This window comes from Folsomia candida, unplaced genomic scaffold (assembly GCF_002217175.1).
Source record: "Folsomia candida strain VU population unplaced genomic scaffold, ASM221717v1 Fcan01_Sc005, whole genome shotgun sequence".
NCBI lineage: Eukaryota > Metazoa > Arthropoda > Collembola > Entomobryomorpha > Isotomidae > Folsomia > Folsomia candida.
Genome location: NW_019091197.1, coordinates 6161043 through 6305221, shown reverse-complemented (window position 1 = coordinate 6305221; position 144179 = coordinate 6161043). Strand labels below are relative to the sequence as shown.

Here is a 144179-nt window from a genome sequence, read left to right as displayed (position 1 = left end):
ATTATTTTGCTACTACTCTTAGTCGTGGAGTTTGTGGAACATTCCTCTGCCTTGAATTGCACCGGTATCCAAAATCTTGGGGAGTTCCAAAGTCGTGAGTTTTGTTTTTATTTTTTCTATGGAAAAATTTTACTGGAAGCAGGATATTCCGACCTGGGTTTTCATGGGTTGGGTTTTGTTAGGGTTTTATTGGGTTTCAATGAGTAAATGAATAAAACCCAGTGGGTTTTAACATGTTCAGTGGGTTTTAATGGGTTTTAATGGGTTTTAATTGAGTTTTACCGTAAAACTAATTTCAAAAAGTTAAATACATTTCCTATACGTTAGAAGACGTTATCTCGATTTGCCTACATACTTTATTTCATTACTATTATAATATATGAAAATTCAGAACCAATTAACCATTTACTCCATCCTTTAGCATCACAGATTTCCAGTGCTATAAAAAAATATAATTTTAGAATCGATACAAATTCCAATATGGGCAAAGAAAATTTGTATCTGATTGGAACTGAATTTGTAATAATTGCGAATTATTTTTGCTAAGTTATTACTTAAAATCTAATAAAACCCATTAAAATCCATTAAAACCCAAATAAAACCCACTTAACATGGTAAAACACATTAAACCCCATGGGCGATTTTATTATTTTTGACTACATAAACCCTGGGTTTTTCCAAACCCTGACTGGAAGAAATTAAAATTAATTTTGATATGAAAATGATGAAATGAACATTTAAAAAATCGTAAATTTTTATGAAAGTTATGAAGGCCAAGTTTAAAGATGGGATAACGGAGAAAGAGTGCCAGACGATTGGTGGGGTCAAGACGCACTGCTCCAGTTCGAAAGGGGACGAGCAGTGCAGAAAAGATGCCGGAGCTAACTACAAACCAGTAGCGGAAATGAAGGGAAAATGCGCCTTCAACAAAAAATTTTGTTGCCTCAGCGTTTAAATTCTATTCGTTACTTTAACATATTCGAAACTATAAGACAACGTAAATTATAAAAAGCAATTCATTTTCAAACTTGTTTCATGAATAAATACATATTTCTAATCCTTGCAAATCATAAATTTCCATATATATAAATAAATTTATTACACGGGCTGAATTATTGTTATGGCAAACAAGAATTACATAAATATTAAACTCACGCTTGTCTCTAGTTTTCGATTAAATATTTTCAATTTTCTGTCTCTTTGTTAGATAACATTTACCACAGGAAAAAAAATCATCCAATTAAGCAATGACTACGGATTTGAAAAGCTTAGTTTTTCGGATCTAGCTCAATTTCCATCCGATTTTAAAAACATTCCAGAGTTAATGACGACAGATTAGAATTGAACTGTTGAACAGGGGGATAAAATGCTGACCTGTGTGACACACGCTGTGTCTGCCGTATAAAAATCGTGTGGCGACTTGGGCATAATACCGCAATGCGGTATTATGCTGACCAAGTATGCGGTAACCGCATACTTGGTCAGCATACTAATTTATGCAGAAAAATTGTGCACAATTGTGCACAACATTTATGGAGGGCATATTCTGCATAAAAGCTTATAAGTTCATATTTTTATGAAGAGATTTTTCTTCATGCAAGGCTTATGACTAGAAATCTCTCCTTTTAGCCCGAGTCAGCTTATGGTACTGGTCTGTCCGTCTGTCTGTCCGTCTGTCTGTCCGTCTGTCTGTCCGTCTGTCTGTCCGTCTGTCTGTCCGTCTGTCTGTCCGTCTGTCCGATTCACGATAACTCTCTTTAAACTTATCCTATCGACTTGAAATTTGGTACATATGTAGTATGGCACAAATGAGGAGTTAACTTCGAAGATGGGCGAAATTGGTCGACCGGTGGGGGTCATATAGGTGGGTGGGGTATTGTGCACCAAAATTACAGAATTGTCGTAGAAAGCGGAAATTTGGTATTGGGGTTGCTAATGGTCAATATGTTGGAGCAACACCGAGGTGTTGAATTTCTTTCTTGGGGCTGCCTTGGTCTATTATTGAGACTGATTTCTGCGCCAAGATGGTCCAATTATTTCCCTCAGTTAAGAAATTCAACCTATCAATCGAACCTTTGGCCCCCATGGTTCACGACAACACGCACAAATCGGAAATCGTCAAATCCAATATATTAAATCCTTAAACTAATACATACGTTGTTTCGAAAAACAACACCATTAAGAAAATACATACGACAAAAATCAAATAAACCATAAAACCATTATCCTGATTTATGCATTGGTCCATTTACATAATTACAATTGCAACATCTCACAGGGTCATTTTAACAGATTTTGTTTAATTTTCCTGCCCAAAAGAACCTATAGGTTCTTTATAAATATATCTATAAATATGCATACTTATGAAACAAATACCAGATAATCAATTCTCTGCGCTACACTAAAATATTCACCCAGTTCCCTCACCCATTGCAGTTAATTTATTTAAGTATTTAGCTGCTATTTTACCCCTTGCAATATAAACGTATGCAAAACATGATTATAGTTTAACAGAAAATACTAAAAATAATAGTATATATTGTTAATAATGCTTATTAAACTCTCTGTCAGGCAGGAGGGTGGGCAACAATTTCGATCGAAGAGTCCGAAATTCTAAACAGTTCGCAAACGCTGTACATGGCAGACACATTTCTCCCAGTCATAATTGTGGTAAAGTGCCCTCATCATACTATGGGGGTAAGCGAAGATTCAAAAGGTATACAACGCTATCTCCGCTATGGGAAGTACTTGAAGTGTATACCAGTCAAATGGGACACTACTAATGGAATTATTGTCGTGCAACCCGCAAACCGCCAAAAACGCGTTATTCTATCGATTTTGGCGACGTCTTGTCGCCTATATTCCACAACGTTGTATCCATCTAGCATGTATGTATGTATGTATGTAATTTCAGGGTGGGCTGGCCCGAGAGCCAACCCGTAGCGGTATCACATTTAAGAATAATTGCTCCCATGTTACAAGTGCTAGTATGGCTATCCTGCTTGTGTCCTCACTGCTATTAATGAGCAGATAGGATGGCAGATATTTAACAGGCCATAGCTGATGTACGAGGCACTGGACCCCCTATCCTCACGCCACCCGCTCTATGTTCGCATTACTCTCACGGGTATGTAGAGCGAGAGCCTGCCCCATGGAACGGAGAACCCAAGTAGACACACCATCCACACCTGACCATACTATTTGCACCTCTTGATATATGCCCCTTTGGATCGAAGACAACCATTGATAGGTATGCCTGCTCAGTCCACTCTACAGATCTTATCCAGTGGTCTCATCACCACTGAACCACTGGTAGGGCAGCCAGTTTTCTCCCAGAGCAGGTATTGGGTTCCGGACGGTGGGCCCCCATCCCTGCTCTTCGGTTGGGTCATAAGTGCTTAACTTTTGGTCCCGAAGAACCAAAGCAACCACCTCACCAACGCTGGCATCATCCATCTAGCATCGTCAATCGATCGGAAGCTGTCCTTGGCGCGATATTGTATATCTACAGTATCGGCAGAAAGTCTTTCTACCCCCATACTTCAAGCACATAAAGCGTTATATTTCTCGAGAAGCTTTGTGGAATAAAATACAATTTTGCACAATTACTTACCATGATGCAAGGTTTTCGAAACCATACTTTGGATAATGGCGTGGAACAAGAAACGACACAGTGAATTGATATGCCAAATTTCAAACGGCAAAAAGTCTTTCCACCCTCATTAAAGTTTGATATAACTTTTATTTTAGAATTTTGTCTGTTTATTAGCAGTAAAATTAGTATCTAGTGTGTCCACCTTGAGCCTTTAGGAGGGCAAGGACACGTCTTGGCATCGACTCAACTAATGAGTTGTTGAAACAGGTGTCCAAATTCTCACATGCAAGCTTTATGGGTTCGTCCAGCGCTTTAGGCTTTGATGGTTTGTTCTTTGGAATTTTTGCCTTCACAATTGAGCATAAATGTTCACTGGAATTCCTGCCCAGTGACTTTAGAGGCCACTCCAACAATTTAATCTTATTTTGGGAAACAAACTCTTCAATAATCCGACGTGTGCTTCGAATTTCCGTCATCTTGGAAAATATAATTATTTCCCAACCGTAATTTCTTTTCTGATTCCATCAAATTCCGACATAGAATGTCGCGATGTTAGTTGGAGTGCATGATACCGCTGATGGTTTCAAAATTTTCGACCCCCTTCCAAGACATACAGTCACAACTCTTCGATTTTCGCCCACTTGCTTAATAGCTGGCATACAATACTTGGCAACGTCTGCATCTCCTGGTCGTCTCCAGATTCGAGTGAACCCATCTGATCCAAACCGGTTCTTTGGGGTCTTGTCCCTCCATTTAACTCTTTTCCGGTTTTGAATCGTCCAATTTTGATGCTTTTTAGCCAATTTTATGCGTGCAGCAATATGGGGCTTCGAGAGACTTACTTTATCCGTACAGCGTGTGCGTTATACCCGACTCCATTGATCCTATTCTTTGTAGTTAGCAAAGAAACTTATAGATTATATTCTTCCCTCATTCTCAGTTGATTTTTGGTGCAGGTACCCGAGAACTTCGCTGGATTTTGGAGATATGAACGTGCTCCACGCTTGCGGTGGTGATCCTTGGCCGCCCAGAACATGTCAAATTTGCCCCTGCACTAAATTTTTTGCACTTTTGGACTACTTTTGCAACTGCGCCCCTCCCCATAAGCAGCTTATCAGCAATCTGTCTGTATCCAATCCCCTTATCGTAAACCTTACCAAATTCCTACTTGCCACGATTTTCGAAAAGGATGGCAACCTACCTCGTAAATTAAGAGGGAAATTCTTTATTCGTCCAATCTTGGGTTCATGGTGTCTTGCATCGGTGATTTTAACGAATTGCTATAACGGAATTATGATAACGGAACTAAACTCTCCTCTTAAATCTATTAAACCGTCATCATTTAACCATCTTTTGTGTGGCAGAATGGGTGTGACAGACGTATCAAAGTTTGCCGAAAGCTATGCCTTAAATCGAATAAGGTATCAAAATTATACTGTAGGTCAAAGTTTATCTGAACCAGTGGGAAAAGTCGGTTATGATCGGATTGCCTTTTACACGGTAAAATTAGAAGATTTAATTCAGTTGAGTTACGGCACGTTTTCAGGAATTAGTTTACCAGTAACCCAACTTTATAACCCATTCGGGTCAAGTGAGTGTTTTAAATTGATTTCGTTGCCGAAAGAACTTATAAAAGGAGGCGTCAATCATCCAGAATTTTTAGAGTATTTGAGTACCGTGATTAGTACTATTATGTAATGATGGCATGGCAATCCAAAACCATTTCGGAAAGGTTACTTGAAATATTTAGCCTGTTTGACCCAAGGCACATCCATTATCCGAAAGAGTTCCGATATTTTAACTCCAACGAGACGCTAGTGAAAATGCGAAATAGAGTAGAAAGTGAATTAGTGGATTGCGGGAAATCGGTATACATTGGAAAATCGGACGTTGTTGAGACGGAATTTAAATTTCTGGAGAGACATTATTCAACTAGACAATTCTACAAGGGGAAAGAAATCCTTGCACCAGTTCCGGTCGGTTGGTACTTTTATAGGGTGGGTACTTTTGTCCAAAGTACCAAAATATTTTAGAGGTATTGTTGAGACTGGAATATTTCAAGAATTGCGAGAGCAGGATGATTACCATACACATTTGTCCAGGAAACCTGTCAAACTGATGAAGAAGGAACAACCTGTCGAACAAGCTGTAGGATTAGGTGGAGCACTGTTAACGGTATTCGTCATTTGCGGGATTTCTATATCTGGAATAACTGTTATTTTTATTGCTGAAATTCGTCACAACGTGTACTATTCGTTTAAGACAAGTTTACCATGGACGAGACGAAAATTGTTAAGTTTGTACTTGAACGTTTTCAGCGAACAAAATAGAAGTAGAATAATATATTTCTAATTCAAGTATTTACGTATGACGGTACAGTGGGGTGCATTCAATTAGCACGTTCACCAAATTGTTCCCTATTTCCAAAACTTACGATTAGACCAATGTTGGATAGGTTTCGCCAAGTTATCAGAAATTTTAGGCGCGAACTTTGAAAAAATGGGGGTGCAAAAAATTATGCCATTTTAAAGGGTGTTGATTTAATTCGATCACCTTTTCTCTTGCAAAAAGGAAATGAGTGGTTTGCAAAATTAAGAACATAGCCAACGCCAAGTTTTTTTCTGGACATACATTAGTATTTGGTCTTTTGACCATGAACTTCAGTCATGCTCTCAACTTTTTGTTTTAGACTCTGTGCAATTTTTTTAAAAGTAGTTTTCGGTATGGAAGTGCACGTTTCTTGAACTTTCATTATTTGCTACTCTGTTGTCAATAATTTTGGATCTTTGTACATATCCTTCTTAAGTATGGCCAATTTGGTCTCCAAAACATCCGCATCCGCACTGTTATCGGACCACACCCTTTTGCTCGGCACCCTTGTAGCTTGCGCGCCAATTAGCTTTATACTATTTTTGTTGCTTGAGCTGGAGCACTATCCGGTATGAATATTACTTTTTCCTTATTTGGAGATAATTCATTATTCTTTATGCTATCGAGGAACATAGGTAGCATTTACTCTAAATTATACGTCGCATTGACATTCTGTCCTTCAGATAGGTTGTCATGCCACGCGCAAAAACCACCAGCTACCATAACTTACAATCTAAATTTTGGGACACACATTTTTGGTACATCCGATTTTTTTGCAAATTTGCATCTCTAATTTTGTCGGTTCAATTCTAGGTAAAGCTCAATTTGGGATTCGTCAGTCCAGAGGATATAACGATATGGTTGTTGACCCTGTGTTTTTTCGCCAAAATTTCCACTTTTTTGAAGTATTTCTCTGAATTTAAGCCTTTTATCAATGTTATTTTGAGGTAGTAAGTGTTCCTTACTTGACTTATAAGCTCTGTGATCGGAATTAGTCGATTTTGCAAACATCAGCGATGTAGTACTCACAATTTTCTCATTCTTAATTTTGGAGCGTTTTGAGTCATTCGACTCTTTTGTAGAGTTAAGTACACAACTATCAGTTTTCGGATGAGTACTGAGCTTAATCATTCTTTTGTAGTAGGTCACATCCTTGTGCATCGAAAAGACAGTTGTTTATCCATTAAAAAATTTCTGCTGCTCCGCAGCCTTATTTTTTTCTCGTCACATCCAACTTTCTCTAAAATTTCCTGAAATTTTAACTGCTGTTGAACTAAAGCTTGTATTTGAACTCGATGTTACTCATTATTTACCTATTCTTTTGGACCACTCCTGGTAAAATTTTCAAATTAAAATATTCATTGGTTCAGAAATTACCACGGACTTTGTCCGGAGCGCGAACCGAAAATTGGAGGTGATCGAATTAAATCAACACCCTTTAGTTTCTTTATATATTTCTTGGAAATTTGTGGCCACCCGTTGAAATATATGGCGATTAGTAATTTGAAATAATAGAATGCGTATCCCAGCTCTGCACTGTGTTGCATTCTGCATCCCCACTTGTGTTATGAGAGTGAGTGTGGCTTTGTTCAACGATGATTCGAGTTCGATGAGCAGAAGAATAAAAATAAGGCACACTCACGTTCATAATAATACATAAAAATGAAATTTATTTTATATCTTATTTTGCAAGGTGTGGGAGGACATTTTTAATATAACAATTTATTAATACTTTCGAATCTTCTTCATCCTTCCTCAACTCAATTAATGGCATAAAATTTATCAAATTTATTCTCCGCTCATGAGAAGCACATCCTAATTGAAATGCTGGAAAATAATTACTAAAATCGGGCACTTTCTAGTTACGCATAAGTGGTTAAAAAAATATTTGTTAAGAAAATTACATTTATAAAATTGTTTATAAAATAAATTATGTATAGTGGCGAAATCATCTCCTCAGAGCCATCACTAATATCCTGCTCATACAAATCTTGCCATGGAATAACAATCTGATCTGTGGATTGGTATCTAGGAAAAGTAGTTCAGATTCGTTGACATGAATTCTCCTTGGATTTCCATTTCTTCATCATCTTGTGACTCACCGAAATGAGTGCAAATGCGACCAGAAGGGTGGCCAGCGTAATAATGATCCTCGGAGCTGCACACAAAATGCAAAATAATAAGTAACCGGAGAGTTACTTATTATAAAACTTACCAAATACAACTGCAAAAGGTATCTGTCCCGAACTTGTGTTGGAACAAGAGAGTGACCAAATTCACTCTCTTGATAAGCACAGCCCAGCACTCCATTCATGGCCAGACCCCAGTAACTCTTGTTGGTTAGACACCGAGTGCAGTTAAAAGCGTGTGATAGACAAGACGACATGCTGTTTGTCCGAAGGAGCTTTATTGAATTAGTGAAAAAAGCCAGACACGGCCACTGCGTGCGGGCACGGATATCATAATTGATGAGCTGCTAGCGGGTCGGGTAGTGGGTAGGAAATGCTACCCGCGGCAACATTATTAAGGGGTTGTCTTGTCTGTCCGTCTGTCCGTCCGTCCGTATCCACGATAACTTTAGAACGGATGCGAATATCGAGATGCGGTTTTCGCCAAAGTATTTCTAATTTTTGAAGTATGGATGAGTTCGAAGATGGGCATTGTAGGCATTAAGGTCACGGCACCATGGCGACGACGCCGTGTCGAATAGGTGTCGAATTTTTTGTTTCGACGGTTTTAGACGTATTTTGGGACGGGGATTTCGAAAATCGACATCATTTTGACGTACGATGACCGTGTGACCGTGTAGACGACGCCACATGTCGAAAATGTCGAAATTTTTTGTGTTGACCGTTTTAGACGTATTTTGGGGCGGGGATTTCAAAAATCAACATCATTTTGACGTACGATCACCGTGTGACCGTGTAGACGACGCCATGTCGACAAACTGAATTATGTCACGTGGGGTGTCTATGGAAAGGTATAGTCGTGTACGTTCAGAGTACGCGGGAGTTATGTCGAAACGGGGCGAATTGAGACGTGGGGTAATGTGAGACAATTGGGGAAATTGACGGGAAAGTATTGAAAGACGATGTGGGTGTGCCACAAGGACATTTACGTGTGTTTTCACCCCTTTGCGACATTTCGTTTGCAACGGTTTATTATTGATTAATTTATTGGATACGAGCAAATTTATTTATTTATTTCTGCATTCTACAAATGTGACTGTGATCAGTTATGCAGGAACTCAATTTTTCCATTTTTAATTGTCAATCATTTGTCAGAATTTGACATTCTGAAATTTGTACCTCATACACTCTTACGTACCATTTCACTTGAAAAGCTTCCAGTTGTCAAAGAAAATACCAAATTCTATCTTCAATGACTGTATAGAATTTATCAATGTCAGTCATTTTCCGTTATTTAAGAACTAACAACGTAATGATATTGGAACAAATACCTTTAAAAATTTGCTTCACTTCAACAAGCGAACACTTTGTAGAGGTGCGAAATACATTTTCTAATTGTGGTTACATAAATACGTATAATCCTAATTTTTAAAAATTTTAAACGCTTGCACTCCTCCCCAAGATTTAAGATGTACACTTACAGAATTCGAGATTTCATCACTTCTCTCTATATTATCCTCTACGACATCTGCCGTCACAGGATCAACCATTTTTACCCAAGTTCACGAAATATTTTCCCACTGTACCTTAACCCTTGTATTCAACAAGACCCATACAATTTCATTTCCTCACATTCGTTACTTGTTTATAATGTACACTTTAACTTCTCTTTACCCCCAGGGGCTGTAAATCTTCGTCACATGCGAGTTTCCGTAACTCGTAGTTTATACCAGACCAAGTTTTGTTGGACATATGTGCTCCCGGAATTGAAGTCTAATCGTAATCTTACCCCTGATCCGCTAGAGGGGCAAGAATTGTTCCACATTCCAATATTCCCCCCAGGTGAAACGTCGTATAATACACAAATAATTTGGATAAGTTTATCAACCAAAGTTAAGAAAAGTATGGAATACATTTATAACTACGTATTCTCATTAAATATTAATTCCTTGGGAAACTATGAGTTTTACGTGGTCACTGAAACCTTACATTTTTACCAATTAAATCGATACCATGAAGGGAATGATAGGACGACAGTAGGATCCAACTTGTTACAGAAATTCGAAAAGTATTCGGTATTTAAATGCAGCCTGCAAAACACAATGGAGTGTTTTCAATCGCTGGAAAATATTGCGAACCATGTTTCCAGTCAGTTTACAAAATTAAATTGGATTTATGAAAATTGGTGGGATCAAACAGACCAAACTTATACGAAGACGTTTGTAGAAATGCAAAATGTCTATTTTTCGCAACAGCCACACCCAAACTGGATTCAGGTTGCTAATAAGTCCAACTCATTTCAGGATTTTCTCGCGTACACTATCTTCGCTGAAACATTGATGAATTGGACACATCCCACTAAAGTATTGGCGTACAAAAATATGAAGAAATATTATGGCGTTGAACGGATACGAAACACGGTTAACGGAGACCAATTAATTCTTATGGGCAGTCAGCGATACGCGTTTTTATCATGTTATGGGATTAAGAGGGACAACAGTTCTTATCTTATTTTCATTAATCCGTTTGATAAATATATCTGGGCATGTATAGTTTCAGTAGGACTTTTATTTATGGTGATTTCATGGGTGAAGACTGATATGTTAAATTTTGACCTGGTTATTATCCTACCATTTGCCGTACTTTTAGAAATTTATGTGGGGGAAGTTATAAAGAAAACGTTTTCATCGAAACCGATCCACTTCCTTTTTTGGTCCTGGATACTCGCGAGCATTACGTTGACATCGTTTTACAAGGACGTATTCACAACCGAGGTTATTCTCCCGTACAAAAGAAGCCTCGAACCCAGATGGAAGACTTGGTGAAACAAGGTTTTCACTTTTTCGTCCCTATATACCTCCCGATAATGGGGCGTTATTGGACTTGTATTCTAACGGAACTAAGATGGAATCAATTCATGAAATAGATTTTTATGGGGATGTACAAATAGCATCTTTCTATGAGGGTAACTCCTCTCGGTTGTTGGCATATAGACGGTTTGCCAAGGCACTAATGGGAAATGAAGGGAACACCCAAGGCAACCGTATCTGGAAGGGTTTGCACTACAAATGGCCGTTCGATATATACTCGAACTTGTCTAGTTGTGGTAAAACTGCGTATTTAGATGGAAAAGAAAATATTAAGAAGATCATTCCATTCTTGATCGATAACAAGGATGGAGTCGTATTTATGGAAGGAACAGATGAGGATTTTCTTCTCGCGTGGAACGCAATCTTAGTGAAGGCAACCCATGGGGAAAATTTTATCGAGACAAGGGTCAAATTTCTAGTGGCTTCAGGAATCTATAAATGGTGGAAGGATTGGTTTCATAATACCAGGCCGAAAAAGTTATTTCCTTACTATGCGAATTGGACACAACCAGAAATTAGTGCTTTGGAGAAACTGGATTTTGCTTCCAAGTTTTTCACAACTTTGCGAATTTGGGGAATTTGTTGTGGAGGTTGTGGACTTTATGGTATTTGTGAAATCTTATTGCATTACTGGGTTATCCTAGTGGTACGAACTATTTTGTCATTGGTTAGGCCTATGAACTAGAAAACCTGATTTTTGTTGTGTACTTGTATTATTATTTTACTGGATAATACCTGTATTTTCATTGCAATACCTGTTGAGTAAAAAACATGGATCATTCATCCTAACTAATTTCGGCCACAGCCGGAAAGCTGTAGGCCCTAAGCAAAAAGTTAAAAAAATAAGTATGCTCGGTTGGGGCGATTTAGTCGAGTAATGGTATGCACGAAATTCTAACATGCAATGCTTCTTCTATTCTAAGCAAATCATTTGTATTCGCACACTGTCGACCTCGACGCAGTGTTTGCTAGCGACATTCATGCGGATAGAATTCTCCTCACTTTTTTATTACTTTTCTGTAAAAAGTTTCAACTAGATGGTCAATTAATGCACCGCGTTGCCAAATGTTTACAGGTGTAAACCTTCATCTTTCATTTTGAAATTTTAAAGTATACGTCGGACCTAAAAAATCCCCCCATACAAGGAATAATTTCACCTCTTGCATACCTGCTTATTAAATATCCATGCCATTATATTGGAATATTAACATGAAGAACTTATACAAAAATTGTCCATATACTTAGAATCCATTAGGGATTTGAAATAATTACAGTTTGATGCGTGAATTTCTTTGAACACTCTAAATAATCTTGGACACCAAGGTATTGCCAGTTGCTAAAACTGTTTGTGTCCTTGGTAATAGTAATAATATTTTACACGGTGGTAGGTACATAAATCGTTAATCTGATGGTGCTGTCTACTATTTTACTTAAGTTGAAACATTTCTCCAAGGCACAAAGGGATTTTCATGTATTAGTAAAAAATAGGAATCAGATCAATTTACACTCCTTTTTTGCGCTGAATGGCCTCATTAAGATAAAATATTCAGAGAAAAGTTTACGTTTCCACTCTTGTGAAGGAAATGCGGGAGGAAATTATTGCATGGTGCCGAGGTCTCTTGTGTTAAGCATTGAACCATAGTAAAGTATGCTTAATCATTTAGGGTGCAATAGGGTGAAAAACACCAATAAATTATGCTCAAAATTTCATAAACCAAACGGACAAGAAACAGGGAATAAGAATATGTATACGTGCATATTACTTATCTTACGTATTTTTAATATGATATTTATATACATTATTAAGTAGCTTCAGCTACTTTATGTGAAGACTTTGTCTGTCTGTCTGTCTGTCTGTCTGTCTGTCAGCAGGATATCAGGAGAACGGATCGAGATAATCGAAATCGGTTTTCGCCATCATACATAGGACCCCAGGGGGAGGATCCTATCAACTTTTGTGGGCAACCGGACCACACCCCCTTTGGCGACAGGGGGTGTGGTCGGGGCAAAATGAGATTTTTAGTGCAATTTAATCTATAGGTGAAATAGAGTAAAATTATGTGTTCCGGAGTTGTGCCACACCCCCTCGGCGCCAGGGGGTGTGGTTGGGGCAAAATGAGATTTTTAGTGCAATTTAATCTATGGGTAAAATTAGGTGAAATTGAGTGAAATTAAATGAAATTAAGTGAAATTAAGTGAAATTTTGTGCTTCCCCGATTGTGCCACACCCCCTCGGCCCCAGGGGGTGTGGTTGGGGCAAAATGAGATTTTTAGTGCAATTTATTCTATGGGTAAAATTAAGTGAAATTGAGTGAAATTAAATGAAATTAAGTGAAATTAAGTGAAATTTTGTGCTTCCCCGATTGTGCCACACCCCCTCGGCCCCAGGGGGTGTGGTTGGGGCAAAATGAGATTTTTAGTGCAATTTATTCTATGGGTAAAATTAAGTGAAATTGAGTGAAATTAAATGAAATTAAGTGAAATTAAGTGAAATTGAGTGTTTCCCCGATTTTGCCGCACCCCTTCGGCGCCAGCGGGTGTGGTTGGGGCAAAATGAGATTTTTAGTGCAATTTAATCTATAGGTGAAATAGAGTAAAATTATGTGTTCCGGAGTTGTGCCACACCCCCTAGGCGCCAGGGGTGTGGTTGGGGCAAAATGAGATTTTTATAAAAAATTAATCTATAGATGAAATAGAGTGAAATTAAGTGTTCCCGAGTTGTTCCACACCCCCTCGTCGCCAGGGGGTGTGGTCGGGGCAAAATGAGATTTTTACAAAAAATTAATCTATAGGTGAAATAGAGTGAAATTAAGTGTTCCCGAGTTGTGGTGGGACCGTTTGGGGTGAAGTACGTCTGAAGCTACTTCCGTATGCGCGTTTGCGACGGTTTATTTTTTCTTAGTGAATTGTACAGATATTCCTGTATATTCATATAACCCACTAAACGATGTTTAGCCGTGCTTTTGTTGTCACCTAAGATCAGACACAAAATTCGAGATAAATTAAAACGTTAAAATAGATATCTCAAGTATAATGCATTTGTTGCTTGGGATCCTCCTCTTCTTTGCACTGCAACCATTCCAAAGAATTCGATGCAGTCGTGGCAAGCATTTTAGCATTACTGGTCTGCTTGCAAGGTCAGAATATTGCCAAGTAAAGATTGTTTACGACAAAATTGGTGACGACATGCTTCAACCCGTTAGTTCTTTTACTTTACACCCAATCACTCTAATCTCCCTGGGATACACTGTTAGAACTTCTAACGAAACCCCCAGTAGATATAATGGCTTCGATGGGGAAACTGTCCGAGGCTTATGTAAAGTGGGAAACTCAAAATGCAGAATCAGTTTTATTGTGTACGAGTATTACTTTCCTGGAAATTTATCTTTGCCGGGGCCATACCACGGGTATTGGATGCGTGCATCAGACCACCAGTATAAACCCTGTAAAGGAGCCGTCTCCTATTACAGATTTGCTCATAAGAATGTGATGAAAATTTTGATCTCTGCCATAGTAAAATCAGATTTAAATGAACTCTTTGAGTATCCGTACTTGGAACCTGGGTCGGGTCATCCAATATTTGACAACTTTGGGATTTTATTCCTTGCAAGAAATCAAACCTTCCACCTTTGCGTCCAACCTATCGGCCAGACTTCAAAAAGCATCTCCACGATGCAATGTAAGCACAGCGGAAATGGGAGTATCGTGCAATTGTTCAGAAAATTAATCTCCGTTCCTATCCTTTGGAGGGTGGAGTCAAATAAAGCGATGCATATTGAAGAGAGTCCCCATGGACAATTAGATTTTAGTAAATTACCTTTCTATTCTAACCCATTCAACCGATTGGAAAACTACTCTGTTTATCAGCATCTATTGCAATCAGTGTTTCGCCAGGCTAATGCAAGTCTCTATTGTAATTATGGAGAATGGCGCAGATTCAATTATGGTGCTAGGCTGCAGCTGACCCGCATTAATGGTCTTTATGACGGATTGGAGAGGGGACAATCAGTCATATTCAGATATAACGGTTGTCAGTTTATAACTTGTTATTCTCAGACGTACATATCCTTCGAATTTTATTTTTCCCCTTTTCCACCGGTAGTATGGGGAATACTTCTCGTGTCAGTTGTAATTGTTTCAGTTGTCCTAACTTTGTTCAAAAAGTACACAAATATTAATTCCTATGAAGCATTTTGTCCTTGGTCTTTTGTTTTGGCAAATATTTTCGAAGAAGCTGGATACGTCCCGGGCGGTCTGGGAAAGCAAAATTTTTTTTGATTGGTAATTGGCGGTTGGATCTTGATGTCGGTGATACTAACGAATTGCTACAATGGATTAATGATTTCTAGTTTAAATTCTCCCCTTCCGAAGACTAATATACCTGAAACCTTTCAAGATTTAATATGCCAAGATAAGGAAATTATTAAAAAGTAAAAGAAAGGAGCTAATTTAACCGATTGGATTTTGAGGACCAACGATGAAATGCTACGGCGATGCACAGAGCCATTTGATTATGCGATGTGTTACAAAATATTATCCGAGGATTTGGCGAAGACGTATAACCTATTTATTACAACAGGTTTTAATATAATAGCTGACCATGTTGAGCAGTCCATGCGATTTATGGAATATATGTCTTTGGACACTGTGGTAATCCTCCTCCTGGGTAGATGGAGCTCATTTGCCCCGAGCGACATTAAACACACGGACGATTTTGAGACGATATCCGAAAAGATTTCGCAAATAAAAACAAAAACAATTATTTGAGATTGTGAAGTGCGAGAAATCCGTCCTGGTTTCCGACGCCTACGAGATTGCACATAAGTTTCACGACATGTGTAAGAAATATTTTTCGAGAAAATTTTACATGGGAAAAGACATCTTACGTTATGCCTTGGCCGGTTGGACATTTGAAGGTGAGGGTAATTCAAAAGTGCCGCAATATTTTCAATCTCTATTTGAATCTGGGATTCAGCGGCGCCTAGATTTGGAACAAGTGACCAGAAGATATTCTCTTCATTTGGAGTATACAATACCAAAGCGCGAAGACGATCCAGTACGTTTGGACGGTGCGATTTTTACTCTGTTTACATTATGTGGGGTTTTGATTATTGCGTCCGTATTGATGGGGCTAATTGAGTTACGGAAAACTGTGTGCCAGGCGATTCTAGCGGCAATTGGCAAATTTAAGCAAGTTATATTAGAGTATGGTCGGAAAAGAAAGAACATTTTTTGAAAATGCCTGTAAAACCAGCAATAATTTAATTAATTCTAAATAATTTTCACAAATTATAAGTTAAGTATTAACCTATTTATTTTTTGCTTCGAAAGGTCCATAGACCCCCATCCTTCCTATCTGGCGAATTTTTTGTCGCGCGGTCCCCATAAGTGCTTTGTCACTCTTTTCCGCTACCTTTTTTGAGATATGTGACCAGATCTGTCGGAATCCTCTCAAATTTCTGGCTGGTTTTGTTCGTCCACTATATTCTATCTTGCATAAACCCCAAAATTTGTCATTCGGTCCTATGTGGGTGGAATGTCGGGGGATTGTTCACTTGTCCTATCTCAATTGCATGTTAAATCGTTTGTCGCCGAGTGAAATATTGGAATTGGGTTTGTATTTATATGAATCTTGACCTGTTTTCTTATTAGTACATGAGTAGTACTTTATTCCAGGTACTTCATTTGGATCAATCGGACAGTAGGTTTCGTTATCCATGACCATAATGACGGGCGTGTTTTGCGCGACTCTTTTTTTAGTAATCTTCTTGTAATTGGTATTGGCTCTTTTTTCTTGACCTTGGTTGTATTTTGGTGCAGATATGACCTGATAAGATTTGATTCTCAACTTCTTGGCTTTGATGTAATGCAAAGTTGATGTAGCAATTTTCAATTTGTTACCCAAATTTCGTTCCGATACTCCAGGGTCTTTTTTGAATTCCTTCTGAACTCTACGTATCACTTTGGGGGGTCACCACACGAGCATGGCGGCCATTTGATCTTTTATTTTTAGCACTCCTTCCTTCTTCATACATATCTAAAACTCGGAAAATTGTCCCCCGGTAAATTTTTTCACTTTTGAAGTGGTCAGAAATCTTTTTCCGCACGCGCCCGCACACATTTTCGTAGTAGTGGCAAATATTTTTTGCAAGTTGTTCTGAATTTTGTGTTCTCATTTTTGAACGGTTTGAGATATCGGATTTTGGTTTTCTGATGCTGATTGTCAATCGTATGGACTACAAAACTACCTCGTTCCAACTCAATGACATTTCTTTTTTCATGTAAATAAATGCATTTTCAAAAATTGTCTTTCTTTTCCGACCATACCCTACGTATACGTTCAAAATGCTATGTTCCGTAATAACATCCAGAATGCGGTAAGTTGTGAACAACAAGATAGAGATATCTTTTGTACGAAAGATTGGTAATTACCTTATGCGGTTATACATTTTACAAAATTAGTATTTATTAGCATTAAATTCGTATTAGTAGTAACCTACCGTAATCATGCATTTTTCTCTATAAATTTGTGTATTTGTCCTATCTCCTCATCACCCGCATTTAACAAAATCAGTTAAACTGAATACGCATAGTCTTGAATGTTAAAAGTTAACTGTTAAAGTTAAATTTTAAAAATGTACAATAAATTTAAGTTCTGTTTCAAAGTATTTTAGTAATTTTATTTGTACGAAACTTGTACGTTGATTAAATCATAAATAAATACAATTTAATTTCCAGCATTTTAATTATGTCAATGTTGAAATTCTCCCCCTTTTTTTATACGGTGTTTCGTAAATAATAAAATAACAGATGCTGATGGGTTATCGCTTTTTGGAGCTTGACGTGAATGCCTACAATTTTAAGTATTTTTAGCTACTATAATAGTCTGCCGGTCTGTCTGTCTGTCTGTCTGTCTGTCTGTCTATGTGTATTTCCATTAGCAGGATAATGAAAGAACTAACCCAGGTCCGTTTGCGCATCAACATACGATGATCGCATGGATCAACTTCTGGAGTCAATCTGATTACCCCCACGAAATCAGGGCATGGTCGAAAGCAAAACAAGACTTTTACTGAAATTGAACATATAGATGAAATATAGTGAGAATACGTGTTCCCCCTCGGGGTGAATCAAGACTGTAGTTATTTCGATACTAGAGTTTTCAAATGTAATCTTATCAATTTACCTTTGGATTACTACCTTACTTTCTTATGTTGTTTTAGAGGAGTTTATTATTACTAATTATTATTTAAATTACTGGTTGTATGCATGCCATGGTTTGATTTGACTAAACTATTTGATTTACAATTTTCAATAATAATATGGGACTTGTGGTTGTCGTTTTGTAATAAATTGGACGACATAACAGGAAGTTTCCGACTTGCTTATTACAATACAAGACATAATTTCACATTTTAGCCGAACATGTACAGATACATAAAAGGTAAAATACCCTTTTTTCATATGGATGCAGGTGCACGCGTCACAGCACAAATTAAAGTCATGAACAAAATAACAAGGTAGCCACTATATTTACGGGTTGCAAAACAACTTAAAATTTAATATTTTGAATAGATTTTCTCAGATTAAAGTAATAGCAGCTCGAACTCAGAAAAGTTTGTGAGTACTTATTATTTTACCTACGATTGAAATCTACCCCGTCAATTATTTTTAAGAGGTAACACACTCTTAAAGATAATGTCCAAATTTTGAAAAGTAAATGTAGTCGTAATTTTATCTAAAGTAAATTCACTATTAATTCTAAATTTTACCAAATCCAGAGTAAAATTTACTCTTTATTAAGTCAGCATTACTCCGGGTTTACTTATCGGATACAAGACAATTGTCGGTTTCTCGGAAATTGTTTATTTCTGGAGGGGGGAAAAATTCAAAAAAATTCAGATCATAGTTTCTGATAGGTCATTTATTTTCTCTTTGAAGTGTAAAATCCTTTGTTACTAAAAATCCTTTGTTACTAGTATTTTGGGGAATTTTTCTTATGCCAATAAATTGCTAAGTTTGAGCATTTTATTCCCGAAAATTGGGATTTTTCTGAATCTAAAATTGTGGATCTTTCCGATTTTTCGAGTTCCATGAACCTATTAGTTCTAGTCTAACCTAAACTCCACTCTGACCACAACATACTTATAATGGCCCCAATTAATGCATTTTCTTGTGATTAATCATTCTTAAAACGTTAATATTAAATTCATCATGCGTTTCCTTTTCAGAAAGGGTCACGCTATTTTTAAGAGTGCGCAATGGAACAGAAGAGAATATTATTTCTGTTGGTATGTTTCAGACACGGTACCAGAAGTGTGACGCAAGCCTTGTCTGACAAACTTGAGCCGATTCGAGTCATTTATTTCAAAAAGAAACTACACAATTCACAATTTTTCCAAATTCCAAGTCACATTCCAAAAAAAATGTTTCCTAAACGATTTCAACTTTTGGTGGAAACTTATTTATTTTTTGCCGCTTTGACGTAAGATCCGCTGTGCAGTTTGACTCGAGAAGAAGGCTCTTTTTCACAACGAAACTCGCCAAACTTCAGGCTCGATTGTGCGGTCTGGTTCTAATTCTACAATTTCTGTTCAGTTTGATCCGATGTGTTGAAATGGATAAGGAAAACACGTTCGAGTTCAATGTCTGCGCTGTGGTGGCGTTCGCCACAACGTTGCCGATTGTGGCGTATTTCATGCAAATGTTTCAAGCAGATGGGATAACGGAGCTGTGCAATGTGATGTTCAAATATGCCGAGGATTATAAGCGTAAGATAATAGGGGCTCTCAAGGGTTTAAAGTAATGAGCAGGAAAATAAGCTTGCTTGATTTTCTACTAAAAGCTTTGATCATACTACGTTATCAAATTCTCGAAATTTTGCGGGAATTTGAAATGATGACGATTTAAAATTTAGTTGGAAATGTGCAGAATTTTTAAACAAGAGTAACAATAATTCCAACCAGAATTTCTTAAGACAGAACAAAATTTGAATTGGATAAGATTCTCAGGGTTCGAAGAGCTAATGTTTCTGGGACCCACGGTGGCAGAAAAAGTAACCCCCCTTCTCAAGTAACCCCACAAGTAGGGCAGCGTTGAAGAGGTGTTGGCGCGATAATTCACGCGATATATCTCGTGGATGACAACTCCCTGATGTTCCTGGGGCAGAACTGTATTTTGAGTTTGTTCCCATCTATTGCTATGTTACCCCCCAATCTAATGCCGTGCTTCGAAGAAGCAATTTCGATTATGAGCGAAATTGTGCCGATCAGAAAATATTAGCATTAGCAGAAAAAGCTGACTTTCTTGTCGACTAATGTTTTAGCAAAATTATACAAGTTGCAAAATTCGTGAAAATAAATAAGGACTAGGTTACATGTAACTTTCTTAGAAAAATGTGAAAGTCATTTTTACTTGCAAACCGGAACTTGTTTTGTTCTCGTTTTTATTAAATTTGCTTTTTTTAGGAGATTGGAGACAGAGCTACAACCCTTTCAATTTTGAGTCCCAAAAATGTTTCCTAAACGATTCCAGCTTTTGCTGGAAACTTATTTGTTTTTTGCTGCTTTAACTGGAACATCCGCTGTGCAGTTTGACTCCAAAAGAAAAATCTTTTTCACGACGAAACTCTCCAAAATTCATGTCCGATTGTGCGGTTTTATCTTAATTCTGCAATTTCTGTTCAGTTTGATCCGATGTGTTGAAATGGATAAGGAAAACACGTTCGAGTTTAATGTCTGCGCGGTGGTGACGTTCGCCATAACGGTGCCGATTGTGGGATATTTCGCACAAAAGTTTCAAGCCGAGGGGATAACGGAACTGTGCAATATGATGTTCAAGTATGCGGCGGATTATAAGAGGAAGTCAAGTAGGGTATTCGCATAGATAACAAGAAAGTTTGCAAATTTTGCAAAAAAAATTGGCTTGGAAATTCATTCATTCATCTTCAAGTGTACCGTTTATTTCTCGAACATGCTGACTTGCAATGTTTTATTAAGAGTTATACAGAGCGTGATTCAGCCTATAAAACTCACTTTTGTTTATTTTACTAGAGCTTTATTTTTCGTTTGTGAATTTTGGTAATTGGCTTAATGTATAGTCCGTTAGTTTGTCCAACGAGGTGCAATCGCTTTTTCCACGTGATCATCACGTTGGACACTTTTCTTCAGTGATTTTATTTCGCTTCGGCTGAAAAGTTTTCCAAAACCCATTTAGCGCACAAGTGTCTCTCTTTAAAATCTCGGTCTCAAGTACCCAAATCCAAATTAATCCGTCGCAGTAATGTCGGGTGACTAATCACGAGTAACTGGAGTTACAAATTTCTTTTCGGGAAAATATTTTTCATACAGTGCTCGCCAAATTCCTTCAAAATTCTTGATGCAAGACGGATTTGGAGCGTTCCCTCGGTCTTCCACCGCGTAATTCTCTTTAGGTCAGAAAGATTGAACCTAAAATCTATTGTCTGACTCACCTCCAACGTGTTGCATGCATCTCTTTGATGACAGATTATCCATGTTGATGAAATCTGCAAACTTCTGAAACCCGTCCATGGTCCTGGCTGATCTTGGTTGCCATATCGGTGTACGTCCAACTCCCACCAATGATGCCCACCTCCTTATTGTGGTGGCGTTTGATGCAGTAGACACAAAGGTTTGACTGACGCTGAATCAATTTGTCGCCAGCGTCTTAACAATTTTTTTGTGGGTCAATTTACCTTTTGAAAACGCGTTTATGAGAACCTCGCATTAATTTGATTTGATTTGATTTGATAACCTTTATTCGTGTGTCAATAAATATCAGTTAATACAAACTGGTCTACAACTCATGACACAATGAGCTAATTCTCTAATTAAGCATTTAACTACAACTAAACTTATATATTATTTAATAATAGATATTAAGTGGGGGACTGTGGGGGCATCTTGGTATTCAGAAGAAAGAGCTATTTTACAAACTGTTTCTTAACTATCTGGGAAGGACACAGGCAAATTTCAATATTCCTGGGTGTCCCTAACAATTGTAATTAAAAAAATAAAAGTGAGTTTTATAGGCTGAATCACTCTGTAAACTTGCAAAAATGCCAATTTGCGTAATCAGGAAAATAAGTCCTGGGCAAAATGGTACATTAAACGTTGAAATTTTGTAATTTTGAGAATAGTAACTACGGAATAAAAATTGTCAAGGAATAGCATTCGTGCAGAAATTTGGCACAAAACTTGATGCAAAGCGATTTGTGCAGAAAATTATGCACATTCTGTTGTGCACAATAATACCGATAGACATTTTCTGCAATATAATATTTAAAAATGCAGAATACATCAATATTTTATCCTTTCAGGAAATTGGAGAAAAAGCTACAACCCGAGAACGACCTTGACAGCGGATCCGCTATTCTACTCGTCCGTCCTGCTCATTCTGGAAGGTTTGGGGTACTTCTTTTTTGGCGCATTTTTACTCTATTTTTGGGAGGATTTGCCCATATTTTGGATGTCTTTGGTGCCAAAGGAGACCCCGAATTATAACATGATATTCGTCTGCTTCTTACTCTATGGAAGTTCTGGATTCTTCGTTATCCCTGCGATTGTGGTGACAATGGTGTTAATACTGATGATACTAGTGGGTGAGTTTGTTTTAAATTTTGCAATTATAGTGCAAATTATGAGGGAAATATTGGGAAATTCACTGATGCATTTATTTAGTAACTTTTACACTCTTAAAAAATAATGTCCCTCTCTTGAAGAGTAATCGATATAGGGTAATCTTATTGTTAAGAGTGTAATATGGAAAAGATTATTCGTCGGATTCACCGCTTTCAATTTTGCCGGTGAATTTGTTCTGAAAAAAATTGAAATTCTAAAAACAAAATCTGCTTCTGCTTTAATCAATCATTTCATAGGGAGTTTAAACAATTGTACTAATTGTTTGCCCCTTTAGCTTTGATGTTTCCAATTCATGCCATCGAATTCAACTGTAAATTACCCTCGACAAAATACATGACCCACTCGGCTTTCCGATCAGTCGCCCATTTCCCCCTGGAATATAGAAAATCTGAGCTTTTGCATCTCCTCGCTATGAAGATTTTTGGCATTTATTTCATCCCGTTTCAATCCTTAGCCATGAATTTCGTCCTTTACACGAACTTCGTCCTGATTCGGCACTGGGACAGGTTGGACTATGGCACGCGTCTCCTCACGTTCGCTTGGTCGGCGGGAATTCAAACTTTCTGGTATTTCGTGCTCCATTTTGGCGAGAGATTTTACTCCTATTCGAAGAGGAACAGGGTTTCGTGGAAATTCATGGCGACCAAGGATTCACAGGAGGCCAAATACATGTCCAAGTTTAGGAAGAGTACGCGTCCCTTGGGATTAGGGTATGACGGGTACTTCATAATTAAGCCGTTGAGTGTGTTAAAGTTTGTGAAGGGCGTGGTGCGAGGGACGATCAGGGTGCTGCTGACTCTACAGTGATACGTGCTGCACATGCAATTCCTGGAAAACTATATAATAATAATATATTTTATTGTATTTCTAGGCCCGTAAAGCATTAATTGAATTACATATTGTGAATATATAATTTCATTCAATTACATTTACGAAAAACTTATCTAGGATATAAATACTTCCCGCGCGAAGGAATTTGCAGTCTGGAGCCAGTAACTAATTATAATAATTATGCAATCCCAGTCGTTGAATTGGTTGCTGTTAATGCATTTTTCGATTATGTATGTAGGTAACTCCCTCATGTTAAGAAGTGTCTAAAAAATAACCGGTTTGCAGCAATATGACGAAAGGTTATATGCACATCCTTGTGCATCTACTTTACATAAAATAAACCCGAAAATACGAGATGATTACATGGGTGACTGATTTTTTAGTATTTAAGTATCAAAAACTGTCGCGGCAGAACTAGCCTTTAGTTTAGAATTATTTGATAATTATTTAATTTCTGATTTATGAATGTATGTAATGTTGTTTATGTGAAAATGTGTGTAAAAGTAAGTTAGTAGAGTTTTAGATGTAGTATAGCGAGCGCCACCTCTGTAATGAATGTGTAACTGAGTGGGAGCAAGGTGGCCTGGATATAGTAGCGCGAGGAGCTGCCTCGCGGCAGTGTGCAGCAGATCGCCATATAGTTAACATCTCTGTCTAGCTCCTAGTTTATCACCGGGTTATAGTTCAACGGGATAACTAGTTTTCTGAATATTTAGCTGTTAGAGCTGATTATTTGTATTAATGACTGTTCAGTTTTCTATTTGCCACCGTATTAAATATTTACTAAAAGTTGCCAGTTTCCCATTTGCTTGTAGCACTGATTTACCCTTTAAACGGGTTTGATTCAACGGGATATAGTTCACCGGGTTTCATTCAACGGTTTCATCGGGTAGGGCTTTGGAGCTGGAGAGTTTCATATTAATAGCTGCAATAGTTACTGAGCATCAGGGCCCGCGCTTGCCAAAAATCTAACCGGGGCAAAAAAATTTGGCGCCCCTAGCCGCTCGCGCCTTCGGCGCTCGCAGGGTACGCTTTACTCGGCCTAAAAAGGGCCATAGACGCATATTTGACGCGGATGCGGCTTCATAATTTACAAGGTAGTACCACAGCAAGGTTTTGGTTGCAGAGATGTTCAAAACATACGGTTTGAAAATTTAAAAAAACAGAAATACACTACAGGCTTTGAAGTTCAAAGCCCATCAAAAAATGCTTGCATAATTTGTTGGCAAAACACAAAATACAAATACAGTGTGGGTATTCACGTAACTCAAAATCGTTGGTTCGCACCACATCTTCGCAAACTTTTCGGTGCGTGCGAAAGGATTTATTTTGCATGAAAATATATAAACTGAATGTGAGAGCAGACCTGAAAATTTCATTTGACTACGAGTTTGTGAGAAATAGTTCACGGCGATAACAGATTACATTTTGCTTCGCATATTTCGTAGAATAATAAAGGAATCTGATTGGTTGTCCATCGCAACTCTTGGCAAACATTGCAAACTTGCGAAAATATGTTGGGAAGCGATGTTTACGACATTTGCGAAGTGAATACCCATAGTATTTAAAAAATATTTTTGGAAATCCAAAATACATTCTAGGCGTATGGATTTACTAGCCTAATAACTCAAAAAGTCAAATTATAAAATACACTATTTCGATTATGTACACAGAAAGCATTAGTTAGCGTAATTTATATCTTTGAAAAGTAATGCAATTATTTTGATTGCTCCGTTCACGTGATAAATTCAAGAGTGGGCACATATTGAAAGTGTCATCCTTCCCGATTTTTTTCAACCAGTTAAAAATTAATTCTGGATTTATAAAGTATAAAAATTGGAAAATTTAATCAGATTCCTAAGGCTGAAAACGGAATTTAATTATCCTTTTTTTAAAACGAGAGCACAAAATTCAGAAGGTATGGAAAAATTCGCCACTCGTTCCAAAAAGTGTTTTTTTCGAATAGGAAAAAGCACATGATCACTTCATTTTTCGAGGTCGAAAATTGGTCGTATAGTTGACATATCTGAGGATCGGAGAAATTCAAAATATAAAATTTCGCTGGTCGACTTGTCTGTTAGGGGTAGTGTTCTCAATGGGCCTCGGATTGGCCCGGACCGGACCGAAACCCGGCGGTTCGGTCCCGGATTGGGCCATACACCAATCCGGACCGAAACTTTCGGTCCGGTCTTCGGTCCGGTTTCGGATCAGGATTTCAAGGACCGGACCGGACCGCCGGTTTTCGGGCCGCCCGAATTTTTTGGCGCGAAATAAAATTTTAATAATTCGTACCGAATGTTTGAATTTTCTCAGCCAAATTCACGTGTTGTAACTCAATGTCAGAAAAAACACAACTTTCCTCACATAAGCGCAGTTTTTTAAGTTTTAGTTTTTTAAGTTTTAAGGGTTTTGTACACCTCTACTCTTAGGATTAGAAGGTGCCTATTCTGTATAAAGCATATGCATTTACAAATCATTAGGTACAAATCTAGTTACCAATGAATAGGAAAAAAATTTGAATAAGTCCGCAGGGATTCTGTATATCACCCAAAATAACCACACTGGTAGATAAATGTATTTACTTAAATCCGAAGAATTTTACACTCTGACTATTTACATAAATATCATATTTATGTAAAGTATTATACTGCCCAAGTCTCTTTGTGCCAAGCTATAAATAAATACCACCTCGCGAGGTGGTATTTATTGATAAGTGGCAACACCGAGGCCTCGGTGTTGCCACTTATCAATATTTTATAGGTATTCATATTTATTTTTTAATTGATTGTGGCAACCATGGAAGGGCCTGCTCCATACCCTTACATGTTTAAGGAAAGTACTTTTCTATTTTTAGCTTGGCACAAAGAGACTTGGATTTTACAATATGTATACCACTTATACGTAGTGATACATATCTGCGTGTGAGAAATATATGTAATTCATAGTAATCGATTTTTGTGAAAATAATCATGCACTGTTAGAAATCTAGTATAGTTTCGCAGGTATTGATTTCTCGGTATTGAAGTTGCTACCGTTTGGGATTAAAATTATACTGGTAGGTAAAAATTTGCTACCTATAGCGTAAAACTTACCATATAGGTAATCTATTAGTAATCGCAAAAATCGGTTATTGTGAATTCCACTTATTTATACACTCTGTCCAATAACCTAAAGAAATGTGTTAAAAATGGGAATAATTTTTAACCCCGTTGATTCAATGAGTAGTTGCCGTACCATTATGAACTGAGACTATTATCTATCATATGCAATTAACATATCTTGGTTCCAGAGCCGTCCTGAGACATTGTACGGCCTGGATTCCTAGGGTTGTGTACGGCCTATTCGTTTATGGTAGATTTTCCGAAATCTCGTTTCAGAAATTGACAATTTGTTAGCTGGGGGCGGGGGTGGGGGGGGGGGGGGTACCGAATACACATTGCATTAATTTTATCGCCCCCATTTTTCGTTAATAAAAAATTGGGATTGAGTTACTGTTTAGCACAGATGGAATTGGGTAGATTTCATAGTTTTTACATACACTTTTCCATAAACAAATTTAATTACAGCAAAAGAAAGCTTGCACAACTCCCACCTGGTATACACCTAAAATAATTCTCTGTGAAGCAACGTTTTGAAAATCGTTAAAATCCACTTTATTCCAAAATTTAGCTTTGTTAATAAAGATCAAGAATTTTACAAGATATCGAAGTGTTTACAATGAGTTCGGCTAACCGTCAACCGTACACATATAAAATCACGTTGAAAAAAATTACCAGTGATAGCTGAGCAATGAGTTACTAACAAGGGACGCTCACGACCAGTACCCACTATATTTTTTAGAAACTACTAGGACCCTAAATGAAGGTTCCATTCTTATTTCCGTGTAAAACTCATATTTGGCGCCGTGGCGTGGCGCCAAATTCGCCAAATTTGTAGGTTTTTATTTTTAGAACGGCTATAATTTTTGAAATCCTGGGCTGATTTTCAAAAAAATTTCCAAAACTCATGAAAAAGAGTTCAACTATCGCATGCCATCAAGTTTTTCAAAATATTGATTGTTTCAATTTTTGTCAAAATTTTGAGATTTTCTTAAGGTGGATTTCCACCGGCGTGAGTTGTGAGCGACCTAGAGCGGAAAATGTCCGACGAGTCATTTCCACCAAAACGGACAAAATCCGCTCTACGCGCGAGTAAGCCGAGTGGAGCGGATTTTTTCATCTCATTTCCACCAACCGACTCATCTCAGCGCAAACGATCCGCGCTGACGAAAAAACTGTGAGTTGGTGAGTTGAACTTGGTTCAACTTTTTTTCGTCCGCTCGCCAAAATCTATGACAAATTCTCATCTCCTTCAGCGGAACATATGAAGTCACACATAAAATCATTTCTTATTATTTACATGTAATTAATACCACACATTTTATACAATTTGACAATTTAAATAAAACTAAAATATCGAGTGAAAGTGAGGTGGAGGAAGAAAGTGTGAACAGGGGAAGGGATAAAAATAAAGTAATGGGGGAGGAGATACCGGGCGCCCGAGAGAATAGAGTAACGAAGGTACCGAATTACTTGTAGAGACAGTGCGCTCAAAACCAATTTTTACGATGTTACGTCAAAGAATGACAAGAACTATGGCAGGGAAGAAGTTGTGTGGTTTAACGTCTCCAGCGCTGTGGGGAAGGATGGTAAGTTGCATAATTGATTTATCATGAGTCTGTGGCGCCACGATAATTCATATTAATCTTTGAAATTGCGCATTTTTGTAGTTTCTGAGTGCAAGAAAAAGTAGAAATATCTGCAAGATAATTATAACAAAGTTGTTAAAAAGACGAAGGGAAAATAGGGAAAGTCCGGAAGGAAAGAAAAACAGTGGGAGTTTTTGGAAATGCCCAACTTTGTAAATCCGTTCGTTATTGCAAATACCGAGTATGTTTACACCCACTAAATATAGATTAATTAATTATATTAATTAATTTTTGCTGCATTGGTTTCGCAGATGTTCTGGCAAATTTGGAAAAAGGCTCCGACGCCGGACGTTAGACCCGAAATTCTTGTGGCCCAGATACAGACAAGGATGACTGCTGCAAAGCCGAGACCTCATCGAAGAAACTGAAAATGTCAGAAAAAGTTTATGCGGCGTTATTGGGATATTTAGAAAAGCAGGGTGTGAAACATTTGAACCACCATTTTTGCATGGCTCTAGCAGATGATTTAAGAAAGGTGACACCAGCTCAGGCATCCTTCGCAAAAAGCAAGATTCAACAAATGATGTACGAGGTTGAATTTCCACAAAATGCAACACCGGCGCCGGTAGGACCTGATATTAATGGACGTAATATTAATGAGTAGAATTACAAAATTTCATAAACAGAGATATGCAAATCGTTCGCTTTCTGTGTTTAGGTACCAGAAGGAGGAGGAGGTGGTAATGGAACCAAGGCCGCCACAGACGGGACCAAACCCGAACTCCCCTTCCGTTTAATAATACAGTTTAATACAGTTTAATAATACAGATTTTGGACTCTTTGGTTTTAATAAAAAGATTTTCTCAAATTTGACAAATTCAAAAAAAAACTTTTGTAATTTTGACCGAGTGATTTTATGACGACACAAAATTTGGAAACATTAAAAATACGAAAAAGCGAATGTTTTCTTTATTTTATAAATGATTTATTTCTGCTTTTAATAAATATCAGTTTCGCCAAATATGTAAATATTGAGCAATACAGCATTTTGTGTATTTTATAAAGTATAAAATTTAACAGGAATTGTTAACGGGGGTGAAATTCTATTCTAAATAATATTGAATATCAGCTTCAATAAGTAAATTAATTAATTAGTGAACATTGTGAAAAACCGGAAATTAAATAAACCAACACCGGAACACAAATAACAAATTATTTGAAAATACTAAAACTTGAAAAACAACATATTTATCAAAAATTGAAAAATATTAGATTAAATAGAAACAAAATTGGGTAAGGTAACAAACTAATAAATTAAATATTTAAGGTAACCTTTGGCCACACACCGTAAAAAATAACAGGATACCTTGAAATTTAACCCCACACTTTTCAACCCCTTAATTTTGCATGACTCAATAAAATCGGGAAAACACAGAGTCAGCTTAGATACAAAATTGAACCAGAATCTTAACCGTGAAAATTATAAATATAGCATTTTTGTACATAAACTCGGTAATTATTTGGTACAAATAGTTTCAAACACTCGTAAAAGAACATGAAAAATATGATGCAATTCACGCAGTCATTTGTAACTTTGTAAAATCCGTAAACTTTTATAAAATTTGACAAATATTTCTGAGGAAAATTAGCTCCCAAATTTTTGTAAACTTGGTCAGATCAAGGGCGAATTGTGTAAAAGTTCGAATTTGCACCTAAATAAGTGCCTTGCACTTGAACTTCATCACATCTATGTATACATAAATATCAACAAAAAGGATATCTATTTCTGCACACGGTAACCATTTTGCACCAGACAACTATTTATACTTACGCAATTTAAAGTGGAATGCATTCCACAATTGCACTGATCGATCTCAAACCGTAATCAGTTTCAATAACATGATGACACACTTGCCGCAATAATCATGACCTAATACGGCACACGTCTACAGCCTGATTAGCACGTATTCTAAGTTGTACACTCTTAGAAACCTAGTATTAATTAAATACCGAGTGGTATATATATATATGTATATAGAGTATAGATACATATACTCTACCGCGTTGGCATTACCACGTACTGTCACCATGTATGTATAAATTAGGTATTAAAATAATACTTCTTAGTAATAGTTTCAATACTAATCGGTATTAAATTTTTAAATTAAATTTTTTCCAAGTTTTTTGAGGTTTGCAAGGGAAAAATGTGCATGAATCATGACGTCTGGGTCACGAAAAACAGATTTTCTCACTTTGCCCAAAAAATCTCACTTTCCCCAAAAACATCATTTCTGTAATGGTAAGAGCTAGGGGGCATGTATGATACCTCATTTTAATCAGCGTTAAATTCTGAACAAAGTGGGTGTGGTCTTAGGGGGAATTTGAGACTTTTTTGAAATTCGATAAAAACCCCCTCCCGACCGCACCCCCTTTCGAAAATCAAAATGAACCGGATTTTTATGTTCTCAGACCCCCATTGGAGGATTTTGGACCTTAAAATAATTTATTCGTGTCTGGACCCCTCTGGAAACATAGTGATATAAAGTAAGAGGAAAATGCATATATTTAGATCGGATGGATGATCTGAGCAGTGGGCTCCTCCAATAGGAGGTGTCCTCCTCCCAAAATACATACATACATACATACATACAATCATGCATCATCTACCTGCTCAGAGCGTGTTATCAATTAATTAATTAACTAAGGACTGATGAGACAGACACTTCTTATCCGCTTTTATTATTATTTACACAAACTATATCCATCCAACAATCAATCACAAGAAACCACCTAACATGCACTGTCATCCCATTGTTTTCGTCAAATTCCACTATTTATGACATTGACATGGCACAATCTTCGATTTCATAAAAACATGGTTTCATTCAATTAAGCCATCCAACCAATCCATGATATAAATTAATTCAATTCGGACGCATGGAGGTCGTGTTGAATGCGTGATATCTCAATTACTTACATTTTAATGCCAATCAATACCCTTCCTCCTTACCGATCAATTTGAAATATCGGATGATTATGATTCTCAATTAAATTAAGGTAGAGATCAGATAACTACTAAAAAGTAGTGCTGGATATGAGTCGAGTCGGGTCTTGGCAAGACTCGACTCGACTCGGAGGGACCAGTCCGTGGAAAATAAAATTAATTTTAAGGTTCAATGATTGACTCAATTTCCAACTAGTAGCAGGACAGGTTGGTTAAAGTTTAAGGAAACTTGAAGCAAATTAAAATAGATGAAATAAACACACCTGTAAATTTATAAATAAACATTTCTAAAGAGCTTTATGATGATTTCACTATTATAACATTATTATTCTAAAAAACATGTGTAATTTAGTTGAATTCCCTGTTATTTCCAATATTTTAAAAATTAAGTGTATATCGTAAGTGCGGACACTTGAGCATTGGGATTTTACAATCCATTTTACTTGAGATTTTTTTTTCAAGACGTATTAAAACTGTTAAAAAACTGAAATTAGGTCGCAATTTTAACCAAATCAAGCAGATGTAATCTGCCACCAAAATGTCGGGGTAAATGGATATTCTTCGGTAGTGAAATGTTGGTAGACTCGAGTAGACTCGCGAGACCTTTATCAGGACTTGAGTCCGTACTCGAGTCGACTCAAAATGTAAACACTCAGACTCATTTTCTAAACGAGTCTGAAAATTAAGACTCGACTCGACTCGAACTCAGACTCACTCGAGTCGACTCGAGTTTTTTGGACTCACGTCCAGCTCTACTAAAAACAATGCTCACTATCCAACCATTTATTAACTTGACAGGAAAAAAACAAACAGATAAAATTCCGCAATGTCCAGCCAGTAGTTTGACTTGACAGCAAATTTTGATCGATATTCCCATTTATCATATTTTGTTAAATTTTGCACAACAATCTCATTTACTGGAAGGGTATAAATAGCAACGCCTCTTTTTCATCCACACCAAGAAAGTAGTGGTTAACTCACTAAGTATCGATCGATTGTAAATAGGATTAATAAATAATGGCAACTTTTAAATTAGTTGCCGTTCTTTTATTCACCCTTTACTCCTCCTCAGTCCTTGGAGGCCCCCTCGAATTTAGCAATGTCACAAGGTAACAAGAAGAAAATGCAATGTCGAAAGATATTCATACAAAAATTCCCAATCAATCGATAGATAATCAATTCTGATCTAAATTTACGAAACGCCTAATTGAATACTTTTATTTGTAGCAATATCCCCGTCGAGGATGACTCCTGGAGGGAGAAAGCCCTCGCCGACATTGAAACCCATCGAAAAACTGACCTTCGCGTGACCCTGACCGACTCCAAGGGTCGAGCACTAACCGATGCGAAAGTTCATTTCGAAATGAAACAACAAGGCTTCCTTTTCGGCACATGTGTCGGCGTTCGACAACTCATGATCGATCTATCCACCTCGGCCCGCTTCCAGCAAATCATCCTCAACAATTTCAACACCATTGTGTTCGAAAACGACTTGAAATGGCCCCAGTGGCAAACCTCTCAATCCAACAATGACCAAAACCACCGGGTCAGCTGGACCATGGACGCGATTAACTGGGCCGCTCAGAGGAACATTAAAACCCGAGGTCACGCCATGCTCTGGGGTTCGTGGCGTTGGTCACCCTCCGATATCCCGAGGGACCCTCCCGGCCTGAGGGCAGCGATCGCAAACCACGTTCAAGACATCGGGTCACGCCTCCAAGGTCACCTAGTGGACTGGGACGTCCTAAATGAACCCTATTCTGAGAATGATTACACCAATTTGCTAGGGCTGGATGAGGTGATCACCTGGTTCAGGGCCGCTCGTCAGGCCGACGGTCAAGCCAAACTGTTCCTGAACGACTACCCCCACCCAGGAGATAGCAACTTTGTCAATTACGACACTGAAGTGCTCCGTCGCCTGGTTCAGGGAGGGGCCCCAGTGCAAGCCTTTGGGATTCAGGGGCACGTAGGCACGGAACCTTGGAACATTCAACAGTATCAGAATATGATGAACTCTTTCGCCAACACGGGGGTTGACCTGGCCGTTACAGAGTACGACACAGAAATCAGTAATGAACAGACGGATGCGAATTTCCTGCGGGATTTCATGCTTGCCACCTTTGCCCACCCGAGGATGAAGGAATTCCTTGTTTGGGGTTTCTGGGACAGCGTCCATTGGAAGGGACGTGCCCCCTTTTTCAGGGCCGATTGGACAGAGAAGCCTGCCCTTGTTGTCTATCGAGATTTAGTTTTCAATCAATGGTGGTCCAATGTAACGGGGAGAACGGATCAGGATGGATTCTATTCACATCGGGTATTCCAGGGGGAGTATGATATCCACGTGACTACGTCAGTGGGTAAGAGTCAGACCTTCAAGACTACCGTGTCCCATGGACAGACTGCTCAGTCACTTTCGCTTGTTCTTGATTAATTTTTCTAAATTTCGCCATTCGTAACCCAACAAAAATAATATTTACCATACTCCCACCACCATCCTTATCAAAAAGTAAAGTAAAAAATTGTGTCAATAAAGAAAAGAAATTAAAGTTGCAAATCTTTGTACTTTGAGGATTAAATTCTATTTCTTAGTTTTAGTTGTAATTAAAAAATTTCATAAAATTTAACCCTCACTTTTTACAACATGCCATATCATCTTACCCCTCACACAAGGCGCCAAGCCATACTGGAAAGAGTCAAAAAACATCTCTTGCGAAAGCTTCGTTGCCGTGGGATGATTTTCATTACACTGGCACCAAGACTTCTTCCCCAGTCTGGGATTTGGTACCGGGTCTGTAAGATCGAGAGAGTGTCCTCTCTAAAAACCGTACTGGGCAATGCATTAAGCGAAATGGTAATGCATCGAATTCTCAAAAAGCCCCCGCTTACTTTTTGGAGTACATTTTTGCACAATCTGGACACTTAGAGCGCAGGGACATGCTCATAAAAAATTGAAGAGCCACACCCACTTTGGGTGTGGTTTTTTCCTAGTGGGGTTAGAGTCAATCCACCAATTCCAACCTGTAGTGTATGCGATTTTACATCCAAGGTAAAAATTTCATCCAAATCCGTCCATATACAAAAAAGTTATTAGCCCGGGAACCTTGGCGAAAGGCAAAACATGACGAGTTTTGGGGGGTGGTTCTCCGAAGGGGGCAAATTTCCTAGGCTGAAAATGATTGGAAACGGTGGGCGCCACCCATTTGCACATAATCCAAGAGGAACGGAGCTTCGGAATCTGCACGTTTCCTATATAAAAGGCCGGGAACATTGGAAATAAACATGTCGAAATTGTCCAAAACGGGCGAAATTCAACATATCACAGAGCAGTGAAAATCGATATCTAGCTTCAGCTAGGTCTAAAAAGTGTGTCGCAAAACAAAATTTACCCATGTCGTCACGTCGTCAGAGAATGATGTCGACGTGTCGAAATTTCGTCATTGATCTAGAGCGCGCATATTCAGAACTAATACTCCCAAGACATGAAGAATACATATTCGGCTACTTTTGATCATGTCGCGACATGATCAAAATATATGGGCGCTCTATGTATGCATAAATACTATAAATATATGCACACTCTAAATAAAAGTTGTAGAAAATTATTGACCGGTGGGACTCAAAGGTCACTCGGCAGCAGAAGGACGTCAGCAGGTGATTAAACAGTTCAGAGCTCCACGCCTATGCCAATATACGGCGTGAGTAGTGAAAACTATTGTCGGCGGCGGCGCGCCGATTGACTACCAGGCGGGGGCGCGAGTACCTGATTTTAGGTCGATGATTATAAATATTTAGGGTTCTTAGATTTTTCACTTTTATAAGTTCTGAAAAACCACAAGAGCAAAATATGAAACTTAAATCAACAAAAATGCGAAAGCAACAATAGTTTGTTAATACTTTCGAAAAAGCAGATGTAATTTTGGAGCAGGTGCTTACTCGATTTTTGCCAGGCGTCAAAGTTTGAAAAGTTTTAACGCGTTAAGAAAGACCCAAAATTTTTGCCGGAGGATGATTTCTCCCACTAATCTCCTCTCGTAGATTTTCCATGGCCGCGCATGCTTCACTTATGGGAATTAAGCAGCAACCACCATAAAAATGTTGGCTGGCTGGTGATATCTTGCGTGGGGTAACATATCACAACAATTTTGCATAAACATAAATATTTTTAACGATGAAAGGCGGGAACCTTGAAATAAAATGAACATCAAGACTTGGATCATTCATGAAGACAAGGAGAAAAATTCACGATTTTCATTGGTTACCAAGCTTAACTTCGTCAACTAATATCAAAAATACAAAAACTGGTTGTGTATCTTAACAATAATACTCTGATGAAAATTTATCTTCACTTATCACATTATTTTTATTTTAGCAGAAAGCTTTAACAATTAATGCACATTTTGGAAATTAATTAGTAATCCATAATTTGAATAAAGGATGGACCAGAATAATTTGAATTTCCAGTAATTTAATTAAATCTAAAAAACTGTAAAATTGAAACCTGTGTTTCAAATTTTAATTAGTTAGATAATTTTTACATATAAATGTACATATCTGACAAGGGAAGGTTCCCAACTGTTTGTCGTGTCCAGGGTACCCACTATATTTTTCAGAATCTACAAGGGCCCTAGATGAAGGATCCATTCATATTTCCGTGTAAAACTCATATTCGGCGCCGTGGCGTGGCGCCAAACTTAAAACTCTACGTTTTCGGCCAATTTCAAACCTCCATAACTTTTGCAGTTTCCGGGGGATTTTCAAAATTTTCGGCTCAAAATGATCACAAAGGTCAAAATTTTAAGAAATAAATAAAAAATGAAATAGTTTTATTTTTTGATATTTCTTTTGCGAATCCCCAAGCGTAAGAAAATTCTAAAATTTTGAAAAAATTTGAAACAACAAATTTTTTGAAAAATTTCATGGCATACGAAAGTTGAACTCTTTGTAATGATTTTTGGAATTTTTTTTGAAAATCCGCCCAGGATTTCAAAAGTTATGGCGGTTTCAAAAACAAAAACATACAAATTTGGCGAATTTGACGCCACGCCAGGGCGCCAAACATGCGATTAACACGTAAATATGAATGGATCCTTCATCTAGGGCCCTTGTAGATTCTAAAAAATATAGTGGGTACCCTGGACACGACAAACAGTTGGGAACCTTCCCTTGTGAGTATCTTTATATCTTACATATGTACGTAACTGAGTTAACTCAAGGCGCACAGACGATTTTTTGCAATTACATAATCCGTACTTGTAAATGTGTACTAAATAATGTTCGGTGGGTCTCAACTAAAAAAAATATTAATTACGAAAATGATTAAGTATTTTAACGAGGCAATGTTTCCATAAAATTTGGCTGTTTTTTGTACTCAGCTTTACATAAGTAATTAATATATTTCTTCAAATTAGTCTGGCTACCGTAATCGATCTGACAACGAAAACTTCCGAGGTAATGTTATATCTAACTAGGAAACATAGGTTCGGTGGGACCCCGACCTAGCAATGTCACTGTAAGTATGTAATAACGCAGAGATGTAAATAGTTGCTTGAAACACATTTTCAACAGACCTGTAATCTTGTGTTTGTCTTAATAAGCGAAGTTCATCATCCAGAGGAATTTTGAAATCATTAAAAATTGCTGCAAAAATTTTAGGTCTTTCCAAACGCGTTAAAACTTTTCAGACTTTGACGCCAGTCAAAAATCGAGTAAGCACCTGCTCCAAAATTACATCTGCTTCTTCGAAACTATTAAAAAAACTATTGTTGCCTTTGCATTTTTGTTGATTAAAATTTCATATTTTGCTCTTGGGATTTTTTAAAACTTAGAAAAGTGAAAAAGTCTAAGAACAGTTAAAATAATGCTCCCACTCGATGGAATTGTAATTATGTCCACTCGAGATTGGTGGTGGAATAAGGCAGACTTAGCACAGAGGACTTGTTGGACAAAGGCAAGAATGGATGTTTATTCGTCAGAGGTGGAAATACAAGTCCCAGAGTCTCACTTGAGACTCCGAGTTTATGCCTCGGCTTGCTTACTCCCTTATTCCGGGAGAAAGTCAAGCCTTGGTTTACATGTTGGGTCACTAATAATATTATATTGATTCTCTTAACGCGGGTGGACATTGTATTTGAGGTTCCACTCCTCTTTTGCTCCGTCCTTTTGGTGTTCATTTTTGGTCGCGTGAAAGCGTGGTTGTGGCAGGGAAAGTTGTAGATGACTTGTGAATTTTATATTAATGTCTATGTGTAGATATGTGCCTATGGTTATCTGATATGTGGGGTTGATTATGCCCTATGTGGTATCTACCTAAAAGTAGGTCGGTTTGCCGGCGAATATGTAGTTCTGGCTTCACTCCAGAAGTGCAGATAAAGTGTGTAATGTACCCCTGATAAGTAACGATAAACTAAAACGGGGCCATAAATGAACGATGGAAATGGGGTCATGATGAGCACTGCATAGTGAATTGTGATTTTGGTGAGAGAGCTTGGACGGAGAGATATGTCGATGATGAAAGTTGTGCAAGTATTAATGCTGATTTCCTTGTGCAAAGCGGTGGAGCTACCTCTGCGGGATATGGACTTTTATGACTGCCTTCTGTGTCTTGAACTAACTGGTAAGTCGTAATTTGCGCTAAGTGGCATTACGTGATTTGATTGATTAAATAAGATTAGGCGGAGTGTACTTGGTGAAAAGTTTGGACGAGACTATTCAGGGAGGCGTTTGTATCGCCGGAGTTAGGTTGGTCTGTAAAAGTGTTAAGTATGAAGAACCATGCAGTCGGCTTTTTACGGCAGAGTGGGCTTTCTTAGAAGATTTGGCATGCAACGGTGAGGAAAAGATAATCTCGTGGTGGCGGTGTTGTTAACGGGGACGGTATGGTGTGTTTTAGGTGACGAGGATAATGTGGGAGCGAGACACTGCCCCGAAAAGTTCGAAGAGAGCTGGGATTTGGTAGTTAGCTTGTGGGGTATTTATGTGTAAAGTATTTTGAGCCAAATGAATAAAGATTATTTGCCCCCTAACAGTTGTTGTTGCTTTGATCTGCGGAGTAAAATAAATGTCTAACAGGAGAGCTAGAATGAGCGCAAAGAACGTCGCCCAGTCTGGTTTATGAAAGCGACGGTGATCGTTTGGAAAAAAATAGAGGAATAAGTAATGTTGTGTGTGCCACTTGTTGCAATGGAATTATTGATTTTAATTTCTACGGTGGGCGGTCGGTTTGTGCCAGAAGGTCGGCATATTGATTATTTGTTGCAGCATGGGCCCGAAATCGGGGAGGGATTTATGTGGTTAAGTGACGACGGGGTGAAAGTGTGTCAGGAATGTCAAGCTGGACTGGGTGAGCCCCTATGTTATCTCGCAACTAAGGAGAGTGGAATACCTACTGTGTTGTCAATTTTGACGGGTGTGCATGCAGGAAGGTACGTGGTGTTTGGCCCCGGTCTGGAGAGTGAAAGCTCCGAGGGTCTATGTATGACGAGTTTGCGGGAGGAACCCTGTCGTGTGGGACGAGGTTTAATCTGTCCTGGGGATTTGATGGGGTGTACCGGACCGTTTGCTCGGCGTGCCCATTATTTTAAGAAAATCGCGTGTGAAAGAAAGTGGAAAACAATGATATATGGCCCATAAGATATTTGTGTAGAAAGTAATGATGGAGTTTGTTTGCAGATGGGATACTGAAAACTTGGAGAGACTACGATGAAATCTGCAACAACATGTTACCTGACCAGACCCAAGGATCATCAGAAGATGTCCTGAATGTCATGGTCCCCACTTGTCCGCCGAGAGGGAACGTTCATCTTCGGAATCATTGTTGGACGACCCGGTCGAGATGAAGGGGGTGTCACGTTTCGGACCGGGAGGAAAATTTGTTATGTCCGGTTGATGTAAAATTAAGTAGTAAATAAAACCGTAATGATACTGATAATGGATGATAATGGCCAGGACTGTGCACTTGTCGGTATATTTGCGTGGTATCTCCTGTAGGTGAACTCTGCCATGCACGTAGTGGTGGACCGCCGGCTTAATAATCAGGGCCACTCTGACATATGGTACATGCAGTGGCCTATCCTGGTAATGCATTCAGGCCGTGATAGATTGAGAGTGGTTGAGTATGTGTATCTGGGGAAATAGTGGTGGTATATCACAAATAGGTGCTCGAATGAATAGCATGCTCTACCCCGTAGAAGAGGATGTCGAGTTGTTTGATGGGCGGAGTCGTCTGGTTGGTGGGGCCAATCGTGCTCAGTCACTCACGAGTTGTGTGAGAGGAAAGATCTGTTGCATGAAATGAGGAGAAACGACAGACATGTACTGTAATGCGTGCCTTTGGGAAAAGTGAGAAAATGTTTCTGTCACAACGTGATGCGTGGAAGCTGACTAAAACTATGAGTGTGACATTTTTATTTTTTTTTTAAATTTTTTTTTGTTTTTTGTAATGAGCGAATGATGGGCTGATGATAACAAGAGAAATTGATGTATTATTGGGGTGTCTATAGACCCGTGAGAAGGTGCCGGCGGCAGTTTGTGCATGATAGAGTTATATCAGCGTCAAGCTTGCGATCTGAGCATTGGTATAATATGGGCCGTCTATGGAAATCAGCGCTAAGCAAATGGTGCCCAGAGAAGGACATGAGAAATATGAGATTGACGCTCATCGGTCGAGATGGGAAGTGTGTGGGATGATTCAGAGTCAATATCTTGAGTCTAGGATGGTGAGATTGAGGTTATGGTGATGATGCTATTCAGCGTCAAGCATAGTGAATGTGTTGGTGGTTGAGGCGTATTGCCAACTCAGCGTTAAGCCTTTGTGTCCTCGTGTACTTTGGTGACGAGGTCGGACGGATGATATCTGTAGAGATCGAGTTAAGTATTTCGTTGGTGGCGGACGTGTCCTTGCATCGTGCATATAAAACGATCTGCCTCGATGAGGAGATAAAGAGGAGATTTGTGCATAGTGTCATGCAATTTTGGACCTTTATCGTTATGTGGTGGGGTTTTGCAGGTGCCAAGCGGCATTCACATCGGTTATCGGCCGAAGAGAGGTTCGAATGTGTTAGTTGTGTCAAGTCCGGGGGTAAGGAACGGTGGTGGTTCATAATAAACACGAAAAAACATTAAATGCCGCAATTTATCTATTGAGTAGATACCGTTTATGTAATTTCGAGAAGTGGAGGAGGATGTTTGGAGAAAGATGTGGTCGACGACTTTCCCTGCCTAATCGTCTGGGCAAAGTACTGTGCTCAAGAACTATACCCCTGCGACGATGAGTATCAAGCACATAGTCGACCCTTGAAGCAGGTGGCCTGTGCAGGTGAGTGGGAAGTAAAGTTACAGCCGTAATGGATGTATGTAAAGAGGTTGTGTGATACGTATATCAATCAAGGGGACGAGCCTAACGAAGTCCGTTCCGATGATCAGTGTGGGGAAGGTGAAAATACGGAAGGGAGACGCGGATCCCTTCTGGAGAGAGCTTTGGAAAGTTCCAATAACTGGCATCGGGAACTAACCAATGACATAAGGCGATCTCGGCCAGAGGAAGGGGAAGAACATCGACCGAAGTTGAATGAGCAGCCAGGTTTTGCCGTGCGAAAGAAGATGAGGAAGGCCATGCACTTTTATGACTGGCTGATTGATATGGTGATGTAATATTGCAATGAGATCAGAGGTTGTCCTGCTAGAGAAAATTGTTAACCCGATATGAAGGGCCTGATAACTGTGTGATGTAAGTAGTGGGTTATATGGGAGGGTGTGTTGTAACTCGACTGAAAAGGTGTCCATGTCTTTATCTAACCGTGAATTAGTAATTGTATGTTCCCGTTACTGGAGGAAGAATTGACTAATATTGATAGCATTCGCTGTAGCTTAACCATGTGTGTGTAAAGTATGATGTAATAAATTATCGAGTGTGGCTAAAGAGAGTGTGGTGGATGTGTTACTTTCTATATTGGAATGATATGAATCTATATACAACGTCAAAGTTGGTTTGCTGACCCTATTTGAAAAATGTGGTAGGTGGAGAAAGTGGTGAAATTGAATAAAATGGAACTGGTGGTGGTGGTGCATGACTCTTGATTCCACTATGCCAGAGTGGTGAGAAAGTGAAGGTCACGCCTATTGATTGTTTACTCGGGTTGCATAATGTTGGTTTAGTAAATGCACCACGGATGGGGAGAGTGGAATTGGTTGGGCTGGGAGAGAAAGTGACCGCTCCCGCCGTCTGCACATTTGTCGCCAGTATTTAAGAGATGCTGCCAAGCAAGATGCAACCAGAAAGATGATAATAAAACCTGCGGTTATGAGGACCCACGTGGCATTATGCGCTGTTTCAGGAATGCGGAGTCGAGCGGAGTTGCTGTAGTTGTAGGCGTATAGGATCCAAGGAGAGAAATGATGGGGAGTCGGTGTCCATGTAGTTTCCACAAGAGGTGGGCAGTAATTAGGGTGAGGAGGATGAGCCACGAGTGGATTAGAATGGTGGAGTAGTAATAGTGATTGTCAGTTAAGTGAGAGATGAAGGAAATAAACGGTGGCGTTTTAAAATGTATCATCAGATCCATCGTGGACGATTGATTCCAGTGTTGATTGAAGATAGAGGAGAAATTTTCGGTTGGGAGATCAGGGATATTGAGGGCGTCGATGATGTGCATCGCCTTGACCATGGCGGATTTGTCATGGGTCCAAGTATGGGGCAGAGTGAGATATATGGTCGGAATGAGGGATGAGGATTTGGGTGCGGGGGGTGGGGCCATGATGGGGGTGAAGTTGGGTAAGTTGATGATGCAGTGGGGGGTAGCGAGATGATGAAAGCGCCTAACGGGGTGTCCACTGTGGTTTTTAAGTCCTGGGTGAAAGTGCTTTCACCGTGGCGACAAGTGATCGGGACGGGGGATTGGTAACCGAGTAATGTTCATGACCTAAATCAACGACGGGGGTATCAAAGTTGCCTGTGATGGGTCTACATTGATAATTGCATGATTGCATGATGGCGTGGATGGGTGCGCCGCGCAGTAATTGGGTAATACAGAACATGTTGTACATGGTGGCGGATGAATATTGGTGAAATCTGCAAAAACCCTTGTCCAATTGACACGTGGGAGAGGTTTTCTCAATTGCGAGAGGGCGATGGTCAATCATGATTACCGTCTCGTGGTCAATTCGGAGCTGGCAAATCTGGTCGTATAGTTCAAACGGAATTGATGTAAGTTGAAGAAGTGAAAGTGTTTGGTTATGAGGACGGATGGGAATATATAAGACAAGACTCATTTGTTTATTCGCTGGATGGAAGTGGCAATGAGCTATTGGGAGAAAGTACAGAGAGGATATATTGGGAGGTTTGATGGTCAGTGGAATACAAAGCGAGAATGTCGGCATGGATGTGATTGACGTAAAGTAGCATTTTGTCGGCCGGTGTGGAACGAAATACAAAACGAAGGTTTAAATGAATTCGTGCCTTTCGTTTGTATACGGGCCACTTAATGAAAGCGTGGATCCTGTCGTAGTTAACCATGGCGATGAACCCGGGTTGGGAGAAAGTTGTCGTGGCAAGAGTGGTGGTAATCCGCGTGGATGATGGCGTTGTCGCTGTAGAAAGGAGGTGGTGGGTAATGCGAATTTGGTGGTATGATTGAGAGAAAATGGTGAGAGGCGAGGGGGTTTATCATTTAAGAGCGGGGCGGAGGTTTACTAAGTCGGCCAAAACGGGTTCGATAGCCTGTGGCAGAAATGTCCTCCGGATTTTGATCCGGGGTGACTGACGCGGGAATGAGGGGGTCGGGGAGTTGGTCAATATTTTGACGAGGTTGAGGATTGGGTTGTAGGTCAGGGGTAGAATCAGGAGGTAGGAGCAAATTCAAAAATATAATTCGAAGCTGGATTGTAACATTGCAATAAGTCACCTTAACGGGTATTTTTCATATCATTTATCACCAGTAGTGAAAGTATGCATAATACGAACGGGTAGGTTGATTTCTTGGTTAGCAGCATCATCATCATCCAACTCGTAATGGTTAATATCGTGAAACGATGATGACGATGGTGGTGGTACATGGTTTTCTGCTAATTTCGTACTAGCCTCAGCTTCAGTTAAAAACATTGGCAAATCTACTCCTGCGATATGTACAAGTCGTTTGCAATAGTTAATATGAGGGTCGTATTTAACTAAAAAATTATTTCCTAGTATTAGCTCACGCTTCATATTAGGAATTATATAACATTGCTGAGGAAATAAATAGTTTTGGGCGAAAGTGTAGTTACTCGCGGACATAGTGGCTCCTGAGTCACACAACGTAATTTGTGTAAAGGTGGTTGCAGAGTTATCAGTGGCTACCTTAGTTTTTTTCAATTTCAAGTAAAATAAACACGAGCTAGAGATTAAGTAATGAAATAGAATAGAATTTGAGATTTTCTAATCTCGTTTGAAGTAAATGATTCTAGTTTTTCGAGCTGGAGGCGGCTCGTCGTTGCAGTTCTTTTGCACGTTCAAGCCGTTTGCGAAAAATCGTGCATGTCCAGGGAGAAAGCACTCAAACAAATGGCCACGACGATCCGGGTCGCGATAATTACGTGCAAACTCAAAAAGGTCCTTTAAGCCAGATTTGGATCTGGATCTGGAAGGAGTGAAAGCAGAAGAACGACCGGCGCTATTATCGTAGCGAGTATTTCGTAGCGACTATTTCTGTCATGTGACCGTCCTCGGTCAGAGAAATTGCCTCGACCTCTCATATTCATTCATATTCATGATGAGGTCCCCATCATGAGGGTGTTTATTTCGTTACCGTATATCCAATCGTTATATTGATAATCCTCATTTTCTACTATGACGTTGTAATCGTTATATCTGATATTAATCGTTATAATATGATATAATATGGCGTTTTAATCATATTCTAATATGACGTTATACTAATAATCGTCATATTCTCACATTAAATTTATTTAGTCACGGTTTCCCTTCGCATTCCTGAACCGTGTGCTTACCCTACCCCTAGATTTTGAACGGGGTCCTGTCCCGTTACCGTATCCTCCTGTTACCGCCAGACCCTTAAGGGGTCTAGCGCATTGAATCACATAAAGAGTTTAACTGGGTTGCACTTATATTTATTCACGTATTCCATAATTCAACACACAGTCGGTCTTAAACACTAGCCTAATAACTAGATTACATTACTAAAGCTTAACCTACTCGTCGCTCACTTCGTTCTCTCCTCCTGCTTCTTCTCTCTCTCCTCACACTCTCTTCTTATCCGCTTTGAGACATCTCTTTTTATTCGGGTAAGAGCCCGGATCTAAATTAAGCTGGTTGCACACGAAACTAGAATAGATGATGATTCCTCATGCCGTCATCATTACATAATAATATGATGCATATTTCGTGTACGGCGACACTCCAATATCGTAAAGGTTCGCTTCGCGGGCCCTTAAAATTTAACATTTGCATGTACAATAAAATACTATTTGTTTCATATGTACTTCCACGCAAGCATGGAGGTAATGGGAAAAAATATTTTTTTTATATTGCAAACTTGTATCTCTTTGAAAGTGGGAGATTTATTTTATTATTTCAAATTACTAATCGCCTTATATTTCAACAGGTGGCCACAAACTTCCAAGAAATATATAAAAGAAACTGAAATGGCCTAATTTTTTGCACCCTTTTGTTTTCGCATTTTCGCGCCCAAAAGTTTCTGGCTTCGGATAACTTATACAACATTGGTCTAATACTCAGCCTTACTTGTGTGCAACATTATATGTTAGTGTGTGCGGAAATGGCGAACAATTTGGTGGACGTGTTAATTTAATTCACCCCACAGTACATACATAAATACTTGAATTTAGAAATATATCATTCTACTTATTTCTACTTTGTTCGCTGAAGATGTTGAAGTACATACTTTCGAAATTTTCGTTGCGTCGATTGTAAACTTGTCTTTAACCAATTGTACTCGTTGTGACGAATTTCAGCAATAAAAATAACACTTGTTCCACATATAGAAATCCCACAAATCACGAATACCGTTAACAGTGCTCCACCTAGTCCCACACCTTGTTCGACACGTTGTTCCTTCTTTATCAGTTCGACAGGTTTCCAGGACAAATGTGTATGGTAATCATCCTGCTCTCGCAATTCTTGAAATATTCCAGTCTCAACAATACCTCTAAAATATTTTGGTACTTTGGACAATCCCACCCTATAAAAGTACCAACCGACCGGAACTGGTGCAAGGATTTCTTTCCCCTTGTAGAATTGTCTAGTTGAATAATGTCTCTCCAGAAATTTAAATTCCGTCTCAACAACGTCCGATTTTCCAATGTAGACCGATTTCCCGCAATCCACTAATTCACTTTCTACTCTGTTTCGCAATTTCGTTAACGTCTCGTTTGAGCTAAAATATCGGAACTCTTTCGGATAATGGATGTGCCTTGGATCAAACAGGCTAAATATTTCAAGTAACCTTCCCGAAATGGTTTTGGATTGCCATGCCCTCATTACAACCGTACTAATCACGGTACTCAAATACTATAAAAATTCGGGATGATTGACGCCTCCTTTTATAAGTTCTTTCGGCAACGAAATCAATTTAAAACACTCACTTGACGCAAACGGGTTATAAAGTTGGGTTACTGGTAAACTAATTCCCGAAAACATGCCGTAACTCAACTGAATTAAATCTTCTAATTTTACCGTGTAAAAGGCAATCCGATCATAACCGTATTTTCCCACTGGTTCATATAAACTTTGACCTACAGTATAATTTTGATACTTTATTCTATTTAAGGCATAGCTTTCGGCAAACTTTGATACGTCTGTCACACCCATTCTGCCGCACAAAAGATGGTTAAATGATGACGGTTTGACAGATTTAAGAGGAGAGTTTAGTTCCGTTATCATAATTCCGTTATAGCAATTCGTTAAAATCACCGATACAAGACACCATGAACCCAGGATTGAACGAATAAAGAATTTCCCTCTTAATTTACGAGGTAGGTTGCCATCCTTTTCGAAAATCGTGGCAAGTAGGAATAGTCACGGGGCGAACGACAAATCCTTCCAATATGAGTACGCCGACGTTATTGCGGTAATCAAGGCCAGAGAGAATCCCAATGTCACCCACAACTCTTCTTTAAAAGGTGTTACGTACAATTCAAACGTTATATATTCTTCACGATAACATGTCACGTATTGGAAACCAACATCTTCCGTAATTACGAACGTTATGTCCTCAGAAATATGAGTCGGACACGATTTCACGACCAGTATAGGAATAAACGCAGAAAACTTATTGTTTAACCGTATTGTCTCATTTGCAGCTAGGAATATCATATTAAGAATTATATCAACGTGAGAATTGTCGCTTGCTACCCCAATCTTAAATTCTAATTGCCTCATGAGACTGTCATCAAGATAGTACCAAGATGGCGGTAAATCCGCAACCTTTTCAACCCTGGTATAAACGCTGGTCTGCAAAGTACCAGTTGTTTCTCGAAGACAGAACAAATTCGCATTTAGATAGAATGGGCCGAACATCGGGGCGTCATTCAACACGGACCAGAGGCATATTTCGAAAATATTACCAGATGAAATAATAACCGCGAAAATTCTAAAATTCTCCGTCCTCCAAAAATAAGTTTTAGCAAGTCTGGCACTATTGGTTTCTGTCGTAACTAACGTGATAAAAAGGTGGTTACCGCGAACAGAGATTCTTCCTCCGTCACTAAGATAAAATAAACCGCCTTAAACGCACATATGGAAGTAGCTTCAGTGAGAAGTTTTATGTAAACTTTTACTCAGCTACAAAATCACAGCGAAAACATTCCGTCTCACAGTTGTATTTCATCGATATATTTAATGTCAGCTAACATCTCATTTCACCCCAGCCATCGACTTTTATCTCATTTTACCCCAGCCACACCCACGACGTAGTGAGAGTACTTGATTTATTTCTATCCCACCTATAGCTTCAATTTAAATGAAAGTCTCAATTCACCCCAGCCATCGATTTTTATCTCATTTTACCCCAGCCACACCCACGGCGTAGTGAGAGCACTTGATTTATTTCTATTCCACCTATAGCTTCAATTTAAATGGGCGAAAAAGACATATTTTTCGACATGTCGAAAAATGTTAAAATACGACCTGTCGAAACCTTAATGGCCATATTGCGACATGTCGACAACACCGAAAAACATGTTTTCCCCAAATTTCATGCATATCGCCCAAATAATGGCGAACTTATGCCATGGCGACGAAATTTGTCGACAAAATTGCCGAAACCTTAATCGCCATATTGCAACATGTCGACAACACCGAAAAACATGTTTTCCCCAAATTTCATGCATATCGCCCAAATAATGGCGAACTTATGCCATGGCGACGAAATTTGTCGACAAAATTGCCGAAACCTTAATCGCCATATTGCGACATGTCGACAACACCGAAAAACATGTTTTCCCCAAATTTCATGCATATCGCCCAAATAATGGCGAACTTATGCCATGGCGACGAAATTTGTCGACAAAATTGCCGAAACCTTAATCGCCATATTGCAACATGTCGATAACACCGAAAAACAAGTTTTCCCCAAATTTCATGCATATCGCCCAAATAATGGCGAACTTATGCCATGGCGACGAAATTTGTCGACAAAATTGCCGAAACCTTAATCGCCATATTGCGACATGTCGATAACACCGAAAAACATGTTTTCCCCAAATTTCATGCATATCGCCCAAATAATGGCGAACTTATGCCATGGCGACGAAATTTGTCGACAAAATTGCCGAAACCTTAATCGCCATATTGCGACATGTCGATAACACCGAAAAACATGTTTTCCCCAAATTTCATGCATATCGCCCAAATAATGGCGAACTTATGCCATGGCGACGAAATTTGTCGACAAAATTGCCGAAACCTTAATCGCCATATTGCAACATGTCGACAACATCGAAAAACATGTTTTGCCCAAACTTCATGGAAATCGCCCAAAAAATGGCGAACTTATGCCATGGCGACAAAATTTGTCGACAAAATTGCCGAAACCTTAATCGCCATATTGCGACATGTCGACAACACCGAAAAACATGTTTTCCATAAATTTCATGCAAATCGCCCAAAAAATGGCGAAATTAGGCCATGGCGACGATTTTCGACATGATGTCGACAAAGTGGTCGCACCCCGTTAATAGGGTGTCACCCCACTCTATTTTACTTCAAATTTCCAATTTCACTCTATTTCATCTATAGATTCGATTTCTGCAAAAAGTTCATTTTTCACCGACCACCCCCCCTACCTCCAGGGGGGGGTGGTCCGATTGGCCCCAAAAGTTGATAGGATCCTCCCCCCGGGACAATATGCATGATGCCGCAAACCGATCTCGATTATCTCGATTCGTTCTCCCGTTATCCTGCTGACGGACGGACGGACAGACAGACAGACAGACAGACAGACAGACGGACAAAGTCTTCGCATAAAGTAGCCTGAAGCTACTTAATAAATCCTCAGTAGTAGACTTCTTAACCCATTCTTCTAAATTCAATTGCTTTTCGGTTACGTGTTCACCAATTCCGAAGCTTGAAATAAATATTACAAAATTACAGGATGACAATTCTCTTGATTTTGATACGTCACTTTGCAAAACTTCTGCACCTTCAATCTTCGGAATATATACCATTTTCACGGGACGGTTAATATTTAACCAATCCACTTTTTTGTTTAGCCCGTCATGCATGACGTGTACATTGCAAGGGTTCAGTTTGTCAAATAAAGTTTCAAAAACAGGAAGAAAGTAAGGATTGGATTTTCCTTGGAGCAAATTAAACACTAAAAACGTCCCTATATACGGACTGACCTTCATGACCTTGACTTGTCACAGATCTAGGAATAACCTAGATGAAAAAAAATATTACACTCTAAAATATATCGAGCAAAATTTATTCAATTTTGAGTGAAATTGCCACCAGGACAACTATTAAGTAAAAGTTACCCAATAAAAGTTAATATTTATCCTACTTTGGCAGATTTTTGCTCAATCTTGAGTAAATTTTAACTTTGGCGGGTTAAATTTTACTCAATAGTTGTCTTGGTGGCAATTTCACTAAACTTTTTTTTACAGTGTATGTATAATGTTTCACTAATAAATATCAAATCGAGGATACAAAGAGGTTATGTTAGGTGTCAAACCTAACCTTCTTTATGTTAGGTTATTATTTTTTTACTACAGAAACTACTATTTTCCAATAAAATTTTTGTGTATGTATTCCCTTTATAAGATTTCGGAGAGTATACGTTCAGAAATATATTTTTATATACGTGCTTAGTCTTTGAAAATTTATCATTGTTTGTATAAATATTTAGATTTACAGAATATATTTAGATATGCATGAATAACTATAAACTCAATCGTTTCTTATTCCCATTAATTTTATCTATGTATTTAGATCGATCGGGTGAAATAATGGAAGTATTTCCATTAATCGAAGACTGTCCAATACGTCATCATAGATTGTTTATGACCACTTGCCTGATGCGTAGCTTTCGCCTCCGAAAAGGGATTGCCACCTTAAAACTTGACAGGGTTATGGTGAAAATTTTAAAAGAAGAAACCTTTACTATCCTGGCTTTGCTGAGAGGTGAGTTGGCCGATGTGCCAAAACTCGTTACGGGAAAACTTCAAAACCGAACCAATTTTCCAATTTTCAACCGATTTTCGAATTTCCGAATGTTTTGGAAACCCCTGCCCGTGGGGCAAATTATATGTTCCCAAATTTTGAAAATTTCGACCCCACCCACTGTAATCAAGGTCAGGAGGTCAGAAAAATATGCCGAATATTTTCATAATTTCAGGCAACGCCAACAAATTATCCCTATCTGCACGCTTGTCATTTGTTGTCGAAATGACCGTTGGCCTTACAGATTACACATAATTTCAAAACCACACCCCCAGTGGGTGTGGTTATCAGCGCTTTTCGCATGCGTTTGAGTAAGTATGTCATGCAACATGTCATTTTGATCAGAAAACCAAGGACACCTCAGCCAAAGTATCAGATTTTCAAAAACCACACCCCCCGTGGGTGTGCCCTTTTATCAGATTTTTGTGTATCTTAAGAAAAATATGTCGTGTGACATATCATTTTAATCAGAAAACCAAGGGCACCTCGCGGAAAGTATCAAATTTCCAAAAACCACACCACCTTTGGGTGTAGCTTTCGGCGCTTTTGACCAGTTTTAGAGAAAGTGGGCCGTGTGACATATCATTTTTCTCAGCTAGGCGAGGAAATTTCGACTGAATAATAAAAATTTTGCGACCACACCCCCTAGTAGGCGTGGTCTCGGCGCATTTCCAATTTAATCCAAACCATGTCATGTGATATGTCATTTTGCTGAGCTCGACGGGGAGTTCCAGATTAATCTATTACAAAATTGAAACCACACCCCCAGTGGGTGTGGTCACTTTTTACTTTTCGAATTAAATTAAACCATGCCATGTGATATACCATTTTTCTAATCTCAATGGGAGGGCCTCAATCGAATTATTGAAACTCAGGAACCTCACCCCCAGTGGGTGTGGTTAATAGCGAGTTTTTGATTTTGTTTAAGAGATGGGTTGTGATTGATCATTTTTCTTAGCTGGACGAGGAGCTACAGGTTAATTAATTTGAAATTAAAGACCACACCCCCAGTGCGTGGGGTTGATAGCAAATTTTCGATTTAATCAAGACCATGTCATGCAATATAACACTTTTCTCCGCTGGATAAGGGAATCTCACCTGAATTGTTAAAAGTTAGAACCCATGGCCTACAGAGGTCATTAGAATATTCAAGATCTCTCTGAGGTATGAAATAGGGCATGCAATTCTTCGAAAATCATCGTTCCGTTACCTCCTGCAGTAGTAAAAATTCCCTTGAGGTAGTTGAATTTTGGAATTTGCAGTAAAAAAATAACAATCTTTCACCTTGTCAATTCTATTTCAAAATCGGAGTTTCATAGTACAGGCCAGAGAATAGTGCCGGTAAGTGTATAGTAAAATTACCCGACTTTTGTAGTTTTTAGAATTGCATTTTTATAATCATTGAGGTGGCATTACTATGAAATATTTTTCGGAATTTTCGAAAACAGGTCATAATCTAAAGGATTACAACATTCTAATAAATCCTGATTTTTTGATCAAACGTGTTTATTCTAAAAAATATGAGTGCGTTTTCGGATTGTTGGGAAAACATAGATCCTCCCGGTTTTGAGTGTTGTTGGGACTTCATCACATAAATTTAAGTGCGAGAAACGGTTTTGATTTATTGGAAAGGTCAACTGAAATTGGTTAGTTTAGCGAATCAAAACTCAGTTTAGATCCGCTTATCCGGCTGCGAAAAGTGTTATATTGCAGGACATGGTCTTGATTAAATCGAAAATTTGCTATTATGAACCCCACCCCCTATTAACTGTGGGTGAGGTTCCCAAATTTCAATAATTCGATTGAGATCCTCCCGTCTAGATTTGAAAAATGATAAATCACATGACATGGTTTAACTTAATTCGAAAATTCAAAAATGACCACTCCCACTGGGGGTGTGGTTTCAAATTATAATTATTCAATGATGATCCCCTCGTAGAACTGACAAAAATGATGTGTTACAACCCATGTTTTGGATAAAATCGAAAAGACGCAGAGGGTCACACCCACTGGGGGTGTGGTTTCAATTTTGTAATAGATTAATCTGGAACTCCCCGTCGAGCTCAGCAAAATGACATGTCACATGACATGGTTTCGATTAAATTGGAAATGCGCCGAGACACGCCCACTGAGGGGTGTGGTCGCAAAATTTTTCTTACTCAGTCGAAATCTCCTCGCCAAGCTGAGAAAAATGATATGTCACACGACCCACTTTCTCTAAAACTAGCCAAAAGCGCCGAAAGCCACACCCACCGGGGGAGTGGTTTTTGACACATATACGTCGAATGGAGTGTCCTGACTTTTCTGACAAAAATGATATGTCACAAGATCCACTTTATCAAAAACTGGTCAAAAGCGCAGAAAGCCACACCCACTGGGGGAGTGGTTTTTGACACATATACCTCGAATGGAGTGTCCTGACTTTTCTGACAAAAATGATATGTCACAAGATCCACTTTATCAAAAACTGGTCAAAAGCGCAGAAAGCCACACCCACTGGGGGTGTGGTCTTGAAAGTTTTTGTAATAACCTAGACGGCCAACGATAACCTAAACAATAAGTGACAGTTGTCTAATCAAAATATTTTTTGGGGTGGCCTGGGAGTACATAAATATTTGCCTCGTTTTTATGACCTTGTGACCTGAATTAGAGTGGGTGGGGTCAAAATTTTCAAAATTTGGGAATATATAATTTGCCCCACGGCCAGAGGTTTCCAAAACATTTTGAAATTCGAAAATTGGTGGAAAATTGGAAAATTGGTTGGGTTTTGAAGTTTTTCCATAACGAGTTTTTGGCACATCGGCCAGTTCACATTTCAGCAAGAATTAGTTTCTTCTTTTAAAATTTTCACCATAGTTGGTGTTCCGTTAAAAAGGAAAAATAATTATTTTGCGGAACGAATATGTACATTATTGCTCGGATATAAATAAGTACATACGTCGCTCCACTCCATTTTAGAACGAAATCGATATGCAATTATTTGACAAAGGTCGAAATTCAGATGTTGCCTGTAATATATTTTGTTATTTTTGTAATTTCACAGTTGAAGAGGAATTTGGTAATAAATAAAGTGCGGCAAAGCACGATACCTAAGTAGCGCAATAATGCCGAGAATGCATCACAATTTAAAGCAAATAATTAGTAATGATTGATTCGTTATTAATTATCAATAATAATGATGGATTGATTGATTGATTGATTGATTGATTGATTGATTAACTATCAATAATAATGATTGATTCAAATTTTAATAATGCCTAAAAACGAATTAATTTAACTGGATTTCATCCATAGATTAATTTGCGCTATAAATCTCATTTTGCCCCGATCACACTGCGACCACACCCCCTGCCTCCGAGGGGGTGGATGATTTTGGGTCAGCTTTCAAAGATCTATCGAATGCAATGGTTTTCAACGCCACACCCCCACATGTGCGGATAACTACTATCACAGTGGGTGTGGTCGCACTAGAATCATACTATTCGTATTCTCGGACCCCCATGGGGGTCCAAAACGACCACGCCCACTGGGGGTGTGGTTTTAAATTTTAATTATTAAATGATGATTCCCTCGTAGAACTGAGCAAAATGATATGTCACAACCCATGTTGTGACATAGATAAAATCGAAAAAGCGCCGAGGGTCACACCCACTGGGGGCGTGGTTTCAATTTTGTGATAGATTAATCTGAATCTCCCCGTCGAGCTGAGAAAAATGACACATCACAGGACATGGCTTCGATTAAATTGGAAATCCGCCGAAACCACGCCCACTGGGGGCGTGGTCGCAAAATTTTTCTTACTCACTAGTCAGTCGAAAGCTCCTCTCCCAGCTGAGAAAAATGATAGGTCACACGAGCCATTTCTCAAAAACTGGTCAATAGCGCCGAAAGCCGCACCCACTGGGGGTGTGGTTTAAGGCGCCTATTTTAAGTAGAACAGCCATGGCATGGGACATATCATTTTTCTCAGGATGACGAAAGGAATCTGATATATCCGTTCTAAATTTACGAAACGAGGTGAACACAGTCACCATTTTCGACCATTGCCCTTATAAATAAATGTTATAAAGATATTGTCATAAATGCCATGTCGATTGTGTCATATTTGTCATATTTGTCGTATTTGTCAGACATTTATGGCAAAAATGACACGACATGAAAAATATAACATGACACGACATTTACTTCTTGACATTGTAGAACCCTACTCCAGATTCGAGCTCCATATTTGACAGAATTTCCAGCGCGTGGTTTTGTGGTCTAGTGGGTGTGGTCATATTTAAATTAGATTAAATTTCAAATAAATCCAATTAGTAAGGTGAACTAATTACTATTTTGCAGGCTAGTTATGATTGGGGCCTGGCAGAATTTTAAAGTAACCCCATTTGTCAAATTCCAGACAATTAGACTACCAAGATTTGAACGGTTGGTATGAGAGTGCAGAAAGGATATCGCAGAAGATCGCAAGGCTAATGTTAGTACTGGGCATGGACTATAAGATAATATGCCCACTTTCAAATTCAGGCTTGTCATGGCTTGTTATAGGGTAATGAAAGTTCCCTCCATTCACCTCCGTGTTAAATTCGATTTTAAAATCGCGCTATACTAGCCCCACGTGATCAAAATCAGCCTAAATTTTACATACAATTCCGGCAGCCGATAAGGTGTCAAATGACACACAAAACTAAGAAAAAGTAAAATAATTTTTTTTGGAATTTCTGCCAAAAATTGCCTTGCCCGTGCCATAGTGCGCCTGAATTATTTCCTGAACCAATTCAACTCCATCGCTTTTTTCTTTTTTCTGGTCCTGAGGAGGATGGAGCGGAGGGTCCTCTTTTTGTGGTGAATGACTTTCTCCCTGACTCTGGCTTTCATCTACGCTTCCTTGACCAGAAACGACTGGATCATTATCGTTGTCCACTGCAGGGGTGCCAGAAGCTTCGGCAGGCGCAGACTATTTACACAAAAAGTTAAGTTGCTAAAAATAATTATGACCAGAAGATAAGATATAAAAAATATGGCGCTTTACGTTTTTATTAAAAAAATTCTTGTCTACTGGACGCTTCTGCACATGTTCGAAATGAGGCACAGAACCATGAAAAGTTTCAAAATGACGCTTCAGGTTGCTATACTTAAGTTGAGATTTACATATTCCACATTTAGCCTGCCTTTGGGCATTAGTGTAAGTAGTTTTGCGGATGGTTTTTAAAACTTTATTTGTCGTGCTTTGGTTGTCTTTTTTTTCCAACTGGGGCCATTATGTAAATGTGTATCAAACCCAAATTCTGAATAAAAAAATATTAACTCGGATGTGCAACTTCCAAAATGAATGAAGAAAGTTAAACAGAGCGATTTTTAGTGCGATATTTATTTATTTGCTCAGATGACAAATTATGCATTTGCAGAAGGAATATTTGCATACATGATCTTAGCATTGCTAAATAAGAGCTCCTGATCTCTGACTAATACGTTGTACCCATGGTTAACTTTATGGATCTGTGTCACTATTTTTTAGGGAAGAATGTCCCTGCCCTTCTCCCACCCCGGATCTTAAGATTATTAACGCGTTGGCTCATTAGCATAGTAAGATTTGATCTACTTACCCAGTAACCCAGCATTGTGGTCCAGGGTTAGATCTGAATAAGATTAAAAGTTAAGCAAACTGAAATCTGTTGCACCCAACTGCACCCAAGTTGGACAATGCATATTCCTCTCATATCCCTTTATGTAAATTACATTCGCCATTTCTATTATTCTTACACAAAGAGTAAGAGCTCAAAGTTCGGTTTTGCCAGTTTCTAAAAAATTATTTCAAAATGAGTGAATCGTTATTGAAAAGTCCGGTCCTTGAAAAGGCCAAACAAACCCTGGCCGAGGCAATTTCCCACAACTCTAAAGGAAGGAAGGAAATCGCCCTGCCCATGTTCAAAAATGCGAAGGAGGGCTATGAAGAATGTAAGTTTTTACACAAATTTGATTACGTATTTGTATTTTATATCTACAGAAATTCAATGAGCATGAGTGAATTTATATACTTATATGCAGACTTGCGAACGGATCAACCTCAACCAGACTATGCAAACCATTGCATTGGAATCATCCATTTGTGTGATGACGTAATTTCTAAGTTAGAACGCGACGTGGATACACCTCCACTGGCGACAGATACTATTCTTGCCTCGCCCCCTGGTCGGTCGCAGCCTTCATCCTCCACCCCTTCCACAATTTGTGATGAGCAACAAATGGGTGGACAAGAATTTAACATTCTCTTTTACCGAGCCATTACAAATGAGAATGCTGGAGATAAAAATTTTAAACTATTTTATTTTGAACAGTCGCTGCATGAGTATGGTGTAGCAGTTACAATATTTAATGAATGTAAGACTAACTCAATACTATTTTCTTATGATTGAACACAAATTAAAATATATTGTCGGCTTAGTGAGTAATACAGCTAAGTTCAAAATGCATCAAAAAGAAATGCAGCCGAGTCCAAATCGCATTTGGACTGGGCTTGATTTTTTTATGCGATTTGGACTTAGCTGTATTACTCACTAAGCCGACAATATACAACATTTTAGGCAAAGCAGTGTTGGGGGAAAGCAGCTCGACTAATGCAGACATAATTCCTGATTTATGCCATTTAGTGGCGAATAAATTGTCGGAAGTTAGAGAGAAAATTGCGAATATTAAGAAAATGATATCCGCAAACGAACAATTGTCTGCTCTAGAAGGCACCGTCCAATCAATAAAAGAAGAGCTGAAACCCTTTCCAGAGGTAAAAGAAGCTATTCAATCTCTTAAGATGGGGCTGGACACCACGCAACAACAAATTTATAAATTACAAAATCAAACCATCCCAGCTCATAATTTTGAACCACTTCAGCCAATTAAAGAAAGCATTACATTTCTCAAGGATGAGCTTAATCAATTAAAAAACCATCCCGTTCAAGTGGCTGGGCCAGGAAATTCCAAAAACGCCACACCAAATTTTGATAAAGAAATGGAAGACGTTTACGCCAACTCAGAGACCAGTGTACGCTGGACCGATGTCAGAGGTTTTAAAGAGTTAAAAAGCAGCATTTATGACACCATTTGCTTGCCCAGACAATTTGGATGTCGGGGGACACCGACAAGTTTTTGCCTATTCGGCCCCCCGGGCACTGGCAAGTTTATACTGCATAATATTTAAATAATATATCGAGTCGCGCTGATCATACAATTACTACTTTCAGGCAAAACCATGCTTGCAAAAGCAGTTGCGAATGAATTGCAATACAGTTATATGAGCCTCAAGGGGTCTGATATTGAGAGTGACCTTGTGGGTCAAAATTTGAAAAGGCTGAGGGCTGCTTTTCGGGTCGCTAAAAGACATGCACCGTGTGTTTTACTTTTTGGTAATCAAATATTACGCAACAAAATACAATTTCTCTGCTAAAATGTTACGAAATTGCAGACGAAGCCGAAACGTTGTTTCCGGGAAGGAAGTCAACGAATCAAAGCAGTACAAAAGGATTGGTGACAGAATTCCTTCAACAGATTAATGATTTGTCAGTGCACAATCGCATAAATCCGGAAAAAGAGGTTATAATAGTTGGGGTAACAAATTTGCCTGACGAAGGAACATGGTGCGTAATATTTATAACCACTTACTGTTTTATTTTAATAACTAAATGCAGTAGAATTCAATTATTTAATAATTGAATAATAATTTATGCACATTTAAACTGAAATGTAATTTTTTAGGAGACGTCTAAAGTGTTACTTTCATGTGGGATTACCCACAGAAGCTGATTTAAAAGAAATTTTCCTCTCAGTACTACCGGAGTATCTGAATATGGAAGAATTAGCATGGGAGACCCTGCTTTGTAATGCCACTGGGTAAAGATTAAATTTTTGAGTTTTACCCTTTATTTTGAAATTTTATGGAGTTTTTCTAACATTCAGAAACCTTTAGGTGGACAGGGGCAGATGCTGAAACGTTTTCAATGATGCTTGAAGGTGTCCCTTTAAGGAAAGCAAACTCTGCAACGCATTTTAGGAATTATGTTGGACCCGGTCTTCACAGCACCCAAGAAGTACAAGGTTGGATTCCTTGCTCCGACCGAAATCCGAGGGGAATTAAAATGACAATATCCGATGCGCCAAAGGATAAATTAATTGAACCCCGAATTAGCCTAGTAAATATTTTCACTGAATATAAATATTTTCATTATTAAAAATAAATTATTAAATAGTATGCTATTCTGACCGTTTAAGGAAGACGTGTGCAAATTAAGTAAAATGCTACCAAAAACCTTGAATTCCGATAACCCAGATGGAGGTGTAGCGCAATGCTTGGAATACGCCAAAGCGCATTCATTGAATAATTCGATTATTTTCAAAATGAATGATGGGACGTTCGACCTTGATGAAGAAAATCAAGAAGCGCGTCGTAGAGCTGCGAATATAAAACTCTCCAGTGTCCACTCCGTGGAAAAAATGCCATTTGTGATTTGGAGCAAACATACCTGTTCACTTTCATTCATTAGCCTGATTATGAAAGCAAATGACTGTGAATGACTATGAACTTTCACTGATGTGAATGAAAATGAGTGATAAAAAATTTGATCATGATGTCGTGAATGAGCGTGAATGAAATATCATAAAATTTCATTCTTTCATTCACATCATTTCGTTTCACTCACATCATTTCATTTCACTTACATAATTTCGTTTCACCCATATCATTTCATTAACATCAGTTCTAATATCACCTGTTTCACTCCACCGTCATTTTCACATCAGTGAAACTCTAAATAGTGCCCGTGGATTATTGCGAACCTCAAAACTTCAGGCATGGATTTAGTGAGTATTCTGCACTACACTCTTGTGTTTGATAAACTAATTCACACTTACTAATTTGATTCAAGTTCGCAGCAATTTAGCTTGTGGTAATTATAGTTTGATGTAAATCTCAATTTAATTAAAATTTAATTGTAATTTTGTTTGTAATTAGACTTATTTTGTTTTTCCAGCGGCCAACCAACCAAAGTTCAGAATGTTCAGTCAACATTCTAAAAAGAAAAAAACAGCTTCCGGTAGTGATCAACGAATAAAAAAGAAGACCACCCAGGGCGATCTTGCGGCCCTTGTCTCCAAGTCACCTAATAACGCTGAAGAGGATGGGGACGCCACAGGCTCCGGCTCACAGAATCTCGCTAAACGAGGCGGATTTGAAAATCTGCCACAAGTTAAAAGTTTATTTGAAACCCAATACAACTACGTTGGCCACAAAAAATCATCTGACAAATTTGTAGCAACCTGCAAAAGATGCATTGAAATAGGTACAAGCAAATTGTATTTATTCGACTTAACTAGCTTCAAACCGAATGGAAATCGGCATTATCGAGTAACATAAATTAAACGTACATGTGATCCATCCAACTTCAAAATTTAAGTTGTTTTAATCTTTTTCTATCTATTTTAATTTTAGTTGTCGCACAGGGATATTGCGGTTGAGCCCACACCGAATCATACCGTCAAGGAGTTTTTTTCTTCAACTCAAGCTGAATTTTCAAAATCCGACCCCATCCAGTCTCGATTTAATTCGAATTTACTGGACCTGGTCTCAATTGATGGGCTACCTTACTCGTTTGTTAATGGGATTGGGTTTAGGAATTTAATAAGCGATCTTAACCCTCGTGTATCTTTCCCAGACCGAGTGACACTAGCAAGAAGATTAAATAGCACCGTAAATAAGACTGTACGCTTTGAAATTTTGAACATATATAATTCAGCTTATTTTAAAAATTTAACGATAAGTTGAATTTCAATGATAGGTGAAGCCAAATATAAAAAAGCCACTGGCGAAAATTCAGGAACATAATGTGCACGTGACAACAGATATTTGGACAACTAAACAGGGCGACGGAATCATTGGGATTAAATGTCACTACATAGAAAAGACTGAAAATCCAAGAAGTTGGAATCTTGTGTCAAAAGTACTGGCCGCTGAGGAATTCAACGACCGGCATACTGGAGAAAATATAAAAAAGAATTTTACAAATTGCTTGAATAGTTTAGGTATTGGACACAACAAGGTTAGTTAGTTCAGTATAAATCCTTAATATTAAGTGATGTTACCTGAACCGGGCAAATATATTGAGATGCAAACATAACACAATATTTTCACTGCGAATATTTTACTTAATTTCCTGTCAAAATTGATTTTCCAGATTGGCTACCTTGTAACAGATGGGGCAAGCAACATGGTTTGTGGTTTCCGCGATTGGATTAATGAAATGGAGGGATCTATCCAAAACGATGATAGCTTTGTCGAGGAAATGGGCGTTGAAACCGATTCTGACATAGAAGAACGGTCGGACGAAAGTGATTGTTCTGACGAAGAAGAGGACGAAATCCCTATTTTTGGCGTAATTGACGACTCCGAAACTGAGCAGGATATGCACATTACTCTTGGAGAAATATTCAGATTTTCATGCTACGCTCATCGCTTTCAACTCGTTGTGAAGGATGTACTAGCCAAAGGAGGACGGCCCAAGGACGTTTTGGATTGTGCTAACAATATTATAAAATATTTCATGAGATCCAGTTATTGGCGAAAACGACTAAAGAAGGTGCTGGGTAAGGTACTTCTAAAACCAGCTCCTACCCGATGGAACTACACTTTCTACATTTTAGAGCGACTAACTCAAGTAAAAATACATACTCATTACTGATTTATTATTAGAGCGATGATTAAACTATTTATTGGATAAATTACTTGGACATCTGTATTTTAGGATAATGTGTATGAAGAAGTATGCAATCTAATTCGCGAAGCAAGCACAGGTCCGCGAAAACCTAAAAATTTACCTCCAACCCCAAGCATGGAGGTCAAGGAGAAAATGGTGGAAATTCGCAATCTGCTTAAACCAATCTGTGAAGCTACCAATTTGCTTCAAAGCGACGGTGTGACATCTAGCTTAATTTATTATGCAGTGGTCAATACATACGATGGTAAACCGTGTTAAAAAATGGAACCGTTGACCTATATTTGATAATAACAATCGTTTTTTTGGCTTGGTTTATTAGAAATAGCTACAACTCCAACCAAGTTGTTTACTTGTATGAAATCGCAATTATTGGATGGATTGAAGTCGAGGTTTGAGGGGAACTTAACTGACGCCGTTGTCGTATTAAGTGCATTATTGGACCCCAGGCAAAAACTGGACGTGTTCAAATGTATTTAAAAATAATCAAATTAATGATTAAAATTGTTAAAATATTTAATGACGTGTCCATTCTAGTTAAACCGGCATCATATGGTACACGAAGCCTTCACACTCCCTCAGCTGCTACGGTTAAGAACATTTTCGAGACATTTTATAAACCAGACAAATCTACATGTTCTCCTACCTCAACTTTAAATGGTGGAAGCGGTCAAGACTACACATTCAAAAAATTGCCACAAATTTCAACAAGAACTGATGAAGAATCGGACGAGGTTGAAAGATATTTGCAAATACCAAGACAACCAAATTTGGACCCACTGGAATTTTGGGCAGCAAACGAATTAAATTTTCCTGCCTTGGCAAAATTAGCAGGCATCTATCTTTCTATTCCTGCATCGACTGGAGGCATTGAGCGAGTTTTCTCTCGACTTGGATCTCTTGGCCGCGCGAGAAGATCAAGCTTAACGCCTACATCGTTACAAAATATATTGCTTCATCGGGAATACCGTCTGCCTATCCTGAATGAAAAGTTAAAGCAAAAGAATATGTCAGCGAAACGGCAAGGGAACACAAACAAACAACCTAGCAAGCGACCGAGGTCTGGCAAACCAGAGGATGAATCTTCCGGACTAAATTCATAACTAATTCCTATTATTTGATGAAAATATGTCCGTTGATTAAATTAAATAAAGCATTTTACGGAGAATTAGGCAAAATTATGATTTGCAATTATTTAGTACAGTAGTAAAAGACACGTTATTAAGTAAATATATTAGAAAAAGATTTAAAAAAAAATTGCATGCAGTCAAATGATTGTGAATGAAAGAGAATGACTGTGAATGAACGAGAATGATTGTGAATGAAAGCAAATTACTGAATGAAAAAGATTGATTCTGACTGAAAGCGAATGACTGTGAATGAAAGCGAATGACTGTGAATGAAAGGGAACGACTGTGAATGAAAGCGAATGACTTTGAATGAAAGTGAATGACTGTGAATGAAAATGGCTCGCATCAATGCGAATGACTGAAATTTGAATGACTGATTTCACTTTGAACAGGTATGGGAGCAAAGGCAGGTTTCGTTCTTCAACTCCCCGAGAAGTATTTGCTGGAGGTTCAGTGGACGGGGTGCCGAGGAGAAGAGTCGCAGCAATTCCGACTCCAACTCAAGATCAGGACCCGTCAGCTCAAGATAATGTGGCGTTGCTAATCGACAATGATCAGAGTAATCACACTCAGTCCGCATGGGATACATGTTTGATGATTGTAGCATGTTCCTACAACTTATGCATGTGAGAGGGAGATCTCTCCCTCATTAATAGTCTGTTCAGACAGGAAGCTGGCCACGATGAGGACGGCGATTGCCGACCAATGGTCGTGCAAAATCAGCCATCTGCAAATAATTTGTTTAGCAGGCACTTGCACGAGGACTCCATGGTTTAAAGTTTACAAAAACACGTATTATTAGAGCAGTAGAGTTCCACTTATTACATTTCGGTCACAAATAAATACACAGATGAATAACGACAAAAATTATGAACGTGAATTGTATCGTAAAACTATATATCTAACAATTATTACTTTTAATTATTTATAGATAAAAATGATGATACTAGTAATGAAATTAAAATTGTAATAATTATCTATAATAATAGTAATATAAATCCATTTGTTTCGTACTGACATCGTGCAAAATAGTCATATTTTTTATATGTTGGGCGCACTCACGTCGAGACATTCGCATATATCGCATATCTGGCAAATTGAGCATAATAACATAAATTGCGAAGTTTTGCGAAATTTTGAGATTTAGTAAAAGTTTTTCCGAAAAACCAGGGGATTTTGTTGGTAAATTTACCCAGAAAATAGGCATGTTTTTCTTTCACAAAGTTATTTCGCAAACGCATCTTCGGCACCAGCGACTGAAATTACAGAAATCCATGGAAACATAACCAAAATAGGTGATTTGCGGGATTATTTAGGTAGATTTGCGAAGCCATATTTTTCGAATCCCATCACGACACAATTTTTTTGAGCTTTGTGAGTTTGCTAAATGAGTTGTGATGCAAAATAAGACGTAATGAACCCACTCACGTACGCTGTACGCATGCTCACGTAGTATTTTTTTAATAGGATATATTAACATTGTAGCATAGCGAAAATCTGTGAACTTAAGGGTTTCCGTTTTGGGAGAACAGTTTGGAATTTGTGGGGAGTACACTTCTAGATTCTTGTAAGAAATTCCAGGTATGGTGGGTACCCTGGACACGAACGACAGGTCGTGAGTGTCCCTTGTAAGAATAAAATATTAAGGGCATTTTTTCCCTGAAATCATGCCAAGCATAATAAAACTATACAATTTCATGCTTTTCCATGGTCGAGTAAAAATGGAATAAGAATAGAGCAAACGTCCTTAGAGGTGGTGATCGCTTTTAAGTTAGTAGTAGGGCAGAGGTCGACGCCGACAAATTTTCGGCGGCGGCGGCGGCGCCAATTTTCGGTGATTTTTCGGCGGAGCAGCGCGGCGTCCAAATGTTGAAGGTATAGGAAATCACATTTTTCCGCGGCAGCGGCGCCAAAAATACTCCCGGGGTTCGGCTGCGCGTGACAAAACTATTAAGTTTTTGTTGTTCATAAAACTATCGGTTTTATAAACTATACATTTTATTCCGGAGCTGATTTGTTAGTTTCTCTTGGAATAAGTCTTCCGTAAATGTTCGTTATATACCCCAATATTTTTTCACCGTAAATGATTTCCAACTAGGTTTTGCTGACGTGTATTTAATATATTATTCCAAATCAAATTTACCAAATTTCAGAGTTACCTTAGGTTTCTGTAATTTACTTTAGATAGGTATGCTGAGGAGGAAAGGTTGCCGACTGGGCAATCGCAGATTTTGATGTCCTTGGGATATGTTGGAGTCTAGGGTGAGTGTACGAAAAGTGTGGAAGGATTTCATTCCATGGCCCCATTTACGCCCGCCACACCCCTTTTAAGGAGCGCCCCATGCTAAACTAGCCGCACTAAAACCTTCGCCAAAAATCCAATTTTGCTCGGATTTTCAAAAAAATTACATATTCTTGATCCCAGATAGTTGCTTTATCGTTTTTAATAGCTAAATCAACTTTGCAAAAATTTTCACTATTTTCGAAAATTTCCTAACCAAGGCTATGTGTTCGAAAAAATCAAAATTTCAAAAAAGTTGAGATTGCTAATGAAAATCATTAAGCAACTATCTGGGATCAAGAATATGTAATTTTTTTGAAAATGGGAGCAAAATTGGATTTTTGGTGAAGGTTCTAACGAGTAAAAACAGGGTTTTTTTTAGTGTTTTTCGCACCTTTGAGTGGGTGTGGCGGGCGCAAATGGGGCCATGGAATGAAATCCTTCCACACTTTTCGTGCACTCACCCAAGACTCCAACATATCCAAAGGGCATCGGAATCTGCGATTGCCCAGTCGGCGTCGTGTCCTCCTGAGCCAAATGTATGTTTTAACTTAGATTATCTAAATCGATTTATATACATTGTATATAAACGAGTAAATGCTTAATTGGGCTTATCATTTCAAGGCAACATTCTATATTCAGTAATATAATAAATTAACTTATGCTAAATGGATTTTAGTATTGGCATGGATTTTGTATGCCGACCGAGAAGTTTGAATCGGAAAAAATTACAAAAAAATCCATCCTTAGCGAATTAAAAGTTTATTAGTCCATGAATCTCATTATTTGAGCAGTCTATTATTAACATAGAAATTTAAAGGATCAAACAATTCGAATTTTTTTCAGCGGAATCGCAATGCCGATAGATCTCATATTCTACGTTGTAGATAAAGCCTTTCAAGTGAACCGATATTTAGTGGAGACACCCCTGAGATGGGACTCGGGCACGAAATGATTAACTTATGACACCCGACATCCCATAAAATTCTTTGGCTGGTATTTTACCATGTTTATCTTATTCTGTGGGATCAATGGGGCTTGTTTTGCTTATGTGATTTGTGGCCACGTTATTTCCGCAAGGTCATGCCTTAATCTAGGGTATGTTGCAATGTATTCTCTCGATGGTCTCGCTGTAATGCTGGTGACTGGGATAACCCTGACGATACTGATAAATGTGACACTACTATCCTTACTGCTAACCGTGAGCTGTATGAAGCGCTAAAAGTTCTTGCTGAAAGAGCTCAAGGAAAGATTGTCCGACGGAAAGGAAAGAAGTCAGAGGGAAATCGTGTACTTGTGGATAAATTCAAAATATTCCAGAATATTCCAGAAATCTATACCGTTAGGGGGCGATTGGATCTTGCAGGCATTTTTTACTAGTTTTTTTAAATTTATTTGGGGTAAAGTAGTTAACAGTTTCTCAGCCACACCGTGCTTGCATGATATAAATAAACTATTTGGTACTTTCCAATGGAAAGTATCAAATAGTTTATTTGGGCACAGCAAACAATAATGCAGCACACAATAATGATCATTGTGTACTGTACTATGCAAACTATACATTCATATGACATTGCAAATTATGTTGGCACTAATTGTAAATCCAACTAAAAAATGCTAAAAGTATACTGAAACTCCTTCCCGAAATTGGTGTACGGTGAAAAATTCAGCCGTCAAGGTGACAGGTGGCTCTTTCTGTGGTTTGGACGGACTTACAGTTATGAGGATTTTTTCCCTAAAACTAGGATAACCTGGTATGCCGAAATGTTTGAACGAATTAATTGGAAGTCTTTTAATAATTTCTTAAACCTATGTGCATAACAACAATGCGCAAATCGTGTTCAATTACTTAATTATGTACGTCCAAAGTGGTTAGGTTTCAATTCAAATAAATTTTAGAATACATACATCATGTATGATACATGTATACTCTCCAAACACGTCTCCATGTACTAACTGGAAAGATTGACTTATTTATGTTTTTAGATACTTCTTGTGTTTGAATTCAAATGTGAATAGTTTGATAGATTATATAATACTGAGGCGCATACATATTTATAAAATTGAACCATTACCTGACAAGCTTGCCAAAACCCAACTTGCCTTCCGGTTGTTGTCCAAGCAGGAAATGTGCCAATAAATGTGAAATTACATATACATAATATACCGTAATTTCGATCTCACCCTCCATCCAGATTGGTTACATAAATGGTTTCTGATAAGTATATCAAGTGCAAACACTGTAAATGGATCTGGCTAAAAATTTCACAGCACGGCAAACCAAAAAATAATTAAATATTTAAGTCAACCATCAAATTACATGACTGTATATTCTCCATTACATTTCGGACATGCTCAACCTCATCAAAATAACATTTGCAACATGTTTTTGCAAACCTCCTTGTCGTACATTTTTTAAACATTGCGTTGTAGGACTTCAGTACCACACTCTTAGGAAACCGGTGTAAAATCAACACCGCCCGGAGTGCATATATGACTTAACCGGCACGGTGATAACGAGCAATTCCGAGCAATTCCGAGCAATTCCGTTTGGTAATGAAAAACTTACCGCTCGGAAACAAATTATTTTCTCTCAGGGAGAAAATTATTACCAAAACAATACTAGTACGGAGTGAATATAAATATGACTTCACCGGATTTCCCCAGATTTTTTACAGTGTACTTACCTAGCAAATCCCAGTGGCGGCGGAAGTTAGGCGACAAAGGGACAATTTCCACAGGGATTATTCATAATCTGCCAATGTTACATAAGCTACAGCCTTGCATATCCTACCATATTAATTTTCCCGTAGGGTTTCCGCCATTACTGGAAATCTAACCCTTATACTGAGAACGATTCACTAACTTTTGAACGAGTTTAAACCTTTAATAAGTCTTGAACGGCTTGGAGTACAGGTCTCTGACATGTTCTATGTGAGAGCCCTTTTCTCGGTCGACAAGACCCCATCGGCGATTCCAACTATTGTACACTGATTTGACCAAGACGACGTCAACTTTGCACCACTTGTCTTGTACAACTTTCCAAACTCCCAAAAAAGTTCGAGGGCGTCGGAGAAATATTTTCTTTTTAGATATCCGAAGCCAAAAAAATCCATCGGACTTACATCGGGGGATTTAATATGTATTTCCCTATTCTGAATAATTGTAATCCCGAGTCTTACTTTCAAATCCTTGGCGTAGTCTTGAGTCAAACGTGCGGTATGCGAGGACGCGGCGTCATGATGAACTATCACCTTCTTTGTGTCCTTACCGTACAATTTTGGAACGTGGATCTCCAGAAGTGGTTTTAATACGACGTCAATATAGTACTTAGCAGTGACCTTCACTTTTTGAGGAACTTTGATAAGTGGGAGGGTCCCACGACCAGATAATGCACCAACCACCATGAACTTCTTACAAAAGTTCTCTGGGTGCGGAATGGCCAACCTTTGGGAATTTTTTTCGGCGTTGGTAGTGTAGTACACTTTACGTTGACCATTGGTGTCTTGTAGAGAAAATAGTGCTTCGTCCAATGATACTAAATACTCACTATTTTTATTTGTCAGATAATTAACATAAAAGTTTTTGCAGGTCCGGCGACGATTTTTTTTGTTTCTTTGTCAGCTGATGTACTCGTATTTTTCTTCGTTTTTTCTTCCCTAAAATTTTAATTTCTCGATGCACACTAGCGTGTGACACTTTGACTCTAAGTGACAATTCTCTTTGGGGAAGTGGATTGTCCTTGGAGGTCAGTAGGTCAATTTTTTTAAGCACAGTCCGCGTTAGCACTTTTTTGCAGCGTCTTTGAGTTGATGGCAATCGTCCTTGACTACGAGCTTCTCGTCCATGACCTTTATTTTTCAGTACATTATGTATTGCCCCTTCCGAAACTTGTCGTCCTTGATTTTTGAAGTACTTGATTATAGCTGTATACGAATAATTAAGTTTGGAAAGTGTTTTTATGACACCCTCTTCCTCTGGGGTCAGTCGGGGGGCCATTTTTGAAACTAGGGAGCTGATTTTTTGCTCACTCCACGCCAATGGACAGGTGTCAATATGTTCAAAATTTGGAACCGAAACTCCGACCCGTTTCGGAGTTACTTAAGATTGAAGTCGTTCAAAAGTTAATGAATCGTTCTCAGTATATAGACGTGTCCGTAAAAACTTCATTTGTTTGATTTTGACCACTTGAAGTAAAACAAAGTCTTTCCAAATCACAATATAATCTAAAGTAATGGCATCATCCAACCATTTGTTGACCACTAAGGAGGTTGTGATTCAGAGAGTAAAATTTCAAACAAAAATTGGGGCTTTGTTTGGCTGTATTTTTTTCAGATGGAGTCCCCAAGAGAACTGTATGATTCTACATTTCAAGAAACGAATAAATATTGTTCGCCTTTTCTTAGTTTTGAACACGTTCTACGTCCTTTTTCAAATATTTTCAATTTTTACTAAGAAGATGGGAGTCGTGGATAGAGCACAATCTGCATCCTTCACAACCCTTAATATCATCTGTATTGGACTGTGGTGGTCATGGGAACCAGATCTGGCCCTTATGAGTCTGCATAATTGTATAACACGGCAAGAAATTCAAAAAGGTGGACAACAAAATTCAAAATCCCGTAATTTTTAATAATATTAACTTAATATTGACAATTCCAGATACAAACTTCAACCAAAAGTTTCTGAAACTTCTCCAAATATTTTTCAAAATGATGAGTACAACTGATATCCTACTTCCGGTTGGACTGGGCCTTGTCGTCTTGTTCAATCCGTGCATGCCCCCATTTCTTGGGTCCTTGATTCTGCCTCTGGACTATTGTCAGAGGCAGAACGTTAGCTGCGTGTCTGGCCGCTCTGCACCAGAGCATGGATTATCCCTCGGACTCGCTATCATTGAGGCTGTATCCTTCACTCAAATATTTGTTGCCGGAACCTTCTACAATATTGACGGTCTTCTACCCGGTATTGCATATGTGGTTATGGAATGTAACCGCGCAATTGAATTCGAGGCCATGGAAATTTATAAGTTCCGGGAAATTCAAGTCCTTGAAAAGTTGTTGAATGATTGTTTCAAAAAAAGAATATTCCCAATTGTAGCCTGGACATTGCCGATACTACAAATTGCATTCTGCTTTTCAATGATCCAACTCCACGATAAAATTAGTTTTGCTGCATTCCCAATGTATGTCGGAATGTATGTGGATTGCGTGGTGTTTAATATGCTCGTGTTTGTGGGTGCTGCCAGGGTGAATACCATATCGGTGGGATGGATCACTAAATTTGGCAAGGATGAAAAAATTCGAAAGAGCAAGTGGAAGATGAAAGCGGTGTCGTCATTCAGGCCGTTAAGAGCAGAGTTTGGATCGAATTTTGCCGATGCTCTGACGCCACTTGTAATTCAGGATTTTTGCTCGTCGCAGACCGCGTCGTTGTTGTTGTTAGCGGGTAAGACAAAGTAATCACTGGGTGGGGTATTTAATCAAATATAATTAATCAAACATAAGTTCACTGATGTGTATTTTTTTGAAGTGGAAAATTCTAGCAAAAGTACAATATATAAAGATTTTCAAATAAATCTATTAATGTGCAATAACAGTTTATGTAGTTCCGTCAAATATCGGTTTTGTGAGAATTGTTCTTGTGGTCAATTGATAAAAACCTATGCACGTGCTTAAGTAAATAAAATGTACAGTCTGTAACATTGAAATAGAACTTTTTCTAAAAATTCAATTTCTCGAAAGCAAATGGCCCAAACACTTAACAATTTTTTTACAATTATAGATAATTTATTTACATATAAAACGATAGCAATTTCACCTATGAAATTTATGTTAATTGCGTTTAATTTAAAAATAGTAAAAAAATGCCATTTTACGCTGTAACATTGAAATAGAACTTTTCGCAATTTAACTAAATTGACTAATTTTTCTCAATTATTTTGCAACTTATTCATTAGTTATTTGTCAATTGAGCCTCCATTCTTCAAAAGAACATCTGCAACACGTCCTGGCATACTAAGAGCGAATGGGTTCAAGTCTTTTGAATTCAACTCATTCCATACGGTAGAAATTGTCGAACGTAGCTCTCCAGTACTGTTGAACTGCCTTCCATTTGCATAAACTCGTCGAGCAAGTACCCCCCAGACATTCTCGATCGGATTCAGATCTGGGGAATAAGGGGGCCACGGCATAACTGAGATTCTGTTATTTCGAAGCCCCTCCATTGTTGTCTTTGCTCGACGAATTGGAGCGTTGTCCTGAAGAAACACCATTTCTCGTCGTTTTACCAGTGGGATTTCATCTAGAACTGGTAGTAGATAATCCTCCAAAACATTCTGATACAATTTAGCGTTCATTCTGGTGGAAATGAACTGAAGTTCTGTCTTTCCATCAAATGTGAGTCCAGCCCATATCATGACAGACGCACCCCCCGTATGTCGTTTTGAAAAAAATTGTTGATCCTTTCGCAAATCATGCCAATAGCATGCGAAATCATCTGGACCATCCAAATTACATTTTTTTCATCGCTAAAGATGACATTTTTCCATTTCTCGCTCCATCGAACTTTCTCTCTCGCCCATGTAACGCGTTGGGTCTTATGGATTGGTTTGAGGGGGGGTTTCTTCCTCATTTTCATAAATTTGATGGTTCCATTATCTCGAAGGGACCTCCATACAGTTTGCCGACTAATTTTAAGTTTAAGTTTTCCCTTAATTTGAGCACAGGAAATTGTTTTATTGCTTGCCGCACGGAAAAAATTGTCGTTTTCCACGATCATTTAATTTTTTCGTCGCTCGAGGATGATTTTTGCCATAATTTTCTTTGTTTCTAATGTAGTTACGGCAAACCTTAGGAGACCTACCCAAAATTCTTGAAATTTGAAGCGGAGTTTTGCCATCTTCTTCCAAAACTTGAATTTGTGCTTTCTCCAGTGTAGAAAGTTTCTTTCCCCTCCCAATGTCTTACTGGACTATTAAAAAATTAACAAAATTATAGGGCATATGCATATCTAGAATAAATAATAAAAGAAAAATTAAATTACACATGACAAATTCTAGAAATTAAAAAAAATTGAATAAGTTCTACTTCAATGTTACAAGCAAAATAGCTGTTTTGCTGGTTTTTTGTTTATAACTTTTTTACCAATTTAAATATCGACCCAAAGTTTGTCACTACTGACGTTGACACTTGCATTTCTCAGGTTTCACTCATTATTCACACATGAGAAATTGAATTTTTAGAAAAAGTTCTATTTCAATGTTACAGACTGTATAATGGGTGTATCAATGTTTGTATGCAAGTTTGGGAAATAAATAAATACTTCAGAAACATTAAATAGTCTTCACATTATTTTCAACATCAATTTCCTCGAAAATAAACATATTCATTATTTATGAACTTCTGTTACTATATATTTAATAAATTTTGCACATCAATACCTAGGAATTGATGGCGTGATTGGGTTTCAATGAAGCTCTTGTACCAATTAGGAAATATTTATATACTAGCCGATCCCGTCATCAAGACGGGCGGAATTTAAAATATGATATTTTCAGTAAGCGTTCCAACGCAAAATTAGAAACATTCTCCTGCAATTTATTTAGTTTTTGTACACAAAATGTTTTTATATTACTAACGATTTTTTGCGGTCGCCACGCCATATTTTTAGAGTTGCTAAGCATTTTATAACATTGATAATGAATTTTTTTAACCCTGTTAAGGAATATTTTTATCGTTGCTAAGGAATTGTTCTAAAAGTTGCTAATAATTTTTTTACCACTTTTTTTAACTTCGTAAGGAATTTTTTGTCTTTCCATAGCCAGACTGTTTTTAATTGTGGTGAATGCCAACTCACTGCCTCTCATCTGCATATGCCTTATCATGAGCTCATAAGAAATCAATTCTAACGATTTATTGCGATTCCTTATCCTTACTTCGGGTCCTTAGAAATAAGGATGTTTCTACGTATAAAAATATAGCTTATTTCATTTCATATTTCACCAACCTATGCCTTGATTGTTTAAAGTTCTCATTTAAAAAATGCCGCGATAATTTAAGTAGGTCTACTTATTTTAATTACCGCGTGGGCAGTTGGACTATTTGCCTAATTTGCATGTAATTACATCCCCATGTATTATAAGAAACCAAAAACTTTCAAAAAGTGTAGAAGTAACCCAGCTCTTCTACACAAATTACGTTCAAATTCAGTTTAGTTTAAATTACGCACAATAATTTGAACATACTCAACATGGATTGACGGGTATCCCCCGTCAAAATTATTTGTCGAAATTGAAGAATTTGTTCCCGTCGTTACCACGATAACCGCCATGTAGAAGGGTACCGAAATTTGGTAATTATACTCAAACGGATTTACCATAGTGGTCACAATTTTGGGATTGCCAATCAAATCTTTGTCGGTAAAAACGACCCGCCACTGGCGGGCCGCCAGGTATTCAAAACAGCCGTGTATTTCACGTAATCCAGCCAATTTTTTCTGTCATCTGTATCATGGCAGTAGAAATCCTCCATAACAACGGAAACCCTTCCCCCTCTCATTCCTCGAATACATAACTGAATGCCACCCGATGAGATCAACGCAATGAACAAGTTTCCATAATTATTAGTGAATGATAGAATAGAATGATAGAATTTCCCTAGGCATGAAAATATATACACTGGCTGATATGACAGACGACCCCTTTTAGTCAATTCTAAATACGACTTTCTGGTTTACTTATTACGTTGTTTTTCAACATATTTTTCCACTTGAGCCCTTCCTTGTACGATATTGTTACGTTTAGCGAAATCCTCTACAGCAATTTCATAATTGCATGTAGGAAACAACGAAACTTTGTAATAACTTATTTCATAATTTTAAAGTGTTAAACTGTCTAAAAATTAGGGTAGTCTACATATATTCTTGTGAAAAGTGTTAAAATAAAAGAATCGAACTCTTAACAAACTGGTATTAAATTAAATCATTACTGGCCGGAGTGCATACTATAATATGTATATGACTTTACCAGATTTTTAACAGTGTAATATCTATAAAAACATGAAAAATAAGCATTCGCCTTTATGCCATTTATGTAAATTAGTGTAAAATTTGCAAAATGGGTTTCAAAATTAAATCTGCCTTAAAAGAGGGTGAGTTCACGCACGTGGAAAAATTTGGGATGAAAACTAATTTCAGGTTGGATTTATTTAATCTAAATCAACTCAATTTGTAAAATAATGTCTAATTCAAATTTAGATGTGATACTTGCCCTAAATCTTTTCTAACTCGTAAATCACTCCAACAACATGAAACCGGAGTACACACAGAGACCCGATGGAGTTGCGAATTCTGCCAGAAATCCTTTAAATCAGAAAGATTTAAAAATAATCACCTCCGTTCAGTTCATCTCAAGGAAGGTTTTTATAACTGTACTCACCCCGGATGCAAAACATCCTGTCCATCCTCCGCCAGTTTAAGGAGCCACCTCGAAGCACACATTCCTCTAGCAGAAAGGCCAACCTATGCGTGCCCCTCCTGCCCAAAAGTATACTCAACTGAGGCCAATTTACGCACGCACGTGGGAAATATTCACACCATTCAAAAATTCCGATGTGGGGTTTCCGGGTGCGAAAAAGTGTTCAATTCGAACCAGAAATTAAGCCGGCATACGACTTGTCGTCACAGCGATGCAAAGCCGTTCCAGTGTTCTCGTTGTGCAAAATCCTTCAAATTGGCGGAAAGTTTGACAAGCCATGCAAAAAGGGTGCATGATTGTCCCGTAAAGCGGATGAAATGCTCGACCTGCGTGGCGACATTCCTGACACGAGTAGAATTAAGTAGACATCAAGCAACTCACTTAAATAAGGAGGATCGAGTCCGATTTAAATGCACGTTCTGCCCTAAATCTTACGTTGAGAAGTATATGATGACGCAGCACGTTAATTTGTTCCATTCCCGGATCGAGCTAAAATATCAGTGTGAAATTCCATCCTGTCGTGGCAAGCGGTTTGGGACGAGCAGACTGCTCAAGGAACACGTGAAGGTGGTTCATGGCGAGAAAAGGATTAAGTGTTACTTCTGCCCTAAATTATTCCCATTCGCGGCCAGATTGGTTCCTCATATGCAAATTCATACGACTGAGAAGCCATTCAAGTGTGCAGAATGTGAAGTGAGTTTTGCCACCGGGGCAAATCTGTGTCGGCATAAGGTGATACATAATTAGATAAATAAGGGGTGAGGTAAATGAACACGTTTTGATGTATATGGATGATCCCTCTTTTTTAAGGTGAAACACTTGGACCGTTCAAAACGAAGGATGTATCATTGCCAACATTGTAATCAAGAATATTTGAGCCTTTGGTGTTTTAAGAGGCATGTTCGTGTCGTGCATGGAGGTATAGGGGGAAATTTATGATTCAAATGGGATTAATTACGGGGGGAGGGGTTTATTTTGTATGTATTGCTTGAATCATTTCCATTCATTATTAACTCGCTGGATTCATTAGTAGCTCGCCCTGGGTAGCGGGAGGAACTATTGAATTACCCTTGTACGTCCGTCTGTCAGTCTGTCTGTCTATTGTAAAGAAAATCTTTCCGTGGGACGAGTTAAATTCAAAATTTGACTGCTTTGAGCTTTAATAATTTTTCCCCACCTCCATATCGAAAAATTCTTAAAATTAAATATTGCTTATTATTTATCTTTTTTTTTAATTTTCGGCGTAGGCCTTTGTCAGAAATAGAGTAGGTAAATTGTAAACGTTGTACGCCAAAAGACTTATTAAGAAATTTTTATTTATGATTTTTGAAGAATATTAAAAAAGTGAGAGGTTAGGTTGACAAAGTTGTCCAGAGGGAGTTGGCGTCACGTGGTTATCAAAGCGAGAAGAGTGGGAGGATCCCGTCCAAGGAAATATTTTCTTACAATATGTGTATGGGTACAAGGATTGAACAGAACAGAATAGGTGAAAATATCAACTTGATATGATATGTATGAGTTACAAATCGATAAGTATGTGTGTGTGTAGAAGGTTATCCAACCCTCGCAATGACTAAATTATAAATAGCTCTTTATTTTGATGATGATAGGAGTAAATATTTTTTCGCATGTAAACACTATATACGCAATTATTGCATTTATGAAGGACTAGGGAAATCAGAGGGTGATAAATGGCCACAGCTTTTTATTATTTTATTTTCACGGTCACAATGGGTCAACAAAAAATAAATAAGGTAAAGTTGTAAAAAGTTACCGGCGACCACTTTTCTGGGCCAAAAATCCCAATTTTTGACTACCAATTTGTTTTCCCTTCGCAGGTGCATATCTTTAAAACTGAGCCGAATCTCCAGAAATAGCTTAGGCAAAAAATGACGCGACTTACATTGTACTGAGAATGTTTCATTAAGAAATGAACGATTTCGAACCTTTAAAAACTTCTGAACGGTTTGGAGTGCAGGTCCCGGACATGTTCTATGTGAGAGCCCTTTTCTCGAACTACAAGACGACAGCGACGATTCCAACTTCTGTACACGGATTTGACCATGGCGACATCAACTTTACCCCACTCGTCTCGCAAGACTTTCCAAACTCCCAAAAAAGTTTTAGGGCGGCGGAGAAATATTTTTCTTTTAAGATATCCGAAGCCGAAAAAATCCATAGGACTTACATCAGGGGATTTAATAGGTATTTCCCTATTCTGAATAATTGTAATCCCGAGTCTTGCTTTCAAATCCTTGGCGTATTCTTGAGTCAAACGAGCAGTATGTGATGACGCCGCGTCATGATGAACTATCACTTTCGTTGTGTCCTTGCCGTAGAGTTTTGGGACATGGATCTCCAAAAGTGGTTTTAATACGAAGTCAATATAGTACTTGGCTGTGACCTTCACTTTTTGAGGAACTTTTATAAGTGGGAGGACCCCACGACCAGATAATGCACCAACAACCATGAACTTCTTACAAAAGTTCTCAGCATGCGGGATGGCCAACCTTCGGGAATTATTTTCGGCATTTGTAGTATAGTAAACTCTTCGTTGACCTTTAGTGTCTTGTAGACAAAATAGTGCTTCGTCTAATGACACTAAGAATTCACTTTTATTGTTTGTCAGATGATTTGCATAAAAGTTTTTGCAGGTTCGTCGACGATTTTTTTCATGTTTCTCCGTTAGCTGATGAACTCGAATTTTTCTTCGTTTACGCTTCTTTAAAATTTTAATTGCTCAATGCGCACTACTTAGTGACACCTTGGCTCTACGTTTGGTTAGGTTAGGTTAACCTAACCTAACCAAATGGATCGACCACGGTCATCGACCCCCGCCCAATCTTGCCAACCCATGTCATGTGACATGTGATTTTTCTCAGCTTGCCAAGGGGATTGCAATGAGATAATTAGAAGTTTAAAAACCACACCCCCTGTGGGTGTGGTCATCGACCCTAACCTTAGCCTTTCTTCGTGATGCGTGGATGAAACAAGTAGTTTTTGTAAAGGTTTTTTCTTGCACTAATTTAAATTTAATTTGTGTGAACTCTATCGGAAAAAAATCCTTATTTTAGCCGTGAAAGATCACGTTAACTGTTTTTGGGATATTTTAGATGCTCTTCGACAAAGTTTGCAATCGAAGACAGTAACAGATGACGAGATGGAAGCCGTAATTAAGGAACATTTGAAAGCGGCAGCAAAAAGGCTGAAGAACAATCATTCTGTCGATATGTATGTAAATACAACTAATTAAATCAATATTTAGTTAACTATGTTTCAAACCAAGTTATTTATTTGATTTTAGTGGTGGGGCAATTGCGGAGGGGGGATCAGACCTTACCAATCAGGAATGTCTCGTCGATAATTTTTCACATTTTTGAGCGGGTGTGGCTGCCGCAAACGGGCCTATGGCATCAAACCGTTTTAGGGTTATGCTACACTCGCCTATGGCTTCAACATATGCCAACGGCAAGATCTGTTGTTGGCAACTTCGGAAGCTCTCCTCCTTTGATTGTTGGAAAGTTTATGGTAATCATAACATGTTATTTTATGATTCTGGCTGAACCACAATCTAAATTAGCTTGAGGTACCCGACTAAAATTGCAAGTTAAGTCAAAAATGTATGATGAGATTTGACACGAGGTTAACAAATTAGGTTTATATGAGTTACGAGCTAGCACATTTTAGGAAAAATAAATCAATAAAACAATAGTATTTTTAGTACCTTACAAAATTAAAATCAATCCAAAATATGTTGGGACATAATATGCATGCATGATTAAGTTAATGTAAAATCGACAATACACATTTGTTTATGAGCATATTTTACCTAGAGCAGAAATTTTACCTATTATTGCTATTAAATAAGTAAGTAGTAAATTAGTAACTAATAAGGGTAAATGATTTAAATTTATATTGATTTGATTTAATTTTATATAATTTAAATGATTTAGTAAAATTCAGTAATTCTATGTGAATAAATTTTAGTTTATTAATGATACCTTCGTGCAGGTGTGTTTCAAATTTGGCGCAGATTAGACCGCGTGTTATGAAGTTACTCGTATAATTCCATTTTCCGCAAAATCTGTAAACACCTTTTGTAGCGAGTGTTTTCATTTATATGGTACTGTATTAATATAGTATAACTAGGCGGTTTTGTGGTGCCCGTGGCACCACGTGAATTATCTTGCACGATTCTGTCCGTCCGTAATACATCCCTTCAATGCATTTTTTGCTCATTCTTCATTTCATATCACGTAGTGGCACCAACTGTAGGGAAATCAATTCCGTTCTATTTCTTCCTAGAAACCTGGCTCCAATTAGAATGTTAAAGGTACGGCATGCCCTTCCCGTTACATAAGATGCAACAATATTTTGGTCATGGTGGTAAGCCCAGGTCCAGGGAGCGACATACCCTTTACTTTAAAGTGACTGTTGCAAACATTGGCCGTGAATTTTTGGGTTAGGTTATGTCGATATTTTAAATTTTACAACATCAAAATATGAAAACATTAAAGCATCAAAATACATATCAGAAAATTTTCAGTATTCAATACTGAAATACTGAACACCGAATTTCAGTTTTCAGTATTTAATATTCAAATTCTGAATACTGAATTCTGAATACTGAATACTGAATTCTGAATTCTGAATTCTGAATACTGAAATACTGAATTCTGAATACTGAATTATCTATACAACTGGATTTTGAATACTCAATACTTATCTGAGTGCTGATCTGGCTGCTCAGTAACGCATTGTAAGATAGGGTGAGAATAATACATAGAACGGATAGAGCGTTACAGAAGGACAGACAGAACTGGGTAAATATATAAGGTAATAATTATCAATCGCAGTTATGAGTTTCCACCTCTGGTATTTATTATCTTAATCCTAAATCTTGATGAATGTACACTATGATTTAAAAAAGTATCCTTCTTCGGACTTGACGTGCTTTAATCCCATAATTAGATACATCCCGTTATGGAATTGCTGCAGCCAGCCCTTCTCGTGACCAGTTTGCGTAATACTGTAGGTATGGAATTTTTTAAGATTAATTTAGATACGTTAATTAGGTTAGAATTATTAATTACAGACATATAATTGTCAGGTTAGAATTGTATGGCTGGAGATTAGCTTTCATGATAAATGATGATGAATTATTTTCGGATTATTTGAATTATTATTAAAATATCTTGACTCAGTTTACGTTGTGGAATTGCTGCAGCCAACCCTCCTCGTGATCTGTCTGCGTAATAAACTACTCCATCACTGGATTATCCACCTGTCAAACTGGAATTGTTAATTTCGGTATAAAACCATCCGCAGTCCGCAGAATGATAGGAATAGTGAATCCTGGTGTTTAGAACGTTGCTATAGTCACACACATTTCCATAAACGTACAAACTAACAGCCAACCACTACACCACCGTCACATTTGTGCAGATACATCTGCTTTAAAATGTTTGCCAACATTTTAACCATTTTACTAATTGGAGGATTTTTCTCTGACACAAATGTCGGTGCAATCGTATTGGGGAAAAAAAATGGTAAAGTAGTATCAATTATTATTGAGCTATGTAATAATTGTAGGACAACAATCTGTTTACAGACGATGGTCCTCTGCCCAAAGCCGTGCTTGAAATCCATCCCCTTCTTAACTTTATTGGAACCATTAACAACAAAAATTTTTTTATTGAGCGAATTAAAGTAAGTAGAAAGAAAATAATTTAAAAAATTTGCTAACCCCAAATAAATATCTGAATATTTTAAAACAGCGAACGCAAGTTGAAGCACGAGAAAGTTGTAAAGCAATGGGAATGAATTTGGCAAAATTAGGAGGACAGGATGAGCTGAATTTCATTGCTAAGCAACTGCGTCCGGAAGAGGGTTGGTTAAATTTAATGTGGAATTTTCCCAATTAATTGAAATTACAGTGTTTCATTTGTACTTCAAAGTTACCGCTTGGACTGATGGGGAGTATGTTGGTGGGATGGGGATTGAGGAATTCTGGTGGAGGGAGGACTTCTCTAAACCCAATTCTGACTTCGAGATGGCCTACGGCATGGATACGCGGATTGGATTGGTCACCTATACCAACCCTAACGTTGCCTGGATTGTGCCATATCAATACCAATCTGCTCAGTATTATTTGTGCTATTTTTAAGCGGCGGTTAGTTTTGGTGCTGTCAATACTTACAGAAATGAAAATCGAATAAAAACAACATAATTATACCGAATTATATAACCATGGTAGCATTATAATTTCATTTATGTAGGCTTACTTGGTTGAACAATACCGACACGTAATGGCCTTAAGTGGAACTTTTGCTTTGTCGACTGAATATTTTTCCACGAAATGTTTCCATATCCAACTCCTCTGACCGGATTGCTGATTTGTATCCTGAGGATGTGGGTGGGTGATGTCGTCATCTGTATTATCGCTTTGTATATTCGACGAGTCTTCCATTTCTAGCAAACTAATGTATAGTACACGTCGTAAATTATCGTGTCAAGAAAATTGGACCACATGGGTATGTTACAGAATGAGCATAATTAACTTATATATTTACCCAATTCTGTCATTCTGTAATGCATCCCTTATATGTATTATTCTCAGCCAATCCCACAATGCATAACTGAGCAGCGACTGAAGCCAGAGTCGGGCCGGGGCTCTGGCGTGGCAAGCACTCATCATAGGCCAGATCATTGGCCACATCTTCGTATTAAATGACATATTACATAGAAACTGAATTCTCAATACCTAATACTCAATACTGAATTCGTAGATGAAAAGTAAACAAGATAAATTAGATAAGCCATGATACCTATGTATGGCTTCATATTAGTATTGATATTTTGGTAAAATTGAACTTTAACGCTTTTAAAACGCATAAATATAAATCTAAAAGTGCACCTTGTTGAATGCATTTACTAATCCATTCCTCACAACCTTAGGGACAATGAGGTTTACCTTCTCGATTAAGAACTACTTAATCCAAGTACTAATGCGTAAAGAGAATACGTCCTATATCCGAAACAGTGTTGATTATTCTGCGGCAACCGTCTCCTTCAAACCTATACAACTACATGATTACTCAAAAGCTGTCCTAGTCATTGGGAACACTGGGTCTAAATTTCTAACGTGTTATTCCCCGCAGTATTTATCCTTCTTATTTTACACCACGCCATTCCAGGTTGAATTATGGGGTGCCATATTAACCACCATGTCCGTACTTATTGCTGTGTTCGTATTATATCAAAAATACAATGAGTCTCACTTCTCCCCGTTCTTCTTCTTACTGTCAACCATTTTTGATTAGGGTTACTCCGTCCCAAGTTCTTTCGAGAAGACATTATTTTATCGGTGTTCCCTTGGCAGTTGGATTCTAATGGCGGTTGTTTTAAGCAACGGTTACAATGGGTTGATGATTACTGGTTTAAACGCACCTTTCCCTGGCTGGAGACCGGAGACGGTTCGAGACCTGAGGTGTGCTTCTAATAATATTGATTACACCGCGTTGGTCAAAACACCAAGAAATATCACTGAGTTTATGAAACGGTATGGACTTAATACGAATTTGAGACGGTATAGGATAGCAAACATATTTAAGTTGTATGGAAGAGGGGTAGACAGGTCATATAGGATGAGGGGACAATCTAAGAATTGTTTCAGCCTACTGTCACCTACCCATTCGTCGATGAATTTGAATAACAACTTTCTAACTTATAACCTCCTCTGGATTTTCGTGGACATGGTAATTGAGCTAGATAAAATGTTAGCACTCTCGCCAAATCAAATATCGCGGAAAACCTTGGAGAAATTTGAACTACTAAATCCAAAACATTCCCTAGAACCGAGTAACGACGTTTTAGTTTCAGCCAAGCTAATAAGCAAACACCATAACCTGGTTCCCATAATTAGTGTGTTGCAGGAAGTCTGAATATTTCACAAAATCAGGGGAAATTGGGGCAACTGAGGAGTTTCTTGAGAAAAAGTATCACGGTGTAAAATTTACTGTGGGAGAGGACGTCTTACAGGATAATATTATGGAAGGTTGGACTTTTGAAACAGAGGGTTCCTCGAAAATTCCGAACTATTTAAAAAATTTACACGAGACTGGTATTCTTTGTAGGTTGGGGAAAGAGGAACAGCGAAGACCGTTTGTGACGCTGGGTAAAATAATGCCACGGAAGGACACGGTAGAAAAAATAGGGATGTCAGGAAACATTGTGACCCTATATGTGTTTTTGTCTATCCTCTTTTCAGCTGCTGCTGTATGTTTTTCAGTAGAAATTAGAAAAGTTTTGAAAAACTTTATGAAATATCTGGCACAAGAGGTAGTAAGACGGGTAAGAAATTGTACATCGCGATTGGGATGAGTAACCAGTGACAGATTTAGAAAGTTCTTCACCTATGTAAAGTTTTGGCAGGAGTTTCGCTAAGGGAGGATTACTCGCGTCAATGTAGCGCAGTAACATAATTTGCGCAATATTTCTTGTTGAAAATGAATATGTATACATATGAATGAATACATGCACAGGTAACGCCAAATAACTTCACCTGGTAAAGATAATATCCTCGTTTTATTGATCTTTGGAAAAAACTATTTCTTATGTAAAATCCATAAAATACTTATAACGACGAAAAATATATTATGCAATTAAAATAAGCAATACGCAGTGTTAAGCTGATGACCACATTATCTGATCTTCAGCTTAATTTTCAATACAAAATAATTTAATTTCTATACAGCTATGTACGTACGTAGTATATGTAGCTACAATAAAGTAAAGATATGGACACTGGTGAAAATTTTGAAAATTCTTGTTTTTAACCATTTTTTGATTTTTGAAATATTCAAAATCCCGGCAAAATTTGAATTTTCAAAATTGTTAAAAATTATATTTCTATAATTTAGAGGAAGTAATTCCGAGCATACATGTTTTTGGTTTTATGAATTCGCGCCAAACTTCAAAAAGTTTGAGCGATTAAAAAATCCGAGTTTTTGGCTGGAAAAATGTTTGAAAATCCCGCCACGCGCTTAAATAGGTGGATTCAAAAAAAATAAAAAAGGTCCGCTTATTTTTGGCGACGAAAAAAAAAATTGGTCCCATTAAAATCTGAGCGTAGCCACTGACAACTTTTCATTGTTAGTATTATAATCATTACGCAGTGTTACATATGTATAATTGTATATCTAGAGGAAATACGCTTTTCTGCCCGTAGTAATGGAAACAATGGGTGTGATGGGAAAGGAGGGGCTGTCCCTCATCAAGGAAATTGGTAAAAGGGTTGCTGCGACGACCGGTCAGCCCAACGCCACCACTTATCTACGCCAACGGATCTCCCTTGCCACTCAGCGAGGAAATGTCACCTCAATTTTAGGAACTCTTCCAGCCGGAAAGGAGCTGGAAGAAATCAATTATTTTTAAGATTTCCCTTTTTCATTCTACGATTCTTTTTTTCTCTACAGTAAGGTTAGATAATTTGTACGACTCCTGCGTAGTCAGCTTTATATATATATTGATACGTAATCATGAATTACTCTGCGACTCAATACTTTTAATACCGAAAATAACAATAAAATTAATTTTATATCTGTGGGCAATATGGTCTTATCTGCAATAAAGTAAGTTCAGAGCAAGGGCCATCACGCAGAACAAGTTTCGCATCAACATAAGATTTGATTATTGGTAAAAATATATGTTAAAAATTTCCACAAAAGTATGAAACAGTTTCTGTATTGGCTATCATAATTTTTGTAGAAATTTGTAAGAATTATGCAATTGGAGGCAGCTGTGATAATATAACTCATGCAACTAGATTATGATCGAAGCCGGTCGTGGTGAAGTTGCTGAATAAAACCATTTCGATTCCAAGTTTGGCAAAATTTTGAATCTTTAATTTATTGTAAAATACCATAAAGTCCATACATAGAAATATGTTAACTACCAAGATTAAGGAGTGGCACAACGCACTAGGCCCATTAACTAGAAGCACTCCAATCCACACCGATTAGTTTTATGAAACACATAAACTTTCGTATCATTTAGAGCTTGGACGGGTCTATAATTCTGGCTTAAGGTTCAGAGTGACGATTGTTTTTGTTCATGATTTTTGTGATGGTATTTATTTACAGGGGTTATTTTTGTTTATGGGCACTCAGTTAACTACCCTTAAACAAATTACTCCATTAATTAATTCGCGAAATTAAAAAAGAATCTGAAAGATAAACCTAATTATAAGATGAGACGGTTTTCGTGAGTTCGAAATCTTAAAAATGGCTCCACAATTTGACCCCAAAGTGTCCCATGCCGTAAAAGCACTTTGCGCGGCTGGATTGCTCCCTAAAAAATATTACGGCAACTAAAACGCAAAGGAATTACCATTTCTTAAAGGACAGTGTTTGGAATAAAGAATTTTGAAGGAAAACCGCATCTTGCAACCAATTTAGGCCTTCCACAGCCGAATAACCAATACCCCGAAAAGTAAGAAAACCGACGCTCATCAGGGAAATTGCTCGTGAAACGGCAAAAGAACATCTATCATCGCAAAATCAGTTGGCAAAGAAATATGAGATTTCCTAGTACACAATAAACCGAATTTTTCATAAAGATTTAAGTAAAAAGACCCTTCAAATGACCAAAGTGCACGCGCTCCGACCGCGTCAAAAATAAATACGGAAGTCGACTTCTCGAAAGCTCTACCGGGATCATCTTACAGGAAAAAATTCCAAATTTGTTGTCACACTGGACAGGGCACTTTTTTTCATTCAAAATTATAAGCGGTCACGCCGAATCTGCTATTCGAAATACCGCAGTGAAATTGAAAAGTTTGTGTCCGAAAAAGTGAAAAGTTTGCGGACAAGGTAATTATCGTCGGCGCTTAGAGGGGTTGTGGGACATTCGATTTGATTCAAGTTCCAGATAATGTAAAGACAAATGTTGCATATAATGTGTATAATGTTTTAAAACCACTTTTGGAGAAAAAAATTTCAAAATCATGTCCCCATGAGACCCGTAAGGTGTCTCTCCGCCATGACGCGGCGTCCCTCACACCGCTCGGATCACTGCCCAGTATGCAGCAGTGTTAAAAGAAAAACTCAAAATTTCATTTATTCCTAATAAAGAAATGCCAGGGGAGTCCAATGATGCATTGCTCGTATTTTTATCTCAGTTGGAACATTTTCAAAATCAATTTGAAAGAGATGTGAAAAATATATTTGATGATTTTGCAAAGTTTTTGTTTCGAGCGGACGAAAGTAACCCTTGATATATTCGTTATAGTTTTCAATTCCTGGAAACGCCGGCTACTTTCCATATCAGAAAAGGATGGGGAACACGTAGAAAACACCAAAAATATTCACTGAAGCATAGTTCGTCCGCAAAATTAAGATAAACTGAGTGCCCATAATCAAAAATAACCCCTGTATGATGTTTTTTTGAGATGTTATTAGAGTACTAGTAAAGTAATTGTATTTAATAATTGACATGGAATTCTGGAGACGAAAGTAAAAAAAATGTGTTCCGAAAACATTCCAATTTATACGTGTAGCCAGAAGCGGGAGGTAGCCGGCTCGTAAAATCAGGAGCGTTTTTCCAAGTTTTGGAAGAAAGCGTGCATAACTCGGAAATTCACGGAAATTTAATTCATTTTTATTTCAGTTAAGTTTTTTTTCAAATTATCATAAATAAAAGAAATTGCTGATATGTATGAAATTATATAATAGGATGAATTTAATTACTTACAAATTTTACACTTTTACACAATATCTTGTCCTGAAATTTAAATTTTTTTAAAGTGTATCGTGCTAAAAACAAATTATGAATAATAAACCATTAAACATTAATAAGTATTTAATTCGATTTAAACTCGATAATTTTTTACCACTTACTTAATAGCTAGGGTTTGAAAATGTACAATAAAAAATACGTGAAAAACTGACTTTGCAGGATTCTCACAATTTCACCCACATCCGAAAAATTATAAAACTAAAAGTAAATTTATAAAATATAAAAATCAACTAATTAATTATAATTTTAACATTGTCGAGATTATGTTTCTAATAAATTCTATAATTTCACACCATTCCACTTGGGCATTAAATAAACTTGATAATAAATATTCTTGTCTACATTACACGTGAGCAATGAAATATTTAATTAATCCATCTTATCAATACGGACTTTAGACATCGTCCTCCTGGCCATTATGACGTAGGCACCGGGTGGAGTGTGGGCGCGGGTGAGAAGTGGGCAAGAAATGCATATGGGGTCAGGGGGTGTGGTTCGAATTTTGAAAAGTATATTTTGCTTGCATAATTGTTATCAAATCAATGCCGTCACGTCATCAAGTAATTTAAGAAATATGTATCCATTTTTACAGTTATTAATTTTTCATGCTTGTCCATTATGTGAGCAAGAGATTCCATTGCGAAGAAGTTTTCACAATATATCACTGATATCCCTCACTCCTTCCGCGTCCATTGCGGGTATTGAGCAAATCAGGGGAATCTATTTATTCATTGTTTTCGTCTTGATCAAAACCAAATCTTTTTTTAAGACTTTGAAAACGTTCTGGTTATCTGAACTTAGATTTTACAGTCTGCATTCTGTCGGAATATGTTACCTGTCCATAATCTTGGTAACCGGGAGATTGACCAATTTGATTGGTTCAATAGATTGAAGGTATCTGCCTCTACAATTAAAGTTATCAACCCTACCATGAAGAAAACTAAAGAATTCAAATGTCCACAAGACCAAGCTTCAACGACAGCTAATTAATCTCTTACTTTCGCCGTCACAAGAAAAGTGCATTAGTTTGGTAAATGATTTTGCCTTTTCTAGGTGGCCTTAGAGAGACTACCCCTTTGAAGAAAATCAAGCAAGATATACTGAAAGCAAAGGAAAAGTGCCAAATTACCAGCTTGGCCGGTACCTAAGCTCATGCGCTAAAGGTCAGTATATTTACAGCCTGTTTGGCCTACGGAGGGGTGATGGTCCATTTAAACAAGCTCTGGATACATTTGTCCAGAGTCGGCTAGATTAAAGCTACGATTACTGAATTATCTTATTATAGATGAGATTTGTCACTAAAAACTTTAATAATTTAATTAATTTAATTATTTATTTTAAATATGTACAGATTCATCTGATGGTTTTACATGTATTTGCTTATCTGGATAACGCACTTCAAGTCATTAAGATTTTGCAAAGTGCTTACATTTTCATATTTACCAACAAGGACATCAAAGTCTAATTGTAGACCAAACAAACAAAAATTCCAGTAGAAACATCTTACCGGTCTAAGGAAGACGACGTATTTTGTAAGTGCAACTACGACATAGTGTATAATCTGTTCGTGAAAATTAATGCAAATATTTTTCCGCCTCACAATCAGCAGAATACACTACACACTGTACACTCTGCTGATTATTGACCTATATTATTGATTTGTCAGCGAAATAGAAAATGGAGAAAATATTGTGGAAATATTTATACAACGAGTATTTTTTTGGTGTCAAGCACTCGGGGAAAAAGTTTCAAAATATATTGTACAAGTCTAAATTATCACCACAAGTTGTGCAAAATAACCTCTATTTGTGGAGGTCAGTGAGGATTATGCGCCCTTCATCGAAATACGACTGTCCAGTGTAGGACATCCGCTACCCCAAAAGATGACATCGGTCCAGATCCTTTTGCGCAACCAATCGGGTTTGTTATTCTGATAATTTACCTTTATAGAAAAGATTTCACAAGAGAAGTTTATTATGGAGATGAGGCTGTCTCACAATTCACTACACTGGTCTCATAAATTGGTGAATATGGTGTCAAATGAAATTCTTACTGTACTTAATCATGAATAAAGAAGAGAAAATTAGACATGATGCTGTTGCATGTCATCTCGTATGCATACTCGCTACATACGGAGTGTGTAATTTTGGTCCCCCTCGTCTGAAGAATTATCTCCCTCCTCAAGAAATTTTCAAGAAACAGTGCTTCAATTGGTTTTTCTACTCTTCTCTCAACCCCCAGGAACAAAAATTTCCTTCTAGTACAACCAGGTTATGTAAGATTTTTCTTGTTCTTTTTGCTAGTTTAATTCATTTAATTAATTAAAACGAACAAAATTTTAGTTAATAATATTTTAGTTAATATTATATCGAAAGTAATAATATTTAGTAAGGCTGCATCCATCATGCATCCTCTTTTTTTTGCAAAAAGGGCAATTTTGCATTTCATACAATTTACATGAGACTTTTTTGCAAAACTGGACGTTCTCCTTCTCAGTAAGAGAACTTGAGATTTTGTGTATTCATTGAAAAAAATTGACCTTTTGGAGAGAAATTAAGACTTTGAGAAATTGAAACGCATGAGACTTATAAAAGTGAGACCTCTTCTTTTTTTTTACATCCATTATAATTTGCGATTCATCATGATTGATCCATTAGAACCTTTACGAATAAGTAAACCAAAGACTTGGCTCACTAATTTTAGCCCAGTCATATTTGTAGCACATCAATACAAACTCTTCAAACACATCCAATTTTTTTAATCCAGACCCTTCTTTAGAATTTCTTGCAGTAAGAATAATTTTTTGCTTTATCACAGTTGCTCTTACCAACTTCAAAATACATGACCCTCATGAAATAACAAATTTTTACCAAATTCTCGGATCCTTACATAAATGCCTTACGGATTACTATATTGATAAATTTCTTCCAAAAAATTATCCTACCCAATTTTCATGCCCAATTCGAATATATCCTCTTTCTGCGTACCCTTATGATTACTACACAAATCTTCCTACTGTTTATCCATTTTTACCCATTACTCATTTTCTTCCTTATGATGTTAACTTTTAATTAACTCAACTCATTAACTTCAACTACGACATAATGTATTACTTAGTGAAAATTAATGCAAATATTTTTTCCGCTCCAAAATCAGCCGGATACACTCTGCTGATTATTGACCCACAAAATAAATTTTTGTAAGCTAAATATAAATACTATTGAAAATAAGAAGAAAATTTGAGAAAATATTGTGGAAATATGTACTTATACAACGAGTACTTTTTTGGTGGTGCACACTCTGGGAAAAATTTTCAAAAGATATTGCCCAGTCTGAACTACTTCCACCAGTTGTGCAAAATAATATTCCACTTGTGACGAGTATGTGTCATTCGTCGAAATTAGCGAATTTCAGAACACCGTAATGGAGATTATACTTGCATAATTATATACATTCTGTGCGCCATATGTGACGGCCGAGGCTCACTCGTGTGAGACATTACCGTACAATAAATTCATTGTCAAAGCTTCAGGAGAAAGTGATACCAAACCCTAATAGGTACTTTGGCATTAGAATTGGCAAAGTATTATAATTATGAATACTAAAATAATAAAGACGTGCATAATTACAACAATGCAGTCAAATATACGTGGTAGCATTAACCTGTCAAACATAAAAATTGCTAAAGCTTGTAGCAACCTGTTAGGGAATTTCACAGGTGACGATACAGATCGAGTCAAAAAGTTTTTAGAAGATTTGCCAAATCTTCTAAAAATAGAATGCAAATACGTATCGATAGAGCAGCAACAGAGATTTGTGGGTCGTCTCGGAGAGCAGTGAGTGGTTAGGAGTAGGATAAGTAAGTAGTTCCCCTCCTTTAAGAATACATAGCAATAAACGCTTTGCAAAATCGAGTTGACTTGATAGAGAACTTTATTTAGCCCCCTCCAACATGGAGGTTCTACCGAAACACCATACCTTTATGATTACAGCCTACGTTCTCCGTCCGATATCGGGCCATTACGAATGGAAGGGCGCATTCACCCCTACGAACCACGAAATGGATACCAAAAACTCTCCCAAACTATGGATGCGGAAACTTGTGACAAGGTATACACTCCCAGAAATTTCCCCTCAAAATGAAGAAATGATTCGAGCTTAATCCCACACAAGCATAACACTCCACTTCAAATGAACGTGGAAGGTACGGGAAAACAGGAGGAGGGCACCCAGCGAGCACATCCACCCCTATAACCCCCCCAAGAACAAAGCCAAATACGACGCTGACCCAACCCATTCTACAAGCCATCGACACAATTCTAGTTGCTAACGATAACTCTTACAAATCCTGGAATCTACTGACCCGACAATCAAACAAGACGAAGTACACATTAAATTAATTTATGTAGCTGATTAAACCTAAATAATGCACAATTATGTATGTATGTACTTCTTTCCTCGTCGTGGGAAAGTATCCAATTTACTCCTCTCATCCCGTACGTATGTATGCTAGCTCATGTTACTAAGTAATTTTGCCATGAGTATCCAAGTCTGCGTATCTTTTCTTGGGTTCTAATTTAAAGTTTACTCGACTATATTCTCGCCATTTGGCAATATTCTGGAAATTACGTATACCTCGTACCCCCAGATATATCGTTTCGTTATACATGAAAATTAGCACTGAAGCCAACATTTTTGAACAATTTTATGCCTTACAATATTTTTGAGTTAATCTAGTTAATTATTAACCAGATTGTATTAATAAGTTTCCATGATACTTCTATTCCGCTATTTCTGTTAACCATCTTGGACACCCTGTATTTACTCCGTTTGAACATTGGCTAATGTGTAAATATTTATTTAAAAAAATGCCTTATTTGAGTTTCAGATTTCGTGATCATTAATGTTTATATTCGGTCTTAGCGTAGAGTGGAATATATTAATTGTTTAATAATCATGCCATTTGAATCTTATAAATATTTACAACCGATTTATTGGAGTTGTTTTGCATTCGTATTTGGAGAAAGTGTGCCAGCAATTCTGCTACAATATATAGGTGACCATACTCCTTAAGTTCAGGAGGAAAAACCGTTTATAAAATTGCATGGATTTGAAATATTGATGCATTTACATGTATGAATGGTTGGTCGCGGTCGAGATCGAGAAACAGCGTATTAAGAATTTCTCAAGACAATATATAGCAAGCTGTTGTGGGCAAAAATAAAAAATACTTGCAACGAATTATAGTAATTCTACTAATTATTCTATGTAATTGAAAAGGTGCCCGGATCAATTATGCGATTCCTGTTTATCATGTTTCGAAACCACAATTTTTAAAATATTATGTAACCGTCTAGTTTTAAAGCGCACCCCCATCACCGGGTGCGGACTAAATAATTGTGGATTCAATTTGCACAAATTGGAAAAATTGGAAAAACTCGTGTCTGGAATGAATATTATCGTGTTAGAAAATAACTCTAAATATAAATTTTAAATATAATCTATGTATAAAATATTCACAAATTAATTTACAATTTTGATGCAGTAACCGGTGAGGTGGGTGGAGATTTAAAGGTGACAGTCTATTTTGCTTAAGATTGAATGCGGCGGAATAACTGCGATGAAGAAGTCCTGATTAAAATACAAAAAATTATTAAATTTCAACAGACCCACAAAAATGTGAACTAAATCACGAAATAATTAAATACCTGATGGAGATTGTTCAAAGAGGAGAAGTGGGGTCCCAAAAGCATACTTGCCTTCAAAATTATTTGGAAAAATTCGTGCAATGTTTTTCTAAAATAAAAGAAAAATAATATTGTCTAACGTTTTCAGTTTTTGTTAATTTGGGTGTAAAATTGAATGCTTTAAAGTTTCTAAATATTGCTCACATGGAATTGGATATTACCTCTGAATTGCCAGACGTTCGTTAATGCCTTTTTTCTTGGAGAGAGGATAAGGGTACACGCAAATTTATTAGAGTCACATTGTAACAACGGATTTAAGGGGTAAATACAAATTTATTGAGTTGTTTTCGAAAATTGCTGAGAAGACGAGAATGTTCCTGGAGTTGAGGGGAATCGTAAAGTGCGATATAATGGTGGAGGTGGGTCTCGAACATGTAAAATTCTATTTCTGACTTGGCAAGATTCCTACATTTCTCCCCCAAGGAGTACAGTGGCCGCGAAAGCTGTGTGGTCATACGAGGACACTAAAATTGTATTGGAGGATGATATCGGGGGGATATCTTTAGTAGTTTCAAAATTCGGTGGGGACATGCCACATATCCCCACGCTACTGCGGACAAGGTAGGAGAAGTCGGCTGCATGGATATTACTCTACTTGCAAGGGAGATTGTCACCAATGAAATAGAAATATTAGAGCACACATTATTTCTTCTTTGGGGTACACACGTCAATGTTTAATATATGTATAGAAACTTGTGAAATTAAAAAAAAAACTTTTTTATTTGAATTTGAAAATTACAATTTGTGCAGCGATTAAATTGAAACCTGGGGAACTAATTGGATTATGAAGAAATACAAATATTGTATTTTATTTATGTGTAATATTTTGCATGTAAAAGATATGTGTAGAATTTTCTATGTCTCCACCTATCACTCGCAAACCTTGATTACATCAAATGTATGTTCGGCCGCATAGGGGCGCCCCTTAGCCTCCGGCTCCCCGGACAACTTCACTGCTTGCTCGCCCCCACTTTAGGGCCTGCGTCGAACTAATGGTCGACGTCAACGTCGTCGACATGCGACCATACTGACGACCATAATGTCGACCATAGATGAAGACGGTGCTGGACGTATGGTCGACATGATGGTCGACAATATTTTAACATTACCGTTACATTACTTTATTATTACGTTCCATGTGAAAATTAAGGTATTGCCGACAAAGGAAATAATTAGGATCACGGAGAATGGATCATAAAACCAAAATGATATACATAATACGACTATGCGAAAGTATATACAACTCACCAGCTTATAAAACAATAAACTTGAATTTTTCCAACGTTAAATTCAGTTAGGTACATAGGTAAATCTTTGGGAAATTAATGGCGGTCACGTCATTTGTGACGCAGGTAAAATATGTAACCAGACAAAGTTTCGCACAACAAGTGTTAATGGTTTTATGATTTGCCAGAAGTCCTGAAATATTGAGCTAGATTAGCGATATTTCACTTAATTTCGCACATTCAATGCTTATTAGTAGGTAATATTCCTGAAATTGCAGAAATTACCGACAAGTGGAGCCATAATAAAATACCCGCTTCCCAGAAATTCTGGCAAATGTCTCCAATAAAAGTATTAATCATTTTAACTGCGTCGTGTAGTAGTATAAAAATTAGTCAACTCTGTCCGCATACATCACAAGTTCACCATCTTTGCGGAACGCAACAGACCTTCCATAATGGCAAAAATTTTTATTTTAACGTTCGTGTTGGTGGCATTACTTTCCTGCACAAATGGAAATAATGCTTCGGGTAATACTTGATTCATAAATAAAACATGTAAGTTCTTGATCTTTCTGGTTACATATAGAATTTAAGTTCCTGGGAGAATACATTCCACCACAAAATAACAGTCGAGCGACTGCAACGGCGGCTGCCTCTGTGTATTACTTGAGTCGATCCACGGTAACCTAACTAATTCGAAACTAATAAAATATTTCAATTTATGTGGTGACAATACCAAATAAATATTTATTTCCGTAGGCAACCTGGGGCGACGCATGGTTTTTATGCAAGATATCTTTCGGAGGACAACTTCTCGCCCTGGAAACAAAATCAGAGAGTGATTTCATAAGGGACCTACTTGTGAAGGACGGAATTGGTTAATTTTTTTTAGAAAATTTGCGTGTGTTAAGTCTCTTTGTGTGGGAAGTCTGCAGCGCTCCTTTTAACGTATTAAATACTCACGTATCCCCCATAGGTCAAGTTTGGACTAGTGGGGCTTATGATACGTCAATCAGCATGTGGAGATGGGCATCCACTGGCGTTATTGTTGACTACGCACCATGGGGAAACGGTCAACCCGTAAGTCAGGAAGACAACGATCGTATTGCAGTTTACAACACTGTCTTTTCTAGTGACTGGAGATCCGTTGATTCAGCTGGTCAACGATTCTATATCTGTGAAGTGTAAAAACTAATACTAAATATAATAAAGTTATTTTTGTCGAGGAAGCGAAGAATTCGTTCATTTTTGATTTACCCGTAGTCCTGAAGTCACAGCAGCAACGACTGCTGTCCCGACAACCACTGTTACATCAACAACGCCTGGATCGATAAGTAGAATTAGAGAATTCTTTTCTTATTCGTATTAATCATGTGCACATTTTCCTTAGTTTCCAATACATGTGGGGATGTCCTTGACGGTCTTACCGGTAGAATTGATTATACCGCACCAGCTGCCGCTATCGAATGTTCGTGGACTATTAGATCTAGGACATCCTCAAACGTAACATTCCATGTAAGAGATATACCCAAAGATTTGGCAGCAGATGTGACATCTGTCACGCATTCTCAACCTTATGCTAGATCAAAATGGTTGGTACAATGGAACTCGTAAGTCTTCCCATTATTATGCCGTAATTGTATTTTGATTATAACGAGAATATGAATTTCCTCTTTGACAGTGGACCAATTAGTCGACTTGTAAATGGGGACATATTTATCGTCACAATCTATTCATCTTGGAACGCAGAAGGTGGGAAATTTACTCTGGATTTTGAAGGTAGCAACGACCATCCCTCATCGCCCATGGGTGGATCCAGTGTTATGTTTGATGGACCGAATTACGATAATTATGAAACGAATATAGTACCCGTTCGAATTCCGTATTCTTTCACACCACGTGCCAATCAATTAAGCTCCTTTGTTTTCTCCACTCAAGGCTATTTTTCTGAGAGCAATTATTACATCCTGAATTTAACTTCCCAGTTCAGCTTCCCTGATGCTTCTTGTAATAACAATTTGAGGATTTACAGCAACATATACAATGGTTACATGCTTGAACAATTGTAAGGGAAATATTCAAAAATTTTCCAGCAAGTTATCCGAACACTGACGGAGGTACTATGCAATTCTACCGCATGGGGTAATAATTTTACCAGCGAAAGTATGCAATTATTTATAGACTAAATCCTGCCCAGTCCCCAATGTCACCGTAACGGAAATAAAAATGTCACCGTCACCGTTACTCTTGGAGACTAGTTATTACCGAAATTGTCTCCCCGCGGTAGAATTGCATAGTGCCTCCTAGGGTAACACAATTGTTACCAAATTATTAGAGTGTATTGTTCCTTTGTCCAATATAACAATTAAATTTATTCAACAGATTATGCACCTCAGACACTTACACATTTCGCGAGACGGTTACTACGGTGTTGATCTTTGATACGGGATCAGATTATGGAACTGACCAATTTACCTTTGAATATGGATGGGCTAACAGGTGGTGAAAAGCAATGACCGAGTTTTTCCATAATTTCATGTTTATGATTACAAATTAAAATGATCGAATTTCATTATAACTTTGGGCCCCTTGCTATCTTTTCTAATGTAAATTTCTGAGCCCCATTTCAGACAACAAATTAATAAAAAATTTTGTTTGTGTTGTAATCAAACATAAACAATGCAGACTTCTTATGGCAAAATACTTCATTCTAACATACATTCATTCTAACATAAATACTTCATTCTAGTACATTCAAATGAAGTATTTTGTTAGTGAAAAATGTGTATTGCAACACCAATTTTTCATCTATGTGGAATTCTAAGTAATTTATGCGAATTACTTCAACTTTATTATAATGTATGATTCTGTATCTTGATTTTCTATGACATCTGGAGAAAGATTTTATCATACCGTTTGGGCGTATTGCTGCGTTTTCTTAGCCGTATACGGTGACGCTTTGTTATGATGAATTTAGACTTTTTCCACCACCCAAGGACACAATTCTACAATTTCTTATTCTACCAAATGTATGTATGTACTTTGTAGGGTGGGTTGTTTCCAGCCCTGCTGCGTTAGCACGTGAGTGCTTATTGCAGACTCCCTATTATACAGTATACCGTGGCTGTGAGTTACTCTGAGTTTCACCGCAGTAGCTATAACAGTTCGGATTCCCCAACTAGCTACCACGGTTAGAGAAACCAATTAAGAATGGCAAACCAACCAGGAGGGTGGAATAGCTATACCCACTGTGCTTACACACAATGCATACAGGGGCACCACCTCAATTTTATCAACCCATAATACGGCCTGATCGAGTCCCATTCACCACGGTATTATACTTTATTGTATGTCCCTTGTGATACTATGGTACTATAGATTAGATACCATGTCCAACCACCTCAACAGATCCCCAATGGTCTGCTACAACCACTAGTTCACTGGCGGGACAGCCAGTTTTCTCCCAGGGCAGGTTTTGTGTGCTTTTGGGGCACCCATCCCTACCCTTCGGTTGGTTCATAAGTGCTTAACTCCAGTCCGTTTATAGGATCTGGAGCCATCACCTCGCCAACGCTGGCTTTATTCTACCAAAGGTGCAATCCGTTGTCTCTGAATCGGTCTACATGAAATTATATGTACTTCTAAATTCTGGTGTAGGCCGTGGCATGGGATTGAAATTCCGTTGGAAATCCGCACCTAGTATAGCACATTTCAAGGCAGGTTTATTTCTCCTTCAACTATGCACTTATTTTTTTCCTTTTATTTTCCGAGGTCAGCATAATAATTTGACAAAAAACAATTATATTTTGACTATCACGGAAGTGAAATATTTCGCGTTTTCAATGTATCTAGTGTAATATTCTAAAATATTTTGTGTTTCCTAATGATGATTTCTTGTAACTTGATTTCGTATTTTTCATAAATGTTTTTTTTATTTACCTGCAAATTATCTATTTAACTCTACACATTAAAATTATAAAATATATAATTATGTATGTATGAATTTAAAATAAAACATTTGTTTAACGTCCTTATCCATATGGGCACATCACTGCTGAGCACACTGGCCCATGCCATCGTTATCATCGTCTTCCATTAAATTATCGTCAGATTCAGTTGAGCCATCTTCAGAATCCATCTCGTCTTCCTCGTCACTGGAAGAGTCGTCCCCGTCAACGGAATAGGTTGGGTTATTGTCTTCCCTTTCCTGCAAAATGTCGAGGTCTCCGTTTTCCTCCGGTATGACGAACTCATTGAAATTCGAAATTCGAAATTCTTCGTTCGGCTCACCATCATCTCTCAGCAGGTGCCAATCCCCACGTCTGGTGAGGACAAATCTTTCTTGATCAATGTTCGCATTGGGAAATCCCATGCTAAGCTTACACATAAATAATGTGTATGCAGGATCCTTCCCAGATCGCCCAATTTCCGGGAGTATAATTGTTTTCACGGTGCGGCAAGCTGCTTCCTCGTTCGGAGGTAAAAATGGGATGAAAGACCTGAAATTAAGGAAATTAAATAAGAAAGTGATTGATTTAAACGGTAACCACGGTAACTCACTCATTCTCAGCCAAACTCAAAGGATACTTGTATTTCAAAAACTTCTTTTTCCGATCAAAAATGATGGTTTCCAAAGCGGGGAAGGAAACCCCATAGTCGATCTGTAATCTGGTAGGATTTCCACGTTCCGCCGTTACATCTTTGTTCTGTACAACGATCTTAAGGACTTTCAATTTTGGACATATGGGATAACCAGTAGCGTGGAAAAATTTGGCAGGATTCTGAACTCCTAAAGTTAAATGTTCTAAAGTTACTGCATATTTCTGTACGAGGTTGAACAATAATTTAGGCGTTCTAGAATTCCCCGAGGGAACGGATACATTTTTAATTTCAAGTTTTCTGTAATCACAAAAAAATTGTTGTTAATTTCGGCTGAAATTGTATCCTCCTATTAATCACGGCATTGTATCGTATTTCTTTAAATAGCTCAGATTACCTACCTCAACTTCTTTTTAAAATTGACTTTCGTGAGTCCCTTTATTAACGAGTCGGGGTCAAGAGAAGCGTTGCTTCCATTCGTGATCGAGAAGGAATCCACGTTTGCCATCATATCCGGATACTTTTCCAGTGTTTTGAAGAAAATTGCATTAAAGTTTGTTAGCCGTGCTCCAGTGAATTTTATCCCCTCCAATTTTGGAAACATGAGTAAAATGTTTAAAATAAGCTTGGTATATTTCGTCTCGAGTGACATGCCTGGCCCTCTCCCAACCATTAAATTTCTCTCCTCGTACTTGAAGCTTAACTGCTTGACGGATAAGAGTTTTAAATCCTTGGTAAACTTTACTGTAGTCGCCCACTCTTCCGTATTTAGTGATGAAGTAATCTCGAGTGCGAGAGACTGGAGGTTCTCCAATTTGGGAAGTATGCTAAAATAAGAATTAATTGTCCAACAATTAAAGTCAAGAAGTGTTGTTATTTAACCACACAAGAAACTTACGCCATGAAAACGCTCCATGAATCCGCTTTGAGAATTAGCTGTAGAGTTTTCACAGTTTTTCCATAAGTTTGGAAAAACCAGGTCAAATTTTGCAAATATTTTGCGCGTTCGTAATCCCACATTGTTCCTTCTATCGGCTCCCAATCGTCCATTCCTGTCTTGATACACTTTGGGATTGGATTGAGATCCAGGGTTACATTTTGAATTGGCAATATTTCTTGAAATGCTTTTAAAGTTGGCCAATGAGGGCACGCTACGCCAGGAATGTCAAAATGTCCCAGAGTACAGAAAAATCTGTTGCTTTCTTTTCTCCACTGTTGGCAAACTTGGCGAGCCGTCTTCAATGCAGGGAGGGAGAGATGGCTAAGGATTTTTGAAAGTATCTGCAACAAATTATCGAAATTAATTATTGGAAATCTCCAGTACAGACCTCAGTTAGCAATTAACTGTCTATTAAATTGTCCAATTCCAAGAAATTTAACAGTTTTTAAGGACATTTTATATACATTTGTGTATTTAAAAAAAATTCGCCACCCCAGGTAAAATTATAAATACTCTTCTTTTAAACCTTACGATTGGATTCTGAATCACACTGAGAATAAGAATTTGTGAAATTTCGCAAATGTCCAGTCCCTTTTCTTTTTGTACTGTTGACGGTTTACCATTTGCAATCCCCGTGTTTTTTGCAAGTAGGCCGGATGCCTCCTAAAAATATAAGTTTGAATCTTTATTCCAGAATATCATTAAACTTTTAGACATACGAAATATTTAAACATCGAATCCGGAATTGGCCTCCCCTCGCGTTCCCATTGTTTGAACCATGGATCGCGATGGTCCTTTGGGAATGAAATGATGTCCTCATTTGCCAGCCTCCTCTCCTCCCCCTCCATCAATTTCACCCCGTTCACAAATGTTCCCGTGAAACTCTGTGGAAGAAAGATGATTTTAATTTTATAAATTCTCCCCTCCATTATTTTCCTCTCGTTATTATCGCCACCTGCAAGTCCTTGATGAAATAGTGTTCCGTCTTCAGCCAAATTTCGGCGTGTGGGTTCATAACCATGGCGATATTGTTATCCTTCACTTTCACCTTGAGTATGTTCGCCCTTCCCTGTGAGCAGCAGGCGTCGCGATGAAATTGAGTGGTTATTAAGAGCTGGAAAAAAACTTAATTAATTAATTAACAATTTATTGAGGACAGGTATTTTTTCTAAGTACCGGCTTATCCGTTGGTAAGACCTGCTCGGCATTTTTTTCCCACCTCCCACCCACGAATTTGTGCTGCCATAATTTAGCAGGTACAGAAAATTGATCTGCATTGATCTCTTTGTCCTTCAACACCCCCCTATTTTTAGCAGCTTTGGAATGCATAATTAGTGTTGATGACTAAAACAGTTTATTTTTGTGAAAAAATATGTGTGCTTTTACTTAATTATTTTATTATGTTGAGTTTTAATGTTAAACACATGAGTTGCTGGCAGTCTTGTTTTTTGTCCGTTGCGCACCCGCGTCATCGTTCGTTCCACCCCCCTCCTCACCACCACCACCATCTCAACGTTCCACTCTGTGAAGTTCCATGTAAATTTCCATGCAAGCATCTTCTCTATGAAAAATGCATTACAATACTTATAATTTGGCAATGCACACTAATGCAAAGCAGTCAAGTTAAAAAATGCATACTGCTACAAAACTAAGGTAATCGGTAATGTTGACTATGCATCATATGTACTTAAAATGAGGTGAAGTGAAGTGTAATTTCAAAATTTGGACGAGACTAAATTAATTTTCTAAATAAATTTAGCTATAAATGACGTGATGATTTGTCTGCAGGGTGACATTAATTTAAAGTATTGATTTTTAATTTGTAATTTAAATTTAAATCCTCCATTACTAATTTGTCAATCTCTGTTTAATATTAATAATCATCATATTCAATTTCGAGTTGTTATCGTCACGTCAACCCATGAGCGTAGGAAAACAAATTAATTAACTGGATTATTAAAACTAGAATCAAATCATTAAATGAAGAATATTATATGTAGAGTTCTATAATGCGTCGTGGAGGAGACTCGCCTACCTGGAAATCGTAGCATCAAAGTGAATGTTGGCACATTCACACTGTGGATCATAATAACGCATACGCACTTTTCACAAAGTAAAGTGAAAGGTGCAGCGTTGACATTCACTGAACGGCTTCAGTGCATTACGTCAAACCAAACCACCACCGCTGGCAACAATGATCAAACACGGCACAAATCGCGTTCTTCAATAGAGTGGAAGTCTGCTCTTGCAGTAAACTCATACAGATAAGTGAGTATCTTATCCCCGTATCATGAGATTGATGATACGCAGGCTTACATGATTTATTCCATGCCACCAACCCATTATTTTTCTCCAGCAGCAGTTCAGTTTTAAATAAAAATAAAAATTGTCTTCAACTCCACTAGCCCGAGTCAAATATGTCACACCAAATATTCTTTGGTCTGGGACAAAAGATTGGTCTGGGACAAAAGTTTGGAGCTTAAGATCAGTCGTAACCTTGGTTAGTAACATTTTATATAAGTTCCCCAAAATTTAAAGTTTGTTTGTTTGTTTGTTAATGCTTTATTAAAATGTCTAACAAGTTCACAGTAATCAACTTCTCTTCCACTAGTGACACATTAAATATACAATTTGATATAAGTAACCTAAAACTACTCTAACTTAACATTTTAAAAATTTGAATTAACTAGTAAAATAAGCATTATGAATATGTTCCTTAAAATTATCATAAGTCAAATTAGAATCAAGGTCAATTTGTTTTGTTTTCAGACAAAAATTTCTGGCGTTATCAAGAGATGAATCCAGGTCTTGTCTCTTATCCCAGGATAGAAGACGAGCAACTGGTCAGAAGTGAGGCAGAAATTGATGAACGTATAGAAAATCTTAAATTATTTACAAATAAATCCGGTAAAATTCAAACCCTGGTCAAAATAGAGGCATTTATGAAGCGGATGGATGCTAGAAGAAGTACGGCTGGTTTTTCGGATTATTGAAACTTGTAAAAGAAATTTCAAACGCACAAAAATTTAATTGTGGTCTTACCGAATAAAATCATATTGTCTGCTGAATTTTTGTAAAATGGACGTGCATTAATGTTAACTTTATTCACGTTCACTGCTTAAGCAACAAGGCGACGTATAAAGTTATTTTCAAAAACCGCAAATAAAAATTGGATATATATTTAATCATAATTATCTACATACTCTGTAACCCCATATGTCATGACTAATTCCTTTAAATGCATCCACGCAACATTAATATTCGAGGTAGTCATATAAATGTTGTAGGACCAACAATATTTGCATAAAATTGCAAATAAAATTGAGTGTTTTTCCACTTCCTTAAACCACTGTACTGCAACATTGCAAAACTACAAACTTTGTATTTGTGGGCAGAGAAAGTCAAAGGAAAAATAAGCCAAACGCAATCAAAGGATCAAAACTAAGGAAATAAGGAATTGACACTAAAAGTATTTATGAAAAACATGACACGACTTTCCAAGACTTAAGTACAGCGGAGAAGTTGACCAAAGAAGAATATGCATGGGTCTGAAAAGTAATATTAATAACTAGGGTATTGGTTGGTGCATGAAGGTGGCTTCGCGTCCACACGTATTATCCTTCCAATGCTAAGCGCTCCATCAATGCGAGATGGGTTTGCGACAGATAGACAGACAGAAGTGGCTAAATATACAAGTTAATATAAAATATGGTTACCCATCTCTATCTATCTGTCTGGCTGTCAGAACGTATCCCGGAATGCTGGAGAGCTTAGCGTTCGAAGGATACTATGGTCGGAGCATTTAAACGGGACTCAATGGTGCTTTAGTTTTGCTAAAACTTGCTGGCGCACAACGCAATGCTTAATAACATTGAAAATTCACTGCTCAAAAAAGTATGGCATGCATGTAAAATCGGTCCAGGTGAATTACACAATTCAGTACCAATTGGGTCGGGTAAAGTTTTGCAAAATTTAATCTATGCTGACCAACTTTGGAGTATGTTCGAGATATGTGAAATGTTATCCTACTGAGAGCCATTTATCTCTGACCTTTGTATGCTGATCACCGCTCAACTTACTATGATAACTACCATTGTGGGAATTATTGGGAGGATGATGTCTCTGGTTATGACTTGGATAGCGATTAAAATTTGTCAGTGAGGATTTTGGCCAATTATGAACGAGGAGAACTACTTGAACGGGGATGACGCATCTTTGTGCTCTTTCAAAATGAATATTTAAAAATTAATTATTTACGACCACTCCCCGTTAATAATTGTTATACACGGTGTCGTATTTTGGTTATATTTAAGATAGGCTATGTAGTGTATGTGAATGAAGTGGTCGAGACTTGAAGGGATTCACATACAAACTAGAGTCTCTACTGAACAGCAGTCGTATAGTTTTACATGAGAGAAATATAGCAGAAAATGTAACACAAGGAGAGGTGGATTTAGTCTGAGGAGGGGCAAGCTCTGGACTCATACTTGTAACAAGAGGATGTGACGTGGAAGGACACGTCGGCAGTATAACTGGGCTAAACTGGAATAGATTTGCATTCTAACCTTGAGTACATATCGGTAGTTGCATGAAAAGCTAACACATACATATACCACAGGCTGATTATGTATTTTTTATCGATATGTCGTAATTTTGTTGCAATTACGACTTTAAAATTCAACGATTCAATAATTAAACATGACTAATTTTCCGGCTGAAATGTATATATTCTGTTGAAATAAAATAATTCAATATCTTATCTGTGTCAATAAAGGCAATTTCGGCTTATCGGTGTTTGGTTGACATATTTATTCCATATCATATCTGTGCACATATTCTGCCACGACTTAATCGATCCCGATCAGTTATTATTTGAGATCGGAACAATATTCATCGTACTTTTATAATGGGACAGTTAATAATTTTGATGACGTTGTGTGCCATAACATTTCGTGTAACGCACCAGTTTTCACAAGTTGACCCTAAATTTGTCCCGGCACTACCATGCAACCTATCTGCTTGCTACTTACCCGATTGTCGCTGCAGTTCTGACATACCTCCAGGAAATTTAGTTGGACCCAACATTCCACAGGTTGGTTTACATTTCCTAAATGCAAGTACTCTTTAAAATTAACATATGACGCATAGATGTTGCTATTCACATTCGATGGGGCAATTACATCTACAAACCATCCATTTTTTGACCAAGTTTTCAACGACAGGAGAAACCCAAACGGAGCACCCATATCGGTCACTTTTTTTGTGACACACGAGTTCACCAACTACTCCTTAGTCCATGATTTATGGGCCAGTGGTACTGTTAATTACTATCACGTCATGTAATTTACATGATTGGAAGATTAGTTGAAGCCCTTACATATTTTTCTCAAAACTTTTACTTTAGGTCACGATATTGCAGCCCATAGTATAACGTACAACCGAAATATGGCATATTGGAGGACATTGAGTGAGTCTGGGTGGCGGTCTGAAATTGTAGATCAACGGGATCAAATCAGTCGCTTTGGAAGCCTACCTACATCATACGTACACAAATCCATTATAAAATTACAAAATTATTTCCTAATCACACACGGTTACTTCTTGAGTTTTGTGTGGTTAATACCACACTGGAAGAGCCGGCGTCCAAAAGGCGGTTTTAACCACCTGTTGGACAGTGCGAATTAACGGTCAAAATGGTCAATAGGTTATATGAATATATAATTAACCAAGATTTGACCACTTTTGACCGTTTTGACCACTTTTGTCCATTGGTTTTGAACGGCAAAAAAAGTTCGGACGTCCAAAAAGAAACACTGCTTACTTTCAGATAAAAGGGATGAGAGCTCCCTACCTTCAAATGGGTGGGAATACAATGTTCACTGCAATGAGTGGTTCTTTTGAATGGGAAAGTTCGCGACCAACCTTTAACCAAAGGGTGCCTGGATTGTGGCCGTATACGAATGACTACGCCTCCACACAGGACTGCTTGATACCGCCATGTCATAATGATTCTTTCCCTGGATTTTGGAGTTTTCCAATGATTAATTTCCTATCAGAGGATCTCACACCGTGCAACGTTCTGGAAGAATGCGTCCCAATGTATGTATGAAACAATTTACGGTGTGTTTTAATCGTTATTTATTGATAATTTATTGATACACAGTCCCAGGACAATGGCAGGGATGTATAATTTACTCTTGACCAACTTCAACGATCAGTATCAAAGAACTAGGGCACCTTTGGTTATTTCGACACACGCAGCATGGTTCCTAGGACCACCGGATAGGCCAGAATATGCCCAAAGGATGTCGGGATTAATGCAGTAGTGCTAATATTTATGTACAGGATAGTCCAAAAGTCGCTGGCCAGTTTCTTAGTGTTACTATTTACTTTTGGACCACCCTGTATAATTATAACCATTTTGAAGATCCCTTTCTAAGTAATGCATTGTATTTATTACCCATTTATTTAGATTTCTAGATTACCTGGGAGCGCTCAGTGACGTGTACGTAATTGGAATATCACAAGCACGCGCATGGATGCAAACTCCAACTGGTATGCCTGACATTGATACCTTTGTTCCATGGCGGGAAGATACAAATCGCGTCAGGTCATGCGTCTTCCCCAGAAATTGTAGATATTCCAACGGCACTTGGGAAAGGTTGGTGGTGACATTTTTATTAAAAATGTGTTGAGGTTGAAGTATTGAGGTTGATACACTTGTAGAATTATGAGTTCCTGCATCCCATGCCCATTGTACTATCCAACACTGCACGATCCACTTGGGATTGGGGCACGATACTTCGGTAATGATGAAGGTCAACTAATCGGATTGATAGATTGATTGATGTACATTTTGAAATGGGTAGTATTTTCGTTGGTAGAATTTGCCTTAATTAAACTGGCAAATTATTTTACTTTAATTAGGAATAAAGTTATGAATACTTGAATTTATTTACTATTTATCATGTTCCGATGCGTCACGGATGCAATTCATTCACTTCTCAATACCACACCTAGGAATTGGTTTAATTAGAAAATTAATAGAACCCAAACACAATCAGGGTTTTTTCATCCGGCACGGATGGAAGATGATTAATCCAAACTCATATCATATCAGCATCTGGACGTATGCTGATTCAGCACCAACTTTTCTCACAGTTTTCTTAAAATTGATCGAGAAAGTTTCATGTCGTAAAACTTTTACATGGCTTTTCTGCCGAGGTGCGATATTCATCATGCTTTTGGTAAGGCGTTATCATGATGATAAATCCATCAGAATACGTAGTTGATAGTAATCATTGCTCCCGCTCTTAATAGGGCTTTGGACTTAGCAGAGGCGGATTGGTCATTCCCGATAAGTATTTTGATGACATATCAAGGCTGAGTAGGCAAAATGAGCAAACTGTTGAGTTTGACCAAGAAAATTGAAACCGTCGCGGAAATCATGCTTGACCGCAAACGCCAAGAAGATATTGTATGGTTAATTTACAACCTTACCAACGATGTTACCTCAATTAACTCGGTTCTGGTCAAGCTAATTATGTGCGAGATATACGTTGTAATTTAGGTTAACGATTATCAGCTAAAACATGAATGATACTGATAATCAATTATTTTTCAAAATAATCGTAGAAATTGATGATTATTTTTCGACGATTATAATTAGACTAAAATTGATTGTAATCGTTAACCGTGACTAGTATAGATTCAAGGTCAATGAAGCAGGCCTCGTGTGAGATCTATTCAAGTTCACTTTTTTTAAGAAGAGCAGATAAACCTTCGTACTTTGGTTACCAACATTAACACTGTTAAAGACCTATGTCCACCATCATTGGTAAACATGAAATATCTGTTTCCCAAATTTATGGGCGACATAAGTTAAATGCAATGTTTTGGTAACCTGTAAAACATGGTAAGATGCTTTAATAAAGTTTGTCATTTCTTCATAAACATTTATTTTCTCGTAGAAATTTTACAAATGCACAACTTGTCTATGGCTCTATTAACCTAGTAAAGTAGTAACCTTTAATATGCTACTTTTTCAGTTTCATCAACCCTGTAGGTTTTCCTTGTACGTCATGGAGAAATTTGTACTAGACTAAAATAACCTACAAATTGAATGATTAAGTAAAGTTACAATAAAAATACAGAGTTTAACAATAAATGTAATATTTAGGTATTTTTAACAAAACATAAGTTCCATTAAATTCCTCATGAAACTTTTGGAAATAAGGATTAAGTTCGATTTAAGATTTAAAACATATTAAAACTGCACTGCAAATAATTCGGGGTAGTCACGCGGTATAAAATTCTTGGTGTTAATTTGGTATAAATTTGTAACCATTTGGTGTTAATTTATATCCATTTAAGTGTAGCACCGTGTGTTATAAATTTGTCACCGTTTTGGTGACAATAATTGACACCACGGGGTTTAGTTATAGATATATGCACCGCGCACGGTGTTAAATTAACACAGGATTATTTGTAGTGTACACAGTTAAAGAGTGCTAACAACGGTTCTGTAACAGGGGAAAAAATTGTGTTATTTTCTACCCTCAAACACACCCTGGCAAGAATCTAGCCCCAAATAAAATGGCAATCATCGTCACGATGTTAGGCCCAAAACTAGGTTCACCATTCCAACTTCCAGTTTCGCAGCACGTAGATTTATACGCTGTCCAAGGGCAGCCCCACTCAACCCCTTTTCCCCTCGCAGTCGCAGCGTACCCGCGACGACACTCGGTCTGCCCGCTATTCGTGCAAGTCGTATTGTAACAGTGGCCCTGTTGTCGAGAGTCCGAACAGCAATACAGTTTGGTATCTAGGCTACTACTGCACCCCTGATTTCCTCTGCTCTGCTCTCTGTATCCGTAAGGACATTGGACCGAGTAGGTAGAATCGCACAGGGTTTCGATGCACTGCGGGAGGAGATCTTGACGACAGCACATGTTCCGTTCACGACCGCTTGGACAAGCTAAGGTTTTTATAAACATAAATTTTGAAAATCTTGAAAAAGATTAGACATTTTTACATTTTTAGAATTTCCGTACCTCTTGAGAGTGGGCAAAATTTAGGGAACAAATTTGTAATTTATAGCGGGAGGGGGTAGTCTTTACATTTTTGAAATGGAATTTGAAAATTTAGCCCGCCCTCGAGACATACGGAAATTCTAAAAAGGTAGAAATGCCGTCTATTATTAATATTTTTAATGACAAACTTTTTCTGTCAGTGAACATTTCTGTATAAGATAACGGACATCTGGCGTATTGTTGACAGTCTGAAAATATGCACCCCTCCGGTGTTCCGCGGGATTGTTGTTGTTGGTCTGAAAAATTGAACATGAGACCTTAAAAATTGTAAAACTTGTTTTTTTAAAATTTCCTTACCATAAAATCCACCCTGTGACGAGAGTCCATCCCTTCCTGCAAATTGATCGTTACCAGAACGACAACAAGTTTTTCGCGACATTCTCCACCCGCACTCGTTCTGTCGTTCCCCTGAGCGAGAGTTCCCCTCTAAGAATCCCGCCGGGCAGGTGGGGTTATCTGCGCAGGTGGTGTTAAAGCAGGTGGGATACTGTCCTTCAGCGCAGCAGTGAAGCTTCTGCTCGTTTGAACCACCACAGCCAACCGTGTCCCGGCTCCATTCCCGGTAGCCATTGGGGCACCTTAAGTTCGTACCAGACTCACAGGAAGTATCGTAGCACGGGGGTAGTTGTCCGGGGCGACAGCAAAGTCTCCGTTCTCGGCCTTGTGTGCAATCTAAAAATATTTAAATTTTTTCTGCAATTTTTGAAAATATCTATGGATGAATCTTTTTCCGTACAACTTTTGTCCGTTGATAGTTCCTGTGAGTGTGTGACGGGGCATCGTGGAGGATACGTCTCACAATTAGTGTACTGACAAGAGTCTCGAAAATCGGAGCTACCTTTAAGAAAAAGTAGACAAATGTTTATACGTATATTGGTATTTTTTAGCAATTAACCTTTGCTAGCCCAAATACGAGCTAAATTTCATAATAATTTGAGGTGAAAAAGGTTAAGGAATTTTACCCTGGTAATTCTGTTGCTGATTAAAATTTGAGTTCTGACTTGGGTAATTATTATTTTGGGGATAATTTCTGTCGTAATTTTGTTGATTATTGGAAAATGGATTGTTTCTCTGCTGCGTATTAAAGGGATTCTGATTCTGTCGGGTATCGTCTCCAGTTCTGCAGCAAGTCCTCATCTCCAAGTGAGCGGGGCACTCCCAACCCGCCCCTTTCCAATAAGCGACTTGACCATACCCACCCGGACATTGGTTTGAGAGGTCTCCCGCACCGGAACAAGTGGTGTTAAAGCACTGCGGGAGATGTCCATCGATGCAGCAGTGGAGTTTAATCTCGTCGTTCCTCCAGCACTGGGACGTGGACCGACTCCATTCTCGGTAACCGTTGAGGCAGGTGGGCGACGGGCCGGAGCAAGGGGTGTGGTAGCATAGCGGTGTCCGACCCGGGAAGCAGCAGTATTTCTTTTCCTTCCCGCCGGAACAAGCTAATTGGAAAATTAAATTAGAAATGAATTGATAATATTATTTCTCAGAATGTGTACGAGTTTATCGTCCATGCGACAATTCGTAGTAAGGGAAATTTATTTACTTTTTTAAATTCATGAGCTTTTTGCTACATTGCAAATAATCCGGTGTAAATTTCTTGTTTTAATTTGGTGAAAATTATTGGTGTAAGATTGTCACCGTGTGGTATAAATTTCTCACCATGGTGGTGACGATGACTAACACGACCGCGGTGGAGTCATATTTATGTACCTGCACCTCACACGGTGATGAATTAAGACCGGATTATTTCCAGTGCACCAAAAATCTTGGGCGACTATTATTGCAAAACTATGTTTTCGCAACATTTCGTTACGAGAAAACATAATTTTTTATCATTATTGCAAAGCTCCACGTTTTTAGGTAACTAAAATTTTGAAAGTTTAATTTCAAATAGTTATACACGCTGCCGTGGATTGCGAAGAATCACGTTAAGAAAAGTAGGCGACTGCTTTTTGAAGCAACAATTTTAATTGTCAAAAAACGACCTCATATAAGGAAGGAGTAATAATTTGATTAAATATTTAAAAAAATGTTTATACTGTATCGTTCCGTGTAGAGTTCCATCCAACCATGCGGACATTTTGAGTAGGAGTCGCAATTCGTCAAACTGCATTCCTCCTGATGCTGGGAATTTGGGGTGTTCCCCCCACCATCAAAATACTGTTGACCAAACGTTCCCGCAATGAGAATAGTTAAGGGAAAAAATAACCCGGTAACAAATTGTATCCCCACCGCCTAGTAAAAAATAAAGTCAAAATTGCATAACTTGCAAAAAAAAATAAATTAAAAAAATGTCACCTTTGTCATGTCCTTTTATTCCTTTCGATTTTTTGTAATTTTTAATTAACTAAATATTACTTCCCGATTTTAGCCAGATGTTAATTTATAAACAGCAAGAATAACAATGGTAATAAACTGTTTATGAATTTGGTATGTGAGAGGATAGAAAAACCAAACAAACCACTTTTGCTTTTGCGACATGTGTGCAAATAAAATGAGCTTCAAATACATAGCAACCTACTAGTTTTGGACAATAATATGAGGATGCGTGATGAGACGAAGGTAAGTAAGTAAGTGATTAACCCTCTCCCTCCTTCGTTGCAAGGTAACTATGTAGCAATGAAAAGCACAACACAGTCAAAGTGATGGGATGAGGGTGAGCAAAAAAAAATACGAGCCGAGTTAAATATAATGCTGACTCACGCTTGTTCATCAAGTTGTATATTGCGAGGATGCGTATGAATTAAACATGTTTATTAATATCCTGTCTCACCTGAATCACGCACGCATCGATTTACTAAAGCGTGAAAGAATCTCTGAAAAAGAGGAGAATATCATTTCGCATTTTTATTTATTTATGTAACTTTACATTGTGTACTGGTCTATTTTCATTTCTTGAATGATGCATGCTTGTTTATGTATGGGAGGAATTATTTTAGCACAATTTTTTAATGATTAAAATTTGTGGGATTTGAAACCCTTTAATCACATTGTGAACTCATTTTACATATAATAATAATAAATATGACTCATGGCAAAGTATATAAAATTCTGTTGTACTGTTCGAATATATATAACAATGTATGATTTCATGATAATAAATGTACGACTTTCGACTTTCGTGCGACTGTTTAAATATGCATTGTAAATTTATTCATTTGCATCTTCAATACCAGTTTTCTATATATTTGTAGGAATAATGAATTTAAAAAATTTGAGGACATTATTAAATCCAGATTAATGAGATGACATTGTTTACAAATGTAATGGTAAATAAAGTTGATCAGTAAGCTTGAAATTGTATGTTGTTGTTAACACTTGAGACATTCAGTAAATAAAAAAACAGGACCTTGCAGAACTCTACTCCATGATAACGACCGGAAGAGAAGACTATCTCCCAGCTAAGAAGTCCAAGATGCAAACTATTGATGCAGGTCTCCACTACGGAAAGTGTTAAATTAATTTAAATAATTTAGAAATTCTAACAACTACCTTAGTGTGTAATTAACATACCAAAATTCCTTGCAAAGTTAGTCGTTGAAGGGTGTCACATTTTGAAATGAAATCCTGCAACTTGCCACCATCACATTCGCAGGGCAGATCTTCACAAACGGTTGGCTTACCGGACTCGTTGCGGCAAACAAGTTTCAATTCTGTGAGGCCTAGTAATGAAAACTACTTAATTAATGATTATTTGGTTATGAACCGTAACTTCTGGTTTTCATTAGTGCTGCATATTTTGTGTCGATAGATTTTTCTCTACATAGACAACATGGAGTAAAGGGTAGGGAAATAATTTCTTAAGGATAATTTCCTGAATTTAACTTCACTAAATCGTGAGAATATTTATAATTCGAAATTCTAGCACAGTTTTCGTCGAATTTCACATTTTTACGGATAAGTACTGTGGGAACGATAATGCGTTCCGTCACATTTTCGGCTTGGGGACATGCGGAGACGATGTTTGAGGGAGGAGAGAAAATGACCAAAAATAAACGGACTGGCCAGGCATTGAAGCCTGGTGTCTCTTGTATCCCGGACAAGCGCTCTGCCACTGAGCTACCACTGCCGTATATATTTGTCATTGGTTTTCTCTCCGTCTCATATTATCATCGCTCCTACAGTACTGATCTTTAAGATTATTCGAATTGCGTCGTAATGGTTTCATGGAGAACCCGAATACGAAGCAAGATTTTCAAAATCTCAGCTTTTATGAAGTTATTTCAACTCGACAAAAGATTTAGTTCTTGCCACGTTTTTCCATGTTCCTACTGTAGGAGCGATGATAATATGAGACGGAGAGAAAACCAATGACAAATATATACGGCAGTGGTAGCTCAGTGGCAGAGCGCTTGTCCGGTATACAAGAGACACCAGGCTTCAATGCCTGGCCAGTCCGTTTATTTTTGGTCATTATCTCTCCTCCCTCAAACATCGTCTCCGCATGTCCCCAAGCCGAAAAAGTGACGGAACGCTTTATCGTTCCCACACTACCCTAGAGTGAGTCGTGTTACTCCTAAAAGTATTTGAAAACTAGGCGTATTGTGGTGCCCGTGGCACCACGGCAATTACGAATATGAAATTTGTCGTTTCCCCAATCATGATCGGATCGGGGCGTCAAGTATAGGAACTTCTCGTCTACTCGATCATGATCATCGTGGTCCACTTACTCTCAGAACCACACAACTAAAATCGAATTTTTAGATCGGTATGTTGATCGTAAATTTAGTGTTTACATATGCTTGAATGTAGCTAAAACAAATCCTACTCTCCGGTAGGGGTCGTACGGAGCCTGACTAATTGGGTGGTGATTGCAAACCACTGTCAGATCGAATTTCTTGTCTGCCATATGCCTACTGAACTCAGTAATGCATTGTGAGATAGGCTGAGAATAATACATAGAAGGGATGCGTTACAGACAGGCAGACAGACAGACAGAATTGGGTAAATATAAGTTAATTCTGTGGGAATCCGGCTAAAAATAATGGTTTTGTTTTCTGAGTACTTGAGAGACATTTATTTACCTAAGTGCCGGACCTGACGTTCCATTGGGAGACCCAAACCTTGAATTACGTGTAGATTCCTCACGTCGAAAAGTTCCTTTGATAGGGAGACCAACTTTGGAAAATTTTCAGGAATTAGGAATTCGTCAATTTGGAAAACTTCAGAGGCAAAATTTTGTAAAGACTTGAGCCTAGGGAAAGCAGAGAATTGAGTTATCTGATCTGCATCAGGTGAGTATCCGCTGTAATGCTTGACGCCGAGAGTGAGGTGTTCTAATGTGGGAGCGACTTGGATTAAGAAGGGGTGAAGGTGTTCCAAATTTTGAATTCTGTAAGAGAGTAGAAGTGATATTAAGGTGTACCCTGTTGTAATAATTTTATGAGTTTTTAGCCCGAGCCAGGGCTTATGTGTTCATCATGTCTGTCTGTCCGTCTGTCTGTATGACGACACGATAACTCTCTTTAAACTTATCCGATTGACTTCAAATTTGGCGCAAACGTAGATAAGGTCAAAAGTGAGGCTAGGTTCGAAGATGAGCGAAATCGGTCAGGTCGTTAGCCGGTGGGTGTATGGTGCACCAAATTTTGAAAATTGTCATATAATGCTGAAATTTGGTACAGATGTCTCTAAGTAATGAAAGAATATGGAGGAAGTTAGGAAAATTTTTATCCGGTGAGACTCTATGGGATGACCCATACCGATTTAAAAATATTGTCCTAGAAGTTGTAGTATAATTTTTCATTGTAATTTTTGTGATTAAATTTTTGTAAAAGTAAAGCTGCAATTTGAAACAGAAAATGTATTGAACTGCCTCTGGTTATCTGAAGTCTGCACTGCAGGTTTTTTATACATACTCGAAATTCATATTTTATAAAGGTTCTGCCAAGAAAATGGAAAATTCTTCGATAGAGCAACTAAATGTTAAGGTGGTGTTTCATAGATTTCAAATATTAAAATATTTCTGAATTTGTACAAACCCAGCTAACTGATATTTTGAGGATTACAAATTTGTATTTGCGGTTTCTTATATTTATTTCACATGTAGAAACGATCCCTATGATTAGCACCCGTACTCACCTAAAGGTAGTATCCCCCACGGCCATCCACTCCAAAGTTTTAAGCGTTTTCGCACATTTTCCCAAATCTGGTGGAGAAGGCTGCATGAATTTTCAAAACAGTTAGGTTTGGCGCTGAATCGATGATGGTTTGCAGATTGGTGTCCACTTTATGCATTTCATAGCCATTCTGGTAGAACTCAAATACTTTCAGATTTCTGAGGAGCACTGGTCTAAAATTGGGGATAGCTGGGTCATGACGTGATTTTGTTAGGGCCAACCTGACCAAATTTGGGAGCCCGTGAGCCACCAGGGTTTCTACGAGTGCTGGCCAAATTTCGGGAACCATTACGAGGTAAATTTCCCTGATTTGGCACCACCAGGACGACGTGGGAAGTTCGAACGGGTTAAAGTCACTTGTGCCTTTTACTGAGATTCGTCTTAGAACGGCAGGGTTGATTTTTTGAATTTCTTCCAGTGTGGTGAACTTGTGGAGGTGGGACCCTTGCTTCATTTGGAGGATGATCCTCGCTCCGAGCACTGTAGCTCCGATGGTGTTCCAAATATTGGAGACTTGGCGGAACAATTTGGCACAGTGGGTGTCCAAATGGGCAAAAATGTTGGAGAGAATCTGAAAATTATGTAGTGGTAAAATATTTATCATAAATAAACGAATGCCTTAAAGTTTTTAAGAACTTGAATGAAATGAAATGTTTAGTCCTAAAGTGTTTCTCGCGGATTTATCTCTGCACAGGTTTTAAGTTGCATCTTGCAAATTTTTACTGCTTGTGCAAATTATGGTTGTGAGATTAGTAATAATTGAATTCATGCTAGTAATTTGACACGGTATGTTTTATCAGAAACAATATTTCACCAGAGTATTTCTTACGATCGGATTTTCCAAGACGGACTGAGATTTTAGAGTCGATCTTGTATCCATGGCTCAATGTTAAGAGGAGAAGAAATTAATTTGAATATCGTCAGGAGGACAAAGTTGGATAACTATGTATGTGGATACTTATTTTTTGAATCGTTGTGTGAATATTTCTGGGTGATTGATGGCGAATAAATGACCAATGGTGGAATGGAAATAAATATTTCACCCTGGGAACATTGAAGTGGCCGTTGGAATGACTGCCGCCGTGGCTGAGTGGCGACGTAGGTTTGAATTTCCAAAGGTTATTTTGAGAAATTCTTAGAAGGGTCGTGTTAATAAGGGTTGCACGTACTTATTGCCTTTTTTCTTAATAAGTATATTCAGATGTTAAAATTAGATGTAGCGAAGGGATAGTCACAAAAATATCCATTAGAATGACGCATTTATGAATTTTTTTTTGTAATGGTGCTTTTTGACTATTGTGTATTTTACAGCTTATATTTATCTTTTATATGTATGTGTATCTTACTTTAAGGTCCTTAAGGAGATCCCAAAAATTATATAAATCCTTAATTTAAGGATTTATATAATTTTTGGGGTCACCTTCAATGGACAGTTACTTGATGATGGAAATATTTCTTGGCTTGTGGGTTTAATCTATTTCTTGCCCAAAAATCGTAGCCAGAGTAACCTAGAGATGTATCTAAGAATTAAATTATCCAAGGTCTCGTAATTCAATAGGTAATATCAATTTATTTCTTGGAAAAGTACATTTTCGTTATTTTTATAAGTCTGGAAATGATAAATAATAATGCGTATTTTGATATGCATCTTATTTGTGTTGACTCATATAAGTAAAACACCGAAATGCATATCCTAACAATTTATTGCGTACTAAATTTATCACATTTGCCGCAAGAAGTTTTATCAAGTCACGTATTTCCACCATAAAGGAAAATCCTGCTACGGAAACAATACCCAAACAGAGCATGAATAGTGTTAAAATTGCCCGATTTAATCCAACCGGCGCTTCCCGGTCAACCTTTTCGACCGGCGTACGTTTCGAATTCCGGTATTCCGATAGACTTCCTCTTTTTGTAATCGGCGGTATATTCCAGACTCGATAAGCGCTACGAAATATTTGGTTACTTTCGTAAACCCTTTGTAATGAAAGTGCCAACTATAAGAAACTGTCTCTAGGATATCCTTCCCCTTTTAAAACGTTTTCGTGGGGTACATTCTAGACAGGAAGTCAAGCTCGGTCAGAACAATGTCCGATTTAGAGATAAAAACTAAGGGCGAGAAATTGGTTGACCTCACACGGTGAAAACGAGCATTTTTTCAAACTTTGAGGTCAAATTGCTGGACTCACAGGTAACATTATCGAAAATAACAAAACATCTGTTTAATAGTATTAGTTAGTCTACAAAATAAGGTTTGTCCCATCAAGATCCGTGATAAACAGTTCACGATGTCGCATTGTAAGTGCGGTTGCCAATAACAAGACGTGGAATGTAAAAATTAATAGGCAGGACATTTTAGCTCGCACTTAAAATGATGGGATGACAGATGAAGTTGGACTGGCTAGGAACTGTGTCCAACCCAAATTTATAATCGGTTGTGGTACTACGAAGAAGTGGGTGTTAGATAACATCGCTGGATCAAAGTCGTGATGACTCATTGCGAGGACAGTTACATATATGAGATAAATTTAATCTGTTTCAAGGATGCGTGTATTTATTTGTCACCAATTTCGTTATGTTATGACCTACATATAACTTACAGGTCATGTTAACGATAAGTTTCTATTAACTCAATCAATTATTAGCTCGCCCTGCGAAGCATGGGAGCTATTGAACTTGTCGTGTCCGTCTGTCCGTCCGTCTGTCTGTCCGTCCGTCTGTGTGTTCCTATGTTTTCTCCGCCAATTGGCGCTTTACAATCTCCCCCGTTTTGATTTTAGACAACTATTTAGCCTCAATGAATAAGAAAAATTGGAAAGAAATTGATGCAAAATAATTGAGAAAATCAATGGACAAATCATCAATAGTGCAAAATAATTGGAAAAACTAGGCATCAAATTCTGACAAAATTTTGTAATTTAAATCAATACACATAATACAAAATAGTAAAACTATGTATCTACCTTGTGTGGTTCATTGGCACTGTTGGTGCTAAAGTGTCCAAACTATAATATAAAATAGTTTGGAATTGATGCAAAATAATTGAGAAAATCAATGGACCAATCATCAATAGTGCAAAATAATTGAGAAAACTAGACTTCAAATTCTGACAAAATTTTATCATCTAAATCAATAAACATAATACAAAATAGTTTGGACTCTTTTGCACCAACAGTGCAGAAAAATCACACAAAATAGATACATAATCTTGACTCGGTACACAATTTTGCGCCAATTATGCATAACTGGACTGGACCAACGATTTACATAATTGTAATTCATTTGCACCAACGGTGCAACACAATTGCACCATAATACCATGGCTAAACAATATTGACCTTATTGCACCAATAGTGCACAAAAATTGAATTTTTTTATAAGAGAGTATAGGGCGAGCTATTTCTAACGCATGCTACGGTTTATTTACCAATATTCTACGCATGGATTGCTATACCTTGTTGGTGTTGGTAGAGCCAAATAAACGAACCAAGGCAGATCAGCAAGTATGCGATAAATTTTAAAGTGCAGAGAGAAATAAAGGAAATATACAAAACATATAGTGTCAGGACAAACAATGCTATCGGTTATCAGTCATTAATTCTGCGATAACAATATTTTAGTTATAAAAATACGCCCTCCTCCCACGTACACGATTCTGACTCGTAAATCACATCATTCCTTTGCAGGTGGTTTAAGTTGTCTAAGGTTGACAAACGTCGTTATTATAGCGTTTTGTGTTAATAAAATAATGTACATTTTAGTCATATTTCTCCGCACGAAGGGTTACCAAGACAGGTATGATGAAAACGGGTATAGCACGTATAATGCTGCCCACGGATTCAGCTGGACACGGAGAACTACCAAGTATTCTGCCGTCTGGAGACGTGAGGCTTGTTTTAGTTGTAATTGGTACAATTGTGGTCATTATTCTGACCAGTTCATCAATTCCAATTATACGACAACGGTGGCCATCTTGTGCGAATTGGACGACGAAGTGGTCGAATTTGTAAGGGAAGTAGAAGCCAGGGGGGCACATAAGGCTAAAATTAGGCTGTATTCGACTTTAAAAAATCAAGATGCACACCAAATTGCGGCAGAGATTGAAAAGTATTGCCTTGTGGTAATAATAACGAAGCGTTGGTAAATTTATATAGTCATGGATGATTAATTTTGTTTTAATATTTTTGAGCAAGAATTGTATCGACTGGAATAACCAATGCAGTTTCTTGACTATGGAGGAGAGTGAGTACAACGGAGGCCTTAATGCAAGGAACGTTTCTAAAATTGCTGCTGGGGATGTGCTGCGAGAAGCTGAATTTATTTAAATTTAACGAATAAGTCGGTGACAAAAAATTATAGGATTGCATTCTAAATTGATAATGAATTGTTTTTGTTTAATTTTTTAGTTATAGATTATCACATCAAATAAATTAGTGGCACAATAAAAAATTGTTAGTATTTGTTTTTGATGTATATATGCCCTAATTTACTAAAAAATCAGATCACAGATTAGGAGCATTGCTTCACAAATGTTTCAAACGGTCTGAAAATTTTTGCGCGATAAAACTTGATCTTTTCAAAATCAGATAACTTAATAAAGCTTTATTGGAAACTCGTAATAAACACATTTGCTTTGGGTTTTAATAAACATGAATTAATTTTTATTATACACGAAATAAATACGAAGATAAAAATGTAAAATTGTCCCAAATACCGACCATAATCGACGTGTATGTCTAATCCTGAGTTAATATCGAAGTTTGTTTCATCTTTCGCAACAATGGTTAACTTTGTGCAGATAAAATGTTTGTAACTTTGAATTGGGAAAATCTACCTGTGGCCGTACCCGGATTAACTTAAGCATATCCTTTCTATAACGTAATGCTGGGCGCATTTCAATGCATTGGAAGTATGTATGGACAGTAACGAGCAGAGGCACCGCAATGTGAGAATGACTTCTCTCATGGATTATGCACATAATTGTTTTGACTTTACTAGATATTCTCCTGTGCTATTTGTACCAGTGTTTCTGCTGTTTAAAAACACCTGTACAAAATTAGTGCATAAAAGTGTTTTAAAACGTTAAAAAACACCCACCCAAACTGTCTTCATTAATATTCTTCGTGTTAAAATTATTTAATTTTTGCAACTTTGAGTTTTAATTTTCATTTTGCTAAAGTAATTAGGGCAGCTCAACACTTGTGTACGAATAAAATGAGAATGATATGACTTTTAGAGTTTTTAGAGTCATATTGAGCCTAATTTTTAATTTTATGCACTTTTGTGCATTATGCATGCATAAAAATAATTTTAGGCGCCTAAATAGAAACACTGATTTGTACCGATTTGCAGAATGATATTTGCTACATGAACGTATCGAAATTACCTTAATTTGTATTTACTTGTAGCCAAATTTGGCACAATGTCGGTTAATGTAATCAAAAAGTCGTCCCGAGTTACATCTATTGATAGGATCCTCTTGTAACATTTCAATAATTATCTTCCCAAATTTATGGACACATTTGGGGATAATGTTTTTGATTAAGTTTCGCCTACTCTGTTCTCTCAAAGTTATTAGCTTTTCGAAAACATCTACTTTGTCAAAGGTATTTCCGCATAGTTGAACTAATTCGAGAAAACATAAGCCCAAGCTGTAAACATCAGTCTGGCTTGAGTAAACTGAACCATTTCTCATTTCCGGGCTCCGATAGATCGCCGTACCTGCGGGATTCCCATAATATTCCTCTTCCTCAGAAGTTACGGATAATCCAAAATCTGCAATCTTCCAAACGATTGTATTTGAATTTACTAACACGCCCAAAATATTTGCTGGCTTGAGATCTCGATGAATAATCTTCTTGGTGTGGATATACCTTAGCCCGATTGCTATCTGAAGGGCCGTTTCCCAAATATTGGTGACTAAGGGGGTATGACAACCGGTTGTGTTTTTAAATTTTGCAATATATTTATCGAGAGTTGTATCGCAAAATTCTAGTTTTAGGAAGAGATAGTTTCTGCCGTATGCAGAGGTTGGTATGCCCACGGAAACCGAGGCTTCTTCAACAACGGTGTCTATGTAGGCTTCCAATTGAAGCCTCTGAATGTGTGTGGTGATCCCATTCCTAGAAGTGCACGCTGCCCAACAACTATCGTACTTGACGACGTGATCAGAATTTAGTTTGCTGAGGACGCGAACTTCGTTGAGGAGTTTTGAAAATAAAACGGCGGAATCGTTCAGCGGCATTGAGTTAAGGGTTTTATCGATATCGACGCACTTGATGGCACAGCCGGACAAGTTGTAGACGTCCACGGTGTCGATAGCTTTGAGTACGGTGCCAAAGTAGCCACTGCCTAGTTTTCCTAAGGATTGGAGGGATGGGATGGTCCGCCAGAGGACGGGGTGGGGTTCCAAAGAAGTTTGAAGGGCGGTTAGTTCAACTGGAAAGTATAAAATGGATTTCATAATTTGAGATATTTTCAATTTTAGAAGTTACTAATGAGGATGAGTTAATGATAAGCTCATTTTTTTTTAGCTCAGCTCCATATAAATTGCATAACCTTTATATTTCAAATTAAGAAATGTTCCTAAAAATAATGTCTATAAAAAATTTCTTACCATTTGTATTATCCAAAACAGGTTGGTGATTTGTTCTCCGCTTCAAAACAGCAAATCCAACTAATGCAATAATTACCGCAACTCCTATTATAATCGCAATTAGCGTAAGCACTGGTATCATTGATTCAGATTTGCTGATTGTAGTTGTGGTTGGAACTGTGTCTATGATTGCGGGAATATTCGTAATTTCCGTCGTGGGTGGAGCAATCGTTGGTGTAGGCGTAGACAGTAAAACATCAATGGTTTCAGTAAAATTAGGAACTCTGTCAGATGTCTCCTTTGAACATCCAAACTATACAGTGGACCGGATATAATGGTGCAATCGCAGTAGCAGAAATATTGTGAGGGAGGGCCATACATCTGTGGTAAGTTGGAGAGATGTTACTGATAAATTACTAGTAATGATGGTGTCATGATGCTGTCTAACCTTTATTTTGGACTCCGTCTCTGTAAAGTAAATCCTACCAGTTTCGTGATTCTCGTCCGACTCATTCACCGCAATTAGCTGGCAGCCTTGCCGGATCCGAATTGATTTTATCTTTTCAGAAAATTGTTCCGTTAATGGTTGTCTCTTCTTGAAACGAATGGATAGCCCGGTGTCATGGCAATCTTGGCAGTCCTCCTCGAAGAATAGGATTGCGCAAACGTTGGGGTTAGTCATGGGACGATTGTGGCATCCGGACGAGTCCATTTGGCAGAAGGGATTTTCTTCATCCTATTTTGAAAATGGCGGTGTGGTTAAAAATGGAAAGGATTGTGCAACTGGGTTAGGAGATGTTTACATCACAATGGCAGTAAGTTTGTCCAATTAGGTAATCCGGCTAATAAGAAGATGAGAATTTGTGTAATTAATAAATAGTCAGCAACCCAGTTGGAAGTCTAGTGTCCCTTAATCTCAATTATATTTTAAACAAATAAATAATTGAATTTTTATTGGGTGACATGCCTTGCCGTAGGACAAATTATTTTGTCCATCCTGTAGTATCGTACATTTAGATCCGAACGACCCATCCCACCCACAAACGATGGTAGTGCAGGAGTTGTGCCACAGCTGAGATTTTGTGTCCTCGATTCGTCCTCCGAGATATTCGTAAAGGCTCGGGATGGACTCCTTCCCTTCATAAATGTCCAGCAGACTTTGTGGTTTTTGTAATGTTATATTATTTTGTAGTACTAGGGAGGCACACTTTTTAAGTTTTATTGGCGTATATGTATATGTAGGGGATATAAAATAATTAGCAAGTATGCTTAGATAAATTGGAAGTGTGATAAAATTTAGTTTTGAATACATATTTACTTAACTTGTATTAGTGGATGGGATTTTTAATAGGAATCCCAGATGACGAGGTTCAGATGGAAAGTATAGTGGTGCCCATTGTCTGAGATGATTGAATGGGTGACAAGTGTTTGCATCTAACTGATAGGATAATTTATGCAGGTGCGTCAGAAAGTTATGAGGAGATGATGATTAGTTTTTTAGTAGCCTATCTTCCACCACGGAAAGTTGGGACTGTAAAGAATTATTTATGGAATTGAATGTGGTGATTTTTTACATACAAGTGAGCATCTGTAGGTATTTAAGTATATGTTGGATTGTACGCATAGGTGCAAGTTTGCTAATAAAATGTATTACTAGTAAATAATATGCCTCGTGATATTAAGTATGAGTAAACAAAATCAGTTTTTCTTAGGTGAGGCAAAGCCGGGCCGCGTCTAACGGAAATGTAAATATGCTCAGTGGGGCCCGTCGAAGCTAAGTATGCGTTCCTTCAGGTTTCTGCAAGGTCCCACAAAGTTTCAGCGAAAACGATGCATCGCATCGAAAAATGACAAGAGGCAAAATAGTTACATAATTCCGAATTTTAGTGTCTTTTTGTTTCGAATTTTGAAATGGTTTATCCATTAGAAAACGAGTTTCGAACCCCTTACATACCTAAATACATTGAAAAATATAAGAATGACCATAACACCAATTTAACAACGAGAGCAACTATGGTGTAGATGGGTTGCGTCTTGCCTCTCCGGATTCTTCGACTTGTCCACTTTACAATTTGCAAATTTTTGCTACGTTTTTCGTGATTGGAATATACTTTTGTGATTGATAATTATTTACACGTCGTAATCAGAGGTGGGCAAAATACTTGGTTTTGAATATAAATACAAATTATGTATTTTGAATGTATTTAAATACTTACAAATATTTAACCCTGTTTTAGTTCAATTACAAAATTCAAATACAATTACGCCTAAATAGATGAAGATACAAAATAAAATACAAAATAGTATTTTGTCCACCTCTGGTCGCAATATATGAAAGGCTGCGTTGAAAATATTTTTAATAACTTTAACATTTGTGGGTATCGCACTTATTGTTAGTATGGCATAATTATTTTTAGAATTGAATTATGACATTTATTTTTTATACATATTTATGTAAAAATTAGCTCATTGTAAAATTAATCAAAGATGGTACTTACAATGAAATGCCGTGAACTGTTTATCTCCAATCTTAATGGGACTAATTTTAATTTGTTCACATCCAAAAATAAGCGGACCCGTATTTTTGCTCTAGCGATAATGCGCGCATTTGAGCGCCAGGCGGGAGATTCAAATAATTTTTCAGCCAAATTTTCGGATTTTAAAATCGCTGTAACTTTTTGAATTTTGGCGCGAAATCAGAAAATTAAAAACATGTATTCTTAGAATTATCTCCTGTATTTAGTAAAAATAATAGTTTTTGGAATTTCTAAAAATTCAAATTTTATAGAATTTTGCAAATTTCCAAGAGTTTTAAAATTCCCAAAACTTGATAAAAATTCGAATTTACAAAAAATTTTGAAAATTGATTTTTAAAAGCTAAAACAGGTAATTCTAAGCATACATTTTCTTAAATTTTTAAATTTGCGCCAAAATTCAAAAAGTTACAGCGATTTTAAAATCCGAAAATTTGGCTGAAAAATTATTTGAATCTCCCGCCTGGCGCTCAAATGCGCGCATTATCGCTAGAGCAAAAATACGGGTCCGCTTATTTTTGGATGTGAACAAATTAAAATTAGTCCCATTAAGATTGGAGATAAACAGTTCACGGCATTGCATTGTTAGCTATGGTATGGGTATTTTAATTATAGACAATTCTTCCTGAAAGGTTACGTGGCCGACCTCGTAATGCCTAATAACATTGAAAATTCAAATTTGAATTACTTTTTCATTTTACAACCGATTTCAAAAATCTCGACTGTTTTGAAAACATATGACCCTTGTGCAAAATACTTATTGTCAGATTTTGAAATTTCGACCACACCCACCTATAATCAAGGTCACAATGTCAAAAAAACATCATTTTTCTAAACCTATTAAAATGTTGAAATTTTAATATTTTTCTACGGGCAAGCTTTTAAATCTTATTACTAGGACCCAAGCCATCATTATGCGTCTACAGGCCACGAAACCGTCACTCAGGTCAATGTGGGTGTGGTCAGTGGGAGTGGCAAATATTTAGTTATAAAAATTTTAATATCCTACGTCACTTATTTTTAAATTCAACTCGACCTATACGTTAAATTGCAACGTGTGTCGTCTGGCGACGTCGATGAATGGCCACACCCTCAGTGGGTGTGGTCATCGACGCTTTCGTTATGCTTCATCCAAACCATGGCATGTAACATATCATTTTTCTCAGCTCCAGACAGCGAACCCGACAGTGTATCTGAATTTCGAAAATAGACAAACCACACCCCCAGTGGGTGTGGTCACCGGCGCTTTTGTGGTTATTAAACCTAACCATGACATGTGATACATAATTTTAATCACCAGAAAAACGCCGTCAACCTTGTAACTTCTAATTTTGGAAAACCACACCCCCTCTCATGGTGGGTGTGGTCACCGGCGCTTTTGTGATTATTTAAGCTAACCATGACATGTGATACATAATTTTATTCACCAGAGAAAGGCCGGTAACCCTGTAGCTTCTAATTTTGAAAAAACCACACCCCCTTTCATGGTGGCTGTAGTTATAAGCACTTTTAAAATTACTTAAGCTAACTATGACATGTGATACATAATTTTAATCACCAGAGAAAGGCCGGTAGCCCAGTAGCTTCTAATTTTGAAAAAAACACACCCCCTTTCATGGTGGGTGTGGTTATCAGCGCTTTTAAAATTATTTTAGCTAACCCTGTCATGCGACACATATTTTGCATCACACGAGAAACCGCGATCGCAATTTTGATAAACCACAAGCCCTCCCCTAGTGGGTTTGGGCATTAGCTCTCTCAGAGATATTTAGTAAACTCACAACATGCAACACATATCTTCCATCACGAGAGGAATGCCAATAAACCTGTTCCATGTGACTTGTAGAAGCCACAACCTTTACCCTTGTTTTTGTTGGCATCGGCGCTTTTTGTATTATTAAAGCTAACCATTTCTTTTGACGCATCTTTTTGATCCCGAGTAAGGGTGGAGCGACCTTTTTTGACCCAATGTGAAATACATGCATCAATAATTTTGAAATTTCAGATACGTGCCAAGATTTCAATTTCGAACAGATTTCGAACACAGTTTCTCTTGTGATACAAAATATGTGTCGCATAACAGAGTTAGCTTAAGTAATTTTAAAAGTGCTTATAACTACAGCCACCATGAAAGGGGGTGTGGTTTTTTCAAAATTAGAAGCTACAGGGTTACCGGCCTTTCTCTGGTGAATAAAATTATGTATCACATGTCATGGTTAGCTTAAATAATCACAAAAGCGCCGGTGACCACACCCACCATGAGAGGGGGTGTGGTTTTCCAAAATTAGAAGTTACAAGGTTGACGGCGTTTCTCTGGTGATTAAAATTATGTATCACATGTCATGGTTAGGTTTAATAAACACAAAAGCGCCGGTGACCACACCCACCATGAGAGGGTGTGTGGTTTTTGAAAATTAGAAGTTACAAGGTTGACGGCGTTTCTCTGGTGATTAAAATTATGTATCACATGTCATGGTTAGGTTTAATAACCACAAAAGCGCCGGTGACCACACCCACTGGGGGTGTGGTTTGTCTATTTTCGAAATTCAGATACACTGTCGGGTTCGCTGTCTGGAGCTGAGAAAAATGATATGTTACATGCCATGGTTTGGATGAAGCATAACGAAAGCGTCGATGACCACACCCACTGAGGGTGTGGCCATTCATCGACGTCGCCAGACGACACACGTTGCAATTTAACGTATAGGTCGAGTTGAATTTAAAAATAAGTGACGTAGGATATTAAAATTTTTATAACTAAATATTTGCCACTCCCACTGACCACACCCACATTGACCTGAGTGACGGTTTCGTGGCCTGTAGACGCATAATGATGGCTTGGGTCCTAGTAATAAGATTTAAAAGCTTGCCCGTAGAAAAATATTAAAATTTCAACATTTTAATAGGTTTAGAAAAATGATGTTTTTTTGACATTGTGACCTTGATTATAGGTGGGTGTGGTCGAAATTTCAAAATCTGACAATAAGTATTTTGCACAAGGGTCATATGTTTTCAAAACAGTCGAGATTTTTGAAATCGGTTGTAAAATGAAAAAGTAATTCAAATTTGAATTTTCAATGTTATTAGGCATTGCGAGGTCGGCCACTTACGGATTTTGGAAAAGGGCAAAATTGTCTCTAATTTTAATTCCCGTACCATAATTATAGTATTAAGACGACGCGGAGATCCCATTCCGAAAGTGTGGCAGATGTACCGTGCGGGAGCGTTGGGATTTGGCAATGTGGCGAGTAAGTGTTATCTTATCGGCAAAGGCGACTTTGCAGTGGGGACATTTTTCAGGCTTTTAGCTAGGGTAGGAGCGAAGGTGTCTGATAAAGAAATATAAATGTGATTAGCGATATATTGTTATGGCTACCGTTACCTGACCATTAGAAAAATGGGGATTTTTACCCCGTCTTCAAAACGTTTCCTGCAAGTATCAACGCTTCTTTTTGATATGTTCCTCAAATTTCTGTTGGTTTTCAAATCTGGAATCGCACCTGTCGCAAAGGATTGGTTTAATCGCTTCGACTTCATGTTCCTCCAAATGGTCCTCGAGATGTTGGCCGAGCCAATAACTGATGTCGCATTTGTCGCAGGGTAATTTTTTTCGTCAGTTTGGTGACGGGTGCCCAAGTGGATTGCGAGACCATGTAGGTTTTTACACTGTATGGCGCAGATTTGGCATTGGTGAGGGTGAAAGTCTTCATGGGCTAATTTTAAATGAGCGTGTCTGGCCTCCTTGGTACGAAAATGGGTGTTGCAGGACGGTACGGGGCAAGGAACAAGGTGGTAGCGAATGTTGTGGCGATTTAGGTTGGATTCAGTGAGGAAGGTACGTCGGCAGGAGAAGCACCAGGGGGGTTGGTAGAGGAGGTTGTCATCTTCATTTTCGGAGGAGTGGAGACTGTTTTGTTCTCTGCGGGTTTTAAGACGAGGGGAGGATCTCTTGGTGTAAATTGGGGTTCGGGACTCTAGTTCTGAAGCTTCCACTGTGGGTGATGAGCTTTCTCTTGGTCGTTTAACATGTTTACTAAATAAGTAAATAATTAAATAACAAGTGTAATACTGTCTTTCTCGTCATTCGTACATTAACAATGTCTGGCCGTGGTATGCCCAATTAATTAAAATAATTGCGTACCGTGATGCCGTATTTTTAGTAGATTTAGGTCTCCCCCTTTGCTTCTTCTGAAGACTTGGAGTAATGGAAAAGGCGGAGTCTTGCTCGTCATCCCCAGATTGTAATGAATCTGAATTGAAACCGACACAAATTTTTGCAAAATGAGACCATAAATTTGCAAATGAAATTAATGAAAAGAAAGTCTAGCATACCCAAGACCTGGAGTATAATTTTCCTTATTCTCTTCACTTTTTCGTCCCCATCATCGCCACGTTTTAAAGACGCAGAAATTGAAATTGTGTCACGAACTTGACCAATTTTCCTCACAACTTGTTCCTCCAAGAGGACGATTTGATTCCTAATTTCTTCCACTTCACTTAGAACAGGGTAGCAATTTGGGCACAATTTACACGTCTCCTCCTCTGCAAATTCATCTTGATAAGAAGATTTACTCCGACCTCGTCCTAAAGACTGGAACAGGGTCAAAATTGGTATTTTTCGGATGGTGGAGTCTTCCTCCTCCTTCTTATCATCGTCGCCCCCCTTGGCGAGATTTTGTAAACAGACGAGGCAGAATTGGTTTGACATGTTGAATCTAGAAGCCGAAAAATAATTTAAATATATGGAATAAAGAACATTTCATGAATATGTAAGTAGTTAATATTTCTTGTGTCGTAGCTGTGTGAGACCGTGTGAGAAACGATACTTACTATTTGTGGGGACAATAATTAATTAATTTCACAGTTAGTTTAAATAATTAAGAATTAAGAATTAATTTGCAGCAACTGAAATTGCAAGTGAGCAATGTTTACACTGGGAGAGATAGAGCAGCAGCTGGACTCAAATTCGTGCAACAAACTCTTCTCAAAAGTTCTCGTAAGGAGACTCCACTCGAGAGTCTCAAGTTGAGACTGCGTGCAAAATCCAATTTAAGGCTTTGTTCAGAAATGTATGTAAGTATTTCCGTGATTGTGCATCTGCAATAAATACTTTTGTAAAGAAAAGACTCTTAGGTTCGGCCACGATTAATTGATACAGTTCCTATGGTACGGCGTCCCTCTCTACACAGTTGCGACAAATGGAGGGTCTGAAAATAAAATATTAATTTTTCAAGACTTTGGGACAAAAATTCAGGTGAGGTGCCCCAAACTCTAAAAATTCTTGAATACTGAAGTTTTTGGAAGGAGAGGGTAGTTCACCACGAGTGATATTTTGCATATATGTATGCAAAATATCACTTTTCGTCTTCCATCATTTAATGGATAGGAATCTCAAATTTTGATGTTACGTAAAATTATGAGAATGTGAAAAGTCGGATAATAGGTTTGAAATTGTTTAAAAATTGAGGATGAACAATCAGTTAGGTTACAAGTGGGGTTTCCACGAGTTTTTGAGTTTGTGGTTAAATAAATGCGTAAAAAATGCGTAAAACTGCTTAAATGCGTAAAAAGTGCGGATGTAGTTTTAATTATATGCATTTACCTAGATAACAATTCGTTCCAATATGTTTTGAGAAATCGAGTATTACAAAGGGACTCTTTCCTTATGAACAATAGATTCTTCTAAAGAACTTAAATTTTGAAAAAATCACGCCGGGTATTAAATTGCAATTACATAAACTAATCCCTGATGTTTAATTTTACTAGTGACTCGCGAGTCGTGATAAGCTAATTTGCTTAGAAGGATATACAATGAATACGAAGAACGAATATTCGTAATACGAGGATAGGAGGATGTTGATATTAAAATTTTCCGTACAAAAATTATATGGAAATGAAATTGCGGTTCAGGAAATACTGCAAAGACTCGGTAACCATAGTTAATATTTCGGTAACGGTGTTATCTTACAATAAACTTGTATTCTTTTTTATCGCGATGCGGAGTCCTTTTTTTGTAAAAGTGTTTATTTGATTGTGAAATTGTAAGAAAAATTAAGAAAGACTAGGGAATCTAGGACAAATAGGGTGGATGAAAAGTCTTACATATTTCACGGTGCACTATTTTTATAAATTTGTCCACTAATCATAACTAAACATTAAGATGGAGAAATGTACGTACGTAACGGCTGGTGGTGCCTGATTGAGCAGAAATAAATGTTATTCTCGAATCATGACAGTAATAAAGAATAAATGTAAATAGTTTGCGTACTCTAATGTTCGGAATAGTAATAAATAATTTATTACTTAATGAAAATTAAGACATGCTGACGAAGTTAAGATTTATATTGACAAAAGTTATTTTATTAGCTGACAAATATTACGTGCTTAAAATAGGTTAATAATTTATTATGATGCTTTAAGTAGTTGGAGTTGTCATGTCGTAAATAAATCCCTGACGAAGAAAACGTGTGATTCTTGTACATATTTATAAACATAATACTTCGATACGACAAGTCGAGTCCTACGACAAGTCCTATTTATTTATCGAGAGCGAATATAAAAGTGTTTCCTTCAACATTGTGAACCCAGTATGGAATAAAAGTTGGCTAACTTTCATCATATTTCTTCCAACTTTCCGAAATTGAAAGAGATGAGGAATGTCTCAATTTTTCTTGCTGTTGCGACAGCTGCAACGGCAATAGCGATTGGAGGTTTGGGGATTGTTTCTGTTCTGAATTATTTGATTAATAATCTTTTTTTGATTTACAGTTTCCATGTTCAACATAACGAGAGACACCTTGGGAAAGCTACACAATCTTGGTGCCGCCGTGCGAACGTGCAGGTATGACGTGGTTGCCAAGGCGAAACTGGACAACCCCACGGCTGGAGCGGAAATCGAGCGAATTTTGGAGGAGCATTCAAAAAAGGCGTATAAGTTGATGGACGTCTGCTCCACTTTGTCCACCCTGTCGACGCAAGGACTGGCAGGAATTAGGACCAAGTTCATTACAATTCTGGCCGATGCGAAGACCGCGGTGGCTCCTTATCTGGAGAGGTTGTCCCCAGAAACACGAAAAAGTATTAGGGAAAGTTTCCGAGAGGATTTGGTCGAGTGGAAACGCCAGGCTAACGAGATTTATGGCGTTTTTGGACTGGAGATCAATAGCTTTCCGGCAATTGAGGGGGCAATTGGGATGATTGAATGGGGAGAGAGGGGAAGTAAGATTGGATGTGGGACGACTGATGGGGTGACATATTGATCTGCCGGGAAATTCAGATATGTGGATTCTTCTGAAAATATTTATTTCTCTTGATTTACTCAGTCTTGTGAAGAAATTGGATAAATGTTTTGATAAAAATTGTTTTCTCGCAATAAATTATATTTGAGTTGGAGAATAATTCTTTATAAGATTGATTACTTAATTACGTGTGCAGATATGTATGGATTAGCTATACAGATTTTACAAAAATCAGGTTTGAAATTTTAAGTACAGATCTAATTGAAACAGCGAGGTGAAATACCCATCGTACTGACTCCATGGGGTGGATACACCGTTAGAAGTTATGAAATTATATTTCTTCAAATAAAATTGAGGTTACAATTATGGTATCAACTTTTTCCAAAATATTATAATAATTTAGTTACATTCTATATCACCGATGTCGACCTCGTATGCCCGGTCGTACGGCAAGAAAGCGACAGTCTCATTGGTCATGGTGGTGTTTCTGGCAAGCAGTTCTGGCCTGCCGAGGAAAAATTCGTCAATTTCTTCCCTGTCCAGCCCGCGGAGTAGTTTCTAAAAGAATGGGAGCGAAAAACTAATTAAATAGTTGTAAGTAGAAAACATGATAAAATCTGATCCTCACTGAAATTGATCTTTGACGAAGACCAAAAATTGTCAAGCTCAAAACTCCCGCCAGCGCGAGTAGACCGATAACTACCCACATTATCCAAATGTTCCTACTTGCACCTTGAAGAATATTGAAAAGCTTGATTAGTAATTAAGTTTATTAAATTTTTATATTACTAAATTGTTTCTGATCAAAAGGAAGGTATGAATTCTGATTTTTTTAAATTAATATGCTTTGCAATTTTGATCTAAATCTAAATTTCTAAATTTTTTGGCACTACCTCATTATTAGGAAAAGTTCGTAATCCAATTAATTTTACCCGCTTCCTTTTCCCGCGCTTGTTCCTCCCCCTTGCGGAAAGTCACGTAACCACAAACAAACCCAGCATCCGTCCTAATCGAGTGGTTCGGAATCGACCCCCTCTTAATCCAACAAGTCCCCCCAAAAGATGTCGACCATGAAAAATGCGTACATTCCTTATGCAGGGAACACTCCCGCCCACAATTTTCCCTGTTCGTGAGAAAATTTCGAATATCGTTCCCCGACAGGTCACAATTCTCGGCCCGTTCAGGGTTCGGGATCCAAATTCATGTCTTCCGTACCTAACCTAACCTAAACAAAAAAGTTGCCGTTTGCAAATAAAAAACTTGGTTTTTTACCAATATGATTTGGCCATGGACTCAAGATACCTTCGCAAACCTGCGCCAATATGACTTGCCGGATTTGCGAAATTTTGCAACACTTTTACCCTTAAAACCATTCTTCTCAAATTATCTTACTCAAAAATCCATGTTTTTATTTCGCAAAATAATCTTGTGAAATTTGTCACGAAATAAAATCATGTCATGACTTATTTCTTTCAATACTTGATTTTATTGAAGAAAATAAAATTCATGGGAACAATTACCCTTCAATTTAGACCGATCCGTAATTACTGTAACCGTAATTGTGTTCCATGTTCTGTAGCAGTGGCTGCCTTTGACTTTGTCCAATTTGAATTTGACCATTAGAACTTGCTTCACCGGCAGTAACGTGAGTTACAGTGATCGCAGGGGGTGCACTCGCAGGGGGTGAACTCGCAGAGGGTGTAACTCTTCGTCTGCCACAACAACTACGACATGTCATCGCCACCGGAAAAACGCAACACTTCCAACACGGCCTTAACCCAATGAGTAGAGCGACAAAAAGTACGGAAAACGCAACCCCTCCCGCAATGGAGACGTATCCAATGGCTCTGGCAGTATTGGCGTCAATCGTGACATTTATGGTCAGGTTGGAATGCAGGTTAATGTTTTGTACAGCTTGACTCAAATGTCGGGCCGCTTCAGCGCCAAAGTCCTAAAAGCAAGGGAGAGAAAGTTGAAATGACGAAAGGGTTAAATTTTATTCGGCGTAGTAATCTACCCGGACCCCAACTAGGTCAGTCTCAAAATAAGCTACGTCGTAATCCCCGAAAATTTCGCACATCTTCCGGTAACAATTTGTCATTTTATCCCAAATAAAATAACACCATGCTCCAAGAGCAATCTATGTATTTAGTGACACCGACTCCACAATATTCTACAGCTCACTTTATTCATACTTTTTCTACCCCTCACCTTCATATCTGCCGTTTGTAGCGACAACTTCCAATTTTGCGACAACTCGTCGATCGCATCACGCAAATTGGCTGTTGCAGAATTCCCCATTCTTTCCAAATCTCCCGAGTCTATTTTCACACTGACTCTCTTCCCAAGGTCCGAGACAGCTTGGGATAATTGTTTTACTGCAAATTCCGTCGCCTCTTTGCCATCCTGCATTGCTTCGACTAATGCCTTGCTGAGATTTTCGGAGACTGTAACCGCGGCGTCTGAAAGTGATTTAGCCGCTCTTTCGCCGATACTAGAGAAACATTGTTGCGTCACCGGTATGAAGAGGAGTAACTGCAAAACGAGACACGTTTTGATCAGCATTTTCACTAAACTCTTTTAATAAATTATTTTAAGCGTATCGATTCGTAGTGGACCTGCTTTATCAGTAATAAATATCGTGAATCACCGGATTCAACTCTGCAATCTGGGAGAGATAAGATAAAAAGAGAAGTTAAATAAATATATATTTATTGGGATGATTCATTGATGGTTCATCGACTCATGACATTAAAAGGAGGAAGTGGATCCAAGATAAGTTCTCAAATTGCGAGTTTATGTATTTACAGGATGTAGTAACCATTCATCTGGTTCGCGAATTTAGACTTTGCTAAATAGAAATATTTGGTTTCCACGACTGTTTTTGCTAACCAAATGTATCTCTGGGAGGTTGAGATTCACCAAGGAAAGTTTTGCGCACTTGAACTAGATTGCAAATTGCAATACCCGGTTTAGTAAAATTTCCCAGAATTTTGCAAAATTTGACTTTTTTTCTTCCTTTGCTATTACAAATTAACGTTCCACTGCGAACCAATTGTCATACTTGAAGACGATATTATTGTGTATGATTGGATGAAATTAAGTGCTGCTACCAAGAACCATTATGAAATTCTGTATGTTTTTTCCCTCAATTTTGCAATGGATTGTGCAAGATTTGGCTCAGAATTTCAGAAATTCTTATTCCAGTCTCACCGTTCATGCTGGTAAAAATTTATTAGACATCAGTTACAATAACTTCTCTTAAATTTTGATTTTTTTCGCTATTTTAAACCTTTTACCAATGTTGGGTAAAACTTTGAAATTGTGAGGAATTGTTATTACTGATTTCTAGTAAATTTAAATCTTCACGAAAGAACATGATGATTATATTTAGCAATCCTGTGGCAACATCATTCGTAAAATTAGAATTATTTTGAATGATTTCCTGTTTGAGATCATCGATGATAGAAAAAATGTACAATGACGTTTCCACATAAACAAATTAAATAACTGATGATTCACACTGGTCTTTCCAAGTGGTGGTCTTGACAATATTATTTCCACGTATGCATCAAACTCAACATAGTGAATTTTAACACCAGGGTTATTATTCTTAATTCTGGCGTGATGCCATCAACATTTGCAGGAGTATTTATTACGGGAGTACCAAATATGTGGTTTTCCTGTTGACCAGAAACCACTTTTCCATTTCCCTTCCGTCCGGTCACACATAAATAATAGTGGAAATTGCTCAAATTTGACAACAATAACAAATTTACGGTTGAAGAGGAATCAAGTAGTCCTTCTCAATATATTACAAAATGAAGGTGCCCGAAATTATCTTAATTTGCCTCTTATCCACCCTGAAACTTGTCGTCACCCAAGAGAGGAAAGACCTCTCCTTCTTCAACTGGACAGACACCACCTCCCCCATCGATAATTCGAGCTGGAGGTGGGCCCCACACTGTGACATGGTGGGAAATGACATCATCCCCTTCCTCAGCCCGGCGTCCTACTGCGGTCGAGAATGCCACGCCGCCCCCACTTGCACCCATTTTGCCTGGGCGGATTTTAATTCGGGGACCTGTTGGATTAAAAAAGGTCCCCTCAATGAAAAACCGTTCTTTAAGTTGAACAACGGCTATTTCTGCGGGTACATTCCGGACCGGGATCCAAACCTGGGGGACGATTTTTTGACCTGGATGGATACCCCCGTGGGCACTACTGGCGCCAAGGTGAGGTACGCACCCCACTGCGACATGGTGGGAAATGACGTCGCTATTTTGAAAATTGCCGGGGTAAACGTGGACACTTGTGCGCGGGAATGTTTCGCCAATAAGGTGTGCACGCACTTCGTCATATCCACTACCGAGGGTGGTAAATGCTGGCTCAAAAGGGGCGATGTGCCCACTCCCACGAGGACGGAAAGGGTATGGGCCATTGCACACTGTGGGTTCCTCCTTTTGCAGAGCGGGTACGGAAGACATGAATTTGGCGCGGGATCCCGAACCCTGAACTGGGTTGAGGGCGGTGACCTCAAGAATGTCAGCTATCGATGGGCCGAGAATTGCGACCTGTCGGGGAACGATATTCGAAATTTTCTCACGAAGAGGGAAAATTGTGGGGGGGAGTGTGCTCAGCATAAGGAATGTACACATTTTGCATGGTCGACGTCTTTTGGGGGAACTTGTTGGATTAAGAGGGGGTCGATTCCGAACCACTCGATTAGGACGGATTCCGGGTATATTTGTGGTTACGTGACTTTCCGCAAGGGGGAGGAACAGGCGAGGGAAAAGGAGGGGGGTAAAATTAATTCGATTATGAACTTTTCCAAATAATGAGGTAGTGCCAAAAAATTTAGAAATTTAGATTTAGATCAAAATTGCAAAGCATATTAATTTAAAAAAACAGAATTCATACCTTCTTTTTGATAAAAAACAATTTGGTAATATAAAAATTTAATAAACTTAATTACTAATCAAGCTTTTCAATATTCTTCAAGGTGCAAGTAGGAACATTTGGATAATGTGGGTAGTTATCGGTCTACTCGCGCTGGCGGGAGTTTTGAGCTTGACAATTTTTGGTCTTCGTCAAAGATCAATTTCAGTGAGGATCAGATTTTATCATGTTTTCTACTTACAACTATTTAATTAGTTTTTCGCTCCCATTCTTTTAGAAACTACTCCGCGGGCTGGACAGGGAAGAAATTGACGAATTTTTCCTCGGCAGGCCAGAACTGCTTGCCAGAAACACCACCATGACCAATGAGACTGTCGCTTTCTTGCCGTACGACCGGGCATACGAGGTCGACATCGGTGATATAGAATGTAACTAAATTATTATAATATTTTGGAAAAAGTTGATACCATAATTGTAACCTCAATTTTATTTTAAAGATTATTTTCTATTTCACAGATAAAGCAGACCCGATCGGAAGCGGAAACTTTTCCGTCGTGTTTCTGGGTCTCATCAAATCCCGCCAGCAACCAGTCGCCGTGAAATGCCCGCTCACCACCACGGACGCGGTCGAATTCAAAGCTCTCCTTTTGGAAATAAAAATCATGCTCCATATCGGACAGCATGAAAACGTGGTGACCTTAATTGGCGCTTGCACTGAATCCATTCAACAACGTAAGAATTAAAAACGTTTTCAAACTACGGAAACTAACTTTGCTGAAAAACCCGCCAAATTTAAATTTAGTACTTCCCCATATTGTTATCGTAAGAAATAATAATACCCCGGAACTTGTATATATTTTCCAGGAAAAGTTTACATTCTTCTCGAATACGCAAAAAACGGATGCATGGAGTCTTACCTTAGAAAAAGACGGCCAGGTTGTGGAGAAGGATTAAAAAGTCGCTACACAAATATCGACCGGAAACCGGAGGCCTTAATTAAAGAGGGAGATTTGATTCGTTGGTCGTACGAAATTGCGAAGGGGATGGAGTTCTTGGCGTCAAAATCTGTAAGAAGTCTTTCATAATTTAAATGATCATAATTTCATTAATTTCATCTGTTCCTCAAGATTGTACACGCAGACTTGGCCACGAGGAATGTTCTTCTTGACGATAAGTGCACCGCCAAAGTGTCAGATTTTGGATTGAGCAGACAACTTTACGGAAACACGAACTACATCAAAAAGACAAAGGTAAGTATCTACACTTAAGTATCTAATAGCAAAATTGTCCATTCCTGGTGGTAACTTTGGTAACAATTTATTAGCAACTGGTATTATTAAATAAATTAGCGGTAACACCAGTTAACCAGAACATCTGGTGGTCACCGCCAAAGAATTTGACATAAAATGATTATTTTCCTAGGCCCAACTCCCCTGGCGCTGGCTAGCCCTGGAGTCCTTGACCAGGATGGAATTCTCCACCGAATCGGACGTCTGGAGCTACGGGGTCACCCTCTGGGAGATCTTCACATTTGCGGAGTCCCCCTACCCCAACCACACTTGGGGAAAGGAGTTCATCGACATGCTCCAGTCCAATGGTCGCCTGGATAAACCCAGAGATGCAAACACTGCAATGTTGGTTGCTAAATGAACAAATCTTAAAATTTAGCGGAGAAATAACTCCATGTCCACATATTTCAGATATGGTCTAATGAAAACTTGCTGGGAAGGTGACAAGTCGAACAGACCAAGTTTCTCGACACTTCGGGGCGCGATGGAAAAACTTTTGCATACTGGATAGTCTTAATTTGGAAAAATCTAATATAAGTAAAAATCTTAATTCTTCGGTAAATTATCGATAATGAAGAGTCACAAAAATGGTCAACATAATTTAATTTGGAATTTTTTAAAGTTTTAATTTAAGTATTTTAAATTAATAAGTATTCCACCTTACATATTTTGATTTATTTAAGTTGTGCCAGAATTAAAAAAGTGATTTCAAGTTAAGCTCACAAATTATTAGCTCGCCCTGCGAAGCATGGGAGCTATTGAACTGGTCGTGTCCGTCTGTCCGTCCGTCTGTGTGTTCCTATGTTTTCTCCGCCAATTGGCGCTTTAGAATCTCCCCCGTTTTAATGTTAGACAACTATTTAGCCTCAATGATTTAGAAAAATTGGAAAGAAATTGATTTAAAATAATTGAGAAAGTCAATGGACAAATCATCAATAGTGCAAAATAATTGAAAAAACTAGGCATCAAATTCTGACTCGGTACACAATGTTGCGTCAATTATGCATAACTGGACTGGACCAGCGATTTACATAATTTTAGTTCATTTGCACCAATGGTCAGCACAATAACACCATAACAACATAGCTAAACAATATTGACCCTCTTGCACCAATAGTGCACAAAAATTGAATTTTGTTATAAGAGAATATAGGGCGAGCTATTTCTAACGCATGCTACGGTTTATTTGTTAATCCCCTACTTAAACTCGACCATGGCCATGTTCAAAATAATTTTGGACGACCAAAACGAAACACTGTACATATAGATACTTTTTGGTAACTACCTGGTCAGATATTATAATTTGAGCGACACAATTATCCGATTGCTTCAATGTTTTTATTTAAAGTTTACATTCATGATTCGTATTTTAATTAATTTTTATCTCCTTTTAAATTATATTGATGAATGTGTCACCCATGGAAGAACATGGTGGTTGTACTTGTGCAATGAATTGGGGAAGAAATAGTAATCAAGATACAATAAGTACCATTCGTCAATTACCCTCAAATTGAGGGCCTCAATAAGTACTTTGTTTCTCCACGTTCCTGGTGGGATGGGAGATACAGATATTTCTACATATGTTTTTATGTATTTCAATTCTTTCTCTATGTACCACCATTTTTATAGGGATAACTTTATTTTCTGTCTACCAGTTCGACGAAAAATTAAGAATAAGGTTAGGTTCGTAATTGTAAAAATTAATTTAAAAAAAATGAAACCATTTAATTGCCTCTTTGACTTCGAGCACTTAGCAGAAGAATCGACACAGTTTGATTAATACAAAAATTCTCAATAACCAATGGAGTCCCCATATCGACAAAGTTTTGGCCAAATTGTATCCTTGTCGGCTTACATGCTGTTAATTCTTTCCAGTTTTGTTTTCTGGTCTTAGATTTTGTTGGAAAACAGCTTAATTCGCTTTTTAATAAGAGCAACAACTCAGCGGAGATTGAGTTCACCTTCGCCGCCAAAGTTTGAATTACCAAATTACTTATCAAAGAATTTATAAGGATTATTGGGAATACTAGGAAACCAGGTAGCGGGATTTTGGAATATAGTTTGACACACACGAACTGGGTGAATACTTGAATTAGTGGTCCGATTCCGATAATGGCAGGGGCTAATTTGTCATGGAGCGCATCGTTTAGTATTTTCTCAAGCAGTTGGATGCATCTATATGTACGTATGGAGGGCATTGGTAACGCCACCATGCAATTGGTTTCAGTAGATTGATTGATCATTTGGTGGGACAGTTCGAATTTCCCGGACTAATCTGTGACAAATTTTGGTTGACAATATTTAAATTAGAATATTAAAAAAATTGTCCGTTCTATATTTTTCTCTCGGAAGTTATATGGAAACTGACTTTTTGAAATGCGCCAAATAATCTATCAAGGTCACCATGGATACCGTGAAAGCATACGTCATGAAGAATATTCCATCATACGAGATATGCAGCCAAATCCAGTAGTCCGTTAGCAACATGGCAGCACGAACCAGGATTAGCGGAGGAGACCAAAGAGCGTTAACGCAATAATGGGACATGGATCCGATAAATGGAACTGCGCAAGGGTTTTGGAGCTGAATTGCGATTATGATAAGTGGAGTGAGGAAATTCGAAGTTTCGAAAAACTGGAGAACTACGACCATGTATTTATCCAAGGTGGTCGGCATCCGTGGAACCGAACCTATGTAGGAGGAACAGTATAAACAGGATGATCAAGATATTTTCGACTATTTTCTGTGTGACATGTATTTAAAAAAAATTAAAAATGTGATTAATAGCAGATACTGATTTTCTCTACCATAACTACTGATGAGAATCTTTTCAAATTTGAAGAAATAATTCAGCATTCGACACGGTTCGTTGAGCTGGTTGGCATGAGGCCAGTGCCATCTCGCTATAATGCAGGCGATCACTAATAGCAGGAAGACGACCCCTTGACATTTATCGGGAACTGAATCTTGACCGAAGGACATCTTCAAGGAGATGGCAAGAGCGTAAAAGATGATTTTATGGGAATAATTTGTTCACGGAAGGAATCCCATTGGGATAGAGTGCATCTGAGAAAGAGGCAAACTCGTAGGTGGTAAACTAAAAATGGTAGAAATGAAGTGGTCCACATTTTTAGCCCGAGTCAGGGCTTATGTAACCGTCATGTCCGTCCGTCCGTCCGTCCGTCCGTCCGTCCGTCCGTCCGTATATCGATAACTCTCTTTAAACTTATCCGATCGGGTTGAAATTTTCAGCATATGTATATTGGGCAAAGTTAGGAATCAAGTTCGAAGATGAGCCAAATCGGTACAGTGGTTGATCGGTGGGGGTCATATAGGTGGTGTGGATTTTTAAAACCAAAGGGGGGACCCTTTGGTTTTTGGCGTTTGGTGCAGAATATTCGAAATAGTCGTCGAAGGCTGAAATTCTGCATGATTGTGCAAATGAAGGTATAAACTCGGAAAACGAAGTTAAAGTTGAAAATTTTCCAAATGATGAGACCGGGTTAGGTGACCCACACCGATTTTGAAATATTGTCCCAGAAGCTAGAAATTTGGCACAAAGGCATCTGATGGCCTCTAATGCAAGAATATGAAGTGAAATTGAAAAAAATTCACCCAGAGGTAGCTTATGGGGGTAACCCCCACCGATTTTAAAATATTGTCCCAGAAGCTTCAAATTTGGTACATAAGTCTTTGATTATTTCTAATGAAGGAATATGAAGTGATTTTTGAAATATTTTCCGCCAGAGGTACACTACGTGGTGACCCCCTCCGATTTTAAAGTATGCCCTTGAAATTTGATCAACGTAGAAGAAGAAGCCTACGCGTTTGTTGAAAATGTAAACGAAAAACTTACCGGTGTTCAACCAGATTTTGTACTCAATTTCGATCAATCTGGATTTACGTATGAATACTCACCAAAGGGAACTTTATCCATCAAAGGAGAGAAGGATACTCTTGGATTAGTTGTTTCGCACAACGCAAATACGCATTCCTACACAATACGTAATGCCATTATTATCCATGAGTGGAAAATTTATAGGAAAATTGCTTATCTGCCTCCAAGAAGCTCAAGGATGCTTGGGTCCAATAATCAAGAAAAACCTCGATGTCCCATCAAACGTTTATTTAGTCGCCTCGAAGTCAGAAAAATTGGACAAAACCATTATGAAGAAATGGATTACAGATTGTGTGGCCACACATCAATGAAAATCAGGCCATCCTAATTTACGATTCTTGGGCAGGACAAGTTGACAATTTGACCTACGAATCACTTTCGGAGCAATGCACAAGGTTCCAAATTCCAGAAAAGGCCACATGTTAAAATACGCATGGTTTGCATGCAATTATAATACTGACCGAGTAAATTTCAAGAATGTGGCAGAAACTCTATTTTCGACAAGCTTTGATGACTGTGATGAGGATATGTGCGATAGGGAGACTTTTATAAAATGTGCTCATTGCTCCGTTAATCTGTGTTTTCATGATTTTTACATCGGTAATCACTTTCATTTGGATGATTCGGACTCGGATATGGATGAGCTTAATTCAAATCAATAGGCGTAAGTATTTAAAACTTGAAGATTATATTATTTTTTAAACGATGATTAAATTTATTTGGAAGAATGCAAACGGAGAGTGGTGAATGGGACAGTTGACCTCGCGGTGCTTGGTCCTCCTCCCCCACTCGCCTGCTCCTCCACTCCCACAGCCTGCTCCTCCACCCATCATTTCGCAATCTTTGGAGCCTGATAAAAAATTCGGGAATTGGTTTTTGAGAAAAATTTTCGCAGTTTACCCTTAAAACAATGTACGATGTATGCAAAAAGTTAAATGAGAACTCATTTTTCGCCTATCAGGTAAAAAGTACCCCTAGTTAGATTATTTGTGAAGTTGTCATATTTCTGAAGTTACATTCAATTTTATGATGGAGTGCAATCCGACAGCATTAAGAAGCCTGAATTTGCGATAGAAAGTATTCAAGTTGATCCCAGTATCGTTTATCCAAGTACCAAAGTTGGATAAACGATCCAAGTTTGATAAGTTCGACATATTAAGTTGACATTATCATAAAGTTGACTAGATACTGGGTCGAAAGCATACATAAACCTGACATTTAGATATTTAAATAACTGACAATTATTAGAATATACTAATTCAATTTGCGAACCACAAAATATTTGAAACAGCAAATTACAAAATTGACGGTATTACAAATTTGGGTTGTGTAGTAAAAGTAACATTTTTTAAAGAGAAGAAATAAATGACTACTTCTTTTTCGAAGAATACACACTTGCCGGGACAGCTATGTACATATTATGTTGGCAAGAACTGACCTTTACAAAATAACAATTATGGATCTGAATCAATAGACATGATAAACTATAAATCATTAATAAGATTCCTCCAATTCTCGTCGTCAATACAGTATATGATAAATTTAAAAAAATTAAATTTTGCCTGAAAGTAATTCATAAGTAAAAATTAATTATCCATTTTTAGCTTGAAGATTGTATACGAATAACTAATAAATTAATTTTGCATATATTAAACTCAATGTTTTTTTGATGAATGACTGGCTCCATGTTGTAGGCCTTCTTCTTAACTCTCAGGCTGCACCGTTTTTTTTGGGCTGAAAATACCTCCCGACACTTTTCAGACGTTAGTTTGGACCACTCCTTGTTTAGCGCGTGCAAAAGTGCGATTAAAATGTCACTCTCTGTATACGTATGTAAAGCTGATATATATATAAGTTGGCGTTAATTGGAGACATACACAACTTACTAAGAAACATGGTAAATATTTGCAAATTATATTCCTTCGCCTATTGGGGAAGTATTCACTACATACATAACTTATGATTAGTATGACTATTATTTGGTTAAGCAATGTTCATGAAAAATGGATATTTTATACCAGCCGTTAAATAAGACACGTAAGGTAAATTACAGAGTTTAGTTTTGTAATGAAGTATGCACACTGGTTTTCTCAATGGTTTGTGTAATGTTTGGTAATAATAACATGTAATAGGATTTTCAAGAAAATCTTTATATAAATATTAATGAGTATTTTCTTGGAAATCCTAATGAATGTTATTATTATATATTGTATACATATTTAATGTGTGTATGTTGTGATAAATATATAAGTTTACCAAGTATTAGTATATGTGCACACATTGTAGGTGGCCATACGTTCAGGAGGAATCTGCAATGTGATAGATTTCCAGATTTTGATAGAAGAGTTTGAACTCATAGAACTACATCTCATACTAAACTTTAAACTGTCCGCTTAGCTAGCCTTAACGTAGGGGCGATAAGACTGATACAAATGATTTGTCGACGTATTTAAAGATACGTGTAATGTCGTAAATGGACAGTTCCACAATTAACTGAGGCGAAAGCAGGACCTTAAGATATCACCAAATTCCATAGGCATCACAATCTGAGATTGTGAATTCCAAGTCATTCCTCGTGGGAGAGTAAATCCCCTTAATAATTATTCACATACATACCCGTGTCCCATCCAATGGCGACAAAAAAAATCTAGCCAACATCCGCGTGCTCTTGCCTTGCAAAAAGTATTTTAATTTGTTACAGAAATTCAAAATGCTACTGGTGTTCTACGTTGTTACAATCTGGTTCCTCACTACGTCCTACGTGCAATCTTTGGACGTTCATTTTTACACGAAACAATTCTCCTTCCACCGTACCGTCCTAGACTTCATACAATCCCACAACACTCCAAAATTCTATAGTAAAGTCGTAATCTCCTGGGAAATATATACCAACTCGACACAACCCGTGCCACCTCCACAGCGTCGATTCGCCTCTTATTTCTACGCAATCAATATTTTTCCAGGAAGCGACAATTCTTCGTCGTCAGCATATTACGACAAATTTTATCAGCCTTTCGAACCCACATTGTTGTCGCCGCATTCGTTCTTGTTTTTACACCTGGATTACCCTCGATACTGGCCGTTTAAGAACTTACGAGGTGAGATATATCTTGTCTTAAGGGGAAGAATATTTCAATTCGTGGTAAATGGTGAATCCAACATATTGCGAGGATTGCCCCCTCAACTGCAACTGGTAACTTTACCCCTGCGCCTGAATAAATATCTGGCCCCGTTCTACGAAAGAATTACCTACGTCAATAATCCTCGGAGTGTCTGCTGGGAAAGTTTGAACGCGTGGCGTCGCGACGTTCCCCCGTGTAAGGCGCCCGATTCGATTATCAACGTTCAAGCAAGCGTCTTTAATTTGACGATTGTTCAATCCAACGAGAATCATTGGGACTACGAAATAATATACGCAGTTCTCGCGTCTCCCGGTAAATACGTGGGACACCTGGTCGAATTCAAGGATATTCAGGATAGTATCTCGTATTGTAAGAAATATGTCCCAACTACCAACTGGACCGTGTGGTTTATTCCGTTTGGAAAATTCGTGTGGATTCTGGTGGCGACAGCAGTCTGGATAGTTGCCTTTACCTCGTGGATTGCATTTGGCGTACAGGATGAGAAGTTCTGGATCTGGAAAACTTTAGTGTTTCAAATTTTCTTTCAAGTTTCCATGTTCATGCGACAGCCGATCCGGAACTGCAACAGGACAAATGTAACGCTGGGATTTGCCAGTTTAATTCTTCTCTCGTTGTATGAAACTTTCTTAACGGGACTGCTTATTGCTCCTTCACCACCGGAGAAGTATCGACATATTGGAGACCTTGTGGAGGCAGGGATCAAATGTTTTATTGATAGATTAAATCCGAATTTTATCAAAATTGAGACAATGGGAGACAGTGAAAGAATTCGAGAATCATGGAGTACTTCATAAAATAAATTCGACATTTGTGGATGTTTCCCTGGTTAATACATCTACGCCGATTGAAGAAATTGCGATGCATTTCTCCGAATCGCCCACGGGAAATAGGGAGATTTCTCAGATTTATAAAATGGTAATGAGCAACTCAACGGAGCCCGAGTTTCAAAGGGGGGATCGGTTTTATTGCGATTTTATAGCTCTGGGGGATGTGAGGCACGAATCGTTCCAGTACGATGTGAGATTGATGGGGGAAATGGTTACGATTCATAGGAGGTTGATGGCCAGTGGATTAGTTAAGTATTGGGACGAGATGTTTAGGAATTGGAGATTGTTGAAAAACATGCATCGTGCGCTGGATAAGCAAAAATTGGACGTGCTAGAAACATCGGCTGACCAGCGGCTAAGAAAACTATTGATACAGATGGACACTCTGGAGATGATATTGTATATGTGGATAGTCTGCGTGGGTTTGGGTTTAGTTGGATTTTTGTTGTGTGAGGTTAAGCTTCAGGGAGTTTTTGAAGGTGTAGTTTTAAGAAGGACACGTGGAATGGTACGACAGGGAACTAAAACTGAGGTGGAAGTTGTATTGTGTACATGATATTTTTTGTCTACCTTGGGTACATAGTTATATATTTTGAAGTAAAAAATACAATTTGCTAATGTGATTGTTTTCTCATGTTAATAGGTAGATTGACTAGTATTCTACGAACAATGGCAAAACGAGTTGTGTGTTATTTAAAAAATTAACTACAGTCCCCGTTGAATCGTAAATCACAGAAATTACAAATCTCAATGAAATCACAACGTGTGCTTATCACAG

General features: G+C 37.9%; 13 protein-coding genes across 14 annotated transcripts; 7 read left to right on the top strand and 6 right to left on the bottom strand.

Moving 5' to 3' along the window:
- Positions 1 to 32114: 32114 nt before the first annotated feature.
- On the top strand, positions 32115 to 33700 carry LOC110850063 (endo-1,4-beta-xylanase C). The gene is made up of 2 exons (XM_022097545.2): positions 32115 to 32255; positions 32374 to 33700. The coding sequence occupies exons 1-2, from the start codon at positions 32164 to 32166 to the stop codon at positions 33575 to 33577; spliced, it is 1296 nt and encodes a 431-aa protein (XP_021953237.1). The 5' UTR covers positions 32115 to 32163; the 3' UTR covers positions 33578 to 33700.
- A 45130-nt stretch (positions 33701 to 78830) lies between these two features.
- On the top strand, positions 78831 to 79695 carry LOC118435833. The gene is made up of 4 exons (XM_035852288.1): positions 78831 to 79005; positions 79068 to 79165; positions 79234 to 79345; positions 79414 to 79695. Exons 1-4 carry the CDS (start codon positions 78918 to 78920, stop codon positions 79620 to 79622), a joined length of 507 nt encoding a protein of 168 aa, XP_035708181.1. The 5' UTR covers positions 78831 to 78917; the 3' UTR covers positions 79623 to 79695.
- Positions 79696 to 92541: 12846 nt separating this feature from the next.
- On the top strand, positions 92542 to 94873 carry LOC110850224. Its single transcript, XM_035852046.1, has 8 exons — positions 92542 to 92753; positions 92812 to 92906; positions 92985 to 93102; positions 93202 to 93409; positions 93489 to 93559; positions 93616 to 93835; positions 93907 to 94290; positions 94608 to 94873. Exons 1-8 carry the CDS (start codon positions 92681 to 92683, stop codon positions 94729 to 94731), a joined length of 1293 nt encoding a protein of 430 aa, XP_035707939.1. The 5' UTR covers positions 92542 to 92680; the 3' UTR covers positions 94732 to 94873.
- Positions 94874 to 96172: 1299 nt separating this feature from the next.
- Positions 96173 to 99093, bottom strand: LOC118435911. The gene is made up of 8 exons (XM_035852431.1): positions 98941 to 99093; positions 98720 to 98878; positions 98484 to 98648; positions 98296 to 98427; positions 97723 to 98105; positions 97226 to 97651; positions 96786 to 97124; positions 96173 to 96724 (listed from the first exon to the last, which is right to left on the bottom strand). Exons 1-8 carry the CDS (start codon positions 99091 to 99093, stop codon positions 96274 to 96276), a joined length of 2208 nt encoding a protein of 735 aa, XP_035708324.1. The 3' UTR covers positions 96173 to 96273.
- A 3554-nt stretch (positions 99094 to 102647) lies between these two features.
- On the top strand, positions 102648 to 104718 carry LOC110850178 (chitin deacetylase 8). The gene is made up of 7 exons (XM_022097653.2): positions 102648 to 102856; positions 102913 to 103078; positions 103169 to 103308; positions 103592 to 103863; positions 103928 to 104086; positions 104237 to 104425; positions 104491 to 104718. The coding sequence occupies exons 1-7, from the start codon at positions 102671 to 102673 to the stop codon at positions 104606 to 104608; spliced, it is 1230 nt and encodes a 409-aa protein (XP_021953345.1). The 5' UTR covers positions 102648 to 102670; the 3' UTR covers positions 104609 to 104718.
- A 980-nt stretch (positions 104719 to 105698) lies between these two features.
- On the bottom strand, positions 105699 to 109424 carry LOC110850454. The gene is made up of 7 exons (XM_022097885.2): positions 109158 to 109424; positions 108899 to 109094; positions 107819 to 108298; positions 107593 to 107694; positions 107154 to 107528; positions 106985 to 107092; positions 105699 to 106741 (listed from the first exon to the last, which is right to left on the bottom strand). The coding sequence occupies exons 1-7, from the start codon at positions 109164 to 109166 to the stop codon at positions 106323 to 106325; spliced, it is 1689 nt and encodes a 562-aa protein (XP_021953577.1). The 5' UTR covers positions 109167 to 109424; the 3' UTR covers positions 105699 to 106322.
- A 634-nt stretch (positions 109425 to 110058) lies between these two features.
- LOC118435910 lies at positions 110059 to 112966 on the bottom strand. The gene is made up of 4 exons (XM_035852430.1): positions 112941 to 112966; positions 111884 to 112191; positions 110373 to 110521; positions 110059 to 110300 (listed from the first exon to the last, which is right to left on the bottom strand). Exons 1-4 carry the CDS (start codon positions 112964 to 112966, stop codon positions 110250 to 110252), a joined length of 534 nt encoding a protein of 177 aa, XP_035708323.1. The 3' UTR covers positions 110059 to 110249.
- Positions 112938 to 114035, bottom strand: LOC118435826. Its single transcript, XM_035852272.1, has 2 exons — positions 113808 to 114035; positions 112938 to 113549 (listed from the first exon to the last, which is right to left on the bottom strand). The coding sequence occupies exons 1-2, from the start codon at positions 113856 to 113858 to the stop codon at positions 112980 to 112982; spliced, it is 621 nt and encodes a 206-aa protein (XP_035708165.1). The 5' UTR covers positions 113859 to 114035; the 3' UTR covers positions 112938 to 112979.
- A 2587-nt stretch (positions 114036 to 116622) lies between these two features.
- LOC110850103 lies at positions 116623 to 117451 on the top strand. Its single transcript, XM_022097586.2, has 2 exons — positions 116623 to 117098; positions 117172 to 117451. Exons 1-2 carry the CDS (start codon positions 116727 to 116729, stop codon positions 117301 to 117303), a joined length of 504 nt encoding a protein of 167 aa, XP_021953278.1. The 5' UTR covers positions 116623 to 116726; the 3' UTR covers positions 117304 to 117451.
- A 109-nt stretch (positions 117452 to 117560) lies between these two features.
- On the bottom strand, positions 117561 to 119441 carry LOC118435909 (interferon-induced, double-stranded RNA-activated protein kinase-like). Its single transcript, XM_035852429.1, has one exon. The coding sequence runs from the start codon at positions 119439 to 119441 to the stop codon at positions 118377 to 118379; it is 1065 nt and encodes a 354-aa protein (XP_035708322.1). The 3' UTR covers positions 117561 to 118376.
- Positions 119442 to 125128: 5687 nt separating this feature from the next.
- LOC110850453 (E3 ubiquitin-protein ligase ZFP91) lies at positions 125129 to 127137 on the bottom strand. Of its 2 annotated transcripts, XM_035851964.1 has the most exons (6): positions 126938 to 127137; positions 126440 to 126822; positions 126249 to 126357; positions 125608 to 126140; positions 125519 to 125537; positions 125129 to 125436 (listed from the first exon to the last, which is right to left on the bottom strand). In XM_035851964.1, exons 2-6 carry the CDS (start codon positions 126813 to 126815, stop codon positions 125412 to 125414), a joined length of 1062 nt encoding a protein of 353 aa, XP_035707857.1. In that variant the 5' UTR covers positions 126816 to 126822; positions 126938 to 127137; the 3' UTR covers positions 125129 to 125411. The 2 variants fall into 2 exon arrangements, with proteins under 2 accessions (XP_035707857.1, XP_021953576.1); XM_022097884.2 differs by having other exon boundaries at positions 125131 to 125436; positions 125519 to 126140.
- A 1336-nt stretch (positions 127138 to 128473) lies between these two features.
- Positions 128474 to 129505, top strand: LOC110850091. Its single transcript, XM_022097575.2, has 2 exons — positions 128474 to 128817; positions 128876 to 129505. The coding sequence occupies exons 1-2, from the start codon at positions 128757 to 128759 to the stop codon at positions 129364 to 129366; spliced, it is 552 nt and encodes a 183-aa protein (XP_021953267.1). The 5' UTR covers positions 128474 to 128756; the 3' UTR covers positions 129367 to 129505.
- A 3614-nt stretch (positions 129506 to 133119) lies between these two features.
- Positions 133120 to 136250, top strand: LOC110850045 (receptor-like tyrosine-protein kinase kin-16). The gene is made up of 8 exons (XM_022097526.2): positions 133120 to 134148; positions 134348 to 134451; positions 134522 to 134672; positions 134761 to 134976; positions 135109 to 135311; positions 135372 to 135494; positions 135667 to 135878; positions 135945 to 136250. The coding sequence occupies exons 1-8, from the start codon at positions 133167 to 133169 to the stop codon at positions 136042 to 136044; spliced, it is 2091 nt and encodes a 696-aa protein (XP_021953218.2). The 5' UTR covers positions 133120 to 133166; the 3' UTR covers positions 136045 to 136250.
- The last annotated feature ends 7929 nt before the right edge of the window (positions 136251 to 144179 follow it).

Coding starts and splice junctions, on each gene's coding strand:
- LOC110850045 (XM_022097526.2), top strand. CDS start 133,167: ATGAAGGTGCCCGAAATTATCTTAATTTGCCTCTTATCCACCCTGAAA. Junction 134,673..134,760: donor CGACATCGGTGATATAGAAT/GTAACTAAATTA, acceptor TCTATTTCACAG/ATAAAGCAGACCCGATCGGA. Junction 135,879..135,944: donor AGAGATGCAAACACTGCAAT/GTTGGTTGCTAA, acceptor CACATATTTCAG/ATATGGTCTAATGAAAACTT.
- LOC118435910 (XM_035852430.1), bottom strand. CDS start 112,966: ATGGCCGTGGGGGATACTACCTTTAG. Junction 110,522..111,883: donor ACGTCAGGTCCGGCACTTAG/GTAAATAAATGT, acceptor TTTCATTACTAG/GCCTCACAGAATTGAAACTT. Junction 110,301..110,372: donor TAACTTTGCAAGGAATTTTG/GTATGTTAATTA, acceptor CACTTTCCGTAG/TGGAGACCTGCATCAATAGT.
- LOC110850224 (XM_035852046.1), top strand. CDS start 92,681: ATGGCAAAAATTTTTATTTTAACGTTCGTGTTGGTGGCATTACTTTCC. Junction 92,754..92,811: donor AAATGGAAATAATGCTTCGG/GTAATACTTGAT, acceptor GGTTACATATAG/AATTTAAGTTCCTGGGAGAA. Junction 94,291..94,607: donor GGTTACATGCTTGAACAATT/GTAAGGGAAATA, acceptor TTTATTCAACAG/ATTATGCACCTCAGACACTT.
- LOC118435826 (XM_035852272.1), bottom strand. CDS start 113,858: ATGGATACAAGATCGACTCTAAAATCTCAGTCCGTCTTGGAAAATCCG. Junction 113,550..113,807: donor CCGTCTTGGAAAATCCGATC/GTAAGAAATACT, acceptor CATAATTTTCAG/ATTCTCTCCAACATTTTTGC.
- LOC110850178 (XM_022097653.2), top strand. CDS start 102,671: ATGGGACAGTTAATAATTTTGATGACGTTGTGTGCCATAACATTTCGT. Junction 102,857..102,912: donor TTGGACCCAACATTCCACAG/GTTGGTTTACAT, acceptor TATGACGCATAG/ATGTTGCTATTCACATTCGA. Junction 103,864..103,927: donor CTGGAAGAATGCGTCCCAAT/GTATGTATGAAA, acceptor ATTGATACACAG/TCCCAGGACAATGGCAGGGA.
- LOC110850454 (XM_022097885.2), bottom strand. Junction 108,299..108,898: donor ACTCTACACGGAACGATACA/GTATAAACATTT, acceptor TTTTCCAATTAG/CTTGTTCCGGCGGGAAGGAA. Junction 107,529..107,592: donor ACTATCAACGGACAAAAGTT/GTACGGAAAAAG, acceptor AAATATTTTTAG/ATTGCACACAAGGCCGAGAA.
- LOC118435911 (XM_035852431.1), bottom strand. CDS start 99,093: ATGCATTCCAAAGCTGCTAAAAATAGGGGGGTGTTGAAGGACAAAGAG. Junction 98,106..98,295: donor GTGTGATTCAGAATCCAATC/GTAAGGTTTAAA, acceptor AATTTGTTGCAG/ATACTTTCAAAAATCCTTAG. Junction 97,652..97,722: donor TCATGGAGCGTTTTCATGGC/GTAAGTTTCTTG, acceptor TTCTTATTTTAG/CATACTTCCCAAATTGGAGA.
- LOC118435909 (XM_035852429.1), bottom strand. CDS start 119,441: ATGAAATCCATTTTATACTTTCCAGTTGAACTAACCGCCCTTCAAACT.
- LOC110850453 (XM_022097884.2), bottom strand. CDS start 126,815: ATGTCAAACCAATTCTGCCTCGTCTGTTTACAAAATCTCGCCAAGGGG. Junction 126,358..126,439: donor AATTATACTCCAGGTCTTGG/GTATGCTAGACT, acceptor GTTTCAATTCAG/ATTCATTACAATCTGGGGAT. Junction 125,437..125,518: donor GGAAACGTTTTGAAGACGGG/GTAAAAATCCCC, acceptor TTTCTTTATCAG/ACACCTTCGCTCCTACCCTA.
- LOC110850103 (XM_022097586.2), top strand. CDS start 116,727: ATGTACATTTTAGTCATATTTCTCCGCACGAAGGGTTACCAAGACAGG. Junction 117,099..117,171: donor TTGAAAAGTATTGCCTTGTG/GTAATAATAACG, acceptor TTTTTGAGCAAG/AATTGTATCGACTGGAATAA.
- LOC110850063 (XM_022097545.2), top strand. CDS start 32,164: ATGGCAACTTTTAAATTAGTTGCCGTTCTTTTATTCACCCTTTACTCC. Junction 32,256..32,373: donor GAATTTAGCAATGTCACAAG/GTAACAAGAAGA, acceptor TTTTATTTGTAG/CAATATCCCCGTCGAGGATG.
- LOC110850091 (XM_022097575.2), top strand. CDS start 128,757: ATGAGGAATGTCTCAATTTTTCTTGCTGTTGCGACAGCTGCAACGGCA. Junction 128,818..128,875: donor AACGGCAATAGCGATTGGAG/GTTTGGGGATTG, acceptor TTTGATTTACAG/TTTCCATGTTCAACATAACG.
- LOC118435833 (XM_035852288.1), top strand. CDS start 78,918: ATGTTTGCCAACATTTTAACCATTTTACTAATTGGAGGATTTTTCTCT. Junction 79,006..79,067: donor CGTATTGGGGAAAAAAAATG/GTAAAGTAGTAT, acceptor ATCTGTTTACAG/ACGATGGTCCTCTGCCCAAA. Junction 79,166..79,233: donor TTTTTATTGAGCGAATTAAA/GTAAGTAGAAAG, acceptor ATTTTAAAACAG/CGAACGCAAGTTGAAGCACG.